Source organism: Mustelus asterias, chromosome 16 (assembly GCF_964213995.1).
Source record: "Mustelus asterias chromosome 16, sMusAst1.hap1.1, whole genome shotgun sequence".
In the NCBI taxonomy this organism is placed as follows: Eukaryota; Metazoa; Chordata; class Chondrichthyes; order Carcharhiniformes; family Triakidae; genus Mustelus; species Mustelus asterias.
The window spans coordinates 28388738-28523069 of NC_135816.1; the positions used below are offsets into that span (position 1 = coordinate 28388738).

A 134332-nucleotide genomic window follows, 5' to 3' on the forward strand; every position below is an offset into this window, starting at 1 on the left:
CGGGTGACAGAGGTCGTTATGGAGGGACTGTAGCTGGTCTAGTTGGGCACTGGCACATGATCCACGGGACAGGGCGTCTGGGGGCTCATTGAGCTTCCCAGGCCGGTACATGATGTCATATCAGTAGGTGGAGAGCTCAATCCTCCACCGCAAGATCTTGTCATTCTTAATCTTGCCCTTTTGCCTGGTGTTAAACAGGAAGGCAACTGACCGCTGGTCCGTAATTAAGGTGAATCGTTGGCCCGCGAGATAATGGCGCCAGTGCCGGACGGCTTCCACGATGGCCTGGGCCTCCTTCTCGACCGAGGAGTGTCGAATCTCAGGGCCTTGTAAGGTCCGGGAAAAGAAGGCCACCGGACAGCCCCTCTGGTTAAGGGTGGCAGCTAGGGCAAAGTCAGACGCATCACTTTCCACTTGTAATGGGATGGATTCGTCCACAGCGTGCATCGCGGCCTTCGCGATGTCCGCTTTGATGTCATCGAAGGCCCGACAGGCCTCCTCCGCCAGGGGAAAAGAGGTCGATTTTAGGAGCGGACGGGCTTTATCTACGTAACGGGGAACCCACTGGGCATAATAGGAGAAGAAGCCCAGGCATCTCCTCAGTGCTTTGAGGGTAGTAGGGAGGGGAAGCTGCATAAGGGGACGCATACGGGCTGGGTCGGGGCCAAGGACACCATTTTCTATCACGTACCCAAGGATGGCGAGGCGGCGTGTCCGGAAAACACACTTCGCCTCATTGTATGTGAGGTTCAGGAGAGTGGCCGTACGAAGGAATTTTTGTAGGTTGGCATCATGGTCCTGCAGGTCATGGCCGCAGATGGTGACGTTATCCAGATACGGGAAAGTGGCCCGTAGTCCGTGCTGGTCCACCATTTGATCCATGGCCCGTTGGAAGACTGAGACCCCATTGGTGACACCAAAGGGGACTCGGAGGAACTGGTAGAGGCGGCCATCCGCCTCAAAGGCAGTGTATGGGCGATCCTCCGAGCGGATAGGGAGCTGGTGGTAAGCCGATTTCAAATCGATCGTTGAAAAAACCCTATAGTGCGCGGTGCGGTTGACTATGTCCGCGATACGGGGAAGAGGATATGCATCTAGTTGGGTATACCTGTTTATGGTCTGGCTGTAGTCAATCACCATGCGGTGTTTCTCCCCCGATTTAACTACGACCACTTGCGCCCTCCAGGGGCTGGTGCTGGCCTGGATAATCCCTTCCTGGAGCAAACGTTGTACCTCGGACCGAATGAAGGCCCGGTCATCCGCACAATAGCGCCTACTCTTGGTGGCTATAGGCCTACAATCCGGGGTGAGGTTATCAAATAACGGGGGGGGGGGTGATCTTGAGGGTCGAGAGACTGCAGGTGGTGCGTGAGGGGCGCTGCCGTGACGGCGCCTTGCAGACGGAGAGCGGGGGATAAGGGCCATCGTACTGCAGGATGACGCTCCTATGATGGCTGAGGAAATCTAACCCCAGCAGTACAGCTGCGCAGAGTCGCGGCAGCACGAGGAGCCGAAAATGCTCGTAGACTGTGCCCTGTACCGTCAGCGTCACCAAGCAGCACCCGAGGACCTCCACTGAGTGAGAATTCGAGGCCATGGAGATGGTCTGGCTCCAGGGTCGCACGGGAAGGGCATATTGACGCACTGTGCGAGAGTGTATAAAACTTTCCGTGCTCCCACAGTCAAACAGGCAGTTTTCTGCATAACCATTTACCTTGATCTCCATTATGGACTTGGAGAGTTGATGTGGCTGCGACTGGTCCAGGCAAATCGATGCCACTGTTGAATTAAAGAAGAATCCATCTTCGTCGCCGTCTGATGACGTCACGGATGAAGCTTCCTGCTCAGCTTGCCTTGATGCCAGTCTCAAAGATGGCGACTCCCGCACTTCCGGTGACCGCATCAAAGATGGCGATTCCCGCACTTCCGGTGACCGCATCCAAGATGGCGATTCGCGCGCAGCCGCCGCCTGCATCAAAGATGGCCGCGCCCTCGGAGCACACATGGCTCCACGAGTCTTCAGAAGCGGCTTTGCTCTGCAGACTTTAACAAAGTGGCCTAGCTTACCGCATCCGGAGCAAATCGCGTCCTTTGCCGGGCAGTGACGCCGAGGGTGCTTAGGGAGGCCACAAAAGTAACATTTGGGCCCTGCTGGAGCAGCCGTCGCAGTGGAGCCCTCGGTGGAACGGGATCCAAGGTAAGACCCGAGATTATGGGAGGCTGCTTCTAACGTTTCAGCCATCGTGGCCGTTTTCCGGAGGTCTAGGTCATCTTGTTCCAGCAGACGCTGCTGGATGTATGTAGACTCAATGCCCGCAACGTAGGCGTCGCGGATCAGATCCTCCGTGTTCTGTGCTGCTGAAACAGCCTTACAGTCGCATGCTCGGGCGAGGACTCACAGGGCGCGCAGAAATTGGGCGCACGATTCTCCTGGCTGCTGTTTGCGGGTAGTTAGGAGGTGTCTGGCGTAAACCACGTTAGGGCTCTTTCGGAACTGCCCTTTTAGGAGTTCGATAGCGTCCGCGTAAGTAGCAGCGTCCCGGAAGATTCCATAGACAGTTTCGCTTACCCGGGCGCGGAGCACGTGGAGTTTAGCAGCGTCGGTGTCGATGGCCGCAGCGGTGTCGACGAATGCTTCGAAGCAGTCCAACCAATGATCAAATTTATCAGAGGCTCCAACCTCTTGAGGGTCTAATGCTAACTTGTCGGGTTTTAGAAACTGCTCCATACTAGTAACTGTTGTGAATAAAATTGATGCGCTATCAATAAGGCGAAAGACTACCGATATGCCAATATAAGTGTAGGCTTTTATTCACAACAGAATCAGGAGCAGATCCCAACAATTAACCGACCTGGACTGAACAAGGGGGAGAAGACAGCCACCTTTATACTAGGTGCTGAGGGGAGGAACCAAACTGGAAGGGGATGTGTCCAGGTATGACAAACACACACAACGGTGGTCCATATAGGACAAAGGCACAACTGAGGTCCACCAGAACCACCCTGCCTACCTGTGAAACCACTTTCAAGGAACGATGCACCTGCACCCAGTTTAACCACAACCAATCATTTCAGCATTCTGTCAGCAATGTGTTTCGCAAGGGACATGAGAAACTGTGTTTAAAACAGCAGAGTATCTGCCAAAGGCTGTTCCATTTGGGAGGAGCTCTCTCAGTGCTGGGGGAAGATCGGATTACTATTCAAATGTGGAAACGACTGATATTGAGCCAGGCTTCGAAATGACTCCAGGCTGTTTCTCCACTCTGTCCACCAAAGGTAAATTCTTGCAGTTTCGCAGAAGTTAATCGCTGCCAGTCTCTTCCCCTCGCTGTCACCAGCATGCGGGACTACGATGAAATCGCCGCTTTCCTCGGAGAATGGGGACCCTACCAGAAAGTTGTCTTCTTCCTTCTGAGCCTCAGTGTCATCCCCAATGGTTTCTGTGGATTGTCCATAGTTTTTGTCGGGGATATTCCAGAGCATCGCTGTTTAATTCCCGGGAATCTCAATCTGAGTGAAGCGTGGATCAATAGGACTATCCCTCTGGAACTGGAAAAAGGCAAACTCCAGCACAGCAAATGTAGACGGTACCGGCTGGATGTGATCGTGAATCTTTCGCAGACTTTTCCAGATCCGGATTCCTTCAACATGTCTGAGCTAGAACAGGAGACCTGTTTGGATGGTTGGGAGTACAGTAAGGATCAGTACATCTCCACCATCGTCAGCGAGGTAAGTGGCTGAAGGAACACAGTCATTGCGCTGACAGTAGGGACTCTGAGATTAGGGTAACTCGTGTATTTCAATTTCGTGTTGAGTAAAAGGAGCAGATACACTGGGATTGAAATGTGACCGGACAGCTGCAATTCTTTATCTTCCCTGTTCTCGGGATAGATATACATTAACATTTAACTTCAGTGTCTTTGCCTCTCTAAGCATTAGTGTTTTGAATTTTAACTCCTGTTTCAGTTTGTTATCCATTGAATCCAATCTTGTTTCTTCTCCTGCAATGCACAGGGGACGTGATCTAACCAAAAAAAAATTCTAAATGCCACACAGGAGAAATTCACACCATTTTTTGGGCGACTTAATAGTCAAATCTTACCACACACAGGCAAAAAAAATCTCGATTAATCCAGGACAGTCAGCACGGATTCGTGAAGGGCAAGTCGTGCCTCACAAATTTGATTGAATTTTTTGAGGAGGTAACTAAGTGTGTTGATGAAGGTAGGGCAGTTGATGTCATATACATGGATTTTAGTAAGGCGTTTGATAAGGTCCCCCATGGTCGGCTTATGATGAAAGTAAGGAGGTGTGGGATAGAGGGAAAGTTGGCCGATTGGATAGGTAACTGGCTATCTGATCGAAGACAGAGGGTGGTGGTGGATGGAAAATTTTCGGACTGGAGGCAGGTTGCTAGCGGAGTGCCACAGGGATCAGTGCTTGGTCCTCTGCTCTTTGTGATTTTTATTAATGACTTAGAGGAGGGGGCTGAAGGGTGGATCAGTAAATTTGCTGATGACACCAAGATTGGTGGAGTAGTGGATGAGGTGGAGGGCTGTTGTAGGCTGCAAAGAGACATAGATAGGATGCAAAGCTGGGCTGAAAAATGGCAAATGGAGTTTAACCCTGACAAATGTGAGGTGATTCATTTTGGTAGGACTAATTTAAATGTGGATTACAGGGTCAAAAGTAGGGTTCTGAAGACTGTGGAGGAACAGAGAGATCTTGGGGTCCATATCCACAGATCTCTGAAGGTTGCCACTCAAGTGGATAGAGCGGTGAAGAAGGCCTATAGTGTGTTAGCTTTTATTAACAGGGGGATGGAGTTTAAGAGCCGTGGGGTTATGCTGCAACTGTACAGGACCTTGGTGAGACCACATTTGGAATATTGTGTGCAGTTCTGGTCACCTCACTATAAGAAGGATGTGGAAGTGCTGGAAAGAGTGCAGAGGAGATTTACCAGGATGCCGCCTGGTTTGGAGGGTAGGTCTTATGAGGAAAGGTTGAGGGAGCTAGGGCTGTTCTCTCTGGAGCGGAGGAGGCTGAGGGGAGACTTAATAGAGGTTTATAAAATGATGAAGGGGATAGATAGAGTGAACGTTCAAAGACTATTTCCTCGGGTGGATGGAGCTATTACAAGGGGGCATAACTATAGGGTTCATGGTGGGAGATACAGGAAGGATATCAGAGGTAGGTTCTTTACGCAGAGAGTGGTTGGGGTGTGGGATGGACTGCCTTCAATGATAGTGGAGTCAGACACTTTAGGAACATTTAAGCGGTTATTGGAAAGGCACATGGAGCACACCAGGATGATAGGGAGTGGGATAGCTTGATCTTGGTTTCAGATAAAGCTCGGCACAACATCATGGGCCGAAGGGCCTGTTCTGTGCTGTACTGTTCTATGTTCTATGTGCAAAGCCACAGAATTCAGTGGATATGAATTGATGAACATTGTATCTGCAGGATGCCACGTGTGGTGAAATGTCTCTTGAGTTTGATGATGATGTTGTTCCTCATCATGTTTGGCAGTAGTTTTTGAGTTCAAACCACCCAGAATATGAATCAACTAAAACTAAATGTTACTAAAACTAAATTTACGGTTCCATTTGAAAATGATGTGGAGATGCCGGCGTTGGACTGGGGTGGGCACAGTAAGAAGTCTCACAATACCCACGATTCCCGGCTTGCATTACTGTCTGTGTGGAGTCTGCACATTCTTCCCATGTCTGCGTGGGTTTCCTCCGGGTGCTCCGGTTTCCTCCCACAGTTCAAAGATGTGCGGGTTAGGTGGATTGGCCATACTAAATTGCCCCTTAGTGTCAGGGGGACTGGCTAGGGGAAATGTATGAGGTTATGGGGTTAAGGTCTGGGTGGGATAGTGGTCAGTGCAGGCTTGATGGGCCGAATGGCCTCCTTCTGCACTGTAGGATTCTATGATTCTATGAACACCAGGTTAAAGTTCAACAGGTTTATTTGGAATCACAAGCTTTTGGAGTGCTGCTCCTTCATCTTCATCTTCATCCTTCATCTGATGAAGGAGCAGCGCTCCGAAAGCTTGTGATTCCAAATAAACCTGTCAGATTTTAACCTGATGTTGTGAGACTTCTTACTGTGCCATTTGTCAGCTGCTGTAAATGACCATGGCAGGACCAGGACCTCATGCAAAAGAAATGATACATTTCATTGATGCGGCTTGAATGCATTGCGTTGTGTACGTCTGGAGATTTCCCTTTCCATGTCTGCATACATGGAGAACTAGTGCAATGAATCCATGGCTCTATATTTGGTTGCTTCCAATCTGGGGTGCCCCTGGTGAAGTTTTTGGGTGTAGTACCTCTGAAGCGAAATCGCTGGCCATACAGTATCAGTCCATCATGTACGGTCAGTTTATCATTGATAGTGAAGAATGTGCGGACTCGTAGGGAAGCTGCCTTGAGGATTCTGGCCAGCCCCTCATGATGATGTGGAGATGGCGGCGTTGGACTGGGGTAGGCACAGTAAGAAGTCCCACAACACCAGGTTAAAATCCAAAAGTTTTATTTGGTAGCACGAGCTTTCGGAGCGCTGATGATGTTGTGCAATTGTCTGCATGTGATGTCTGACCGTAAGCCATCTCTGAGGTCCTCGATTCTATGAAAGGACAACACTACTATTGCCATGATGTCTATACAATCTGCCTGGTCTGTAGTGGGTAAGAAGGCACTGGAGGGGGTGTCAGCCAAGTACAACAATGCAGTTCCTTACCATGTTTGTAGATGACGCTGAGGTTGTAGTGTTGTAGCTTTAGTATCATATATTGCAACCATGCAGACACAATGTGGGGAGGCATTTTTAAGATAGTTATAAGTGACTGATGATCTATTACAGGATGAAGGATAAAGCAAGGAGTTCCTTGTACATACCATACATAGAGTACATAGGGCAGAAGGAAAGGAGAGGGTGCAGAATATGGTGTTATTGTCATAGCTAGGGTATAGAAAAAGATCAGTTTAATATATGGTATCCATTCAAAAATCTGGTGGCAGCAGGAAAGAAACTGTTCTTGAGTCAGTTGATACATGACCTCAGACTTTTGTATCTTTTTCCCAATGGAAGAAGGTGGAAGAGAGCATGGGGTCCTTAATTATGCTGGCAGCTTTTCCAAGGCGACGGAAAGTGTAGACAGAGCCAATGGATCTAGGCTGTCTTGCGTGATGGACTGGACTACGTTCACAATAGAACATAGAACATAGAACATTACAGCGCAGAACAGGCCCTTCGGCCCACGATGTTGCACCGACCAGTTAAAAAAAAAAACTGTGACCCTCCAACCTAAACCAATTTCTTTTCGTCCATGAACCTATCTACGGATCTCTTAAACGCCCCCAAACTAGGCGCATTTACAGCTGATGCTGGCAGGGCATTCCAATCCCTCACCACCCTCTGGGTAAAGAACCTACCCCTGACATCGGTTCTATAACTACCCCCCCTCAATTTAAAGCCATGCCCCCTCGTGCTGGATTTCTCCATCAGAGGAAAAAGGAAATCTTTTTTAGTTTCTTGCAGTCTTGGTCAGGGCAGGAACCATATCAAGTTGTAATACAACCAGAAAGAATGCTTTCTATGGTGCATCTGTAAAAATTGGTGAGAGTCATAGCGGGTATGCTGAATTTCCTTAGCCTCTTGAGAAAGTAGAGGTGTTAGTGGGCTTTCTGAACTATAGCATCAGTGTAGAGGGACCAGAACAGGTTGGTGGTGATCTGGACACTTAGAAACTTGAACCTCGCAACCATTTCCATTTCATCCCCATTGACGTAGACAGGGACATGTCCTCCATTACGCTTCCTGAAGTCAATGACTATTTCTTTCATTTTGTTGACGTTGAGGGAGAGACCATTGTCGTTGCACCATTTCACCAAAATCTCGATCTCTTTCCGCTACTCCATCTCGTCATTGCTTGAGATCCGATCTACCACGGTGGTGTCACCAACAAACTTGAAAATGGAGTTGGAGTGGAACTTGTTAAGATGGTTGCAACTTAACATGTGACGATGGGCATTTAACTGTGGACAGTGTTCAATTCTGTGGCCAATATTCACTTAATCACCCACCTGAATAAGAGTGGGTGATTTAAAAACTTGGGGTGGCACGGTGGCACAATTGCTAGCACTGCTGCCTCACAGCGCCAGGGACACGGGTTCAATTTCGGCCTAGGGTAACTCTGTGTGGAATTTGTACATTTGCTCCGTGTCTGTGTGGGTTTCCTCTGGGTGCTCCAGTTTCCTCCCGCTGTCTAAAAATGTGTGGGTTAGGTTGACTGGCCATGTTCAATTGCCCCTTAGTGTCAGGGAGATTAGCAGGGTAAATACTTGGGGTTACAGGGGTAGGGCCTGGGTGAGATTGTTGTCAGCTATTTTTTTTTATATATACTTTTCCAATTCAACCAAATCAAATCCAATTCAGAGTCTCAACAAGTTGAGACATTTCAGATCCAGGCTGACAAGACAGGGCGAGCGACCAAACCACCCTGTCCTGGGCCTGATCTACATGAGCCAAGCTGATTGGAGAAGGGGGAGGTTCCTCCTCCAAGACTTGAGCTCATTTGCATCTTAGTCAAAAGGCCGAGATGCCGCTTTAAAAAATTGCTTCATATGAAACATATGAAGCTTCAGTGTAACCTAATGACCTCAACCAAGTGCGGCCGACCATGGGCTGCCGACCATACTACACTTGGTCTTAGCCAGATTGTTGTCAGCTATTGGTTTTAATCCCCTTGCTCTACTAAAGAATCAACCAAAGTAGTCAGATCTGCTTCTGCCGCCCTTGGGAAATTGTACTCTCTTTATGGGTGTGCCATAGATGCCAGAATTTTATCGGCACGTCCGCCCTGGAATTAGGGCGGACAAGACCTGCAGAACAGCATTCTCCGTTGGGCTTGGGCAGGATCTTATGAGCCTTGGGCGGGCAAGGCGGTAAAATTCCAGCAAAGGTCTTCATCAATTCTAACCTCCACCCTTTCAACTTGACCACAATCAATTTTGTGCCTGGTAAAACTCTTTTCGTTCTATTTTGCTATCATCTGCAACTCAGGGAGACTGCCTCCAATAGGTCAGTTAAATTGTAAACCGTTATGCTTTAAATTGTCCTACTTACTTCCCAAGATAAAATAATTGGGGTCTCAAGGATAGCTGATTAGTATTTCAACCTGAAAGGAAGTTACACGTTGCCATGGAGATGGACTTTGAGGGTTTCTAACATATCCGTCAAACACACAGACAAGTCAGTCTGGACACAATACTCCAGCTGTGGTTCCCGTGCGGCCCTGTACAACTGCAGTAAGGCAGCCTTGCTCCTGTAATCAAATGGAAATACAACATACCATTTGCCTTTATAACTGCTTGCTGCACCTGTATGTTTGCTTTCAATTGCTGGTACACAGGGACACCCAGGTCCCTTTGTACATCAACATTCTCCAATCTATCACCATTTAAATAGTACTCTGCTGTTCTGTTTTTCCTAACAAAGTGGGTAACTTCACATTTGTCCACATTATACCTGGGACAAGCTGCAACAGCCGGAACTCTGATACTGCGTCTGGTTCTACAGCGCAAAAGGGTGGGATGAAGAAGAGGAGAGCAGTAGTGATAGGGGACTCAATGGTCAGAGGTATAGACCGGAGGTTCTGTGATCGGGACAGAGACTCCCGCATGGTTTGTTGCCTCCCAGGTGCCAAGGTCAGCGATGTCTCTGATCGCGTGCACAGCGTTCTAAAGTGGGAAGGTGATCAGCCAGATGTCGTGGTACACGTCGGTACCAATGACGTGGGAAGGAAGAGTGAGGAGGTCCTAAAGAGTGAGTACAAAGAGCTTGGAAGGAAGTTAAAAAGCAGGACCCCGAGGGTAGTAATCTCAGGATTGCTACCTGAGCCACATGCCAGTGAGGGCAGGAGTAGGATGCTTAGGCAGATAAACACATGGCTGAGGAACTGGTGCAGGGGGCAGGGTTTCCAATTCTTGGATCATTGGGACCTCTTTTGGGGCAGGTGGGACCTGTACAAGAGAGACGGGTTACACCTAAACTACAAGGGGACCAATATACTTGCAGGGAGATTTGCTAGTGTTATTGGGGAGCGTTTAAACTAGATTTGCAGGGGGGTGGGAACCAGAGTGCCAGAGCAGATAGTGGAGCAGGGGTAAAAAGACAGGTTAGTTCAAGCAAAATCACAAATGGAAGGGTAGAATGTGGTGGAAATAATTTTTTGAGGTGTGTCTATTTCAATGCCAGGAGTATTGTGGGGAAGGCAGATGAGCTGAAGGCGTGGATAGACACATGGAAATATGACATTATAGCCATTAGTGAAACTTGGCTACAGGAGGGGCAGGACTGGCAGCTCAATGTTCCAGGGTTCCAATGTTTCAGGCGGGATAGAGGCAGAGGGATAAAAGGTGGGGGGGTGGCATTGTTGGTCAGGGAAAATGTTACAGCGGTACTCAGGCAGGATAGATTAGGGAGCTTGTCTACAGAGGCCCTATGGGTGGAGCTGAGAAACAGGAAAGGTATGACCACATTAATGGGCTTGTATTATAGACCACCCAATAGTCAGCGAGAATTGGAGGAGCAAATCAGCGGAGAGGTAGCTGACAACTGCAAGAAACACAAAGTTGTGATAGTAGGGGATTTTAATTTTCCACATATAGATTGGGACTCGCATACTGTTAAAGGTTTAGACGGGGTAGAGTTTGTAAAATGTGTTCAGGAGAATTTTCTACATCAGTATATAGAGGTGCCAACTAGAGAGGATGCGATATTGGATCTCCTATTGGGAAATGAGTTAGGGCAGGTGATGGATGTGAGTGTGAGGGAACACTTTGGATCCAGTGATCATAATGCCATTAGTTTCAACCTGATCGTGGATAAGGATAGATCTGGTCCTCGGGTTGAAGTTCTGAACTGGAAAAAGGCCAAATTTGATGAAATGAGAAGGGATCTGGGAAGTGTGGATTGGCACAGGCTGTTCTCTGGTAAGGATGTAAATGGAAAGTGGGAGGCCTTCAAAGGAGAAATGTTGAGAATGCAGAGTTTGTATGTTCCTGTCAGGATTAAAGGCAAAGTAAATAGGAATAAGGAACCTTGGTTCTCAAGGGAGATTGTAACACTGATTAAGAGGAAGAGAGAGTTGTATGAAATGTACAGGCAGCAAGGAACACATCAGATGCTCGAGGAGTATAAAAAGTGCAAGAAGCTACTTAAGAGGGAAATCAAGAGGGCTAAAAGAAGACATGAGGTTGCTTTGGCAGACAGAGTGAAGGAAAATCCAAAGAGCTTCTATAGGTATGTTAGGAGCAAAAGGATAGTGAGGGATAAAATTGGTCCTCTTGAAGACCAGAGTGGTAGACTGTGTATGGAACCAAAAGAGATGGGGGAGATACTAAATGGTTTTTTTGCATCCGTATTTACTGAGGAAACGGGCATGGAGTCTACGGAAATAGGGCAAACTGGTAGGAAGGCCATGGAAGCTTTACAGATTAAAGGGGAGGGGGTGCTCGCTGTCTTGAGGCAAATCAGAGTGGATAAATCCCCAGGACTGGACAGGGTATTCCCACGGACCTTGAGGGAAGCTAGTGTTGAACTTGCAGGGGCCCTGGCAGACATATTTAAAATGTCAGTATTCACGGGGGAGGTGCCGGATGATTGGAGGGTGGCTCATGTTGTTCCGTTGTTTAAAAAAGGTTCCAAAAGAAATCCGGGAAATTATCGGCCAATAAGTTTGACGTTGGTGGTGGGCAAGTTATTGGAAGGTGTGATAAGAGATAGGATCTACAAATATTTGGATAGACAGAGTCAACATGGCTTTGTGCATGGTAGGTCATGTTTGACCAATCTATTAGAGTTTTTCGAGGAGGTTACCAGGAAAGTGGATGAAGGGAAGGCGGTGGATGTTGTCTACCTGGATTTCAGCAAGGCCTTTGACAAGGTCCCTCATGGGAGGTTAGTTAGGAAGGTTCAGTCGCTAGGTATACATGGCGAGGTGGTAAATTGGATAAGACACTGGCTCAATGGAAGAAGTCAGAGAGTGGTTGTGGAGGATTGCTTCTCTGAGTGGAGGCCTGTGACTAGTGGTGTGCACAGTAAGAAGTTTAACAACACCAGGTTAAAGTCCAACAGGTTTATTTGGTAGCAAAAGCCACACAAGCTTTCGGAGCTGCAAGCCCCTTCTTCAGGTGAGTGGGAATTCTGTTCACAAACAGAGCATATAAAGACACAAACTCAATTTACATGAATAATGGTTGGAATGCGAATACTTACAACTAATCAAGTCTTTAAGAAACAAAACAATGTGAGTGGAGAGAGCATCAAGACAGGCTAAAAAGATGTGTATTGTCTCCAGACAAGACAGCCAGTGAAACTCTGTGGGGGTTACAAATAGTGTGCCATGAACCCAATATCCCGGTTGAGGCCGTCCTCGTGTGTGCGGAACTTGGCTATCGGTTTCTGCTCAGCGACTCTGCACCGTCGTGTGTCGCGAAGGCAGCCTTGGAGAACGCTTACCCGAATATCAGAGGCCGAATGCCCGTGACCGCTGAAGTGCTCCCCAACAGGAAGAGAACAGTCTTGCCTGGTGATTGTCGAGCGGTGTTCATTCATCCGTTGTCGCAGCGTCTGCATAGTTTCCCCAATGTACTAGTGGTGTGCCGCAGGGATCGGTGTTGGGTCCATTGTTGTTTGTCATCTATATCAATGATCTGGATGATAATGTGGTCAATTGGATCAGCAAGTTTGCTGATGATACAAAGATTGGAGGTGTAGTGGACAGTGAGGAAGGTTTTCAAAGCTTGCAGAGGGATTTGGACCAACTAGAAAAATGGGCTGAAAAATGGCAAATGGAGTTTAACGCGGACAAGTGTGAGATATTGCACTTTGGAGGGACAAACCAAAGAAGAACGTACAGGGTAAATGGTAGGACTCTGAAGAGTGCAGTTGAACAGAGGGATCTGGGAATACAGGTACAGAATTCCCTAAAAGTGACGTCACAGGTGGATAGGGTCGTAAAGAGTGCCTTTGGTACATTGGCCTTTATAAATCGGAGTATCGAGTATAAAAGTTGGAGTGTTATGGTAAGGTTATATAAGGCATTGGTGAGGCCGAATTTGGAGTATTGTGTACAGTTTTGGTCACCTAGTTACAGGAAGGATGTAAATAAGATTGAAAGAGTGCAGAGAAGGTTCACAAGGATGTTGCCGGGACTTGAGAAGCTGAGTTACAGAGAGAGATTGAATAGGTTGGGACTTTATTCCCTGGAGCGTAGAAGATTGAGGGGAGATTTGATAGAGGTGTATAAGATTTTGATGGGTATAGATAGAGTGAATGCAAGCAGGCTTTTTCCGCTGAGGCTAGGGGAGAAAAAAACCAGAGGGCATGGGTTAAGGGTGAAAGGAGAAAAGTTTAAAGGGAATATTAGGGGGGGCTTCTTCACGCAGAGAGTGGTGGGAGTGTGGAATGAGCTGCCGGATAAAGTGGTAAATGCGGGGTCACTTTTAACATTTAAGAAAAACTTGGACGGGTTCATGGATGAGAGGGGTGTGGAGGGATATGGTCCAAGTGCAGGTCAGTGGGACTAGGCATAAAATGGTTCGGCACAGACAAGAAGGGCCAAAAGGCCTGTTTCTGAGCTGTAATTTTCTATGGTTCTATATTGCATCTGGTGTGTATTTTCCAATTCATTCAACTTGTCTAAATTGCCTTGAAGCCTCTTAGCATCCTCCTCACCACTCAAATTCCACCTAGTTTTGTGTCATCAGCAAGCTTCGAAATTATACATTTGATTCCCTCATCCAAATTGTTGATTTATGCTGTGAATAGCTGGGGCCCAAGCACTGGTCTCTGTGGTACTTCACTAGTCACTGCCTGCCACTCGGAAAAAGACCCATTTATTCCTATTCTCCTGTTGCTATGAAATTCTCCGTCCACGTCAGTATATTACCCTCAATCCCATGTGCTTCAATTTTAAACACCAACCTCTTATGTGGGACTTTATGTTAAAAATTGGGGAAAATTAAGAAATATAAAAAGCAAGCAAAACAGGGAGTTGATTCGAGGCAGATGGCTGAAGAAATGATGAGATGCCTATCCGTGGAAAACAAATATTTTACATACGTGACGACAGAGAACTTTTGAAGTGATAACTTCAAAGTGGAGAGATAAGGAATTGACACATACCTGCCAAAAGCTAACTCCACAAGGGGATAAAATCAAAGGAAAAGAAATAGTGCAACTTTAGAACACTAAAAAGAAAAGGGAGTGAGGCAGCTAACATCAGAACTGCAGCAAGATACAGCTGTAGTCTACCGAGAGAAGCTGCATTTTTCCACCTTTGCTGAACCAGAAGACTATTTCCCAGACATGTGGTCATCTTTTGCTGAATTTAGCTCATAAAGTTACTTAATTTTGGATGTTGTTTGGGAAAAGCAGTGTTTCAGAGTTCATGTAAAGCGTAGGTAGTTTTGGGGACCAAGGGATAGTTTCATGCAAAATATGTGGGTATAGCCAGCAGCATCCTCAAGTGTCATCGAGTATTATAGTCCTTCTTGTTGTGTGTGTGTGTTTTTGCATCTGTTTTATTATAATATTCTTTGTTAATTGTTCACACAACAACTGGAATATTTCCTCACTACTTTGTACAGCCTTGCTTATATAATACTGAAAAACACCACTGGAACCGATGTACCAAGTTACTCTTTGGGGTTTTGGGACACCCATGCATTTAACATCTGTGTTGTTCATAACATTTAACAAAAGCTGTCTGAAAATCCCAATCCACCACATTCACTGGTTCTCCCTTATCTATTCTGCTAGTTACATCCTCAAAAAACTTAATCAGGTTTGTCAAACATGGTTCCCCTCTCACAAATCAATGTTGACTTTGTCTAATCCCGTAGACATTTCGAATTGTCCTGTTATCACGTCCTTAATAATAAACTCCTGCATTTTGCCTGCCACTGATGTTCGGCTAACTGGCCTATCAGTTTAACATCTGATATGAAACACTGTATTCCCTCGGTGCTGAACTGAAGTGACAGCCGAGATTAGCTGCTGAAGCCTCCCACAGCCCTCTGGATTAGAGGTGTAAAAAGCTGCCATTGATTTGAGGCTGACATGACAGGAGGTTTGGTGAATGAAACAGACTTTTTTTCAAATGCAATCCCATCCTTCCTTGGGCCAATGCTAGCAAAATGATTTTTACTGCGATTTTTGCCAAAATACATGTAAGTTATTTTTAATTTCTTTTTGCATTTTCAGTGGGATTTGGTGTGTAAAGATGACTGGAAAGGGCCATTTTCCATGTCAATGTTCTTCCTGGGAGTGCTGGTTGGTTCTTTTATCTCTGGACAGCTATCTGACAGGTGAGTTTTCCCTTTATTGAATCCTGGAGAAGGAATCGTCTTCCTAATTAACACCAACAAAAATGGCCTGTTGGCAGGGGAGGAGCTTTTGTAAAACTAGGAGTCATTGGAGTCATGAGCCAGATCTTCCAGGATTGAATTTACTTATTTGTGTTACTTTACAGAAAGGGAAACTCTCTTCCACAAACAGCAATTAATCTGAGATCAATTGTTACGTTTAAAACTGAGATTGACTGCTTTTTGTTCACCAATGATATTAAGAGATATGGGACAAAGGTGGGGATATGAGCTGATGTCACAAATCTGCTAGAATGTAACTAAATGGTAGAACAGGCTCGAGGGGCTGAATGAGTTACCCCTGTTGCTATGATATTAGGAGGAAGGAGGATGGCGGCATCCTGTATGACAACACTCTGACAGGCAGTCCGTGAAGACCTCATCAGATTCAAATTCATTTGGGAAGATTCCCAGATCACCATTACTCCGTAATTCCCCATCTTACACCCTATGAGGGATCATCAGAATATTCTCTTTGCTGATTTCCTGTAATTAAAGACACCACGAACCAACCTGTCCAGGCAAACCTTATCCAACAACATTTACAACAATGCACACGATAGCACTCAACTTTTCACCTCTTGTGCTTTCCCTTAATGGATGTGTTGAGTTTTAAGTTTAAGTTCATTTATGATTGTCACAAGTAAGCTTACATTAACACTGCAATGAAGTAACTCATTAACAGAAAGCAGCAAGGGGTACTTGTGAAATTGGAGTGGGGGGAACATGAATTCTGTCCTTCTGAGAGTGGACTCCATGGCCCTTTCCCCAGAGTAATTTCTCAGCAGTTTTAGTAATCTGCTGAAGCACAAATTGCTGGATTATTGTGAGACCCTTTATGCACTGATATCTACGGCCATGATTACATAGATTGAGTCTGCATATGTCAGGCAGAGCAGCAGGGATCTCCTGATGTCAGTCGGAGCTTCCACTGCTTTAGGTGAGTTCTGTCTGTGCTGCAACAGAAGCTGAGACATCAGTCACCCAACGCTACATCAAGTGCTCTCAAGGACTTGGCCACTACTGCCATGTTGAAGGATGAACCCCAAACTGTGTGTGAAACCCTGTGGAAGTTGGAGCCAAACTGCACCCCATGTTCCTTGACAATGACAACGGGCTCTGTGGCAGAACTCCGAATGAACAAAGCATCTCTTTGTCTCTATCCATCAGCCTTTTCCTGTAAGTCACAAAGCAAAAGCCTCAACTGAGTCCCGTACAACAGAATTTTCTGCAGCCTCATCCTCCAGGGGGTCAGCCTCATCCTCCAGGGGGTCAGCACGTGTGCTTTCCTATCCCTGGCTTGTTTGCAGCTTATCCATGCACAGAGATTCATCACCTTCTGTTCTGATCTCTATACTACCCACTAAAGTGCTACCTGACCTGGTGACTGAGAGTGTCAGATTGAGCGATCATAGAAACTGTGGTGGACCTCAGTTGTGCCTTTGTCCTATATGGACCACCGTTGTGTGTGCTTGTCATACCTGGACACATCCCCTTCCAGTTTGGGTCCTCCCCTCAGCACCTAGTATAAAGGTGGCTGTCTTCTCCCCCTTGTTCAGTCCAGGTCGGTTATTTGTTGGGATCTGCTCCTGATTCTGTTGTGAATAAAAGCCTACACTTATATTGGCATATCGGTAGTCTTTCGCCTTATTGATAGCGCATCAGAAACCCTACAGTGCAGAAGGAGGCCATTCGGCCCATCAAGTCTGCACCGACCACAATCCCACCGAGACCCTATTCCCACAACCCCACGCATCTATCCTGCTAATCTCCCTGACACTAGGGTCAATTTAGCATGGCCAATCAACCTAACCAGCACGTCTTTGGACTTGCTGCGATGGTGCTTCTTTCATTCGATATCTGCTGTACTTCATGGTGAGGTTACATTGTTTGGCGAGCTGGCAGTTGGGTTTTTGAAAGCTGAAACGCAGAAGGGGAGTGTTGAGGTGAAGGAAAGGGGCTGGAGTGGAAAGCAAGCAGTTCACAGTCACATCATCTGTAACTTGTGCTTCATGCCAGATAGATAAATGTGGTTGGTGCAATCTGACATTAAGAGATATGGGGATATCATGACAAAGTGGCATTCAGCTAGATGATCAGCCATGAGCTAATTGAAAGCGGAGCTGGCTCGACGGCCTACTTCTGTTTTTATGTACCTGACTTGAGGAGGTGCATAAGGCAGAACTATCCTACATATTCTTGCTGACGCTGTTGCAATGATCTTGGTATGTACCAGCCTAATAATCTGCACCACTTCATTCCACTACATTCAGCAGACACCGCCTTACCTCCCCACCCCATCCCACGTTTTTGTGGCTGCCTCTTGGGTGTAACCAAAGCCATATGTAAATGATGAAGGGTGGGAATTTAGGATATGGGGGCGGGGGAAGATGGCCAGTAAGGACAGTGGGCTAGCTCTCAGTGGGTGATCCCCCTCTTCCCGATCCAATCGACCATAAACTGAGTGCCCCCACTCTCGCTGCCTCAGAGACCACAAGTACTCTGAAGTGGTTTGCTATATTTATGGTGACAGGCCCACCTTCTGTTGGGGGAATACCAGTGGTGACATGAAGGAGCCCTTAATTGGGCATTAATTATCTGTAAGGGCCTCCATTGACTTAATCAGGGTGAGGGAAGCAGGATCCCCACCTATTCCGTTTGATTAAATGCCAATGCCTGCTTCCAAACTGTTGTGGGAAAAATCGACCAGTAGTCAGACTTCGAGATTCAGAAAATACGATTTATTTAACGGAGCTCCAGGAAATAAGGCACAAGTTAGTAGAATACCTTTTCTCGCTAGAATGTCGGGAGCGGTCCATCTTTATACTTTTCACACAATGAATGGACCGGTGATTTGAACATTATCACATAGTTTAGGCAGGTACAAACAGATATAGACATTTAACATACTATTGTTCTTATGAATGGGTACATTTCCTTATGTCTGTATCTATCAATGGTTGGTTTCGGCTCATTCAGGTGTTAATTGGTTTCCTCGCATTCATATTTTCCCGCCCTTCCTATGGCTAATCTATTCCCTTTGTTTCGGGTTTTCCTTATCTTAAAAGATGTCTCGACCCTCGGCTTGGCTTCCTGAGGTGTTTGTTTTACTTTGAGTCACTGTCTGTGATTTAGAAATGGCTTGTCTGTTAGGTGTTGATTTAAAGTGATTTCTGATAAGTGGGAGCTGGTGTCTGCTTTTTGGCTCCTTTCTCAGTTAACTCTTTATGTGCCAGGCAGCCATTGTAAAGTGTGCTTTCCTTATATTTTCCCCTTACAGTCCCTCCTTTTGATCGGATTATAGCTTCAACAATCCCCAGACCAACAATCATACATTCACATATACAAATCTTCATCTCTCCTTCTTTGCTTCTTTCGATGTCTTCATTTCTTCCAGTATCTTCATTTCTTCCGATGTCTTCAGGGATCTTCATTAGGGGCTCTTCTTCGATGTACACACTGGCTCCTGGCACAATTCTTGTCGTAAGAAGTTTAACAACACCAGGTTAAAGTCCAACAGGTTTATTTGGTAGCAAAAGCCACACAAGCTTTCGGAGCTCTAAGCCCCTTCTTCAGGTGAGTGGGAATTCTGTTCACAAACAGAGCTTATAAAGACACAGACTCAATTTACATGAATAATGGTTGGAATGTGAATACTTACAACTAATCAAGTCTTTAAGAAACAAAACAATGTGAGTGGAGAGAGCATCAAGACAGGCTAAAAAGATGTGTATTGTCTCCAGACAAGACAGCCAGTGAAACTCTGCAGGTCCACGCAACTGTGGGAGTTACAAATAGTGTGACATGAACCCAATATCCCGGTTGAGGCCGTCCTCGTGTGTGCGGAGCTTGGCTATCCCAAGGGAATAGCCTGTCTTGATGCTCTCTCCACTCACATTGTTTTGTTTCTTAAAGACTTGATTAGTTGTAAGTATTCGCATTCCAACCATTATTCATGTAAATTGAGTCTGTGTCTTTATAAGCTCTGTTTGTGAACAGAATTCCCACTCACCTGAAGAAGGGGCTTAGAGCTCCGAAAGCTTGTGTGGCTTTTGCTACCAAATAAACCTGTTGGACTTTAACCTGGTGTTGTTAAACTTCTTACTGTGTTTACCCCAGTCCAACGCCGGCATCTCCACATCATGACAATTCTTGTCAACATTATTTTAAAACAGACTTTAAGGCATCCCACAGTCAGACAACAGACAATTATAATGACAATGTGTATGACCAATCCATGTAACAGGTACGACTCCCAGGACTCCCCCACCAGCCATGCCAGCCAACTACTTCCTCTCCTGGGTCCCTGTCTAAAGTTATCAAGTTGTTTCCTGATGTCATTGATGACCTGTGTAATGTTGTAAGACTCATCTGTGACATGGGTTATGCATTTGTTGCCTATGATTGCACATACTCCCCCTTGTTGTGCTAACTGGTAGTCCACTGCATATCGTGTCTGCTGTGCATACAATCTCAGTTCAGCCTTTGCTTGGTTAACAGCCTCCAATGCTTTTGAAGTGCTGTTTCCCAGGATTGTTAGTCCACAAAAATATGGTTTCTATTCTTTGCTCCAATTACCCCGGCTGACCCCCCCAGAGATAACGCTCCGAGGAACCCATACCCCAGTGAGGATCCCAGTGTACCCGGGGCTTCCCAGTCAGCGCAGAATTCCCTGCTAATAGCCCGGGTTACTATTCTCCTCCGAATGTACCCCTTCTGAGGGCATGGAACAGTCAGTGGCCCGATTGTTCCTACCGCAAAACAGTTTGGGAGGTTTGGTGTTTCTGTCATGTAGGTACCATTGAAGAGGAATACATATCCCTTCTTAGCCCGGCAACACTTAGTGTCCCGATTATGAGCTTGCTCATACTGCCAATTGTTCAGTTTATTTGGCTTCCCGTTTGATTCCACCACCTGGTAAGTATCAAAGGGGTATGTCCATTTGGCTGAGCTTGCGTGAGTTCCATTACATTGCCCGCAAATAAGCTGTCTTCCCGCGGTTATATTTAAACATTTCCGTTCGTCACAAATACAAGTAATCTGTCCCTTGTTAATCCGACAATGTTGACGGACACACTGTGTCTGTACACAAGAATCATTCTTAGGGACTAAGGCATAGGCACATCCCCATCCCTGCCCCGTAAAACAAAGCGGATAGCTTGCAATGTCTGGGCAAGCTTTTCCTCCCACCTGTTGGGACCCCCCGCATGTAGGATCTGTGGTGTTTACAAGTCCCACACATCTCCCCTGTAAACCTCTTTTATATTTGCCAATTTGTCCCTTACAGGGTGTCTCTGATGTATCTACAGTATATAAGTCATGAGGGGTCCACCCAGGGGTGGCTACAAATAGGGCTTCTACAGATTGTGTTAACGGGTAACATACAGTTCGATTCCCGTGTAAATGTATGTGAGCTTTGTAAAACAAATTATCTTCCAGCCCAGTCAAATTTACAGTTGCCACAACGCAAAATAATACAGTTACATACGCAATTACATACATACTTAGGCAGGAATTGGTGGATGTTGATTGGGAGAGGATGTTCGAGGGTAAGTCCGCGTCTGGCATGTGGGAGTCTTTTAAGGAACTATTGATAAGGCTGCAGGATAGGCATGTGCCTGTAAAAAGGAAAGATAGGAAAGGTAGGATTCGAGAGCCATGGATAACCAGGGAAATTGAGGATCTGATTAAAATGAAAAGGGAGGCGTACGTTAAGTCCAGGCAACTGAAAACAGATGGAGCTCTGGAGGAATACAGAGAGAGTAGGAAAGAACTCAAACGGGGAGTTAGAAGGGCAAAAAGAGGTCACGCAATGTTCTTGGCAGGCAGGATTAAGGAGAATCCTAAGGCATTCTATTCATACGTTAGGAACAAAAGAGTTGTCAGGGAGAAAATCGGACCTCTCAGGGACAAAGGAGGGGAATTATGCTTAGAACCCAAGGGAATAGGGGAGAACCTAAATGAATACTTTGCATCGGTATTCACGAAGGAGAGGGGCGTGTTAACCGGGAGTGTCTCGGAGGGAGGTGTTGACCCGTTAGAGAAAATCTCCATTACAAGAGAGGAAGTGTTAGGTTTTTTTAGGTAACATTAAAACTGACAAAGCCCCAGGGCCTGATGGCATCTATCCTCGACTGCTCAGGGAGACGAGAGATGAAATTGCTGGGCCTCTGACGGAAATCTTTGTCGCTTCTTTGGACACGGGTGAGGTCCCTGAGGATTGGAGGATAGCGAATGTGGTCCCGTTGTTTAAGAAGGGTAGCAGGGATAACCCAGGAAATTATAGGCCGGTGAGCTTGACGTCCGTGGTAGGGAAGTTGTTGGAGAGGATTCTTAGAGACAGGATGTATGTGCATTTAGAACGGAACAATCTCATTAGTGACAGACAGCATGGTTTTGTAAGAGGGAGGTCATGCCTTACAAATTTGGTGGAGTTTTTTGAGGAAGTGACAAAAACGGTTGATGAAGGAAGGGCCGTGGATGTCGTCTATATGGATTTCAGTAAGGCATTTGACAAAGTCCCACATGGCAGGTTAGTTAAGAAGGTTAAGGCTCATGGGATACAAGGAGAAGTGGCTAGATGGGTGGAGAACTGGCTTGGCCATAGGAGACAGAGGGTAGTAGTCGAAGGGTCTTTTTCCGGCTCGAGGTCTGTGACCAGTGGTGTTCCGCAGGGCTCTGTACTGGGGCCTCTGCTATTTGTGATATATATAAATGATTTGGAAGAAGGTGTCACTGGTGTAATCAGCAAGTTTGCGGATGGCACGAAGATGGCTGGACTTGCGGATAGCGAAGAGCATTGTCGGGCAATACAGCAGGATATAGATAGGCTGGAAAATTGGGCGGAGAGGTGGCAGATGGAGTTTAATCCGGATAAATGCGAAGTGATGCATTTTGGAAGAAATAATGTAGGGAGGAGTTATACAATAAATGGCAGAGTCATCAGGAGTACAGAAACACAGAGGGACCTAGGTGTGCAAGTCCACAAATCCTTGAAGGTGGCAACACAGGTGGAGAAGGTGGTGAAGAAGGCATATGGTATGCTTGCCTTTATAGGATGGGGTATAGAGTATAAAAGCTGGAGTCTGATGATGCAGCTGTATAGAACGCTGGTTAGGCCACATTTGGAGTACTGCGTCCAGTTCTGGTTGCCGCACTACCAGAAGGACGTGGAGGCGTTAGAGAGAGTGCAGAGAAGGTTTACCAGGATGTTGCCTGGTATGGAGGGTCTTAGCTATGAGGAGAGATTGGGTAAACTGGGGTTGTTCTCCCGGGAAAGACGGAGAATGAGGGGAGATCTAATAGAGGTGTACAAGATTATGAAGGGTATAGATAGGGTGAACAGTGGGAAGCTTTTTCCCAGGTCGGAGGTGACAATCACGAGGGGTCACGGGCTCAAGGTGAGAGGGGCGAAGTATAACTCAGATATCAGAGGGACGTTTTTTACACAGAGGGTGGTGGGGGCCTGGAATGCGCTGCCAAGTAGGGTGGTGGAGGCGGACACGCTGACATCATTTAAGACTTACCTGGATAGTTACATGAAAAGCCTGGGAATGGAGGGATACAAACGATTGGTCTAGTTGGACCAAGGAGCGGCACAGGCTTGGAGGGCCGAAGGGCCTGTTTCCTGTGCTGTACTGTTCTTTGTTCTTTGTATATCCGCAACAGTCATAAAACCTAACACTATAATTCAATTTTTACAAGTTATTTTATTTATTAACCCGCGCACGCCTAATCTTGCTTGCAGTCTTTGCCTGTGTTGAGGGAAGCAGTTCTGTTAGTTCATCAATTTAGCTACTTATCTCCTTTGTATAATTTCAGCTGCGTCCAGTGCTTCCAGACACCTTTCCCTCTTATGTCTATACAGGCACAGGTGTCCCCACTAATTATAATTTCATATGGCCCATTCCACTTTGGTGCAAACCCTGGTTTGTCGGGTAGTGTTTTCACTAGGACGTGACTTCCCACTGTTGGGACGTCAGGGAGCATTTCCAGCTCTCTCTCTGTGTCTTTTATTTCCTGATTGTCTTTTACCAATTTGCACAACCCTTTTAGCTGGGTGCTCAGGTCCAGAACGTATCTCTTGATTTTATCTTTTAGTGGACCGACATCGGTCCCACCTGTTATGATGCTTTCTGGTAATTGCATCGCCCGTCCTGTCATTAGCTCATAAGGGGTTAATCCGGTTGTCCGGTTTGTGGTAGCTCTTAATTTCTTTAAAATAGTGGGAAATACCTCTGTCCACCTTCTCCCTGATGTTTGTATGGCTTTAGCTAGTGCATTATACATTTTAACTATATATCCCCCTTCCATAGCAAGCTTAATGTGAATTAAATAACACTTTGTACTGGCCTTTTTTGGCTGCAGTTGGACATCCATTCATTTGTATGTAATCTTATCAAAAGACATCGCTTTCCCCATTAAAATCACATGCCATACAGTTCCGATCTTTATATGATGTACTCTTACATTATCTCTAATTTGATCATTTGTTTGCGTGCAAGCGCTGCACCACAGTACTTCACAAAATAATTATGTTTTTATCAATACACAATATAGTATATGAATATATCATACAAAGTTGGTTAAGGCTTTTCAGGATTTGATGTTATTCTTGTGTCTATATGGCAGTGCTATACTGTATAATAAAAATAATCAAGCGGCAGTTGTATCATACCACTTTACACATCGTAACCGTGATATCCAAACCCTTTTAATTCAAACTGTTTCCATTTTAAACTGAGCTCCAGATCAAAACCCCCGCACTCTAGGGAAAATAACAGGCGCCGAATCAAAATCAAAGTAGGTACAATACACACCAGTTATTTGATTAGGAACGTTTTGGTTTCTTAACTGGCTAGATTTTAAGCTTTGCAGTGTTTTTATATTTGGCAAACCTTGAACCTTGATGGCACATGAAATTCCGACAGCAGTACATAATTTTAACCAGTTCAGAATACTAAACTATCCGACGTTCGTAAATCGCGATATTCTGCGATTAATACTGTATTTCACTGACTTGATATACTTTAAACTGACTCATAGACAATATATTTACCTCAGTCTTTTGTTCCTGCTTTCCTACCTTTCCACAAAATTACTTATTTTCTTCTCTTAACTTCTCAACTAACTCTTATAATTTCTACTTCAAGACAAAGGAAAGAGCACATGGTTCCTTCCAAGGTTTAAATCCTTTCTTAACATTAAAACATTAAAGCAAACAACAACAAAACATCCACGCAACCACTTTGTTTAAACACACACGGACACACATGGAAGCTTCCAAAAGTCATTCCACAGCACATCCTTTTTCATTCAAACTTAACATTTCAAACTGGGATGAGAGTAAAACATTCAAAGAGAATACAGCACGTTGATTAAGACAGTCGCTTTTATTCTTCTTTCTTCCAAACTGTAATTAACTCAAAACAGAAGTAGATTCAAGAAATCTTATCACTTTAATCTTTAACAGTTTTAACACTCTCCCAGCCCCCCTGAGGCTAAACCAAGGTGCAATGCACTGCACCCACTGCCTGCAACAAACATTCCACAGGAACAAACAGGCTTCTCCAGCTCCCTGCTCTCAATCTAATACAACAACAACCACCTACATTCGACAAGCTACCAGATCTCACAAACACACTGAAATACAAAAACTAAGATCTCTTCTATCCACCTCCAGGTATGCCACTAGCCCATTCTACCAATTCATCGTAATCTTGGGACATAATCACTCCCATTTTTAGGATGACCTGGTGAGAACTAGAGAGTCCATCCTTAAAAGCCTGGATGAACGCTCGATCTCCTCGCCCTGGATTCCCTTGTCCTGAGCACTCTTGGTATATCCGGAACAGTCGTTCCCCATACTCAGAAGCTCCTTCTCCTTCTAGCTGCTTTGTGGTGGTAATTCTGCTCCAGTTAGTGGGAGCCTTCCCTAAGACCCTCTGAATTTCTTCTTTAAACTGTAAGAAGGGTGCCTGTTGGGCATCTATCTCTGCTGCTAGGGGGATTACATGTGTCCACCGTCCCCCATTATAATCCGGTGCTATAGGGGCAGTGGGTCCACCTACTACCTGCCTCCACTTATCCACTGGACAGGCTGCCCTGATCAGCTGGTGTACGTCTCTTAGGTGTAATTGGTGTCCTACCCAGATCGTGTCTAGTTCTTCCCAGAATGTAGTGTTCGCGCTTCTAGTTTGTAATTTGCCCAGGGAAGCCATTATCTGCTGTCTCTCCCCTGGGGTAAAGGGTTTATAATTTGCCTTTGGTCACGCTGCTGTTCCCCCTCGGGTTATGGGCGCTAAGTTGTGTTCTAGCGCTTCCCTCTCCTCTGAGGGAGCGGATGGTCCTTGCTGGATAGACTCATAAGAAGGTAGAGGATCAGTTTCTCCTCCCCATTGCCTTTCTAAAACCTGATTTTGTTTTTCCAGTTCCCTCACTCGGGATTCTAATTCTCTAATTCTTTCTTTACCTTCCCTCCATTTCCTCGTTGAGGCAACTACTTGTTCAATTAGACCTGCTAACTGACGTGTTAACATTACTCCTATCTTCTTCGTTCTGTTTCTTTTTTCTTTATCTATCCACTCTCTCTGCTGCTCTAAGGTTTGAGAAGTATCCCAGCCATCCTTTTGCATTCTCTTTATTAACTCCTTCCTGTCTGTCATGTAGATTTCAATCAGGGAACCTGCAGCTCCCCTTTTAACTCCGCTATCTGTCATTTCGCAGATTTTACTAACCCCGGCCACGATTACTCTTTAGCAAAGTGTGCTCTCTACCGTTGGGACTTCACTACCCCCGGCCACTATTGCTATTCTCACACCGTGTTTCACTGCCGTTACAGGGTTTCAAGTTGTACTCACGGCTTCCACGATTACCACTTCGGCAATGTGCTTCTCCACCGGAGTCCGGTTTAGGTCAGAGTTGATCAAACTCCTGTTCCGCCCCGCTTTTCACAACATTGACAGTACAGTTCTCAACTTCTCAATACTTTCATGCAATCAGCTGGCAACTCTGCGTCTGTTCGCCACTACAGAGGTTGATGTTAAACCGACTTCTGCCCTTTTGTGCTTCACAGTCCTTTAGTGCCCTTGGTGTCTCTCACTCACTTCAATTCCTGACCTTCACGTGGCAGATTTCTGCTCTTAATAGCCAGTCTAAGGCAGAGATTTTGAGACAGGCACTACTTTGTCCTTTTGTCGATCAGCACAAATCACAGTTACTTATTACTATCAGCAGTTAGTACTTATCACTATAACAAATACACAGTACAACTATTTCCCCCTTATAAACTGTATTTTCTGATCCAGTCCAACTTTCACAGATTCCGCGATCTCTACCCCAGTTGCGATCGTGGCCAATCGATCTCACCAGTAATAGGATCCTAGCCGACTACGCCAATTTGTTGTGGGAAAAGTCCACTAATAGTCAGACTTCGAGATTCAGAAAATACGATTTATTTAACGGAGCTCCGGGAGATAAGGCACAAGTTAGTAGAATACCTTTTCTCGCTAGAATGTCGGGAGCGGTCCATCTTTATACTTTTTACACAACGGATGGACCGGTGATTTGAACATTATCACATCGTTTAGGCAGGTACAAACAGATATAGACATTTAACATATTATTGTTCTTATGAATGGGTACATTTCCTTATGTCTGTATCTATCAATGGTTGGTTTCGGCTCATTCAGGTGTTAATTGGTTTCCTCGCATTCATATTTTCCCGCCCTTCCTATGGCTAATCTATTCCCTTTGTTTCGGGTTTTCCTTATCTTAAAAGATGTCGCGACCCTCGGTTTGGCTTCCTGAGGTGTTTGTTTTACTTTGAGTCACTGTCTGTGATTTAGAAATGGCTTGTCTGTTAGGTGTTGATTTAAAGTGATTTCTGATAAGTGGGAGCTAGTGTCTGCTTTTTGGCTCCTTTCCCAGTTAACTATGTGCCAGGCAGCCATTGTAAAGTGTGCTTTCCTTGTATTTTCCCCTTACACAAACCTACCACAAAGAAGCACACAAAGCACCAACCAAGGTCTTTTGACATCATCTCCTGGCTTGTTTCTTCTTATGATAATTTTACTTCTGGGGTGGAGCAAGCCTCTACAAACCATCCCCCAATCCCAGAGGTAAGACTTTGACCTTGTATCTAGATGTCAACATAATTCCTAATCCTTCCAGTGCACCGTCATTAATATTATGTTGGTTTAACATAAGCTGAATCAGATGTTCAATGCTGATGTGATTTTATGTAAATCTAAGAGTGAGTGGAGAAGTCTGTGTTTAAATACATGATCCTTTATGCAATTGAGAGAATATAGACATACCATTTACACCAGTGTATCTGTGTATGTACAAATATATGCATGATTTAGCAAGTGAACATGTGAGTTATTGCATGCTAAATCATGTGCATTTTAGTTAGCATGCGATTACTCACATGCAGTGTGTATATTTAAGTTGCCATGTTCTTTGCTTCAACTTTGTAGGTTTGGGAGGAAGATCGTTCTGTTTGGAACTTTGGCTGTACAAACTGTATTCGGCATTCTTCAAGCGTTCTCTCCAAACTGGGAAATGTTTTGCATTTTGAATTTCATTGTGGGTCTTGGATCAACTTCAAACTATGCGGCTGCCTTTGTTCTTGGTAAGTACTTACTCCATTCAGTGGTTTTATATATCTTTTTCTGGCCACTTTTGATGATCTTGTCATTCTCTGTATGACACTAAGTTCTGGTCATTACATAATAATCCGGAAAATTGGCAGAACAACCATGGAATTTTGAGGCTTCATTTTCCACCCCCCACCAACCAAAGAACAAAGAAAATTACAACACAGGATCAGGCCCTTCGGCCCTCCAAGCCATGCTGCCCGACTTAACTAAAACCCCCTACCCTTCCGGGGACCATATCCCTCTATTCCCATCCTATTCATGTATTTGTCAAAACGCCCCTTAAAAGTCACTACCGTATCTGCTTCCACTACCTCCCCCGGCAACGAGTTCCAGGCACCCACCACTCTCTGTGTAAAAAATCTGCCTCGTACATCTCCTTTAAACCTTGCCCCTTGCACCTTAAACCTGTACCCCCTAGTAATTGACTCTTCCACCCTGGGAAAAAGCTTCTGACTATCCACTCTGTCCATGCCTCTCAATCTTGTAGACTTCTATCAGGTCGCCCCTCAACCTCCGTTGTTCCAGTGAGAACAAACCAAGTTTCTCCAACCTCTCCTCATAACTAATGCCCTCCATGCCAGGCAGCATCCTGGTAAATCTTCTCTGTATCCTCTCCAAAGCCTCCACATCCTTCTGGTAGTGTGGCGAACAGAATTGAACACTATATTCCAAGTGCGGCCGAACTAAGGTTCTATTAAGCTGCAACATGACTTGCCAATTTTTAAACTGAATGCCCCGGCCGATGAAGGCAAGCATGCCGCATGCCTTCTTGACTACCTTCTCCACCTGCATTGCCACTTTCAGTGACCTGTGTGCCTATACACCCAGATCCCTTTGCCTATCAATACTCTTAATGGTTCTGCCATTTACTGTATATTTCCTATCAGTGTTCGACCTTACAAAATGCATCATTTGTCCGGATTAAACTCCATTTTCCATCTCTCCGCCCAAGTTTCCAACTGATTTATATCCTGCTGTATCCTCTGATGGTCCTCATCACTATCCACAAATCCACCAACCTTTGTGTCCTCCGCAAGCTTACTAATCAAACCAGTTACATTTTCCTCCAAATCATTTATATATATATTACAAACAGCAAAGGTCCCAGCACTGATCCCTGAGGAACACCACTTGTCACAGCCCTCCATTCAGAAATGCACCCTTCCACTGCTACCCTCTGTCTTCTTTGACTGAGTCAGTTTTGTATCCACCTTGCCAGCTCACCTCTGATCCCGTGCGACTTCACCTTCTGCACCAGTTTGCCATCCTTTAGTGGAAAAATGGTCAATGAAGTTCTGAAATATGATCGGCAGTAAGAATATTCCTGCTGGGATTTTAAACCAGAGGATTACTGAATTTCAGAAAGTATAACGGATATGATTCACAAAATTCAGTGTGACAAAACAAATCCGCAAGAAGAGTTCTCATATTGCATATCTGTTCTACACTTGTTGCAGGATCAGAAGTTTTTGGGAAATCTATGCGTATTGTGTACTGCACGCTGGGAGTTGGCATTTCTTATGCATGCGGCTATATGTTCCTGCCTATAGTCGCATACTTCATACGAAGCTGGTGGATGTTGCTTTTGACCTTGTCTTTTGTTGGCCTCCTGTACATTCCTTTGTGGTGGTAAGTATGAATGTGAACCATATCCCAATGTAAACAAGGGAAAAACTTTTTATTTTCTATTAACTTTTGTCACTAATTCAATCAAGATAAAATTAAAGCTCTTCCTGCATGAGAGTAAGAATGGGGGAATCAGCCTTGACAGTGTACTAAAGATGAGAGGCTGGATGTTTAGAGAGTTAATTTTCATATTTATTGCCTCAGAGGTATCTGAGTGGAATCAATATCCAGTCATTATAATACCTGCCAAATTTTGAAATTGATGGGTTGAAAATAAGATGGCTTCTGCAATGGGAAGATGATCAACTATATTAGATTACTGCCCATACAGGTGGCGATGATGAACATTATCTCAAATCCTCAAGGTTATAATACCTGGAGAATTAGTGTACTACAGCTTTTATTTACTTCAATTCATTGGCTTGTGGGTAGGGTCTGGATCATGAATGTGTTTAAAGCGCTGCCCTTTCATATGGCTCTCTCCAATTGGTTGTGTCCTCAATACTCAGAAAAGTAACAGGGAAACATGTATTCAGTGCTTCTTCTGTTATTAACTGCTTCCTGTGCAAAACTGCCATTGTGTACACGGGGGAAAGCAAGCGATTAATGCGTATATCATCTGCAGCTTGTAAATCAGGAGAGACTGTGAGATGAATTGGAAATGGAATGTGCCAAAGGAGAGTTAAATATAAACATAGTATTGTTGAAAAACAGACATGCTGTTGAAGCTTTGCATCTTGCACTCATCAGGACTGATGGAGTATCAATTGCAAAGGGAGCAACAATTCATACTGCATGAGAAGAGAGAGTGGGCAGCACAGTAGCACGGTGGTCAGCACTGCTGCCTCACAGCGCCAGGGACCCAGGTTCAATTCCTGGCTTGGGTCACTGTCCGTGTGTGGAGTTTGCACCTTCTCCCCATGTCTGTGTGGGTTTCCTCTGGGTACTCTGGCTTCCTCCCACATTCTGAAAGATGTGCTGGTTAGGTGCATTGACCTGAACAGGCCCTGGACTGTGGTGACTAAGGGAATTTCACAGTAACCACATTTCAGTGTTAATATACACCTTACTCGTGACTGATAAATAAACTTAACTTTCGTTGATTAGTTGGCGAGTCCATTATTAAAGATGAGATCGCAGAGTATTTGGAAGTGCGTGATAAAGTAAGACTGAGTCAGCACGGCTTTGTAAAGGGGAGGTTGTGTCTGACAAATCTGTTAGAGTTCTTTGAGGAGATAACAAGGAAGTTAGATAAAGGAGAACCAGTGGATGTGATTTATTTAGATTTCCAGAAGGCCTTTGACAAGGTGCCGCATAGGAGAGTGTTAAATAAGTTTACATGGGTATGATGGGTATAGAGTGATATGCAGGCAATTGGGATTAGTTTAGGGTTTTTTTTTAAAAAGGGTGACATGGACAACTTGGGCCGAAGGGCCTGTTTCCATGCTGTAAACCTCTATGACTCTAAGTTAAGTGCCCATGGTGTTAAGGGTAAGATCCTGGCATGGATAGAGGATTGGCTGACTGGCAGAAGGCAGAGAGTGAGGATAAAGTGGTCTTTTTCAGTATGGCAGCTGGTGACTAGTGGTGTGCCTCAGGAGTCAGTGCTGGGACCACAACTTTTCACAATATGCATTAATGATTTGAAGGAAGGAACTGAAGGCACTGTTGCTAAGTTTGCAGATAATACAAAGATATGTAGTGGGACAGATAGTATTGAGGAAGCAGGGGGGCTGCAGAGGGACTTGGACAGGTTAGGAATGTGGGGAAAGAAGTAGCAGATGGAATACAATGTGGAAAAGTGTGAGGTTATGCACTTTGGAAGGAGGAATGGAGGCATAGACTATTTTCTAAATGAAAAAATGCTTAGGAAATCAGAAACACAAAGGGACTTGGGAGTCACTGTTCAAGATTCTCTTAAGGTTAATGTGCAGGTTCAGTCAGCAGTTAGGAAGGCAGATGCAATGCTAACATTCATGTCGAGAGGGCGAGAATACATGAGCAGGGATGTACTTCTGAAGCTGTATAAGGCTCTGGTCAGATCTCACTTGGAGTATTGTGAGCAGTTTTGGGCTCCGTATCTAAGGAAGGATGCGCTGGCCTTGGAAAGGGTCCAGAGGATGTTCACAAGAATGATCCCTGGAATGAAGGGCTTGTTGTTTGGGGGGGGGGGGGGGGGGTGAGTCGAGCCAGATCGTTCTCTGGTTGGGGGGAGGGAGAAGGAGGCGAGTCAGATGTATCTCTGATGGGGGGTGGGGGAGGGAGGCCCGATCATTCTCCGATGGGGTGGGGGGGGAGGGAGGCCCCGATCATTCTCTGGTGGGGGGGAGGGGGATGGGCCACATTGCTCTCTGGTGGGGGTGGGGAGGGGAGGAGGAGGGCCCGAGCATTATCTGGTGGCACTGGGGGAGGAGGAGGGAGGCCCAATCGTTCTCTGGTGGGGGGAGGGGGGGAGGAGGAGGGAGGCGGCTCAGATGGATCTCTGATTGGGGGGGGGGGGGCAGGGGCAGGTGGAGTCTGCTGCCACTCTGCGGGTGATCGGTGGGGGGAGGGGGGAAGGAGGCAAGGGGTCACGATCGGTCTGGGTAGCTGGGGGGCGGGTGGATAAGGGGGATTGTTATGATGTGGGGGTTGGGCGATATCTGTGGGGGCCATCGCTCCCGCTTTTTGCTTCTGGGTCGCTGAATCCACTTTTTGCGGCCGGGAGCAATGTGACAGGGGAGCGTTTCTCTAATTTGTTTTCGCTGCGCATGCACAGTTGAAGGCTCCGATCGGAGCAGCAGCATTTCGGGCGCGATAAGCCCCGCCCACAGCGCGATTCAGACCCGCGATTTTTTTTTTCAGGCTGAGTGCTAATGGGGGCGCCCAAGAACAGGTTTCCAAGTCGGATCTGAATTGCGCCCAGATTCAGCACTTAGAATCAAAATGGTAAAATCGCCCCCACCCTGTCAAAACAAACACCTCTGCCAATCAGTGTCCACTGGCCAGCAAATGAGCACTCTTCTTCCCATGCAGTGTGTGCTTTACAACTCATATTCTCCTGTGTCTAATCTGATTATGGTAAGATGAAAAACATTGGCAGCATGTTTCTTTTTTGTAGCAATACTCAAGTTCTGTGCTACCAAACAAGTATACAAGCATGGTGTCTTTTCCTGATTTCAGACCCCCACAGGACACAACCTCTGTCATTAGTGGCTCTGATTATGACAATTACCATCTCTCATATAAGGAGTGAAGGCAGTTGTCAAGCAATGCTTATTCACTGGATGACCTGCTCACCAGTGCTCAGCTTTGGTTCTGACACTCGACTGCAGACCCCATGACAGCCTTAGCCCAAACATGGAGAAAAGAGCTGAACTCCAGAGGTGAGAGTGACTGCCCATTGCCACCAAGGCAGCATTTGACTGATTCTGACATCAAAGTGCCCTAGGAAAATTGAAGTCCATAGGAATCAGAGAAAACCTCTCCTCCAGTTGCAGTCACACCCATCGAGAAGGAAGATGGAAGCAAATTACTGAGGATGCTGGAATCTGAAACAAAAACAGAAAATGCTGAAAAATCTCAACCGGTCTGGATGACCCTTTGTCAGAGCAAAGGAGAAAGATAGTTCTGGCTTTTGGAAACCAAACATCTCTGCTACAGGACACTATTTCACGTGTTCCTGGATAGTATCCTAAGCAAAATTATCTGCAGCTGCTCCATCATTGTCTCTCCATCCATCATAAAGTCAGGAGTGTGGATGTTTGCCGATGATTCCACAATTTTCAGTTCCATTTGCAACCTTTGATTCAGAAAGACCTGGATTACATCCTAGCTTAGGTTGAAGTAGGTGGCTGTAACATTTGCATCACATGTGCAAGGCAACGGCCATCTCCAACAAGAGAAAATCTAACTTACTTTGATGATCCCAATTGGTGTTACCGCTGGATGGGAAGATTCCAGAATGGCATCCTGTTATAGTCCTTGTTTCTTCGGTTCTTTCAACTTCAGACTCATTGAAAACTTCTCTTCATTTCTCTCGATTTATTAACCAGCTGTTATTTAAATTTCAGGCATTGGCTTGCTTAACCAGGGACCTTGGGGTAATTGTTCACAGATCCCTGAAGGTGGTAGATCACATGAATAGGATGGTTAAGAAGGCACATGGGACACTTGCTTTCATCAGTCATGGTATCAAATATAAGAGCAAGGAGGTAATGTTGGAGTTGTACAGAGCATTGGTTAGGCCACAGCTGGAGTACTGTATGCAATTCTGGTCACCTCACTATAGGAAGAATGTGGTCGCACTGGAGGGCGTACAGAGGAGGTTCACCAGATTGTTGCCTGGGATGGAGCATTTGAGATATAATGAGAGACTGGATAGGCTTGGATTGTTTACTTTAGAGTAGAGAAGGCTGAGGGGGGACATGATTGAAGTGCACAAGGTTATGAGGGGTATGAACAGGGTGAGTAGGGAGCAGCTGTTCCCCTTGGTTGAGGGGTCAATCATGAGGGGGACATGGTTTTAGGATAAGGGGCAAGAGGGGATTTGAGGAAAACTGCTTTCACTCAGAGGCTGGTGGGAATCTGGAATGCACTGCCTGGCAAGGTAGTGGAGGCCGGAAACCTTACAACACTTAAAAAAAATTCGGATGAGCGTTTGAAATATCATAACATTCAAGGATATGGGACAATGCAGGAAAACGGGATGAGCGCGCCTTTAATGGTAGTTATTGTCCGAAAGCTTGTGTGGCTTTTGCTACCAAATAAACCTGTTGGACTTTAACCTGGTGTTGTTAAACTTCTTACAGTTATTGTCTATGCAGACTCAATGGGTCAAAGGGCCTTTTCTGCACTGTACGCCTCGCTGATTTTATGACTCTATGGTATGGCTTTTCTTCAAGCAAACCTGAGAGAGTTGTTCCTTCCCGAGCTTCCTATGCTTAACTGCTATGAATTCAGTTAAAATCACAATCCCAGAAACCTTACTGCTCTAAAGATGCCCCAGTTTCTAAACAACGATTTTTACTTCTCCAAGCTTGTTTACTTTTCATGTTATAACCCCTCAAGAATCATAGAAACCCCACAGTGCAGAAAGAGGCCATTTGGCCCATCGAGTCTGCACCAACCACAATCCCACCCAGGCCCTACCCCATATCCCTACATATAGAACATAGAACATTACAGCGCAGTACAGGCCCATCGGCCCTCGATTTTGCACCGACCAGTGAAACCAATCTAAAGCCCCTCTAATCTACACTATTCCAATATCATCCATATGTTTATCCAATAACCATTTGAATGCTCTTAATGTTGATGAGTCCACTACTGCTGCAGGCAGGGCATTCTATGCCCTTCCTACTCTCTGAGTAAAGAACCTACCTCCGACATCTGTCCTATATCTATCACCCCTCAATTTAAAGCTATGTCCCCTCGTGTTAGCCATCACCATCTGAGGAAAAAGGCTCTCACTATCCACCCTATCTAATCCTCTGATCATCTTGTATGCCTCGATTAAGTCACCTCTTAACCTTCTCTCTAACGAAAACGACCTCAAGTCCCTCAGCCTTTCCTCATACGATCTTCCCACCATACCAGGCAACATCCTGGTAAATCTCCTCTGCACCCTTTCCAACGCTTCCACATTTTTCCTATAATGTGGCGACCAGAACTGTACACAATACTCCAAGTGCGGCCGCACCAGCGTTTTGTACAGTTGCAGCATGACCTCCTGGCTCCGAAACTCAATCCCTCTACCAATAAAAGCTAACACACCGTACGCCTTCTTAACAACCCTATCAACCTGGGTGCCAACTTTCAGGGATCTATGCACATGAACACCCAGATCCTTCTGTTCATCCACACTACCAAGTATCTTACCATTAGCCCAGTACTCTGTATTCCTGTTACTCCTTCCAAAGTGAATCACCTCACACTTTTCCACATTAAACTCCATTTGCCACCTCTCAGCCCAGCTCTGCAGCTTATCTATGTCCCTCTGTAACCTGCCACTTCCCTCCGCACTGTCTACAACTCCACCGACTTTAGTGTCATCCGCAAATTTATGAATCCATCCTTCTACGCCCTCATCCAGGTCATTAATAAAAATAACAAACAGCAGTGGCCCCAAAACAGATCCTTGCGGTACACCACTAGTAACTGAACTCCAGGATGAATATTTCCCATCAACCACCACCCTCTGTTTTCTTACAGCTAGCCAATTCCTGATCCAAACCACTAAATCACCCTCAATCCTATGTATCCGTATTTTCTGCAAAAGCTTACCATGGGGAACCTTATCAAACGCTTTGCTGAAATCCATATACACCACATCAACTGCTTTACCCTCATCCATCTCTTTGGTCACCTTCTCAAAGAACTCAATAAGGTTTGTGAGGCATGACCTACCCTTCACAAAACCGTGCTGACTATCCCTAATCAAATTATTCCTTTCTAGGTGATTATAAATCCTATCTCTTATAATCCTTTCCAAAACTTTGCCCACAACAGATGTAAGGCTCACCGGTCTATAATTACCAGGGTTGTCTCTACTCCCCTTCTTGAACAAGGGGACAACATTAGCTATCCTCCAGTCTTCTGGCACTGTTCCTGTAGACAATGATGACCCAAACATCAAAGCCAAAGGCTCTGCAATCTCCTCTCTAGCCTCCCAGAGAATCCTAGGATAAATCCCATCCGGCCCAGGGGACTTATCTATTTTTACCCTTTCCAGAATTGCTAACACCTCCTCCTTATGAACCTCAATCCCGTCCAGTCCAACAGCCTGCATCTCAGTACTCCCCTCGACAACACTGTCCCTCTCCTGTGTGAATACCGATGAAAAATATTCATTTACTGCCTCTCCTATCTCTTCAGACTCCACGCACAACTTCCCTCTACTGTCCTTGACTGGCCCTAATCTTACCCTAGTCATTCTTTTACTCCTGACATACCTATAGAAAGCTTTAGGGTTTTCCTTGATCCTACCTGCCAAAGACTTCTCGTGTCCCCTCCTGGCTCTTCTTAACTCTTTCTTTAGGTCCTTCCTGGCTAACTTGTAACTCTCAAGTGCCCTAACTGAGCCTTCACGTCTCATCTTAACATAAGTCTCCTTCTTCCTCTTCACAAGAGATTCAACCTCCTTTGTAAACCACGGTTCCCTCACACGTCTGCTTCCTCCCTGCCTGACAGGTACATATTTATCAAGGACGCATGGTAGCTGTTCCTTGAACAAGTTCCACATTACAATTGTGCCCATCCCCTGCAGTTTCCTTCCCCAACCTATACCACCTAAATCTCACCTAATCGCATCATAATTTCCTTTCCCCCAGCTATAACTCTTGCCCTTCGGTATATACCTATCCCTTTCTATTGTTAAGGTAAACGTAATCGAATTGTGGTCACTGTCACCAAAGTGCTCACCTACCTCCAAATCTAACACCTCGCCTGGTTCATTACCCAGTACCAAATCCAATGTGGCCTCGCCTCTTGTTGGTCTATCTACATACTGCGTCAGGAAGCCTTCCTGCACACAGTGGACAAAAAGTGACCCCCCTAAAGTACTTGAACTATAGCTTTTCCAGTCAATATTTGTAAAGCTTTACCCGCTAATCCCTCTAACCTACGCATCTCAGGACACTAAGTAATTTTAGCATGACCAATTTTAGAATTTTACCCTCCTGATACAGAACCACTAAATTAAACCCACTTAAATCTATACCTTACTTACAAATCCATCTCTGTTTTTCTGACATTACTCCCTTTGGTATTCAATTATATTCACATCACTAAATGTCCCCACCATCAACATCTAGGGGTCACCATTGACCAGAAACATAACTAGACCAGCCACATAGATACGGTGGTTACAAGAGCAGGTCAGATGCTGAGAAATCTGTTGGATAAAGACATTTCATTCTTTTCCTGTTGGATTTTTCATTCCATGCAATGCTTAATATAGCTTGGTGAAACAGACAAAGCAAAGTGCCCCAGTTCCTTCTTTCTCCCCAGGTCTCCCCGTACTAAAAGCCATATCAATTAACAGAATTTCATAAGTTCATAAAAAATAGGAGCAGAATTAGGCCATTCGGCCCATCGAGTCCACTCCACCATTCAATCGTGGCTGATATTCTCTTTATCCCCATTTTCCTGCTTTCCCCCCATAACCTTTCAATCCATTACCAATCAAAAATCTGTCTAACTGCTCCTTAAATTTACTCACTGCCCCAGCATCCACCACACTTTGGGGTAGCGATCATAATTATTGTAAATTCTGGTCCAGGCATTCCTATCATCTTGTCTGAATTCCATTATCTTTCATACCATTCTCTCTGTTTCTGCAGAAGGAACTCTTCAAAATGCAGCTAATGAAAATACAACAAAACTTATTCCAACTTATAAATCAAAGAAAGGGTTTAATAAAGAAACATCATTACTCCAAACTTCGGGCCTCACCCTGGGCCACTCCAAGCTCCCCACAATTCTACATAGTTCCTTGTTTATAGTGAATCAGCTGGTCAGCTGACTATTACATCACTCTGTAATTGGTTCCATGTTTTACTGGGTCAGCTGACTCTTACATCTTGTTCCCATTGGTCATGTTACATCCAATCAAAGTTGTCACCGGTTATATTCTAACACTCTCCATTTCTGAACCTACTCATTGATTTGAATAAAGCTGCCTGTTAATATCTGCAATTAAGAAGAATTTTAATGTTAATAGTAACTGATCGCATCCTTTCTGTGACTTGTGTACTCTTCAGTTTAAACAAAACACTTTTAATTCCAGGTTTATTCCTGAATCCCCACGCTGGCTGATGATAAAGGGAAGAGTACAGGAGACTGAAGCAATTCTCCGACACATTGCAATGAAAAACCATATCACTCCACCAGAGGTTCTCTTCAGTGATCTTGAGGTACTCACTTAGTGCTTGGGGCGCGGATGAAGCAGAGTTTGTAAGGAACATCCAGGAGGGCTTCCTGAAACAGTATGTAGATAGTCCAACTAGGGAAGGGGCCATACTGGACCTGGTACTGGGGAATGAGCCCGGCCAGGTGGTCGATGTTTCAGTAGGGGAGCAGTTCGGGAACAGTGACCACAATTCAGTAAGCTTGAAGGTACTGATGGATAAAGATAAGTGTAGTCCTCAAGTTAAGGTGCTAAATTGGGGTAAGGCTAATTACAACAATATTAGACAGGAACTGAAATGTGTAGATTGGGGGCAGATGTTTGAGGGCAAATCAACATCTGGTATGTGGGAGGCTTTCAAGTGTAAGTTGATAGGGATTCAAGACCGGCACATTCCTGTAAGGATGAAGGATAAGTATGGCAAGTTGTGGGAACCTTGGATAACGAGAGATGTTGTGAGCCCAGTCAAAGAGAAAAAGGAAGCATTTGTCAAAATTAGGAGGCTGGGAAGGCACGAAGCAAGTGTGGAATACAAGGAAAGTAGAAAGAAACTTAAGCAAGGAGTAAGAAGGGCTAAAAGGGGTCATGAGAAAAAATTGGCCACCAGGATTAAGGAAAATCCCAAGGCTTTTTATACATATATAAAGAGCAAGAGGGTAGCCAGGGAGAGGGTTGGCCCACTCAAGGACAAGGGAGGGAATCTATGCGTGGAGCCAGAGGAAATGGGCGAGGTATTAAATGAGTACGTTGCGTCAGTATTCACCAAAGAAAAGGACTTGGTGGATGATGAGTCTGGGAAAGCATGTGTAGATAGTTTGAAATCAAAAAGGAGGAGGTATTGGGGTTCTTGAGAAATATTAAGGTAGACAAGTCCCCAGGGCCTGATGGGATATACCCCAGGATACTGAGATAGGCAAGGGAGGAAATTGCTGGGGCCTTGAGAGAAATCTTTGTATCCTCACTGGCTACAGGGGAGGTCACAGTAAGGAGTCTAACAACACCAGGTTAAAGTCCAACAGGTTTATTTGGTAGCAAACGCCACTAGCTTTCGGAGCGCTGCTCCTTCATCAGATGGAGTGGAAATCTGCTCTCAAACAGGGCACAGAGACACAAAATCAAGTTACAGAATACTGATTAGAATGCGAATTTCTACAGCCAACCAGGTCTTAAAGATACAGACAATGTGAGTGGAGGGAGTATTTAGCCCAGGTTAAAGAGATGTGTATTGTCTCCAGACAGGACAGCCAGTGAGATTCTGCAAGTCCAGCAGGCAAGCTGTGGGGGTTACTGATAGTGTGACATAAACCCAACATCCCGGTTTAGGCCGTCCTCATGTGTGCGGAACTTGGCTATCAGTTTCTGCTCAGCGACTCTGCGCTGTCGTGTTTCGTGAAGGCTGCCTTGGAGAACGCTTACCCGAAGATCAGAGGCTGAATGCCCGTGACCGCTGACGTGCTCCCCCACAGGAAGAGAACAGTCTTGCCTGGTGGGTCCCAGAGGATTGGAGAATAGCCAATGTTGTTCCTTTGTTTAAGAAGGGTAGCAAGAATAATCCAGGTAATTTCAGGCTGGTGAGCCTTACATCAGTGGTAGGGAAATTATTGGAGAGGATTCTTCGAGACAGGATTTATTCCCACTTAGAAATAGGTGGACGTATTAATGAGAGGCAACATGGTTTTGTGAAGGGGAGGTCATGTCTCACGAACTTGATCGAGTATTTCGAGGAAGTGACGAAGGTGATTGATGAGGGTAGGGCAGTGAATGTTGTCTACATGGACTTCAGTAAGGCCTTTGACAAGGTCCCTCATGGCAGACTGGTGCAGAAGGTGAAGTCGCAAGGGATCAGAGGTGCGCTGGCAAGGTGGATACAAAACTGGTTCGGTCAAAGAAGACAGAGGGTAGCTGTGGAAGGGTGTGTTTCTGAATGGAGGGCTGTGGCAAGTGGTGTTCCTCAGGGATCAGTGCTGGGACCTTTGCTGTTTGTAATATACATAAATGATTTGGAGGAAAATGTAACTGGATTGATTAGTAAGTTTGCGGACGACACAAAGGTTGGTGAATTTGCGGATAGCGATGAGGACCATCAGAGGATACAGCAGGATGTAGATCGGTTGGAGACTTGGGCGGAGAGATGGCAGATGGAGTTTAATCCGGACAAATGTGAGGTAATGCATTTTGGAAGGTCTAATACAGATAGGAAATATACAGTAAATGGAAGAACCCTTAAGAGTATTGATAGGCAAAGGAATCTGGGTGTACAGGTACACAGGTCACTGAAAGTGGCAATGCAGGTGGAGAAGGTAGTCAAGAAGGCACATGGTATGCTTGCCTTCATCGGCCGGGGTATTGAGTTTAAAATTGGCAAGTCATGTTGCAGCTTTATAGAACCTTAGTTCGGCCGCACTTGGAATCTAGTGTTCAATTCTGGTCGCCACGCTACCAGAAGGCTTTGGAGAGGGCATAGAAAAGATTTACTAGGATGGTGCCTGGTATGGAGGGCATTAGCTATGAGGAGAGGTTGGAGAAACTTGGCTTGTTCTCACTGGAGCGACAGAGGTTGAGGGGAGACCTGATAGAAGTCTACAAGATTATGAGAGGCATGGATAGTCAGAAGCTTTTTCCCAGGGTGGAAGAGTCATTTACTAGGGGGCATAGGTTTAAGGTGCGAGGTGCAAGGTTTAAAGGAGATGTACGAGGCAGATTTTTTACACAGAGAGTAGTGGGTGCCTGGAGCTCGTTGCCAGGGAAGGTAGTGGAAGCGGATACAGTAGTGACTTTTAAGGGGCGTCTTGACAAGTACATGAATAGGATGGGAATAGAGGGATATGGTCGCCGGAAGGGTAGGGGGTTTTAGTTAAGTCGGGCAGCATGGTCGGCGCAGGCTTGGAGGGCCGAAGGGCCTGTTCCTGTGCTGTAATTTTCTTTGTTCTTTGTTCTACTGCAGAATGATAACATCATGACAGCTACCAGGAGGCTGGGCATTATCCCTCATAATAAATAGCATAACGGGATCTCCCAGCTGAAGCTAGAGGCTGTGGAATCCTTTCAGTTGGGTTATATTTCAGAGTTGATCTGCAGCATCTGCAAAGTGAAGTGCATGCAGTTACTGGAATCTCGACCAAAATATTACAGGCAACCTTGCAAACATTGCAGGGTTCCCTTCAATATTTGCAAAGCCCTATTCTCATTGCCCCTGCTTCTCTGGCAAGAGAAAATGATGTGGAGATGCCGGCGTTGGACTGGGGTGGGCACAGTAAGAAGTCTCACAACACCAGGTTAAAGTCCGATAGGTTTATTTGGTAGTACAAGCGTTCGAAGTGTGCCCCTTCTTCGGGTGAGTGAGGAGTTGTGTCGACACAAACTCAATTTACAAGATAATGGTTGGAATGAAACAAAGGTATCTCTTGGAATATGGAGCCTCAGAGATTTCCTTTATGCAATAGTGGACAGCAGTCTGGGAGATTTACAAATATTGTTCATTCTTCCAATCATGCTGCAATCCATGCTATAGATGTACGACCCATGTACGGGAGCAGGTAGTTTATGTAGGATCTTTGCAGTCAGGATAATCATAGAATCTACAGTGCAGAAGGAGGCCATTTGGCCCATTGAACAATCCCACCCAGGTCCTATCCCTGTAACCCCATATCTTTACCCTCCTAATCCCCCGGACACTAAAGGGCAATTTTGCATGGCCAATCAACCTAACCCACACATCTTTTGGACTATGGGAGGAAACCGGAGCACTTGGAGGAAACCACACAGAGAGGGGCACAGGTTCAAAGTGAGAGGGGAGAATGTGCATACTCCACATAGACAGTGACCCAAGCCGGGAATTGAACCCGGGTCCCTGGCGCTGTGAGGCAGCAGTGCTAACACCGTGCCACCCACAATCTGAGATGGTTGTCTTATGAGGAAAAGGTTGGAAAGACTAGGCTTGTATCTGCTGGAGTACAGAACCCTTAGAAACATTAACAAACAGAGGGATCTGGGTGTGCAGGTCCACAGTTCCCTAAAAGTGGCAACACAGGTGGGAAATCATGTTGCAGCGGTATGAAACCTTGGTACGGCGGCATTTGGAGTATTGTGTGCAGTTCAGGTCACCGCACTACCAGAAAGATGTGGAAGCTTTGGAGAGAGTGCAAAGAAGGTTCACCAGAATGTTGCCTGGTCTCAAGGGAGTTGGCTATGAGGAGAGGTTGAATAAACTCGGATTGTTTTCACTGGAAAGACAGAGGCTGAGGGGACCCCTGATAGAGGTCTACAAAATTATGAGAGATATAAACAGGGTGGATAGTCAAAGACTTTTTCAACGTTACAAGGGGGCACAGGTTCAAAGTGAGAGGGGGAAAGTTTAAGGGAGATGTGCGTGGGAAGTTTTTCACGCAGAGGGTGGTGGGTGCCTGGAACATGCTACCAGATGATGTGGTGGCAGCAGGCACATTAGCAACATTTAAGAGGCATCTGGAAGGAAATAGAGGGATCCAGACCGAGTAGGGGCAGAAGGTTTTTTCTTTAGTTAGGGCATCATGATCGGCACAGGCTTGGAGGGCCAAAGTCCCTCCAAGCTAGTTTCCCTGATGCAATTTTCGATGTGCTGGCTGTATTAAACACAGCAAACTCAACAATACAAGAATAAAATAGGGTACAGTCACCTTGTCAATCTGAATTAGTAACCTTAAAAGCCCTTTTTTGGTGTCTCCGGGCCATTTGTTAATATTAAAATGATGAATACACTTTTCAAAAACCCGCTATAACCTCATTGCTTTTATCTTCAAATGTTCCAGCTTGACAATCAGCGTTGGGGTTTGATTGTTGGCAATCAGTCGTTGAGTCCGATAGGCTTCGTGCACAATGTCCTGTAATTATAGAGTGTCCCGAAGGTCTTAAAATTAGTAACATAATAATTAAATTATTCATTTTTTTTTAGTCTAATACTAATCTGATTTCAATGCTATGATTTGGCTAACCTAATAATTTTGTCTGTAAATCCAATTAACCCTCTCATCAGTCCTGTGGCTGCTGGAGCCATTTGATTCTGCGTTTTACAAGATGATTCATTTACTGGAACATTTTTGGTGCTGGTAGCCTGCCCACTAGGGTACGGTTTCAACTGTGCCCAGTGTCTCCATCTGGGACAGTATTTCTCATCAATTAGGGCACATGTCTGTCCTGCCACAACTATATTGAAAGGCCTTTCCCATCTGGTGCCTAACCCTTTCCTGTCTGTCATTAGCTGTACCATTACTTTGACTCCAGGTGTAGATAATTTAGGAGTGTTTTCCTCTGTCAATTTCATCCAATCCCTGTGTTGTTGCTGAGTGATTACCTGTTTCTTTAGAGAATGCAAACAATCTACTCAGTCCCTCATACACTGGAATACTGCCTCTCTCCCAATTTCAAGTTCCCCACCTCCCACTATCATCTTCTCTGGGAGGCACATCACAGTAAGAAGTCTCACAACACCAGGTTAAAGTCCAACAGGTTTATTTGGTAACAAATACCATAAGCTTTCGGAGCGCTGCACATCATGCACATCACCCTACCAGTCATCAATTCGAAAGGGGTTAAACCTGTTCCTCAGGTTGGGGTGGTTCTCTGTCTTAGCAAAATTGCAGGGAAGGCCTCTACCCAATTACTTCCTTCATCCAGAATGGCTTTGGCGAAGTTATTCTTCAATGTCCTATTCGTTCGCTCCACCCATTCCTGAACTCTGTGGGTGGTATGGTGTGTGAAACCTCTCTTTTATTCCCAATATTCTGCAAACTTCTCTTAAAACTCTCCCTGTGAAGTGAGTCCCTTGATCTGAGTCGAATTGAGAAGGCCAAAAGAGAAAATGCTGGAAAATCTCAGCAGGTCTGGCAGCATCTGTAAGGAGAGAAAAGAGCTGATGTTTCGAGTCCAGATGACCCTTTGTCAAAGCTAAAAGGCATAGAAAGTGGGAGATATTTGTACTGCAGGGTGAGGGAATGAAAGATGAGTCACAGCCACAGAAACCAAGGAACCCAACTAATGGCTGTCCACAGAGCGAATAAAGGGTGTGAATGGCAGAGAAGCTAAAATGAAGATGGTGGGGATGGGGGAGAGGAAAATGGATGGGACAGAGGTAAGATTTAGAAAAGGTGAAGCAAAGGGGAGAAAAGGGAAGGGAAGGGGCGTAAAATAGGGGGAAAGAGTGGGAAGAAAAATGAAGAAAGACAATAAAGAAATAAAAGGTAGAGAACAGTAAAAAATTAAATAAAATAGAATGAAAATAGAAGTGTCGAGGTGGGGTAGAGCAAATCATCTGAAGTTGTTGAATTCGATGTTGAGACCGAAAGATGAGATGCTGTTCCTCCAGTTTGCGTTGAGCTTCACTGGAACATTGCAACAAGCCAAGGACAGACATGTGGGCATGGGAGCAGGATCATGTGTTAAAATGGCAACCAGAAGATCAGGGTCCTGATTGCGCACAGACCGAAGGCGCTCAGCAAAGCGATCACCCAGTTGTTGCTTGTTACCTGCCGCACAGTCTGTTTTAACCCTTATACGATGGACAAAGAACCGCGAGTAGACGTCTTGTTAGTACAACCAATATTTATTTAAACCCACACAATCAATAATCACCCACCCAACCAACGATAGGTTATCTTACAGGAAAATACTAGAATTCAAGTCCAATACGAGACCTTGACTTAACTTTGCGTGACTGGCAACTACCCAAGCAGATATTGGCCTTTATCTGTGCGCTGGTCTCGGTAGTCGTCTGCGTAGTCTGGTCCTTTGGTCTGGTCTGGCACTCTGGCTCTGACCTTCCTTCCTTCCTTCTCGGGTGTGGTGGCTCTCCTCGTGCTGGTCGTTGCTGGCAATGTTCACCGTTGTTGTAGCTCGTTCGTGGGGTCAGAGAGAGAGAGAGATTCCTGGTTGCGCAGCACCCTTTATACTCCATTGGGTTTCACGCCCCTTTTGGCCATTGCCAATCAATCGATCAGGACTTGATCACCCTGATCGATAAAGCCCAATCGGGTGCTGCCACACCAATCTCTGGGTTTGTTCCCAATGGCCATGTCTGTAGGTGCTGGGGGCACGTAGGACACATACCTCCCTCCCAAATAAGGGATCACGGTGCCCTTATGTCTGGTAAACAACCCAGTTTGACCAGAAAGTCTCTTTGATCCTGGAGATGACCCATATCCTGTGGATTCACACATCTGGGTTGCAGTCTGTTTATCTCTGTCTTTTAAACTGCAGCCTGTCATTTTAGTTCTTGCCCAATTGTCCCAGAATGCTTTCCAAAATGCCATTTTAGATGGCCCATTTGGCCACAGTCCCCCCTTTGATCCTGAACGCAAAGTATGATGGATCACAAACCCACGACCAGTATCTGTCAGGAATTCCCCAGTCACTTAACAGTCAAATAAGGCCCAGGTATTGACATGCACAGTAATAATACATCCCTACAACATATGGACATTCCAGAAGCTACAGACAACAACACTCTACAAATACAAACAACCACATATTCTAAACACCATTTTAGGTTCAGAGTTATGCTCAGGACAATAATAAATCATTGATACAGATGCAAAAGGGAAATAACATTTAAATTTGGATTTTGGAGGGTCATGCACCAAAAGTGCTGAAGAGGTAGGCTTAACTCTCCAAAGTATTTGTTATTTAAAAATGATCCAAATTTGCATAATAAACACTTTTTGTCACAGTTACCATTTTAGATTTAAACTTCCACAGTCACAGCTCAAAATCTATCTCCTTCCAGCATACACATGCTATGTGTTTTTATGACCCAATTAACACAATGCAACCAAAGTACAAGTTAGAGGTAATTCAAGTGATTTTCTACCAGTTTAACAAATTATAGAGGAAACTCCTCCATCATTCTGTCTACTTTGCCAATTTTATCTATGAATAACATGTTTTGCACAAATGGTTTATTTGTTCCTCTTTTAAGCATTTTAACTCCTGTAACCCCAAATAACTAAGTACTAGGAAAATCCTGTCATCTGTTGTAAAGTCATTGACACTCTCCAGAGCCCTTAACTTTTCAGAAAAATTAACTCCCAACTTATTAGCATTTACATACAATGAACCGAACAAACTTTACATGTGAACATGAGGATTATCACAGATAACATTTACTCAGTATAGGAAAGTCACAAAACAAACAGATATTACTTTGTAAAATTATCTCACATTCAAATGGTTACATCATAAACTGAGAATATGTTTCAATGCATCCCTCTTTGAAACACAAAACCCATACAGACTCTCTTTCCATTACCCTTTATTTGTCAAAATTAAACTTATTTACCTCTTTAGAATTTAGGCAACTTCCCATTTATAAGTTGGTTATTTTGTGCGCTCAATTTATTCTATCAATTAAATGACAGAAACTGTAATGCTTAAGCGTAACGAATCACTTTAATTTGAAAGTTAACAGTGAGAAAATCTGAATGAGCCAAACTCTTCAAGTCTCAATTATCACTAGGTTGTGATAAACAATCTTGGAGTCTTGAAGCTGCTAGACTTGTTATTCACAAGCCATCTATTTAAAACAAAACACAAAAAATACATTCGGCTTGGAGCCAAATGAATTAATTTGGTCTCAAAATCTGTTAAATTAAAAACAAAAACAAAAATAAAATTTACAACCTCCAACGTATATAATGTTTTAATTGCCAAATTAGGAACAGAAGATGGTGAAATCTCTGCCAGTTAAAAAAAACCACAAGAAATAAAACACATTGTACTGTTCTATGTTCTATATCTTGGTTTCACATAAAGCTCGGCACAACATCGTGGGCCGAAGGGCCTGTTCTGTGCTGTGCTGTTCTATTCCAATGTGATCATGTCACGATTTCTTCAAGACAAAGGAATGAACACATGGTTCCCTCCAAGGTTTAAATCCTTTCTTAACAAAATTTGAACACAGGATTATTCAAAATTCAAATTGGTTATTTCAAACTTCAATTTATGTACTTTGATTTTGAAATTTCAATTTACTTTCCAAAAATTGTGTTCAAAGTAATGTCCCACATATATATATATTATTTATGTATTTATATTCTATACCTCTTAAGCACAATCATGGCCATTGATTATACCTAAAAGGTTAAGGAATTCCAAAACTTTATTTCAATTTAATCCAATCCAATTTCCAATTTTTATTTAAACTCTGTATCAAACCCACTGTTGTAAAATCACAATTAGGGGAAGAACATTAAAACATTAAAGCAAACAACAACAAAAACATCCATGCAACCACTTTATTAAACATACACAGACACACATGGAAGCTTCCAACATTCATTCCACAGCACTTCCTCTTTCATTCAAAATTAACATTTTAAACTGGGGTGAAAATAAAACATTTAGAGAAAATACAGAAAATTGATTAAGACAGTCGCTTTCATTCTTCTTTCTTCCAAACTGTAATTAAACTCAAAAACAGAAGTAAATTCAAGAAATCTTATACTTACATTTTAACAATTTTAACACTTCCTCAGCCCCTTTGAAGTTAAACCAAAGTGTAAAGCATTGCATTTATTGCCTGCAATAAATACTCCACAAGAACAAACAGGCTTTAACAACTCCTGCTCTCAATCTAATGCAACAACAACCACCTACATTCGACAAGCAACCAGACCACACAAACACACTGAAATACAAAAACTACTCAAATTATTAGCTCAACCTTAGATTTTCTCTAATCAATTTTCCATCTTGCCAATTAATTTATAATATTTCCCAAGTAAGTTAAGAGAACATAGTTCCTTTCTCTCAAAATTCTGTAACACACACTGCACACTCCCTCCTTTTAAAAAAAACCAAAGGATCACTTGGGGTTCTTTGTGATGTTAGTGAGGGTGTAAGCTCCTTACCCCACATGGTCTGTTTTAATGGGGTTCATGGGCATAACATTTTCTAATAACGCAAGACTATCCATCGGTGGGGACGGTTAAGTCTGCATTCAGAACTATATACAATGCTGAGATTCTTTAAAACATTCATTCCTTCTCAATCAACAACATCTTCTGGTTATTCCATGCCCTCCTTGCAACTAATAGTCACAGAATTCATCAGACCAGGGGCAAATTCTAAACTGACTGTGGGATCAGGTGCCTCCAGAAAAGGAGGTGGGGGTCTCCAGCCAATGCCACGTGCAAAATGGGCATTCTTTTCTAGATACAATCCACAACCCAATCCAAAAACACCATCTCCCTCAGACTCAACTGTCCCAAATATAGACAATATCCCTATCTGCATTGGCAACTGAGATTTTAATTGATTAATCTCCTGCTAGAACTTGGAGTAATCAGAACTTTGATTCTTTTCACTAACTTGATATACTTTAAACTGACTCATAGGGCCCGATTTTACCAAAAATTCGCGCCGCGGTAAAGTCGGGTGTCGGGCCTTTAACGCGATCTGCACCTGAATCCGAGCAGGTCACGGCTTTACCGACACCCGATTCGGGCGCGGGTCCGGTCCGCAACCGAATCAGGTGGCCCGACGATTTAAATGCATTAGCATGCATTTAAATCGACTTAATGAACCGCGCGCCCAACTCTACCGCCAAATCCCACTTTACCGTCTTCTGGTCCGTTCCGGATTCACGCTCGAATCGACCTGCCGAATAAAAATCAGAAGCAGATTTCTATTCTGTAGGGGAACCTCTGAAGCCCATCCTGCTCGACCATCCTTCGCAGACCCCCCGCTAACCACCCCGGCAGAACCCCCCCCACCCCGGATCAGCCCCCCTTGGGAGGCAGGCCCCCCTCTCCCCCCGGCAGACCCCTCCCCCCCCCCGGGATCAGACCCCCCTGGGAGGCAGGCCCCCCTCGGCAGAGCACACTCCCAACCTACCACAATCGCTGGTCTCCCTCCACCATCCTTCCGAACTGCAGTCCTTCGAGAGCCTGCAGCACCTTCCTGGCCTTCCGCTGGCGTCCGCCGGAGGAGGGGGGCGGGCTCAGATGGATCCCTGGTTGGGGGGGGCGGGGCGGGGGGAGGATGGACTTGGGAGAATCTTGCAAACTGAAAATAATGTAGCATCTTCTTTGTGCTGCCTAATTATCTATGGGAAAGGTAATTAAACTGCAGTGTCCTAGTGAGCAGTTAGTGACCTGTATAATACATTTGTGATCTGTAACTGGATTGTTGATGTCCCTGTAGCCATGAGCCAGGTGCTCAAATGTTCAGAGTCATGTGGTGAACTTGGAAGAATTGTCCCCGTGGTGGAACTTGGTTGGAAATAAGATTCAAGGAGATTACTAAATCTGGGAAATTTCTCTCACATTCCATGGCAGAGGTGCCCCTACTTATGAAAGTGTTTTGCATGGGCAACGTTGGGTGCAGCTAATCTGCCTCTGGAGCAGCCTTGGATCTTTTCTTTCATCTTGTTTTCATCTGAACATTGCACAGAATTAGAGGAATTCCCTTTGGAAGATAATGTCAAAATTATCATCGCAGGAACTAAAAACCTGACAGTCAAAAATTTGGGAAAATATTTCAAAATATATATCCCCCCATCCATATTTTGAAATATGCACTATGGTGTGTGGGCGGAGTAACACCCCACTGGTCTTAACCTGTCCCCATGTTGTTGTGTTACTACTGCAACTGGCATCCCATCATTTTCCTGACAGAAAATGTGAAACGGTTTTGTGAGATCTGGCAACCCTAATGCAACTTTAATCATAGCCAATTTTAAGTCTGTAAAGGCCTGGTTCTCTCTCTCCCCACTCTACTTTCTCTCTACTGGCTCTCCCTCCTTTGATGGAACCCTGTAAATGTTTTACAAGCACTGCATAATCTTCCACAAAATTCCTGCAATAGTTAAAAAGCCTTCAATACTTGTCTTAGCCCTTTTCCGGTGAGAGACCTTTGTACATAATGCATAGCCCTCTTCTGGACCTTCTGGAATTTCTTTCTTACTGAATTTTATAACATAATAACATCTTTGAAACAAAAATCAAGCCTTTCAAATTTGATTCCAGGTGGCAACTTATTTTGATTACTCGTTCTTTATATTAAATAGCATCATTGTATTAAAGTAGCTTGCTTACAGCACATTTTCTTACATTAGATTTGTCCCATACTCAGAAAATAGTAATGTGGGCTTTCTAATGTTTATTACTATCTATTTCATCACCCTGTTCACTTCCTTCAATGTTTATTTATTCTATTAGATTATTTCCCTTTGAGCCTGCCTTGCATCTGTCACAGTTTTCAACCTTCCCATATTCAAAATTTGCACCTGGGTGTGCTCTATACTCTGGACTACTTCTCTCAGTCACATGATTGGTACACTAATTTTAAACATCCACCCCTCACAACCCAACTAAAATGCTGTTAGGTCACTATCATTGTTGAATAGCCCTAAGTTAACCGGTGCTATTATCACAAGTTATCCAGGGGGGCAAATGTAAACTTCACACCCCCCTCCCCACCCATTCTATCTTGTGTAATTTTTCACTCTCCCACCGTCGCCCCCCCTCCCGCCCCACCCTGCTAGATTTTGATTTGAGTTAACAATTTCGACTATATTGGCTCATAGCTGCCACAAATCTTTAACACACAAAGATTCAAACTGCCTGGGACTGAATGGGTTAACTCTCGACTTGTTTCAAAGGGGGGGGGGGGAGCGGAGAAGATTTTCACAGATGCACGTCATGACGTCATTATGTTTTCTTGGCTAGCATCCAAAAAATTCTGTGTTCCTCAGAACCTTGGCTGTGTTTATCCTGCTAGCATCCTGTCCTTCTCTACCTCTCCTCGTCGTCTGGCACTGAGTTGCATCATGACCCACTTTATCACAATTACTGCATTGTTTTTTAGTGTTCTGGTTGTATCTTGACACTTTATTTTAGCAATCTCTGGCAATGTGCCCTCACTTTCCACACACATAGCAAGTTTTAACCTTGGGAGCTGAATGTTCTATCTGTGCTGGAGCTTACTCTGGCTGTTTCTGTTGTAATGATTTGGTTTTCATGGAACAGAAGCCTTTTCTCTACCTGCCCCTGGTTCTATGTATTTCAGCACAAAGAGGAGCTGCCGGAACAGACTGTTGCATTTTACCACCGCTAGGTGGAATTCTATTTTTCCAATTTGTCTTTTCTATTTGATTTTCCTATCTCCTTGACTGCCCCCCGGGGATTGGGGAATACAATGAATCTATTACTGCCTCACCTGCAGACTCATTTTAAGACTCTCTTGAGCAGTATTTACAGGGTCTGTCTGTATGCTATGTTTTCCTGCTCAGGTTCATTGGATTTATGACTTCTGCCATACCTTATTCCACCACAGGTGGCGATGTTGATTATACAATTTCACTCAGACGCATGTTTTGCTTTTTAACCCTTTCTTCTCTCACACTCTCTCTCTTTCTGTCTCCGCAACATTTTCGAGTCCCGTCTGTTGGTTTCCCTAATATTGTTCCCTCTTTCCCTAAGTCTGCAGACCTTTCCTCTGAGAATGTCCTAAGTTTAACCCGCGGCTCTCGCCGAAAGTACAACATTCCCTCCCTAACTTAACAAAATTTACTCCCCTCTCCACGGGGCTATCTTAACGTCTTCACTACCGTCTCCCTGCCCCTCCCTCCTACGGTTAGCTTTACGTTATAGGCACGCAGCCTTTAAATTTGACACCACTGATGGGCAGTCCTCCCCTCCCCTCACCCCACCCCAATTTACATCTATTCTATTTGTGCGGCACTTTGGCCCCGCTGAGTGGGTTGGCAGTACATCTATCTTACCCCCACATTAAGCGCGATTTCCCTGACCGGCAATATTGCCTTAGCGACCCCACAAGAAGTTCAGATAGGCCAATTTATGGATCTGACAATTTGGTTTGTGGCGCCCTCTAGCTAACGAGAGTGGTAATTGAAATATACTCACCCCTGTGGAGGGCACGTCCAGCCGTCGAGGTTCGAAGACACTATCCTGTCCTCCGTCGCCAAAAAGACTGTCGTGGGGAAAATGTAGAAAAGGGTGGCCAAATTCTAAAGTCTAAAAACTCAGACTATTCAAAACCTCACAAAAGGGAAAGTCTCTGGTCAAAAGACGTAACAAAATGTATTTAAAAACATAAAGTCAAACAGGACATAGGAACATAAACGTACGGCCGTTTGGAGTCCCCCAAAGGGTTAAACAGCTCTGGTTCAGATCTTAAAAACCTCTCTGAGAGACCTGGGGCACTCAGCCAAAATACAGAACGATTATAGTTTTTATTATCTCTAAATTGCGCCTCTCATTAGCTTCGAATCAATTTCATTTAACAGTTACACATCAATACATTTTCTGTCAGATACTCAGCCATCTGCGAATCTGCTGCTCAGCATAATGGTATTCGATTGGTCCATTTAATTTGGACATAACTCCCATCTTGGCTAAACTTACTTCCTGGTATCTAAGCAACCACAGACGCTTAATACAAGCCAAAAATGAATCTTCCCATTGGCTCATTGCCAAGACAAGCAGACACGTAACTCTGTGCCCGAGAACCATATCTACTTTAGTCTGAACAATGAAAGCCACCTATTCATTAAGTTGCAACATTGTCCCATGTATGAAACATAATTCTGCTCAGCTAGTGATTTTCCCAACCATGTGCCTCTAAACCTCTGACCTCTACCACCATTCCTTGCAGCACTGGGTGAAGCGAACAATATATTAAAATAGATTTAATACTTTGATATATATAGTTTAAAATCATACTTACTTGTTTTAATACTGTTACTGCATTCACATATGATCAAACTGGCCATATTAACTTATTAATAAAACCTCTTAAGCTCTCCTTACTATTCTGTCCTCTTAAAGACTGCATTCTCCCTGGAAATCTCATTAGCTGGTTAGGAATTCACCTCTACAAAGTTTCAATCAGATCAGCCATGATCTCAGTGAATGGCAGAGCAAACTCCTGCTCCTAATTTGTCCAATTTGTATGTTCCTATATCAGACAAAATCATGCCACACCGCTCCCAATAGACTGTTGATAATCAAGGAGTCACTAATGCATGTGCACAAAGCACATGAAACCAGGGGAATCATATTGATTATTTTGTATGGATTTCTTCAAAGATCAGTTGTACTTGACTGACCTGAGGAAATTCTTTGGAAACATAAATGAAAGATGGATTTCTAAAAACATTGTTGAAGTATTAGCTGTTATGGGAGAGGCTGATGGCAAAGCAAAATGGCACAGAGACTAGAGGAGCGATCTTACCTGCCATTCACGCCACGCTCCCGCTGCAGAATTTGGTAGCCAGCCAAATCTCCGTTCACTGCGGCGGGATGGGAAAAACCCTGCTGGCATGAACGGTGGTAAGATTCCGGCCCAAGAGTTTTATGATGGTGGGATTTCCCTTCCTGCCATCTGAGGAGTTAGTGTAGAATACATCCCCTTCGATCCTGCGTACACCGCAGCCATTTCACACACCCAACAAGCAGCAAGTGTCTGCAGGTGGGTCTTCCACCCTTTACTCAGGAGGGAGTTCCACCTCAGAGAGCTGTTCACCAACCAGATTGGCCGGAGCTGTCTAGTCCAATATCCCAGACTTTGAGCCGCAGAACCCCTAGTCACCTCACAAGTGTATCAGAGAAGCCCTTAAGTGGCCAATAATTACCTGAGAAAATATATCATGATAATATGGCACTTTAAACAACTGTATATGTCTGAATGATTCATTGGTTTTATGCCAGTTAGGAAAAATTTATTGTCCACAAAATATTAAGTCCTGCCCACTACTCTTTACATATTTAATTCTGAAGGAGATTGCAGGAAGAGCTTATATGTAACTTCATTACAATTCCTACCTAAAAATATATAAATATTATATAGTAACCAGAATCGACAAAAGCATTTTACCTCTCCAAGCACAGAGAGAGAGTGACAATATTCCTCCTTGAAGCGAGTATCATGAATTGTGACATGTCACTGTATCAATAAGATGAGAGTTTTATTCTGTGTACACTGAGCCCCACTTTTCTTATTCACCAGTGGCACAGGGTAAACACAATAGGTGATAAAGGCAGGGGAAAAAAGGAGCTGCAAATGTGATAGTTTAGACGCACAATTTTTCAACATGTTTTCTGGTTCATCCATGTCCAATTTAGAAACATAGAAACTAGAAGCAGGAGCAGGCCATTCGGCCCTTCGAGCCTGCTCCACCATTCATTTTGGTTATGGATGATCATCGAATTCAATATCCTGATCTCCCCTTCCCCCATGTCCCTTAATCCCTTTAGCCCCAAGAGCTATATCTAATTTCATCTTGAAATCAGACAGCACTTTGGCCTCAACTACATTCTGTGATAGTGAGTTCCATACATTCACCACCCTCTGGGTGAAGAAATTTCTCCTCATCTCAGTTCTCAGTTCCCCTTATCCTCAAACTATGACCCTGAGATCTGGACACCCCACCATCGGGAGCATTCTTCCTGAATCTACCCTGTCTAACCTTGCTGGAATTTTATAAGTTTCTATGAGATTCCCCCTCACTCTTCTCAACTTCAGTGAATATAATCCTAACTGACTTAGTCTGTCCTCAACAGTAATAGTTAATAATATTGCTGCTTTCTAATAATCCGTGGTAACACTGAACTCTCTTTGTTTTCCTTCCAGCTTGAAGATATGAAGGCTAACAGTAAACAGTCACATGATATTATTCACTTGTTTAAAACCCGTAATATCCGAGCTATCACTTTGATAAATTTTGTAGTGTGGTGAGTATTTCATCAAATTATAGAATAGAACAAAGAGAAGGAGGCCATTCAGCCCATTGACTCTGCATTGGTTTTTATTGAAGAAAATTTCTGTTAGTCCCACACCCTGCTCATCCTCCATATCCAAAGCCATTAATGGCGGCACGGTAGCACAGTGGTTAGCACTGCTGCTTCACAGCTCCAGGGTCCCGGGTTCGATTCTCAGCTCGGGTCACTGTCTGTGTGGAGTTTGCACATTCTCCTCGTGTCTGCGTGGGTTTCCTCCGGGTGCTCCGGTTTCCTCCCACAGTCCAAAGATGTGCGGGTTAGGTTGATTGGCCAGGTTAAAAAAAATTGCCCCTTAGAGTCCTGGGATGTGTAGATTAGCGGGTAAAATATATGGGGGTAGGGCCTGGGTGGGATTGTGGTCGGTGCAGACTCGATGGGCCGAATGGCCTCCTTCTGCAGTGTAGGGTTTCTGCGGTTTCTATATCCCTTGCAAACCTTTCCACTTCAAGTATAGATAGATACCCTACAGTGCAGAAAGAGGCCATTGGGCCTATCGAGTCTGCACCAACCACAATCCCACCCAGGCCCTACCCCCATATCCCCACATATTTTACCCGCTAATCCCTCTAACCTACGCATCTCAGGACACTAAGGGGCAATTTTAGCATGACCAATCGACGTAACCCTCACATCTTTGGAGTGTGGGAGGAAACTGGAGCACCCGGAGGAAACCCACGCAGACACGAGGAGAATGTGCAAACTCCACACAGACAGTGACCCAAGCCGGGAATCGAACCCAGGTCCCTGGAGCTATGAAGCAGCAGTGCTAACCACTGTGCTACCGTGCCGCCCTTAGCCAATTCACAATTGAAGTATTTATCCAATTCACAATTGAAAGTTACTCTTTAGTTTGTATCTACCACGCTACCAAGCAGTGAATTCCAAATTCTTAACTCTTGCTGAGTAAAAACTTTTTCCCCGGATCCCCTCAGATTATTTTGCCAATCACAACATTCACCCAACTACCGAATATTAATCATTTAATGCGACTCTAGTGAGACATATAAACAGAGAAACATAGAAAATGTCAGCAGGAGGAGGCCATTTGGCCCTTCGAGCCTGCTCCGCCATTCATTATCATCATGGATCATCAACCAACTTAATATCTGCTGGCTCCCCCTCATCAACTCTTCTCGTTGTTTCCTCGAAAAATTCCAGTAGATTTATTCCCTTTCGTAAATCCTTGTTAACTCTGTCCGATCCTGCCATTGTTTTCCAATTTCTCTGCGATGAAATCTTGAATAATGGACTCTAGAACTTTTCCAAGTACCGATGTCAGGCTGGCTGGTCTATAATTCCCTATTTTCAGTGTTGGTAGGCTACAATCAAATCTTTGTTAACAAGGGAAAAAGACAAAGCAAGAATCCTTTCTATAATGTTCAATTGATTTATTTAGATGTTATATTTAAGATATTAGACAGTCATTTCTTTCAGTGGTGCAATCCTTAATGGATTTTAACATTCTAACACCGTTTTACAAATAATGAAGATTCACCACAGCTTCAGTCATCTGTGTTGTCTATAAAGATGACATACTGGGAAAAAAAGAGGGAAAATTGTGGATGACAAACACTAAGCCAGTCCTGTATCCTTCACGTTTTACTCAGCATCAGCATTGGCAAAAGAGCTCAATTGCCAAATACCTTTTCATCCCAAGTTGTAAAAGTAGCCTGTTCCTTAATAAGCCACAAATCAGGAGTGTGATGGAGAACTCTCCACTTGCCTGGATGAGTGGAGCTCGAATAATACTCAAGGACATTGACACCATCCAGGACAAAGCAGCCTGCATGATTGGCACCACATTCACCACGTTCAACACTCATTCCCTCCACCACCAATGCAAAGTGGCAGCAGTCTATACCATTTATAATTTACCATTTTCTCACTACCCCCTTCCCCTCCCGCCCCCCATTTTAAATAGTTGGGTTACATTATCTTCCCTCCAATCCGTAATGTGGAGAGATGCCAGCATTGGACTCACCAGATGAAGAGGCAGCGCTCCGAAAACTCGTGCTACCAAATAAACCTGTTGGACTTTAACCTGGTGTTGTGACACTTCCAATCAGTAGGAACTGTTCCAGAGCCTATCGATTCTTGGAAGATGATCACCAGTGCTTCCATTATTTCTAGACCCACTTCCTTAAGTATTCTGGGGTGTAGACTATCAAGCCCTGGGGATTTATTGGCTCTGGAGGGAAGACCTCCAGAGGCGATGAGGTGACAGTTCTGAAAACAATGGCTATATTACCTTCATGCCACTTTGTCCTCAAAGCGACCATTAAAACCCACTTTGTCTTATGCCTGTAATAACTCAGGAAGCCTGACTGGAAAGGAGTGATATTTATTGTTAAACACAAAATTAAGCCACGACTCCATGGCATACATACACAAGTCCCAGCCGGAACAATAGTCCTGCCATCCCTTCTGGTGTCTGCCTTATAAAGGGCTCAAGTAATGAGTTCCAACATGGCAGATAATTGCTGGTTACCAAGGGAACTCACATTCAATGAGCCCCACAGGGAGATCATTTATTGATTCCCTATGGACCTCATGGGTGTTATCACAGTGTCCATGGCATCTTTGTCAATCTCTCCTTAACTCTGACCTACCCCTGACTGTCTATTCTGCCCCACCTCCTCCATCCCCTCTCAAACCATATAATCCATTACATTTCCATCCCTCTTCAGTTCTGTCAGAGACATATTGACTCAAAATGTTAAGTCTGTTTCTCTCTCCACAGATGTTGCCAGGCCTGCTGAGTTTATCCAGCTTTTATTTCAGACTTCCAATATCTGAAGTATTTTATTGTAATTTGAGTTGTCCTGCTGCGTTGGCCAATATTTACCCCTCAATCAACATCACATAAACAGATTATCGAGCTTATCACATTGCTGTTTGTGGGAGCTTGAAGTGAGCACATTGGCTGCCACATTTCCTGTATTGCAACTGTGAAAATCTTCAAAAAATGTAGTCTTTTGGGACATTGTGAACTTCTGAAGGACTAAGGTGAGAAGAGATTACTTCACCCAGAGATTGGTGAATGTGTGGAATTCCCTACCACAGAAAGAAGTTGAGGCCAAAACATTGGGCCCGATTTTACCAAAACTTGGCGCCTGAAAACCGTGGTAAAGTTGGGTGTCGGGCCTAAAACGCGGTCCAGACCCGACCCAAGGCCAATCGCACCTTTACCAACGGCCGATCCGGGCGCCGATCCGGCGTGTGCCCGAATTGGACAGCGGGCCGATTTAAATGCATTTGCATGCATTTAAATCGGCATAATGAAGCCCGTGCCCAACTTACTCAAGGATTCCCACTTTACGAGGCTCCGATCCGATCGGCGCCCGCGCATTTACCGTGTTGCTGAATTCAAGTCCGATAGGGCTTCAACTCAGCAACTGAACCGCTGAATCGCCCCCGACCACCCTTCGCGGACCGCCCCCGCGGACTGCCCCCGCGAACCACCCCGGCACCCCCCCCCGCGATCGGACCACCCTGGGACGCAGGCCCCGCCAGCAGCCCCCGCCCCCCAGGATCGGACCCCCCGGGCCCCCGACCTACCTTGATCGCAGGTGTCTGTCGAAAGCGATCCTGGGGGATGTGACATCTCTTCCCTGAGTGGCCAGGGGGTAGGGGGGGATGTGACATCTCTTCCCTGAGGGGGGATGTGATGCCCCCTGCCCCTCCCCCCCAGGGAAGAGACATCACATCCCCCCCCTACCCCACCCCCCCTTTTAAGAGAAGAGACATCACATCCCCCCCTCAGGGAAGAGATGTCACATCCCCCCCTACCCCCCCCCCTTTCAGGGAAGAGACGTCTGATCCCCCCCCCCACATCCCCCCCCCCAGGGAAGAGACGTCACATCCTACCCCCCGCCGCCCCCCCAACCAGGGAATGTCAAAGGCAGCAGAGACAGCTTGCTGAGTGCTGTCGGCTTCGAACTGCGCATGCGCAGGTCTGTGCTCGGAAAGATGCAAATGCGCTAGGCCCCGCCCACTGGACCCGCGCCGAAAAAAGGCGCTGGAGCGCGGCTGCCGGGCGCAGGTCTGATTTACGACCGCTCCCGGCACTTAGAGCCGATTTGGTAAAATCGGCCCCATTGTGTGACTTCAAGAAGAAATTAGATTTTAGAATTAGAATTTAGTCCTTGGGGCTAATGGGAACTAGGGATATGGGGGGGAAGGCAGGGTCAGGATGTCGATTTTGATGATCAGCTTTGATCAAAATGAATAGAAGAGCAGGCTCGAAGGGCTGAATGGCCTACTCTGCTTCTATTTTCTATGCTTCTCCTTTTCTATGAAGGATGCTTAAATGCAAATTGTTTTTAAATCTTCCTGAGTTCTGGAGCAGCAGCAGAATATGTGCAAGGTTCTGCCAACATTTCCAAATGTGGAGATGAGAAACTTGGGTAAGCGTTCTCCAAGGCGGCCTTCACGACACCCGACAACACAGAGTCGCTGAGCAGAGACTGATAGCCAAGTTCTGCACACATGAGGATGGCCTCAACCGGGATCTTGGGTTCATGTCACACTATCTGTAACCCCCACGACTTGCCTGGACTTGCAAAATCTCACTAACTGTCCTGTCTGGAGACAAAACACATCTCTTTAACCTGTGCTTAACGCTTTCTCCACTCACATTGTCTGTACCTTTAAGACTTGATTACCTGTAAAGACTCGCATTCCAACCATTATTTTGTAAATTGAGTTTGTGTCTTTATATGCCCTGTTTGTGAACAGAACTCCCACTTACCTGACGAAGGGGCAGCGCTCCAAAAGCTAGTGGCTTTTGCTACCAAATAAACCTGTTGGACTTTAACCTGGTGTTGTGAGACTTCTTACAACATTTCCAAAAGCAGTGTACACATTCTTTTCATTTGTTCATTGGATTTGGGCATCACTGGCTAGGCCAGCATCTATTGCCCATCCCTAGTTTGCCTTGAGAAGGTGGTGATGAGCTTCCTTCTTGAGTCATTGCATTCGATGTGGTGCTAGTAAACCTACAGTGCTGTTCAGAAGGGAGTTCTACTATTTTGACCCAGTAACAGCAAAGGAGTAGCAGTACAGTTTCAAGGCAGGATGATGTGTGAATTGGAGGAAAACTTGCAGTGATGATGTTCCCAAGCATGCTCCCCTCATCCTTCTAGGTGGTAGAGGTTGTGAGTTGGGGAACATGCTGTTGAAGGAGCATAGTGAGCTGCTCCAGTGTGTCTTGTAGAAGGTACACATTTCTGCCACGGTGTAATGGAGGCAGTGAATGTTGAAGGTGGTGGATGGGGTGCCAATCAAGTGGATTGCTTTGTCCTGGATGTTATCGAGCTTAAGTGTTAGAGCTTCACTCATTCAGGCAAGTGGAGGGTATTCCATCACACCTCTGACTTGCGCCTTGTAGTTGGTGGACAGGCTTCTGGGAGTCAGGAGATGGAGTTACTTTCCTCTTGGAGAGGCAAATAACTTGGAGAGAGTTTTGAGGAGTCCACAATAGATCACATTTTTCCACAAATTTCTACCTCACAGGAAGGATGAGCACTTTGATGAAGAATCAAACACAATTGGCAATCAAGTCCATACTAGCTCTGACCAACTTATTGCATGTTCAATCCATCAATGTAAATAGGATGGAAGAAATCATCTTATTAAGGTGCAGTAAAGCGCCATCCAGCTCTTGCTAGCAATGAATGGGAAGATGGAGCAGTGCATTCCCTGTTCAAAGTGTTATATTCCTCAACCCTTGCTCCCTCTTCATTCAGAGTCTCACATGCTCTCACAGGGGGGACCTGATAGAGGTTTACAAGATTATGACAGGCTTGGATAGAGTGGATAGTCAGAGTCTTTTTCCCAGGGTCGAAGGGTCAATTACTCGGGGGCATAGGTTGAAACTGAGAAGGGGAATGTTTAAAAGAGATAAAAGGGGCAAGTTTTTCACACAGAGGGTGGTCGATGCCTGGAATGCGCTGCAGGAGCAGATTCTATAGCAACATTCAAGAGGCATCTGGATAGATACATGAATAGGCAGGGGATAGAGGGATATGGATCACGTAGAGGCAAGAAAATATTAGATTAGAGAGGCATCTGTGTTGGCACAGACTTGGTGGGCTGAAGGGCCTGTTCCTGTGCTATAATGTTTTTTGTCCTTTGTTCATGTGCTTCCTGTTCTATAGCTGAGTCTACCCTTGCACAGGTGCGGGTGCGGTAGTCTTTGGTGGGGCCTACAGGAGTTCAAGAACCCCGAGGACACTGACCAGTTCTATCTGAGCAGTCAGAGCAAGGAAAGAAATATCTCACCTCGAGATCTACTGAATCCTCATGGGTAACAATATGGACAAATGATATGAACATATGAATTAGAAGCAGTAGCTAACCTTTAGGCCCCTTGAGTTTGCTCCACCCTTCAATAGGCTCATTGCTGACCTGATTCAAACCTCAATCCCAGCTTCCCGCCTACCCACACTAACTTCACCCCTTTGCTTAAAAATAATTTATCTGCCTCTGCTTTAAAGTTATTCAAAGATTCTGCTTTCACTGCATTTTGAGGAAGAGAGTTTCAAAGATTCACAACCCTCAGAGAAAAAAAAATTCTCCTCAGCCATGTCTTTCCAAAAAAACACCTTTACTCAATGGAAGAGATGGTAAATTTAGAAGGTTTGGTATCTCCGGGGAACGTTACTGTTTGGCTCCTAATATTTGACATCAATACAGAGAATGTAAAGCAAATCTGCTGTCTGCCTCCTTGGTGGGAAACAATAGATAGAACAGGGAGCACAACCGAGAGAGAAAGAAAATCATTCTCAAACCATCACGGGAACAGAGTGATGGGGAGGAAAGTTTTCAAAATGGTTTCACAAGATTTTTCATTTTGTTGCAGGATGGTCCTGACAGTTGGATATTATGGTCTGTCTTTGAATATACCCAATCTCCATGGTGACGACTATTTGAACTGTTTCTTCTCTGCTGCCATTGAAGTTCCAGCCTATATTGCATCTTGGCTTTTACTCCAGAGGTTTTCTCGAAGGTTCAGTGTTTCAGGCCCACTCTTCCTTGGTGGAATTGTCCTTTTCTTCATCCAGCTCATACCTTCAAGTAAGTTTTCACAGTGCGACTAAAATAATTGCAAACTGTCTATGTAAATATTTCAAAGCTGGATTTCATGATGTAACATCAAAGTGGTGTAAGATTTGATCGAAGGTCACAAATTACTCACAGGAGTTGCAAATGGTTTAAAGAGATTTATTGAGAAGTGAAAGAACAATAGTTCAAATGCAACATATCATTACAATAAGTGGACATGCGGCCAATAACAGGATGGTTTAACAACTCTGGATCAGATTCATGGACAGAAAAGGCAAGGTGGCTTGATCTCTGCAGGTTGTGTTAAAAATCTCTTCTCCTTCAGTCCTCTTCCAACATTACTTTCCCTTCCCGAGTATGTGTTTATGTACCTTATCTCTGGGGGCAATTGGATAGCTCATCCCAACCATTCATACTCAATTGCCCAAAGTGGACCTCTCCCATTCTAGCCCCTTTTCTATCAGGACATCTCCTCCCTTATCCTTATAGACATCTAGCTATCTTCTTTGAGACAGATTGTCTTAAGATATGTGGACATGAAGTTACTTCACATCAGGTCCAGGAATGGATATTCTAAAGGCTGTGCCTTGAACTATTACCTTGGCAGAGATAAGGGGCCTATGCTGTCCTGTGTCTGTATTGGTGCTGGTAGGCTGCAATCAAATCTTTGTTAATAAGGGAAAAAGACAAAGTAAGAATCATTTCTATAATGTTCAATTGATTTCTTTAGATATTATATTTAAGATATTAGACAGTCGTTTCTTTCAGTGGTGCAATCTTTAATGGATTTTAACCTCCTGACACCGTTTTACATAGAATCCATAGAATCCCTACAGCGCAGAAGGAGGCCATTCGGCCCATCGACTCTACACCAACCACAACTCCACCCAGGCCCTATTCCCATATTTACCCTGCTTATCCCCAGACACGAGGGTCAATTTCGCATGGCCAATCAACCTGACCCACACATCTTTGGACTGTGGGAGGAAACCAGAGCCCCCGAAGGAAACCCACGCAGACATGCGGAGAAAGTGCAAACTCCTCATAGACAGTGGCCCGAGGCCAGAATTGAACCCAGGTCCGCAGCGCTGTGAGGCAGCAGTGCTAACCACTGCAAAAAATGAAGATTCACCACCGCTTCAGTCATCTTTGTTGAGTGTAAAGATGACATATTGGGAACAGAAGAGGTAAAACTGTGGGTGATTAATACTAAGCCAGTCCTGTCGTGCTTTACTCAGCAGGAACATTGGCAAAAGAGCTCAATTGCCAAATTATCTTTTTATCCCAAGTTGTAAAAATAGCCTGTTCCTTATTAAGCCACAAGTCAGGAGTGTGAAGGAAAACTCTCCACTTGCCTGGATGAGTGCAGTTCCAACAATACTCAAGAACATTTGACACCATCCAGGACAAAGCAGCCCGCTTGATTGGCACCACATTCACCACGTTCAACACTCATTCCCTCCACCATCAATGCAAGGTGGCAGCAGTCTGTACCAATTACAAGATGCACTGCAGCAACTCACAAAAGCACCTTCGACAGTACCTTGCAAACCTGTGATATCTACCATGCAGAAGGACAAGGACAGCAGATGCAAGGGAACACTGCATCCTGCAAATTCCCCTCCAGGCCACATAACCTGGAACCGTATAGCCATCCCTTCATTGTCACTGGGTCAAAATCCTGGAATTGCCTCCTGACAGCACATGGGTGTACCTACAGAACATCAATCTTAACTTTTTAAGAAGACAAATCACCACCATCTTCTCAAGAGCGATTAGAAATGGGCAATTAATGCTGGTCTTGTCAGCATCACACGCTTCCCTTTAAAAACAAAAAAGTAATCTTATATTTTATCCAAGAATGATAATATGAAATTGGTGAAACAACTTTTTTGCAATCAAATGTCACAGCTGGGGCCTTCACACTCTTAGAATATGATATATAATATTGTGCATTATTAGATACTTACTGCTGAATCAACCATCCCCAACCCTTACCCATGCTATTGATCCACACATATGGGTAGATGAGCTGTCTGTTATCTTGGGAAAATTAAGCCCCATTTACAATGTACTCTGGTTTCCACTGAGTTTCAGTGTCACTGAATAATTACAAGCACTGCCAGGTGATGTATAATGTATCAGGTGGTTATCTGCAGCTGAGAAGTTTATCACAGATTCACACATAGCCAATAGGATCATGACATTTCAGCTTTCCTTCAAGGCGATTATGATGGTTGAAGCTGTAAACAGAGCCTTTTGCTTGAGCACTTTCCGCTAAACCGCCGTTATTATTCCTTTCATCAAAAATGCCCAAAATCAAATCATCTTTCTTAACTCCTCTTTTCTTCCACAGAACCTTGAATCTGTTGCAGCTTCCATGACCTTTGCCCATTCCTCCAGTAATTGTGTGTTTCAATCCATCCAAAACTATCTGTACAATACCAAAGTCATGACCAACATTCTCTGTGAGTGTGACTGTGGCTCATTATCCTTCCACATCCTCCTGTAGCCTTTCACAGTGTCAACACAACAACTTCCTCCAACACCTTCTGTCCATCTGCTCCAAAGGACGTTATCTCACATGGTTTGTACTGTTGATTTGAGACATGATTAAAAATGTATCATTTTAAGGTAAAAAAAAATACAATTTCCATGTTTAATCATTTACCTTCCTCATCTGAAGCTGCTGTGGCTTTGACACTGAAAAATAGCCTCTCTGATAGTTTGACTGAAATTTTGGGACCAATGTTCAACTTTCAATTAATCAAAGGCACAGAAAAAAACTCAATTGAATTGTGCTGTTAGCATAATTATCCATTTCTTCCTGGTTTCTTGCATTTAGGCAATTGTTATCCGACTAAATAAATCCTCACTTGTTCCACCTTGAGAATTTTGGGAATCTTCGCCTTTTTCCCTCTTCCTCATCATTAGCACATTGTCCCTTATTGTCATCATCCACAGATATTGGGTTAGCTTCCTCATATACACTGATGCACCCAGTTCTACCATTTTTAACATCTTCAGTGTCTCGGAGCCATCAGATTCTTCATCAAAATCAAACAGTCTTGATTGCACCCCAATTCCCTCATCTTAAACATTGAGAAGATCAAAGCCACCACCTTGAACTTTTGGAACAAACCTCACGGTCTTGTTACAAATGACACTGTCCTCCTCAGCCAGTTCCAGCTGAACGAAACTGTTCACACCCCTGGTTTCCCATTTGACTCAGAGCTAAATTTCTAAGCACATATCCTGTCCATCACCAAGATATAATTACATCCACCTCTGTAACTTCTGCCCATACCAAAGATGTGCGGGTTAGGTGGATTTGACATGCTAAATTAACCCTTAGTGTCCCGGGATGTGATAGGTTAGAGGGATTAGCAGGGTAGCTAAGCGGGAATGGGACCTGGGTGGGATTGATGTCGGTGCAGACTCAATGGGCCGAATGGCCTCCTTCTGCACTGTAGGGATTCTACGATTCTATGATTCGACCTCAGTCCTCAACGTGACCTGTCCCCTGTTATCCTGGACACCCTCTTGTCCTCTATTCTCTGTAAACTTAAACTCATGCATGTGTTTGCAGCTTATGTTCTATTCTACGCCAATGCACATTTGTCCATCGCCCCTGTCCTCACCGACCTACTCCCAGTTCCCAATACTTCAAATTTCAAAACCTCATCGTTGATATTAAATCTTTCTATGTTTCCTTCTTTCCCAATTCTGTAACCTTATCCAGATTTAGACATCCCCAAACTCTCCATTCACAGAGTTGGTGACCCCCACCTCTTCACCCCACCCATAGTAGCTATGCATTTGGCCATCAAAGCCTCATATTCTGGAATTTCCTCTCTAAAGCCCTCTGCTAAGATTCTCGTTCAAATCAATGTTTGCGACTAAGTTTCCGGTCACCCTTTTGAATGCTTTCTTCAGCTCAGTGTTTTTTTATATCTATGTCTCTCAGTAAAACAGCTTGAGACATTTTTAATCTCTTTACAAGCTATTATATGAATTACAGTTGTTGTTGGAACGTGGGCAGAATGGTTGAGGTGCCTTCATTCAATGTGCCTCACTCACACCAGCTAAGTAATTAAAACAGCTAAATTATGGAACAGCTTTTATGGAAGCTTGTTCTCAATGTAGAATTGCATCTATTAGGAACATATAATGCAAAATTGTGGATACATTCTTTTCCATCTATTAATTTTTAACAGATGGGGAGCATGACTGCTATTTCCAACATGTATTCCCAGTTGCTAAGAGTCCATATCAGCAACATGTATTTCAAAACATGTCCCATGTGTCGGGTGTGATGGGATTAGACACCTGGAATATATTGTGCAGATTTCTGTATAGCAAAGGTTCACAAGATTGGTCCCTGAGATGATAGGGTTTCCTACATTGAAAAGCTGAGTAATTTAGAAGAACGAAAGGTGATCTCACTGGAATATAGACAATTCTGTAGGTATTTGACAGAGTGGAGAATGAGATGTTGTTTCCCCTGGCTGGGGAATCTTTTGGTAGCATTTGCTACCAAATAAACCTGTTGGACTTTAACCTGGTGTTGTTAAAACTCTTACTGGGGAATCTAGAACACAGGGGTAAGACATAGGAGCAGAATTAGGCCACTCGGCCCATCAAGTCTGCTCCGCCATTCAATCATGGCTGGTTTTTTTCTCATCCCCATTCTCCTGCCTTTTCCCCATAACCCCTGATCCCCTTATTAATCAAGAACCTATCTACCTCTGTCTTAAACACACTCAATGACTTGGCCTCTACAGCCTTCTGCGGCAAAGAGTTCCACAGATTCACCACTCTCTGGCTGAAGAAATTCCTCCTCATCTCTGTTTTAAAGGATCGTCCCTTTAGCCTGAAATTGTGCCTCTAGTTCTAGTTTTTCCTACAAGTGGAAACATCCTCTCCACGTCCACTCAATCCAGGCCTCGCAGTATCCTGTAAGTTTCAATAAGATCCCCCCTCATCCTTCTAAACTCCAATGAGTACAGACCCAGAGTTCTCAGCTGTTCCTCATACGACAAGCTCTTCATTCCAGGGATCATTCTTGTGAACCTCCTCTGGACCTTTTCCAAGGCCAGCACATCCTCCCTTAGATATGGGGCCCAAAACTGCTCACAATACTCCAAATGGGGTCAGACCAGAGTTTTATACAGCCTCAGAAGTATATCCCTGCTCTTGTATTCACCGAACACAATCCCACCCAGGCCCTATTCCCATAATCCCATGCATTCACCCTAGCTAGTCCCCTGATACTAAGGGGCAATTTAGCACGGCCAATCCATCTAACCCACACATCTTTGGACTGTGGGAGGAAACCCACGCAGACACAGGGAGAATGTGTGTGCAAACTCTGGGGCGGCATGGTGGCACAGTGGTTAGCACTGCTGCCTCATAGCGCCAGGGACCCTGGTTCAATTCCGGCCTCGGGTGACTCTCCGTGTCTGGGTGGGTTTCCTCTGGATGGTCCAGTTTCTTCCCACAGTCCAAATATGTGCGGGTTAGGTTGATCGGCCATGCTAAATTGCCCCTTAATGTCAGAGGGATTAGGAGGGTAAATAAGTGGGGTTATGAATGTAGGACAGGACCTGGGTGAGATTGTTGTTGGTGCAGGCTCGATGGGCCAATGGCCTCTTTCTGCACTGTAGGTATTCTATGATTCCACACAGACAGTGACCCAAGCTGGGAATTGAACCCGGGTCCCTGGTGCTGTGAGGCAATGGTGCTATCCACTATGCCACTGTGCCACCTTTGGAATTCTCCACTGCCGAGGTGCACAATCATTGATTACGTTTAAGGCTGGAGGTGACAAATATTTGGCTTCCAAGAAAATTAAGGGGCATGGGGAGCCTGTGGAGAAATGGAGTTGAGGACCAAGATCAGCCATGCTCACATGTAAGGGGAAGCCAGGTCAATGACCCACATTGTTCATTTCTGCTCCTATTTCTTGGCCAGAATGCTCCGGCCTCGCTCACCGCCAGGATCTTCTTATCCTGCTTGAATTCAATGGACCTTTGGCTGAGCCATTCCATCCCCCATGAGGCTCTCACCACGGCAGGGGCTGAAAACCCCAGCTCTTGTGTTAATGTGTTCTTGCATTCTTGTAAAACGCTGCACCTTACATCAAGATTGCATGTTTTTTTCTAGATCTTTCAGTGCTTGCCACCGTGCTGGTGATGATTGGAAAATTTGGAGCCACATGTGCCTTCGCCATGATTTACATCTACAGCGCTGAGCTGTACCCAACTGCTGTGAGACACATGGGTGTGGGAATGAGCTCAACAGCCGCGAGGTTTGGCAGCATCGTCTCGCCTTACATTTTCTATATTGGTAAGTCAACAGCTTAACTTCTGTATGCTTCAGTGAAAAGTTCAGGAGCGCATGCCAGGAGCAGCACCAGGTTTACCTAAAACTTAGGTGTCAAACTGCTACAGCAGGGTTACATGCGTGGCAAAAAGTGGAAACATGTTATAGACAAAGCGAAGTGATCCTTCAATCAAAAGTGTGGTATCAAAGTTCTGCAGTCCTGCCACATCAAGTCATAGAATCCTTACAGTGCAGAAGGAGGCTTGCCATCTCGATTTTGCCCCTCGCCTGAGGTGTGGTGCCCCTTAGGTTAAATCACCACCAGTCATCTCTCCCCCTCAAAGAGGAGAAGAACCTACAATCATCTGGAACTATAGTGACTATGCTTTTTCTTTACTGTGCTTAAGGTTGAGGCAAATGAGCCACTGAACTCTGTAATTTCCATTCCACATTCCTTGTCTGTTATTGAAATTTACTTCATCATCATATCCTTGTTATTAAACATATACTGGAGTTGCCTTAAACCTCCAAGAAATAGTGGACTTGCGTTAGGTGATAAGTAAAAGTTTCTAACCCGGCCCCAACCTACCTCGGACCCACCCGCTACTGGGTTTAATGGAAGTGAGTCAGGATTTGAGAGACCAATCAGAGGCAGATCAGCCAATGAAATCTGTTAAGCAGATTGCATGCCTCCATTTCATGAGTCTTTTTTCTCATTTTTACCAAATATCATCCAGAATGCCCATAGCTCAGTCATTCCGGTAGCTAAAAGGAGGAGGGAAGGGTTGGGGGCATATGATAGGTGCCTTTATTGCACTGCTTGTGGGCCAGGAGGAGAAGGAGCCTGGAGCAGGAGGAGCACAACCCCAAAATATCTCATCCACCCCACAATCTGTCATAAATATTGAGCACCCTTTCCATTTTGTAAACCTTACTGTGCGAAGAGAGGGAGGAGGTTTGTGAAATATAAGCCCTGATATGCTTTTACAACACTACAAGACATTGTGTTGAAATTCCATTGCTTCGCCCTGTGCCCATATTCCACCCACCCACATCCCCCCCCACAACCAATCTCCTCCCTCCAATGATCTCACCCACCCAGAACATTAGCTGAGTATCTGGATTAATAATATCGTGATAATACCACAAGGCTATCGCCTCCCCTATGAAACTGAGTTTCATCAGCCTACAGGGAGAATCTGATCGTACGTTTTTGGATGACAACCATATTGCCCAAGAGTGAAATCAAGAAGGTGACAATGGCTGCATTTTCCCGCGAAGGCAGGACCTTTGATAGTTGACACACGGAATATCCATAACCAAGGCATGGCATTGTTACAGCACAAGATTGTGGGCGTGATCATGTAATCATTCATAATAAATAAAATCCTAATCTTGTTCGGAATCCTAATCCATAGGACTTCCCCAGAAATGTTGAGGGAAAAGCAAAGTAATTCCAGTCCAGTTCTGCTATTGTTGTTTTGGAACAAGTTTCCTGTCTCTTCATTGGGAAATGGGGCCTGATGAAAGGTTAAAAACAGGCAAGAGAAAACAAACTCCAAAAATAAAAATGAAAGGCTCCCCCCACACTATTTGAACATATTTACATTGTAAACGTATGGAAGAGAATTGATGACAAGACCTGTTTTATATGGACTGTCTATGGCTTTATTTGATATGTGGGTCTTCACCTTACAATTTATGTATGTGCTGTGTTTTCTCAGGTGTTTATCATGAGTTTCTGCCTTTTATTCTGATTGGGAGTTTGACAGTATTTGCAGCAATTCTGGTCTTGTTTCTGCCTGAAACACTCAATGTTCCTCTCCCAGAAACCATTAACCAGATGCAGAAAATGAAAAGGTAAGTTTTTAAGATTTTTTAAGGCCGGAATTTTACCATCCTGCCTGCCATGGGAATTGGAGCAGGCAAGGGATGGGCCATTGAAAGGTCTGTTGACCTTGGGTGGGATTTTACGGTTATGGGATGAGCGAGGCCATAAAATCACGCCTGAGACTTTTTCTAAACTTTTTGCTGCAAACAGTGACTTTCATGTATATAAGGTTTTTAATGTAGAAAATATCCCAGCGTATTTCATAGAGGAGAAAGGAAGGAAGTTCCCATCCTTTGATGGCTGCTGTCTGAATGATTAAAGCAGGATGGCATGGTGGCACAGTGGTTAGCATTGCTGCCTCACAGCGCCAGGGACCTGAGTTCAATTTTGGCCTTGGGTGATTATGTGGAGTTTGCATGTTTTCTCCATATCTGCGTGGGTTTTCTCTGCATTGCCTCCCACATCTAAAGATGTGCAGCCCAGGTCGATTGGCCATGCTAAATTGCCCCTTAGTGTGCGAAGGTGGGCAGGTTAGGTGGGTTGGCCATGATCAATGCATGAGATTACGGGGATAGGACAGGAGGAGTGGACCTGGATGCAGTGCTTTTCCTGCATTGGAGGGATTCTAGCACAAGTCTGCAGGTCTAAGGCAGGCTCGCACCCAATTTTAAGTTGGAGTGTGCAGAACTCACCCTCAGTGAATCATCCAGCTTAATAGAGGAGAAAGCATGATTAATTATGTCAAGGGCCGCAGCGAGGTCAAAGAGAATAGTGTCCCATGATCACTGTCACAGAGACTATGCTTCTAATGAGATGTGCTCAGTGCTGGTGGTATTGCAGAAACATTGAAAGGAATCACTGTGAGAAAGTTTATCACTATTACAGGAAGTGAATAACATTCAATAGTTTTCTAATTCAAAATTTGAATAGAGGTTAAGGAGACAAAGAGTTTATGGTTCTGTTTGTTATGATGGAGTTTTTGAAAAGACAGTGCATGAGCAGAGACAATGTTGATGAACATTAGTGCTGGAACATTAGTGCTGGAAAAGGTGCTGGTCAGAAAGGGGAAGGAGACAGGTTCAAGGGGCATTGCGATGGCTCTGATAGAAAAGATGGATCTCTATGAGAGGCATTTTGTTGTAACTACTGTTTGTGTCTTACTTCACGAGATGTCATCTCTAGTTTCAGAGCCAAGGGGTCAAGGCTGTGAGTGACTGATGGAATATTTGACTCACTCAATTTCCATGTCTTGAGAGAAGCCTGGCTTTTCATGCACACCACTGTTCCCTCCATCTCAACTTCACTGCATGCTCCCCTATCTCAGCTTCCAGGGACCATTAGGATAACCCGAGAAATATCATCATGTAACCACCCTGCTTCAACTAACACATCCAGTCAACAGCATTTAATCCTATCCTCAATGTTTTTATAATTAATAATGAAAAATAAAGTATTCGGCTATGGTTTAGTTGTGATAATTTCCCCTGAGTGGCAAGGATATGGGTTCAAGGATTCCTGGCTCAGGGATTTGACAGATTCTCTGGTCATTATAACATTGCTGTTTGTGGGAACTTGCTATGTGCAAATTGGCTGCTGTACTTTTTTGTATTCAAACAGTGACACCATTTCAAAAGTATTTCACTTGTTGTAAAGTGCTTTGGGCCATCCTAGGGTCATAAAAGGTGCCACAAATTTCCAAGTCTTGCTTTTATAATTATTAAAGGAAACTGCAGAGAAAACAGAAAAAAAGATCATGGCCCGAATAATATTCCCCTGTGTCGCTCGGCGTAGTGACCATAGAGACATAGAATCGTACAGTGTAGAGAAACCCCTCCAGCCCACCAAGTCTGCACCAACAATAACTACCACTAAAGCCACACTAATCCCATTTTCCAGCACTTGTCCCATATCTTTGAATGTTATATTTTAAGTGCTCATCCCAATAATTTTTAAAAAAGTTTCTAGCCCCCACTACTTTTCCAGGGCATGCATTCCAGGTGCATTCCACCCTCCGAATAAATTTTTCTTTTCTCAAATCCCCTCTGGATCTTCTGCCCCTCACCCTAAAACTATGCCCCCTTGTGATTGCCCCTCAAACAAGGGGAACAGCTGCTTTCTATTCACCCTGTCCTAAATCCTCATAATCTTATACACTCAATCATGTCCCCAATAGCCTGCTCTGTGCTAAAGAAAACAAGGTAAGAAGTCTCACAACACCAGGTTAAAGTCCAACAGGTTTATTTGGTAGCACAAGCCATTAGCTTTCGGAGTGCTGCTCCTTCATCAGGTGAGTGGGATTTCAGTTCACAAACAGAGCATAAAGAAAACAATCCAAGCCTGTCCAGTCTATTCTTACAGTTCAAATGCTCCATTCCAGGCAACATCCTGGTGAATCTCCTCTGCACTCTCTCTGCTGCTATCACATCCTTCCTATAGTGAGGCGACCAGAACTGCACACAATTCTCCAGCTGTGGCCTAACTGAAGTTCTGTACAGCTCCACATAGCCTCCCTGCCCTTATGCTCTATGCCATGACTGACAATGGCAAGTATACCATATGCCTCCTTAACTACCCTATTCACCCACTGTGGTGAACCATAGTTGGTTACCACTATGAGTGCTGAGCCATGGATGGTCAGCACTATGGGGTTTGTAGATATGTTACTGTAATTACTGTTGGTGTTAGGGTTGGGCTGTTCTACCTGTTGATATTGTTCTGTGGTACACTCCAGTTGGCTCCGCCTACCAGGGGAAGTATAAAGGTCACTGCACTGCCTGGAGACCCTTTAGTCTGGGATTGTATTGTATATAGTGTGCTCCATTCTTGTCAGTAATAAAAGCCTTTATTTCCCGGGTACAATCCAGCCTCCCGAGTGATTTAATCGCCCGTCACCCACTCTGCTGCCTTCAGGGATTTATGAATAAGTACCCCAAGGGTACTTATTCATAAATCCTCTGAGTTTCCTAATGTCCTGCCATTCATTAAATACTCCTTTGCCTAGTTCCTTCTTCCAAAGTACATTAACTTGCACTTATCAGAGTTAAATACCATCTGTTACTGCTCTGTTCATGAGACAAACCCATCTATATCTTCCTGCAACCTACGACCTTCTTGTTTACTATTAACCACCTTACCAATCTTGGTTTACTTCTCATTTCCCCACATTATCATCTATAGCATTTATGTATATGACAAACAATTAGGGACCCAGCACTGAAACTTGTGGCATGTCACTAGACACCGGCTTCCAGTCAGTGTCACTACCCTTTGTGTCTATTACAAAGCCAGTTTTGGATCCCACTTGCCAAGTCTCCCTGAATTCCATGTGCTTCAACCTTCTCAATCAGTTTCCTATGTGGGACCTCGTCAAAGGCTCTGCTAAAATCCATATCAACTGCCCTTCCTTCATCTACACACTCAAACACTTTTTTGAAAAATTCTATCAGATTTGTGAGGCATGAAATCCCCCTGACAAAGCCATGCTGACTATCCCTAATTAACCATGCCTTTCCAAATGGAAAGTAATTCTTTCCTTCAGAATTTCCTCCAATAGTTTCACTACCACTGATGTGAGACTCTCCAGTCTGTAATTCCCTGGTTCATCTCTACCACCCTCCTTGAAAAGTGGAACCACATTAGCCATCCTCCTGTCCTCTGGCACTTCCCCCATGGCCAGATAGGAATTAAAAATTTGCATCAGAGCCCCTGAAATTTCCTGCCTCGCCTCTCACAGCAGCCTGGAATACAATTAATCCGGGCCTGGGGATTTGTCCACTTCAAAGCACATCAAAGATTCCAATACCTCCTCACTTCCTATGTGTCAAACTGCACAAGGTCCTCACAGTCCCTTTTCCTGAATTCTGTACCTACATCCTCCTTCTCCTGAGTGAAGACCAATGAGAAGTATTCATTTAACACCTTTCCAATGTCCTGTGGCTTCACACACAGATTGTTCCCTTGGACTCTAATGGGCCCTACTCTTTCCTTGGTTAACCTCTTCACCTTAAAGTATTTATTGAAGATCTTAAGAGTCTCCCTAATCGTGTTCACAAGTTCTTTTTCATACCCCCCTTTTGCTCTTCTAATTGCTTTCTTATCCTCCAGGGCCACAGCTGGTTTGCTCCCTTTCGACTTGCTAAAAACCATTCTCTTTTTCCTTATCCTGTCCTGAATTGTTCTTGACATCCAGGAATCCCTGACCTTATTGCTCCTATAATTTCCCCTTTCCCCCTACGGGGAACATGTTGGACCTGTACTCTCCCCATTTCCTTTTTGAATGCCCCCTACCACTCTGCTGTAGATTTTCCCACAAGGAGCTGTACTCAGTCATCTGAGGCCAGATCCTGCCTTAATTTAATAAAATCTGCCTTCCCCCAATCCAAAACCATCTTTTGTAGGCCATTCAGTAGTTTACTGTTTAATATTTCCAGCTTCCAGGACATTCCTGGACAGCTGGTTACTCCAGAGACCAGAGAGGCTAATGGCAGCATCTTCTCCAGAACGTCGGACCATCAAACATGCCACGGATCTGGCAGAAATTTTAAGATCTACTACAATTCACACCAGATTTAATTGTGAAAGAATGGATATTATAGATTGAAGCAGGAATGAGATTTCTTTTGAAACTCCTTCAATATTGATCCCAGACACATGAACAAGAACAATAAGCCTGATGGATATATCATGTTGATGTGCCTTAATCCCTTAACGCATTTTCCACCCCACTAGCTCATTTATTTCCGAATGTGGATAGTTTTGCTTTTGTTCCCTGCCCACTGAGTTGAGATTGGTTTTTCTTGATTGAAAGGAACTAATCCTACAGATAGAAAATTGATATTACCATCTTCCCTGACAGCCTGGTATGATTATTATCGGTAATCTCTAACAAAAGAATTCATTGGAACATTAGCATACCCCATTATCTGATCACCAATACTATTCTTTTTGAATTACACAAATAAAATCAAACTGATGTGAAATAAGAAAGACAGAATGAAAACATTTTGGTGCATTCTTTATGATGGTGCTATTTTTGATTTTATCACAGGTTCAAGTGCAGAAAGAATCACAAAAATCCACACCATTTTTATGAAAACGGAATATCTGGAGAAAACAATATCATTGCCAGTAAAACAGAAGAAATCTAACCTGACCCCGGCCACGCATCAGCAACAATGCAGAAATGGCTCAGCTTCACAGACTCTTATTGCCCATTCAAAAATACTTAATAATGCAATCAAGATACTCATGGATTATTGTCAAATATTCAAATCAGCATGCTGCTGCATGATCGTCTGTTTCCCATAGTTTCATTTGGAACCAACAATGTATTCTTGTGTGACATAAACTATGTCTCACATTTTGAGTGCAAGTGTATTACGAGGTTGATTTTGACAAGTGGACAACAGACCAGTGGAACCCACCGGCCAGCCATTCTCCCATTATAGGAGTACAGAATTGACCTCAATTTTAAGTTGCTGACCTCATTATCATATAATTGTCCCTTTGTGGGTTGTGAAGTCTAGAGAGATGGAGTCATAGTGCTAAGGTTACTGGAGCAGTGATCCAAAAGCCTGGGTCTAATGCGGGTGGGTCTAATGTGGGTTCCACTGGTGCCTTGGATGGTGGTGGTACTTAAATGGTGGTGGTATTTAAATTCAATTAATTAATAAAATCCAGGATGAAGAGTTAGTCTGGGCATTAAATTGACATCATCCATTGATAGTTGTTAAAAACCTATATGGTTCACTAATGCCCTTTAGGGATTGAAAGCCGGTCTAGTCTACATGAGTCCTCAGATCCACTGCAATGTGGTTGAGTCTAAAATGGCTGAACAAGCCGCTCAGTTCAAGGGCAATTAGGGCTGGGTAACAGAAGCCAGCTTTGCCAGCAATGCCCACATCCCATGAAAGAATTAAAAAGTGCCAATACTCCCAATAATGATGTTAAACATTGATGTTAATGGGGTGATAAGGCTACCAATGCCATTTTGAGTCTTGTTATCACTAGACAGTAGAAGTGAAAATTGACTCCATGAGGATTATATTCTCTGTGTGTTTCTCTCCCCGGAGGAACAATTTTGCCAAAGAACATGAACCAAACCACAGCACCAAACCAGTGCCTTTCTTTCAGCTGATACTCTCCGCCGTTCCTGACAACCGTTACTCCTGTTCTAGTCCTACAGCCAAATTCCTCCAGCTGGGTATAAAATGGGAAATAGATCATCAGGTTAAATTCAGGAAGAAGAGATTTAAAATCAACAACTGGAGCCAGGTCTGAAATTGAGAGTGGCTGCAGTTTAACTGCCCGATGAAATGGCAAAGCAATCAGCTCAACTGGCAATCAGGGATGGATAACATCAAAGTCTATGACTCTATACACATCATCAGTGGGTGCCACAGTAGCACAGTGGTTAGCACTGCTGCTTCACAGCTCCAGGGACCTGGGTTCGATTCCCGGCTTGGGTCACTGTCTGTGTGGATTTTGCACATTCTCCTCATGTCTGCGTGGGTTTCCTCCGGGTGCTCTGGTTTCCTCCCACAGTCCAAAGATGTGCGGGTTCGGTTGATTGGCCATGCTAAAATTGCCCCTTAGTGTCCTGAGATGCGTAGGTTCGAGGCATTACCGTTTAAATATGGAGGGATATGGGGGTAGGGCCTGGGTGAGATTGTGGTCGGTGCAGATTCGATGGGCCAAATGGCCTCTTTCTGCGCTGTAGGGTTTCTTTGATTCTTTGATCAGTGATATCAGATCACATGACCGGGACTCCCAGCGAGTGAGGAAGAGAGAAAAAAGCTGGAAGCAGTCTCGTGTTTATCTATCCTGCACATGTCTGTATATGGTTAATAAATGTTTGGAAGTTGCTGGATGTCTTGTTTCCAGAAGTATCTCTTCAACACATCCTGAGACCATTTGCAATGAGGAGGCTGGCACAGATTCCCCTACACTGCCAGCTGCCTCAAAAAAACAGCGAGCATAATCAAGGACCCCATGCACCCAGGACATACTCCCTTCTACCTTCTTCTGTCGGATACAAAAATCTGAGAACACGTACAAACTGATTCAAGTACAGCTTCTTCCCTGCTGCTATCAGACTTTGAATAGACCTATTATATATTAAGCTGATCTTTCCCTTCATCCTATCTGTAACTGCAATGCTATATTCTGCACCCACTCCTTCCCTTCTCCCCTATGTACTCTATGAACAGTATGCTTTAAGAACATAAGAACATAAGAACCAGGAGCAGGAGTAGGCCATCTGGCCCCTCGAGCCTGCTCCGCCATTCAATAAGATCATGGCTGATCTTTTATGTGGGCTCAGCTCCACTTACCCGCCCGCTCACCATAACCCTAAATTCCTTTACTGTTCAAAAAGGTATCTATCCTTGCCTTAAAAACATTCAATGAGGTAGCCTCAACTGCTTCACTGGGCAGGCAATTCCACAAATTCACAACCCCTTGTGTGAAGAGGTTCCTCCTCAACTCAGGCCTAAATCTACTCCCCCTTATTTTGAGGCCATGTCCCCGAGTTCTAGTTTCACCTGCTAGTGGAAACAACTTCCCTGCTTCTATCTTATCTATTCCCTTCATAATTTTATATGTCTCTATAAGATCTCCCCTCATTCTTCTGAATTCCAATAAGTATAACCCTAGTCTACTCAGTCTTTCCTCATAAGCCAACCCTCTCAACTCCAGAATCAACCTCGTGAATCTCCTCTGCACCCCTTCCAGCGCTAGTATATCCCTTCTCAAGTAAAGAGACCAAAACTGTACACAGTACTCCAGGTGTGGCCTCACCAGCACCTTATACAGCTCGCTGTTATTAAACTCCATCCCTCTCACAATGAAGGACAAAATTCCATTTGCCTTTTTAATTACCTGCTGTACCTGCAAACCACCTTTTTGTGATTCATGCACAAAGATACCCAGGTCCCTCTACACAGCAGCATGCTGCAATTTTTTACCATTTAAATAATAATCCATTTTGCTGTTATTCCTACCAAAATGGATGACCTCACAGTTACCAACATTATATTCAATGTGCCAGACCCTTGCCCACTCACTTAGACTATCTATATTCCTTTGCAGACTTTCAGCATCCTCTGCACATTTTGCTCTGCCACTCATCTTTGTGTCATCTGTGAATTTTGACACACTACACTTGGTCCCCAACTCCAAATCATCTATGTAAATTGTATACAATTGCGGCCCCAACACTGACCCCTGAGACACACCACTAGCCACTGGTCGCCAACCAGAAAAACACCCATTTACCTTCCCATCACTGATACAGTCTCTCCTGCTCTCTACCCCATCACTGATACAGTCTCTCCTGCTCTCTACCCCATCACTGATACAATCTCTCCTGCCCTCTACCCCATCACTGATACAGTCTCTCCTGCTCTCTACCCCATCACTGATAGTCTCTCCTGCTCTCTACCCCATCACTGATACAGTCTCTCCTGCTCTCTACCCCATCACTGATACAGTCTCTCCTGCTCTCTACCCCATCACTGATACAGTCTCTCCTGCTCTCTACCCCATCACTGATAGTCTCTCCTGCTCTCTACCCCATCACTGATACAGTCTCTCCTGCTCTCTACCCCATCACTGATACAGTCTCTCCTGCTCTCTACCCCATCACTGATACAGTCTCTCCTGCTCTCCACCCTATCACTGATACAGTCTCTCCTGCTCTCTACCCCATCATTGATACAGTCTCTCCTGCTCTCTACCCCATCACTGATACAGTCTCTCCTGTTCTCTACCCCATCGCTGATACAGTCTCTCCTGCTCTCTACCCCATCACTGATAGTCTCTCCTGCTCTCTACCCCATCACTGATACAGTCTCTCCTGCTCTCTACCCCATCACTGATACAGTCTCTCCTGCTCTCTACCTCATCACTGATACAGTCTCTCCTGCTCTCTACCCCATCACTGATACAGTCTCTCCTGCTCTCTACCCCATCACTGATACAGTCTCTCCTGCTCTCTACCCCATCACTGATACAGTCTCTCCTGCTCTCTACCCTGTCACTGATACAGTCTCTCCTGCTCTCTACCCTGTCACTGATACAGTCTCTCCTGCTCTCTACCCTGTCACTGATACAGTCTCTCCTGCTCTCTACTCCATCACTGACACAGTCTTTCTTGCTCTCTATCCCATCAAAGGCCTTCCCATTTCTTTTTTCTGGTTCTTTCCCTTTCCACTGTTTTCAAACTTTCACATTTCTTCCTCAGGAAGTTCATTGGTCTGTATAACTTTAACTCTGTGTCTCTCTCCACAGATATTGCCAGACCTTTTGATTATTTCTTACATTTTTCTTTTTGTTTCTATTTCCGTTTTCCAACATCTGCGGGATTTTGTTCTGTGTAAATTTGTAAGAAATAGATTAATTACCAACATCTCAGAGAGAACTGAAAACGCTGTCAATGTCTCAACTGGAAAGCCATCGGAAATACTCAACACACCGGGTGAGGAAGGCTCCAGTTTAACCACAACCAATCATTCCAGCATTCTGTCAGCAATGTGTTTTACAAGGGACATCAGAAGCTGTGTTCAAATTGCAGAGTATCTGCTCAATGATGTCCCATTTGGGAGGAGCTCTCTCAGTGCCGGGTGAAGATTGGATTAATATTGAAATAATATTTAAACGTTTAATTATCTTGACGGATCTTTTGACTTTAGGTTGCAACAGACTTTGAAATGACTCCAGGCTGTTTCTCCACTCGCCCTCCAGAGGTAAATTCTTATAGTTCTGGAGAAGTAATTCACTGCCGGTTCCCCCCACTGTCGGGATTACGATGAAATCGCCGCTTTCCTTGGAGAATGGGGACCCTACCAGAGAGCTGCCTTCTTCCTTTTGAGTTCCAGCATCTTTCCCAATGGTTTTCTTTGCGGATATTCCAGTGCATCGTCCTGTCATTCCCAGGAATCTCAATCTGAGTGAAGCGTGGATCAATAGGACTATCCCTCTGGAACTGGAAAAAGGCAAACTCCAGCACAGCAAATGTAGACGGTACCCGCTGGATGTGATCGTGAATCTTTCGCAGACTTTTCCCGACCCAGATTCCTTCAATATGTCTGAGCTAGAACAGGAGCCCTGTTTGGATGGTTGGGAGTACAGTAAGGATCAGTACATCTCCACCATCGTCAGCGAGGTAAGTGCCTGAAGGAACACTGTCATTACACTAGCAATAGAGACTCTGAGATTAGATTGTTGTGAAGTTAACATTAAATAGATCAACAGTTTAACCTGCCTCTCCTCACCAGAACCAATGATATAAGGCACCAAATGAAGGGGAATTGTTCAAGTCCAGTTCTCTGTGTAGCTCAAGGTGAGAAACACTCAGTGGAAGTGAATAATGCAAAACCTGAAACTACATTCAATGTGAGGTCTTTATAGCTGCAGTTCTGTGCAAGTCATTTGGTGGTAGCACAATTCTGCATCCAGCCACTGACCTTCTGTCATAGTCCTTTCCTTGGCGGACGGAACATTTGAAATCTTCTCACAGATTCAATGAGGCTGAAGATCCCCAGCTGAGAATTGCTGTTGAAGAACAAACCTCTGAATTTCTGCTGGGAGAATGCTACAGACCCCTAGCCAGAAAGATATACAAGAGCAAATCTCCTTCAAGTGCCATATTTTACAACCTCCGCAATCAGGGTTTTCCAATTTTCTTGATCCTTGATAGTAACCAACATTAAATCTTACACATGTTCTGCTTCTTAAACTGGAGGCGTATGTCCCCCTTTGTCTCCCTCTTGCTCTGCTACTCTCCATTTTATCATTTGTTATAATCCTAAATGGAAGCATAGGAAATAGGAGCAAGAGTAGGCAATTTAGCCCTTTCAGCCTGCTTCAACATTCATTATGATCACAGCTGGTCATCTAACTCAGTAATCTGTTCCCCCCCACCCCCATCTTTTGATCCCTCTCACCCCAGGAGGTATATCTCACTGCTTCTTGAAAACATACAATACTTCAGCCTCAACTGCTTCCTGTGGTAGAAAATTCCACCAACTGACCACCCTCTGTGTGAAGAAATTTCTGCTCATCTCAGTCCGAAATGGTCTACCCCCTTTCCTCTGACTCCCCACCATCGGGATCACCCTCCTGCATCTACTCCGTCTAGTTCTGATCACCCCTCATTCTTCTGAACTCCAGCGAATATAACACCAACCAATTCAATCTCTCCTCATTCGTCAGTCCTGCCATCCCAGGAATCAGGCTGGTAAAACTTTGCTGCACTTCCTCTATAGTAGGAATATCTTTTCTCAGATAAAGAGACCAAAACTGCACACAGTATTCTAGCTGTGGCCTGACCAAGGCCTTGTGTAATTGCAGCAAAACATCATTGCTCCTGTGCTCAAATCTACTCACTCTGAAGGCAAACATAACTTTTGCCTTCTTTACCACCTGCCGCACCTACATGCTTACTTTCAATGCCTGGTGTACCAGGACGCCAAGGTCTCATTGCACATTCCACTCCCTCAATTTATAGCCATTCAGACAATAAGGGGAAATTCTCCCGGCCCATTACATTGCTTTTGTAGCGCAGCGGTCCAGGAGACTCTGCGGAGGCCATTTCATGAGCTCCCCGCTGGGTGCCACGGCCTCCGCGAGTCTCCAGCAGCCGGATTTCCGGTGCCATCAGATCCACGCCAGAAATAGGTGTGGAGCTGCATAATTTACGCTGCTGGCAATTTAAATCTATTTTACATTTGATTGCGGGCCCGGGACTGAAATCTCTGGGCCCGCTAGTGTCTCTCTCCATTCCTCCTCCTCTGCCCTCCAACCAAGAGTAGGCAGTGTCAGACTAGGCCCCCTGGCACTTTCCAAGGGGCAGAGTGCCAATGCCCAGGGGCATCTTGGCACTGTCCACCAGGCATTGGGCAATGTCAAGGGGCAGGGCCTGATGGGGGCCTCTGGGGGGGGGGGGTGATCGGTGAGGGTGGGGGATCCCACTGCCACTCTGCACTCGGGCTGAGTGACAGAAGGAGGGAGGCCAGCGATCGGGGTTGGGTATTGGGGTGGAGGGGTCCGCCTGTTTGGGGGTTGAGGGCTGCAGGGGGTGGTCGGGACTGCGGGGGTGGCTGGGGTCGTGGAACGGGGGGGAGATCAAAGTGGGATGGTGGCGGGGGAGGTGTGAGGCTGGCCCTGACATATCTGGGGGGGTCAGCGATCGGGCCATGGGGGGGAGGGGTCCCATGGTGGCGATGCGGGAGTTGCAGGGCTGGCCAGTGATTGAGCTGGCTAGTGATTGGGAGACTGGTAGTGTGGGCTACTGCGCATGCATCGATCTTGGCGCTGACAGATTGGCACATGCACGGTGGCCCGCTCAGCGCTATGCTGTCAGCGTCTCAGCAGGTATAGGCCAAAACCACTGATTTTCAACTGGATTTACACTGAGGCACTCTGCAGTGCACAGACGGTGGGAGATCCATTTCAAAATTCCCGCTGAAAAAACCAGTGTGATTTACTCCAGTTTTTACACAAATTCAACACTCAGATTTGTTTTGGGAGAATCAGCCCCATAATTTGCATTCCTGTTTTTGCTACTCAAGTGGATAACCTCACATTTATCCACATTATTCTGCATCTGCTATGCCTTTACCTACTCACTAAGTTTGTCCAAGCCACAATGAAACATCTCTGCATTCCCCTTACAGCTCAGCCTCCCATCCAGTTTTGTGTCATTTGCAAATTTGGAGATATTGCATTTAGTTCCCTCATCTAAATCATTAATATATATTGTGAATAGCTGGGATTCTAGCAATGATCCCGGCAGTATGCGTCTAGTCACTGCCTGCCATTTGGAAAAATACTTATTTATTCCTATTCTTTGTTTCCTGTCTGCCAATCAGTTTTCTTTCCATCATAATACACTAGCCCCAATCCCATGGACTTTAATTTTACACACTAATCTGTGGGACTTTGTCGAAAGCCTTCTGAAAGTCCAAGTAAACCATATCCTCTGGCTCCCCCTCATTAACTCTACTAGTTACATCCTTAAAGAATTCCAGTAGGTTTGTCAAGTATGATTTCCCAATGAATTGCAGTTGCTTCTTGGTTATCATCTGCAAAAGGTCTTCTCGTGTGCTTACTTTCGGCAAACCTTCCTCATTATTTATGTGTGTTGCCCAGTTAATCCTCACCATACACCCCAGAAACAGCTGCTGTCTTTAATTTATCATTCATTGTCTTTCTTATATTTTTTATATGCTTATCTATCTATAGTTTATTTACATTGGGTTCTAAAGGCTGGTATTTTACAACTCGCTCGGGTGAGGCTTGTAAAATCTTGCCCGAGGCCAACGGAGAATTCCGTTCTGCATGCTACGCCCAATTCTGAACAATTTTCCTACAGATTTACAAAAATAAACATTTAGGCAGTTGATGTGAGAAAACAATAAGGCAAAGTATGTTAATTATCTTAATATTAACTGGGATGAAGTCAGTATAAATAATACAGAGAGAATGGAATTCTAAAATGAATTCATGGGAACTTCTTTTCAGCTGGAGCCTAATGAGAAAAGATTTGTTTCTGGAGTTAATGTGAGGGAATAAAGCTTGTCAGCCTGAAGCATCCTAGGGCCATTTTGATTCTAAGTGCTGGGCGGACTTGAAACTGGGAGTGTTTCAGATCCGCCTCTTAGACCTGTTCTTGGGCACTCCCATACGCCCTCTGCCCGAAAAGAATCAGCAATTCCGAATCTCGCTGCAGATGCCTGTGGGCGGGGCTTAACACGCCCGAAACCCTGCAGCTCCAATCGGAGCCTCCAACTGCGCATGCGCAGAAAAAAATGATAGAATGCCACTCCCCTGTCACATCTCTCCCGGGCTAGATATTTCCTCCCCCTGGCCCCCACAGACATTGTCCCACCTCCACAACATTACTCACCCCCTTGTCCCCCCACCCCCCTGCCACCCAGACCGACCACGGGGCCTCCACCCCTTCCCCCTCGCTGATCTCAGGCATTGGCCGGTGGCTCTGACTTCCATCATTATGAAGTGCTTCGAAAGGCTAGACATGGCATGAATCAATTCCAGCCTCCCAGACTACCTGGATCCATTATAGTTTGCCTATCACTGCAACAGGTTCTCAGCAGACGCCATCCCCCTGGCCCTGCACTCAACCCTGGAACACCTAGATAATAAGGGCACCTATGTCAGACTCCTATTTATTGACTACAGCTCAGCCTTCAACACTATTATTCCCACTCATCTCCAAACTCCGTGGCCTGGGCCTCGGCTCCTCCCTCTGCAACTGGATCCTGAACTTCCTAACTCACAGACCACAATCAGTAAGGATAGGCAACAACACCTCCTCCATGATCATCCTCAACACCGGTGCCCCACAAGGCTGTGTTCTCAGCCCCTTACTATACTCCTTATATACCTATGACTGTGTGGCCAAATTGCCCTCCAACTCGATTTTCAAATTTGCTGATGACACCACCGTAGTGGGTCGGATCTCAAACAATGATGAGACAGCGTACAGGAATGAGATAGAGAATCTGGTGAACTGGTGCAGCAACAATAATCTCTCCCTCAATGTCAACAAAACGAAGGAGATTGTCATCGGCTTCGGGAAGCGTAAAGGAAAACATGCCCCTGTCTACATCAACGGGGACAAAGTAGTAATACAAAGTAGAAAGGGTCGGGAGCTTCAAGTTTTTAGATGTCCAGATCATCAACAACCTGTCCTGGCCCCCCCTATAGTTAAGAAAGCCCACCAACACCTCTACTTTCTCAGGAGACTAAGGAAATTTGACATGTCAGCGAAGACTCTCACCAACTTTTACAGATGCACCATAGAAAGCATTCTGTCTGGTTGTATCACAGCTTGGCATGGCTCCTGCTCTGCCAAAGGCCGCAAGGAACTACAATAGGTCGTGAATGTAGCCCAATCCATCAAGCAAACCAACCATTGATTCTGTCTACACTTCCCATTGCCTCGACAAAGCAGCCAGCATAATTAAGGACCCCACACACCCCGGACATTCTCTCTTCCACCTTCTTCTGTCGGGAAAAGATACAAAAGTCTGAGGTCACATACCAACCGACTCAAGAACAGCTTCTTCCCTGCTGCTGTCAGACTTTTGAATGGACTTGCCTTGCATTAAGTTGATCTTTCTCGACACCCTAGCTATGACTGTGACACTACATTCTGCATTCTCTCGTTTCCTTCTCTATGAACAGTATGTTTTGTCTGTATAGCACCCAAGAAACAATACTTTTCATTGTATGTTAATACATGTGACAATAATAAATCAAATTAAATCAAATCAAATCAGAGTAACAGCAGTTCCCGCCCCCCCCTTTCTCCCCACTGATCTCAAGCAGAGAGCCGTCGGACACTCAGCACCTACCTCCTCACTAACTGGAGTACCCGAATTGCACTTTTATGGAGCATGTCTGTTTCCTGCCGATTTTGGATGGGCGAACGTGGTGGTAACGGGGGAAGTGCCGGTAAAGTTGGACGTGCAGCCCATTAAGTCAATTTAAATGCATGCAAATACATTAAAATGGCCGTCGTGCCCGTTTTGGGTGTGGTCCCGATCGCGGCCATTTTCGGGCCTTGGTAAAGGGGGAACTGATGCAGAGGCGGGCACGGATTGCGCTACTCACCTGGCTTTACCAAGTTTTCGTGCCCGAAAATGGGCGCAACGCGATGGTAAAATCGGGCCCTTGATGTTGGTGATCGTAATACAGTTAGTGTAGTTGTGGAAAAGGACAAAGATAAACCAAGAGTATACATTATAAACAGAGGTATATTCCAATTTTACAAAGCTAAGATATAGTTTGGCAAAAGTAGACTGGAAACAACGACTTGAAGAGAAGTTGTGACGAGAGCTGTGTTCGGCATTCAAAGAGGAGATAGAGAAAGTTCAGATAAATGCTTTTATAAGTGTGGGACTCCCAAATCGAGAGCCCTCTGGATGTTAAAGAGCACACAGGGCAGGGTAAGGCAAAAATTGGAAGCTTATGTTAGATACAGAGAGATCAATACTGCAGAAAGTGCAAAAATGAAAGAAATTTCTATTTTTATAAGACATTTAACATCCTAAAGTGCTTCCAGTTAATTAAGTCACTAAGTAATTAATTAACTAATTCCTGTAATTCAGGAAATGTGGCAGCGATTTTGCACGCAGCAAACTCAGCAGCAATATGATAAAGACCAGAGCATCTCTTTTTGATGGTATTGAATTGAGGGATACATATAACACCAGTGTTAACTTTCCCGGCCTTCTTCAAAATAGTGCCTCAGGATCGCATATGTCCACCCGAGAGGGCAGACCAAACTTTGGTTGAGCATCCCACCCGAGAACCGTGTGTTTGACGGCTCGACATTCCCCAGGTTCTCCAATGGAGTAGCAGTCTAGATTGTTATGCTAGGCGAGGGTTTGAACCTGTTGACTCAGAGGCCAGAGAACACGAAGCCATGGTTAACACACGGTCCTGCACAGTTAAACATTGCAGAAGAAGAAACAAGATTGATATCAACTGAGAACAAATTGAATCAGGAGTTAAAATTCAAAACACTAATTCTTAGAGAGGCAAAGGCACTGAAGTTAAAAATAAATAGATCTGGCCTGACGCCATGGAGGATAAAGAATTGCTCATGGGTGAGCCCTTACTCATGTCAATACTAAGTTTGCAATCCCCATGTCGTTATTATTAGGTTAAAATTAATTGGGTTAGACAAAATAATATGGGCCAAGATTCTTCCGAATTGGGACTAGGTGCCCATGCCAGTGGGAACTCTGGAGGGTTTCCCATTGCCATTAACAGTATCTTTCAGTAAGAAGTCTCACAACACCAGGTTAAAGTCCAACAGGTTTATTTGGAATCACGAGCTTTCGGGGTGCTGCTCCTTCATCAGGTGAGTGTCTATCAGGTGAGATTCTCCCACCCGATAGATGCTAATTTATTCATATCGGACAAACTACCAGCCAACTCCGCTGTTCCGAGCCGAGAATATTTTTAATTTGACAGTCTGTGGTTTCGCTCCCTCCTCAAAGTGACTGAATGGTTTTTTAAATTGGAATCACTGTTGTAATTTAGATGAATGTGACAGCAACATCCTACAAATTAGATGAACAATCGACTAACCTGCTTCAGTTGAGCAATAAATAATACTTGAAATAGTGTCATGGAATATTTTATATCTGGAGGGCGGAGAGGATCGCAGTTTATCATCTCATATAAAACACTGCACCCCCTCATTGCTGAACTGAAGTGACAGCGTGGATTATGTACTGAAGCGTCTCACGTTGGATTTGAACCCACAGCCCTCTAGCTTAGAGGTGTAAAAGCTGCCATTGATTTGAGACTTAGTGAGGCAAAAGGGCTTATCTTAAATCTGATCCCACCATTCTAAAACCAATACAGTAAAATGATTTGCCTGTAATTTTGCCCAAACTATGCACAAGTTATTTTTCATTTCTTTTTCAGTGGGACTTGGTGTGTAATGATGACTGGAAAGGGCCATTTTCCATGTCAATAATCTTCATGGGAGTGCTGGTTGGTGCTTTTATTTCTGGACAATTATCTGACAGGTAAGTTCTTCATTTATTCAACCCTGGCAGAAGGAATCTTCATCCTAATTTCCACTGATAAAACCAGTCTCTTTGTGGATGGGGAGGTGTTGCTAAACTTGGGTCGAGTACATAGACGTCATAAGTCATAGAGGTTTACAGCATGGAAACAGGCCCTTCAGCCCAATTTGTCCATGCTACCCAGTTTTTACCACCAAACTAGTCCCAATTGCCCACATTTCGCCTATATCCCTCTATACCCATCTCACACATGTAACTGTCTAAATGTTTTTTAAAAGACAAATTTGTACCCACCACCTGGGCGGCACGGTAGCACAGTGGTTAGCACTGCTGCTTCACAGCTCCAGGGACCTGGGTTCGATTCCTGGCTTGGGTCATTGTCTGTGTGGAGTTTTCACATTCTCCTCGTGTCTGTGTGGGTTTCCTCCAGGTGCTCCGGTTTCCTACCACAGTCCAAAGATGTGCGGGTTAGGTTGATTGGCCATGCTAAAATTGCCCCTTAGTGTCCTGAGATGCGTAGATTAGGGGGATTGGTGGGTAAAATATGTAGGGATATGGGGTAAGGCCTGGGTGGGATTGTGGTCGGTGCAGACTCGATGGGCCGAATGGCCTCTTTCTGTAATGTAGGGATTCTATGATTCTATTACTGCTTCTGGCAGTTCGTTCCAGACGCTCACCAGTCTTTGAGTGAAAAAATTGCCCTTCTGGACTCTTTTGTATTTCTCCCCTCTCACCTTAAACCTATGCCCTCTAGTTTTAGACTCCCCCCATCTTCAGTAAAAGATGTTGACTATCTACCTCATCTATGCCCTTCATTATTTTATAGACCTCTGTAAGGTCACCCCTGAGCCTCCTACGCTCCAGGTAAAAAGGTCCCAGTCTATCCAGCCTCACCTTATAACTCATCAAATCCCGGTAGCATCCTAGTAAACCTTTACTGCACTCTTTCTAGTTTAATAATATCCTTTCTATAATAAGATGACCACAATTGTGTATAGTACATATGTCTCATCGTTTGTGCTATATTCCCAATGTCTGGATTTGTGGATGTGTGTGAAGTGCTTGCTGCAGGCTGGTGGGATCTTCATAAATATTCCAAACTCTGGATATGGTAAAGTCACTCTAAACTCAGTGTTCAGGTGAATTATGCACCATACTAGCTGCCGGTGTGATGAAAGGTCCCAGATCTACTAGCTCTGTTTCTCTCTGCACAGATACTGCCAGGCCTGATGCTGCCAGGCCTGTTAATTATTTCCAGAATCTTCTGTTTTTATCTTCAATTTACAGCACCGTGAGTATTTTGTTTTTGGTATTAGGGACATGAAAATGTGGTTGAAGGATGGTGTGGGAAAGAGGGACTTTGGTTCACATGGCACCAGGATTGGACAGGAAGGAAAATTTACTGTTGGGATTGGCTCTACCTAGACCAGGGTCCTGTCGGAAAGGATAGAGAATCTACCCACAAGGAATTTAGACTCGTAAATAAGGGATTTGGGGTGGGTTGGAGGGACGGGGAGGGCTTAGATGGAAAAAGTACTATAAATAATAGCTCAAAAAGAAACGAGTAGAGTAATGTTTTAGTTTAATTATTAGTGTTACAAGTAGACTAACACTGCAATGAAGTGACAATGAAGAACGAAGGAAAAATTCCTTAGTTGCCACACTCCGGCATCAGTTTGGGTACACTGAGGGAGAATTTAGCATGGTCAATGCACCTAACCAGGACATCTTTCGGACTGTGGGAGGAAACTAGAGCACCCAGAGGAAATCCACACTGACATGGGGAGAATGTGCAGTCTCCACACAGACAGTAACCTGGGCTGGGAATCGAACCCGGGTCCCTGGCACTGTGAGGCAGCAGTGCTAACCACTGTGCCACTGTGCCACCACTATTTTATACATTAGATGTAAAGGGAAAGCTAAGTGATGTGAAGTAACTAATCCAGAGCCAGGATTTTACAGCCCTATCATGGAGTCTTTCCCCAGTGTATTTGGCAAAACATTTAAATCTCCATTCAATTCAGCGGGACCGCAACATGAAATCAAAATTGTTTGTTCAAAATATTAGAGCAGAAGCTGGAGTTTAGGTGTAAAGCATTCTTGATAGGGCACATGGAATAGAAAGAACACATTAAAATGAATTGTAGGTGTCAGTTTAAGTTGGGAGGTATAACATGGAAGATATTACTGAGGTATGGCTAATAGATCAAGTTATAAGGTCACAACAGCAACGATAGAGGAAATGGTCGAGGAGGAGCTTTGGTCTGAGTGATTTAGGATAAAATCCATTCAATTATGAGATAATATAACGAGAGGTGAGCAGGCAGTGGAGACTTTCGAGTGTAGGATTTAGAAATGAAAAGTATTTAAGATTGTACAGTGGGAGCTTTGTTAAGGCTCCTGGTAACAGCTATGAAGTGATCGATATATTTGCAGGAATTAAGCAGGAAAGACAAAGTGGTTTCAATGGAGATTTCTAAATTTTTTATCGATCAGGGCAAGCGGACTAGTACGCGTGGAAATAGTGATGAATTGTGAGTGTGTCCTCGGACCAACAGTGGGGCATGCTTCATCTGATGCAGTAATGGGAAATGAGCAAGATTTAGCTAACAGCCTAAAGCTGCCTGACTGTTTATCTTTTTCAGAAATTAATTTAAGGCATGTGGACATCATTGGCTAGGTCAGCATTTATTGCCCATCCCAGTTGCCCTTGAGAAAGTGTATCCGTGGTGCATGGCTGCCACTGTCCGCCGGTGGTTGAGGAATTGAATGTTTGTGGAAGGGGTAGCAATCTAGTGGGCTGCTTTGTCTATGATGCTGTTGAGCTTCTTGAGTATTGGAGCTACATATACCCAGGCAAGTGGAGAGTATTCCACCCCACTCCTGACTTGTACCTTGTCGAGGGTGGATAGGCTTTGGGGAGTCAGGAGGTGAGTTACACACCACAGGATTCCTAGCTTTTGACTTGCTCTTGTAGCCACAGTATTTATATAGCTAGTCCATTTCAGTTTCTGGTCAATGGTAACTCCAGGATGTGATAGTGCGGGATTCAGCAACGTAACGTCTAGTATGGTAATTGCTGAATGCTAATTCAGCAATGAATGTCAAGGATCTGATTGGGATCATATAATGATCAGGTTCAAAGTCGTGTTTGAAGGGCATAAACATGAAATAGCCTCTCGGATTCTAGATTTAAGTAAAACAGATTTCATTGGGACAGTAACAGCAGTATGCACCATCTAGAAGATACCCTTATGGTCTTTTGACAGCACCTTCCAAACCCTCAAACTTTACCACCTAAAAGGACAAGGGCAGCATGGGAACACCATGACCTGCAAGTTCCCCTCCCAACCACAGGCCATCCTGCCTTGGAACCATATCACCATTCATTCAAATATCCTGCAATTCCATTCCAAGCATCACATGGACTGCAGCGGTTCAAAAACGTGGCACATCACCATCTTCTCAAAGGCAATTATGGATGGGCAATAAATTGGTTGTAGTCATCGTCCCTGCACTGAGTTAGAACACTCTAATGGTACTTTGTGCATGCTGTTCCTATTGCTGTAGTTGTGCTTGATGTTGCTGACATTGTATCACTGGTGTTGATGTTGCAATACTTTTTAATGATTTTATTGGTGTTGCTGTTGCCCATTTGAGATTTATGCCAGAGTAGGTCAAATATGGATTCTATTCCTTCTCATCTGCTTGCTGGTTTTCGTCTCCATGAAGTACGATCTTGAACACTCATCTTTACCAACAACATTTGCTGGGTTCCAGGTTTGTTGGATTGGATCATGTACATGCACAGTTTGTCCCCTCAACAACATTTCTCTATACCCTAGCTATGACTGTAACACTACGCTCGGCACCCTTATCTTTCCTTCTCCCCTATGTACTCTATGAATGTTTTGTCTGTGCAAGTGCGTAAGAAACAATTACTTTCACTGTATACCAATACACGTGACAATAATAAATCAAATCACAGGCAAGAAATTGACGTGCTTGTTGAAGTCTTGGCTTCCTTCGACCTGTACAATGAGTTGTTGTCCTACATCCTCCAGATAACCAGGAAGAAGTATTTTGCTTGGCAGAATTGTGTTACAATTATGAGGCTTATAAGATTGTATAGGATTATATTTTAGGACTGTATCTTTTAGTTTATAGGATAGTGTAAATGAAAGGAGTCATGTGACATGTGCTGGAATCTACCGGACAGAAATCCTGGATGGTTTAATTGTTCAAGATTGGAAGAAGACTCAGAGGCCTGAATTTTACCGGCCCGCCCACCCCGGGAATCGGAGCGGGAGAGGGACGGAGCATGGAAAGGCCCGTTGACCTTGTGCAGGATTTTATGGTTTCGGGACAAGCAAGCTGCTGTGGATCATGTGTATGGTTTGCTTGCTGCAAATACTTCATTTTAAGGTGTTTCTGCCTATGTATCTAACTATGCTAAACTTTAAAGCCAACTTAGCCACATTTTAAAACTCAGCTGGGAATGCTGGGATGAACTTAGAAATTGACTGCATTCTTTGAAAGTACAATGCAAGCGAGGCTTTTTTATAAGCAAAACAAAGTTTTCATAAACAAAGCCGTATCATACAGCTGCAAATTGTTTATAAAAGTTAGACACTGCTTGTACCTAGTAATTTCATAACACAGATAACCGGAAAGTTTTAATGCTCTCTGTAGCTATATTTGGCAGTGTTAGGTTGGATCAAGTCTGTATCAGGAATAGCTTTTGTTGGTATCCAACTCTCTCAAGTAATCCTTTTATCGCTTTCTGTAATGTGATAATTTTTAAATTCTGTTCAGTAAAAGTTATTCAATGGATCAGTGCTGTCTCCGTCTATTCAAAGGAATGAATGGACCCTACAAAGGCCATAAAATCCCACCCAAATTGTGTTATTGAGAAGGAAGTGCAACATGCTTGCATGTAGGGACAATGATAGCAGTTTCAAAGTCTACAATCTACAGTCCTTGAATCTCAAAGGTTCTGGAAGTTATAAGTCGCAAATTGTAAACTAATAAGGAAGAAAAATGGATCAAAGATAACTGATTAAAATTTCTACTTTGATGAAAGGCTAATGTGTTTCCCATTGCAATGCAGAAGTAGGTAGAGAAAATAATTTTGAGACCAGGTTACAGTCTACCCTATGAAGCCAGAACTATCACAAACTGAAGGCAGTTGCAGGCTTTGTTTCGCCTGACTTGCAGCGAATTACAGAGCAATGATTAGAATCAGCACTGTGTGCAGAGAAAATGCTGACTCTCGCTTGGAGTTAGAAGAAAAAACCTACAAAGTGAGAGAGAGAGTTCGAGGATTAGAAATTACTTGGCTAGATAAAGTAAAGAAAAGCAAGCCCCTTGCAATATGGAAGTATCTGCATACTGTTTGCTTTGTCATGCTTTAAAGGTATTTTCCCAAAGTCACCCATGAGCAATGTATGTTTTTGTGTACATTGTCTTACTGGTGGAATGAGAAATTTAATTTAAGATAACCCAGCAACAAAGCCTTTTAACTTGGAAGAAAAAGGTTGGTATATTTCACCCTATTGCTCTGGAAGTTACCTAAGAAAAGATAAAGGCCAGAATCTTATCATCGTTCACGCCATCCCGTTGCAGTAAACGGAAATTTGACTGGCCGCCAAATTCTCCAACCTTGCTGCAGTAAGAGCCTGGCATGAACAGCCGGTGAGATCGCACCCAAAGTTACCAGTGCAGCAGTTAAAAATTTTAAAAACGACGCTTGTGATTTACCACACAACATGCTGCGTGTTTTGTGGTGACAGGAGGTGGCCCACCATTGACTGGTGGAGGGTTAGGATTAGGGTCCAGCTTCTGTCAATGGGGATTCCCATTGAATTCACCTCTTGCTGCCCTGAAACTTGTGGTGAGGGTGCGCCGTCAGCAGGACCAGAAGATCCCGCAGGTGTGAACGACCTGCAAGTTCCGGCCAACACTTGTAAACGTAAATCAAGATTACTCCATATTCGATGCTGGCCTGATATGTTTTTGAAGTCGAAGTGCTGCATTTTTTGAAATGGAGGTGTTGAGGATGTAGTTATCACTGCAACTTCCCTCTCAAATTGCGGGAAGCTGCTTTAAGGGGTGAGCATCATAGAAACAACCAGGGTTTATAATACCTGCATCTGTTCGGCAGGTGTGACACATTTTAGCTGCCTAATTAGCAGACAGTGGCTGTTTTTGGGTGTCTTTTTCTGTCTCTCCCTCGGTTGGAGCCTTATCAAGATGGTTCTGGATAGATCCAGGGTGATCTCCGGTTTCTGCCCATATTCTGACGATAGGTGTATTGACCCGAACGGGCGCCGGACTGTGGCAACCAGGGGAATTTCACAGTAACTTCATTGCAGTGTAAGCCTGACTTGTGACTAATAAGTAAACTTTATTTCTCTAATTTGAAAGCATAGGTTGCCGGCAAAACATTAGCTGAGAGTGTTTCTTTTTAAAACAGAATCTTAACTCCTCATCTTTTTAAGATAAAGGCAAAACACTGCGGATGCTGGAATCTGAAAGAAAAACAGAAAATGCTGGGAAAACTTAGCACAGCATCTGTGGAGGGAGGAGAGAGCCAATTATCTTCTTCAGACTCCGAGTTTCTGATGTTAACTGGAAGTTTAAATTTCTCTTTAAAACTATACTGTTTGTGTTGAGCTGTTTGTGATTTCATGTCAGTCTTGAGAGGTGTAGTTCGGAGTGACAAAGTTTAGGTCTTTGTTTGTCTCTCAGCATTTGATAAGGGCCCTCTTGACCTTCTGAAAAGATCTTCTGACATAACCTGCGTGTGATGGTGTTAACCTTGTTTTTCAAATTTATGGCTGTGAGCTTATCTCTTGCCCTTTTCCTGATTTGAATGGTTGTGAGAATTTATTTCCCTGATAACAATCACATCCAGCCATTTCATGTAGGTGTATGATTCCGATATCTATCTTGTCCTCAAACATATCGTCATCTCCCAGTTCATGAATATTTTTATTTCTTCTCTTTCACATTCACCGTTTTTCAGCTACTTGTAATTCCTTTACCATCTGCTTTCTTTTTCCTGCACATCTTTTCCCATTGATTGGGCTTTCCACAATCTCTGCAGTTTGATTTGTACCCAAAACATTTCTTGTTGTTTCTGAACACATATGGTCATCCACTACTCTTTCACCTCTTTCTCACTATCTGGTGTGCGTTCTTTTGTTTCTGTTTTACTGCGCCAGCCCTGCTACTTTATCCTTGAGAGAATTGAATTCTTTATACTTTATCCTTGAGAGAACTGAATTCCAGTCATTTAGGTAGTCAGCGTCTTTATCTGCCTACTAGTGGCTTCATGTAATATGTCAACAACCTGCCCTTTCCGGTTGGGGACTGTTTATATCAGGATGTGCAAAGCCCCAGACGAGCTAATCGATCAGCCTTCCACCAGATTATACTTGCTGGAAATTATGCTTTCTGGCTATGTTTCTCAATCTTGTTGAGAATGTTGACATGCTCACCTGGTTCCTGCCAGGAACTTCTCAAATGTCTCCGTTATATCAGTGGCCTTCTAATTCAACATGGACTGGAGCTGCACGTTCATTGTGGTGGAAGACACCATCACATTTTCACAGGATCTACTCACTTAACTTTCTCTCTCTGGTTCTAATTCGGGCAGATATTTCAATATCAAATTCAGCATTTGCATACTTCACAGGGTTTAAGTTCAACTCAACACCTGCTGTCACCATGTTATATTTTCTAGTTCTCAGAAGTCAAACATAATCATCATTTTCCAGCACAGACATTAGGGCCGGAACGTTCACCATTCATGCAAGCAGCATCTTCCAGTCCCACTGATGGCGTACCCCTGCCATGGGTTTCATGGTGGCAAGGAGTACATTCAATGGGAAACCCAGTTAACAATGGCAGGACCAGGCAATACGGCCAATGGTGGATTACTTTCACTATGGGTTGCACAAAAAATCCCGGCTTATTTGATTTGATTCATTATTGTCACATGTGTTGGTATACAGTGAAAAAGAATTTGTTTCTTGCATGCTATACAGACAAAACATACCATTCATAGAGTAAATAGGGGAGAAGGAAAGGAGACGGTGCAGAATATAGTGTTACAGTCATAGCTCGGGTGTAAACAAAATCAGCTTAATATAAGGTAGGTCCATTCAAAAGTCTGTTGGCAGCAGGAAAGAAGCTGTTCTTGAGTCAGTTGGTATATGATCTCAGACTTTTGTATCTTTTTCCCGATGTAAAAAGGTGGAAAAGAGTATGTCCAGGGTATGTTGGGGTTCTTGATTATGCTGGCTGCTTTTCCAAGCAATGTAGATGGAGGCTGGTTTGCGTGATGGACTGGGCTATGTTCATAACCCTTTACAGTTTCTTGCAGCCTTGGTCAGAGCAGGAGCCATACCAAGCTGTGATATATCCGAAAAGGATGCTTTCTATGGTGCATCTGTAAAAATTGGTGAGAGTCGTAGTGGACATGCTGAACTATATTTTCTCACATCTCTACTGTGAGATGGAATGATGCATTGTGTACTTGGCACAACGACTGATGTGGTATTCTGGATATTCATGTATACATGTGCCTGAAATGATATACTTAAATGAGTTTTCCAAAATATTACAACATAACATTAATTGAACCTCTCCTCTTGCACCCATTTCCAGATAAAGGCTGTGATAAGATCTGAAGCCAATATGTGCTGTTGTGAAATGAACTGGAGAAGAGGCTATCTTACCTGATAACATTATTGATGACTCACTCCATTACATTACTTAAGCGGAGACAGATTGCGCTGCTATTAGCTTGGGAAAAAATTATCCTGGCTTTTATGTATGCATTATACCTGGATAAACTTGCACATTGGTATTAGTACAATTCAAGCAGTTGAGAGCTTACCGATGGACCTTCCATGAAATGAGAACCCTGTCAGGCTAATCAGAGGCTACCAGCTCTTTTGCTCAGCAGCACCACCAGGAGGCAGTGGCTGGTGCTGGAATAACACACACTGGAGGCCTAGGATGGCAGGTTGCAATCCTACACCCAAACCAGAGATAAATGATGGAGGATGTGGATTCACAGTGGGAGTAGTGGAAGTGGTGGGTGCAGGGAGTCAGCAGCAAAAGGGGGAGAGCACGGAGGTGCATCCTGTGGGGGGGCCCCCCTTCCTGATTTCATCGCCCCCCCCTCCCCACCGCCCCCCCCACCCAACTGATCAGGCACTAATCCTGCCCGATATGACTATCATTCCTACCTCCAAATTCACCACAGGGAAGAACATAAAATAGTGTCAGAGGTCTCTTTCAGGATCAGAGATGTGGGAGCTCCTGACATCAACTCCAGACTTGTTTCTTCTTACAGTGACTTTTTTGGGGAGCGCTAGCCTCTAACAGGGGCAACACAGTGGCACAATGGTTAGCACTGCTGCCTCACAGCGCCAGAGACCTGGGTTCGATTCCCGGCTTGATTCACTGTCTGTGTGGAGTTTGCACGTTCTCCTCATGTCTGCGTGGGTTTCCTCTGGGTGCTCTGGTTTCCCCCCGACAGTCCAAAGATGGCCAGGTTAGGTGGATTGGCCATACTAAATTGCCCCTTAGTGTCAGGAGGACGAGTTAGGGTAAATGCATGGGGTTATGGGGATAAGGCCTGTGTGGGATTGTGGCCGGTGCAGATTCGATGGGCCAAATGGCCTCTTTCTGCACTGTAGGATTCTACAAAACCATGTCCCAACCCCAGAGGTAAGACTGTGACCTTGTATCTGGGCCACAATATAACATCTTCCAAGGTACCTCATCAAAATTCTGGTAGCTGAGAACAGAATTTTCAATTCGATGTGACTTTATTTTAATCAAATTCACGTGGAGAAGTCTGAGTTTATTTGTGTGATGGCTATGTCACATAAGGAAGATTGGTATACCATCTACATCTGTGTATATGCACATATGTGCATGATTTAACATATGAATAAATATATGCGTATGTCTGTGTATGTTGGTAAGTATGTAGTAGTGTAGAGTGTCATTAAAATGAGTTTTAATATTTATCAACCTTTTGTAATAGCACTGTCATATTTTCCTGTACTGGAAAACAAACTTGCGGGGGCGCGGCTGGTTTAGCTGGATGAGAGACTGAAAAATTGTACAAGTCAAACAACAATGAGAAGGTTTGATATGATGTGGGCAATTTTCCCATCCCGCTTGCCACGGGAATCGCAGCAGGCGGGGGAGGGGGGGCTGACCATGCAAAGATCTGTTGATGTTGGGCAGGTTTTGGGGTGAGCCGGAAAATCCCGCCCAGTGATGAACAGAGGAAACCAGGAGCACTTGAATAAAAATTTACAAAAGGCAGCAAAAGAAATGGTTCAAAGTTGGCTGTTATATTTCAACGGAGGACTTATACAAATTGGAAGGTTGTAAATAGATGAAGAAAGATAGGGTATGTGTACTTCTAATATATAGTACCCATATTGAGAAGGGAGGATTGATCAATTCTGGAAAAGAAAACTTCTAAAGGATTGTAAGGAACAATGAGGGGTAAGATCAAAGGGAAAAGAGATTTTAAAAAATTGAAGTTTGTGTGCTTGCAGTAGTTGGTGAGATCTCACAGAAGACAGTGTGGACAAGGCCAAACCTGGACAACCAGCTTGCTGTCACCTTCAGAGATTAGAGAAAACGCGAAGAGTAGTAGGGCATGGTGTGGCAAAATTACTGGAATTTGACAGATTAGAAAGACTCTCAAGGACAGCTGCCATCCATGAGATCTGTTTGGGAGGTTTACAAACACTGTTAACTCTGTGAAGGTGTTCTTGTCTTTTAAGTGTAATTTTATTTTAATTTCTTTATTATAATAAAAGTTTCATCTTAATAAAAAAAATCTCAATTTGTCCGAGATGTCACTTCTGGATTTCAGAGAACTCATCATAATACACAAATTGCAAAACCATTCTGGCAGCTGTTAAGATTTGGGCAGCTCGGCACTTAACAATCAGCCATGCCACAACAATAAATTGATGCATTATTTTCTTCTGCTTGCAGATTTGGAAGGAAGATAGTTCTGTTTGGAACTTTAACTGTACAGACTTTGGTCAGTGTGCTTCAAGTGTTCTCTCTAAATTGGGAAATATTCTGTGTTCTGAATTTTATTGTGAGTCTCGGACAGACTTCGAGCTATGTGTCTGCCTTTATTCTTGGTAAGTATCTACACCATTCATATTTTCGTTCTTTTCTCGCTATTTGGTGATGGTGTCCTTCTTAGTATGACTCTTCTGGTAGCATGGCAGGCTGCTAGAACGGTCATGGAATTTTGAAGTCTCATTTTTTTTCCCAATCCTTTTGTGGAAAAATGGTCAAAAAACTTCTGAAACGTGAGAGTCTGCAAGAATTGTTCCCGCTCAGAATGTAAACCAGAGAGTTAATGGATCGCAAAAAGAGATCAAAATGAGGCATGATTCATGGAATTCAGTGACAAAATAAGAGAGACAAATTCTGATATCACAGATTCAGCATGTGAATTCCATGAAATTATGCAGCAATTAAAACAAATAAAATAATTAATAGGGTTACACCGTCTCCTTTTCTATTCAACCTGACTTTTGTATTCACTGTTATCATCAGTTCCATGTTGGAGATCTAATTTTAAAGGCTCTTCAATGCTGAACTCACAAGTGCACCCCGAAATGTGTCCAGCGCATCTTCAGATATTCGTATTAGGCCGTACAGGAAGTTTGGAATGGGCCTGGGTTTTCATCCGCAAGGTGGCTGAGGGGGGAGTCAGGAAAATTACCGGCCTGGGCTGCCGGCTTTGAGAGCCCACCAGGCAGGATCTTCATTGTTGGGGGCCGGATGTGAGCTGAAGTCTGGCCAGCCCAATGTGAGAACTGTAAAGATAGCCACAAGGTCCACCAAGTGCGGAGGCTGGCTCCTTAACAAGCCCCCACCTTAATGCTGTGGGCATTTGGTCCCAGTGAAAGAGAAACAAAGGTCCCCCAGCCCTCACCTCTCACACCCCATTCCCACTCTTAAACACCGCCCATGTCCCATCATTTCCTCCTCTGCCCCATCTCCATCCCCCCCACATCCTCTCGTGTTTCCTGTGCAAAGCTCTGCATTTCCACTGAGCCCCTCATGCCTTCCAAGTTCTAAGATTATGATGCTCAGTGACCCAGTGTACAATTTTAAAATACAGTGAATACCATAGTGTAGAGACAGATTTGTAAAGAAAATCTTATGAAGAAATGGCAAGCTGACGAAAGTGTCAGCCATTCAAGCCCTTTGAAGCTCCAAACACCACAAGCCACAAATGTACATAACGAGGCTTGTGATGCACTATCAATCACGATACGAGGACTCCAGTGAGTGAGTGAAATAACAGGCTTTTATTCGCAAAGAACAGGAGCACACCTTTGTAGCTAACCTGGCCCAGACTGAGGCGAGGAGGAGGAACCATCACCTTTATACCTCGCTCTGGTGGAAAGGGAGGAGTCTCAGGTGGAAAGGGAGGAGTCTCGGGCCAGGTGCAGCATGGGTGTGTCCAGACATACACATGTAATTACAGTGGGTCACCACAGCTTGGTTGAGTGCCCAGAGAGCTATTACATTATGAAAACACCTCCCCAGAATAAACATTGTTCAATTGGCAGCTTAGGCTCACTGGTCTCTGTGGTCAGTTTCACAATCCTTGTTGATATAAGTCAAGTAGTTTCAAGTGTTTGTGGTATTTGAAACTTCAAATAACCTGGTTGAATGATAATTTGATTACCATGTGATCAAGATTTTTCGTTCATCGGAGAAACTTATCACATTTTCTCAAAGTTATATTTTTCATAGAACCCACTCTCCACCATGATAATCATTGGTTGTAAAACATATACAGTGGTCCAGTTGGCATGGAGGTTCCAGAGGTTGACATAAAGGGTTCAAGGTGCTTGAGGGGTCAGAAGTGGTTAGTGGGGGAATGGCATAACTTGGAATAGGGAGCATGAGAAGGGCTTTTGGAACTTAGCCTTTAAAAGGTCCCCTTCGCTCGCTCATAATTCCTCTAAGGGTTCATGAAACTTGACGCTTTAAAAATCTGCCCCGAATCCATAAAAATTGCAGACAATCAGGCAATTTCCCCAATGGAGCCAGCCATGTTGGCAGTGTGTGAATGTGGGCTTCTGACAGAAAACAGCTCACACCTTTTAAAGGCGCTCCCACAAACTCTCAGCCCAAGGATGGACTCAGGAGGCCTGGAATCAGGAACAGACCACTTTTTTAAAGAGTTCCTGAGTCACCATCTTGGCAAAAATCCAGGACAAAGTCTTAGAGTGTACTTTTGGAGTCCTGTACCCAGATTGTCTTAGACACATAGGGCCCGATTTTACCATTGCGTCACGTCTGTTTTCAGGCACGAAAACTTGGTAAAGTCGGGCATGAGGCAATTAATGCGATCCACGCCTGCGTCTGTGCAGATGCCCACTTTACCAAGACCCGAAAATTTGCATGCAGTTAAAGTGAATTAATGGGCTGCCCGCCCAACTTTATCAGCATTTCCCCCTTTACCATCGCGTTTGCCCGTCCAGATTCAACGCGAAACAGACATGCTCGTCAAAGGTCTGTTTCGGGCACTCCAGCTTCTGAAGAGGTAGGTTCAGAGCTTCCAACAACTTTCTGACTCAGATTGGTGGTGGTAGGGTGAGGGGGGGGGGGGTGGTGGTTGGAGGAAGGCAGGCTAGATCATTCTCTGGTGAGTGGTGGGGGGAGGAGGGAGGCCAGATCATTCTCTAGTGGGAGGAGGGAGGCCACATCGTTCTCTCGTGGGGAGGGGCGGGGGGGAGAGGGAGGAGGGAGGCCAGATCGCTCTCTGGTGAGGGGTGGGGGAGGAGGGAAGCCTGATCATTCTTTGGTGGGGAGGGAGGAGGGAGGCCAGATGGTTCTCTGGTGGGGGGGAGGGAGGAGGGAGACGGATCAGATGTATCGCTGGCAGGGGGTGGGGAGAGAGGAGGGAGGCCAGATCATTCTCTGGTGGGGGGGGGCAGAGGGAGACCGCTGCCACTCTGCGGGTGATCGGTGGGGGGAAGGGGGGACCGCTGCCACTCTGCGGGCGATCAGTGGGGGGAAGGGGGAAGAAGGTCGCGATCGGTCTGGGTAGCGGGGAGGAAGGGTGGGTGGATAAGGGGGACAGTTATGTTGTGGGGGTGGGATTTGTCTGTGGGGGCCATCGTTCCTGGGCCACTTTATCTGCTTTTTGTGGCCCGGGAACGGTGTGACAGGGGAGTGTTTTACAAATATTTTTTCCCACTGCGCATGCGCAGTTCAAAGCTCCAATCAGAGCTGCAATGTTTCTGGCGTGATAAGCCCCACCCACAGCACGATTCAGACCCGTGATTTTTTTTTTTCAGGCTGAGTGCTAATGGGGACGCCTGAGAGCAGGTTTCCAAGTCGGATCTGAATTGCACCCAGATTCAGCACTTAGAATCAAAATGGTAAAATTGGGCCCATCGGTTGTGCTTTTCAAGCCTTTCACTATCAGTGAAAGACTGTTCCTATAATGTATTTCTTTCAGATGTAAAAAAAATAGTCATAAATACATAATACTGGAATTGTGATGGAATAGGAAGACCTAGAAAGGGGGTAAGGGTGAACATGCACCCAGGATTTTTTGGATAGTGGAATATTGCAATGGGAATTGGACCCACTCAAGTGGTCCACCACTAAATAACTTTGTCATGTCGGAGTAATTTAAGTATTGACAAAAGATTGACCAGAATGTGCTGATACTTGTTCGCATGTAATGTGACTTCAATCTTGGCAACTGATGCCAATGCAAACAACTAAATTAAGTGCAATAAATGTTTAAATGTTTGATTATTCGTCTTGGAAAGGGTACAGGGAAGTAATCAAGACTGATTCCAAATGTAAAGGCAAGTAGCTGTGAGGAAAAGTTAGCCAACTTCTGCTCTAGGCCTAGAATGAAGGCAGGAATAGAAACATAGAAAATAAGAGCAGAGTAAGCTGTTTGGCCCTTTGAGCCTGCTTAACTGTTCAATATGTTCATGGCTGATCCTCTACTTCAACACCATACGTCTGCACACTCCCTATACCCCTTGAAACCTCTCGAGTCTAGAAATTTGTTTCCTTCTTAAATATATTCAGTGACTTGGATTCCACAGCCTTCTGTAGTAGAGAATTCCATAGGTTCACCACCCTCTTGAGTGTTGAAGTGGAATCTTTCCTGCTTCTTGACTGTGATAGGAAGACTCAACAAAATTTGTTTCGATTAAATAACTTTGTCTTTATTTACGAAAGACGGCATGCAGTTTTGGCTGAAAACTTGAGTTCAGAGAGCAGTTGGTACAACTTGCTAATTCCTCCTCAAGTCTGCAATTACACAAAGAATCAGTTCAGTATTTATACATAATCATTATCAGTTTGCGTGACCAGAGCATATTCAGGAATTCGATTAGTAATAGAATCATAAGCAACGTCATTAATCATGTCATAACTTGCTGACCGCCTAGAACTTTTTGTCTCATCATTCATACCCTTATCTTGTCCTTTGATGGAACAGAAGAAGGTCGGTGACTCCGTCATCCCTGACCTTATCTTGTTTTATTTACTCACACAGTCTTAAAGTTATGCAGAGTCAGCCTTGCTTATTTTGTACCAAATAGCTGACCAATTTTCCCATCATGCTATTCCTTAGTTCATACAACTTCACATGAGTGAAGAAGTTTCTCCTCATCTCAGTCCTCAATGGTCTACCCTGTATGCTGAGCCCCTTTGTACCACCGCCACCCCCCTACCCCCGCCCCCCCCCCCCCCGCCACCCGCCCCTCCAGCCAAAAGAAGCCACATCCCTGACAGAATTTTATATGTTTCAATTAAACCCTTCACATTCTTCTAAATTCCAATGAATAGATGCCCAGCCGACCCAATCTCTCCTCGTATGACAATCCTGCATTCCCGGGAATCAGTTTGGTGAACCTGAGATTTCTTGTGATATCTAAAATGCTAAACATTTATGAATAATTTACACCTAAAGTATTACGTCAAATGCACCAGGGAAATAGACCCAGAGAATATGATGAGAAATAGTGAAAAATACATTAAAAAACAGAACTATTTGTTGAAGCAATGAGCATGTGTTGAAATGTCTGCCAGGAAGCAGAGGCAAATACAGTGGGATTGTTGAACACACAGTTGGATGATAAGACCCAGAGGATTAGAGGGATAAGCTTTCAAGGAATGACTGGCCTATTGCCATCACTGACTGTTCTTGTATTTTTGTTTCTAGAAGCAGTAATAATGTCCAGTCCCAGTGTGTTTTTTATCTTGTAAATGTATTCAACGCCTTTTTCTACCCTCACTATCTTATTCCCTTTTTATATTGCCCAATCACTGGTCTCTGGGAGGCGCTGGGCTAAGCCGATATGTCGACAGTCCTGGTCCTTCGCACAGTTTGTTTTGTGGGTTAAATTATGAGGATGTTTAATTGAATCATTGGAAGTTTATCGCGCACAAAAAAGTGGCGATGATCAGTAGTGAAATTAAATTAGGGAATAACTCAGTAAGGGTACTGATGAAAGACTATAGACCTGAAATGAATTTTGTTTCTCTTTCCACATATGCTACCTGACCTGCTGAGTATTTCCAGCATTTTCTGTTTTGAACTGACAATCACTGTTGTTCTTGAACTTGTTGCAGGATCGGAAGTTCTTGGGAAATCTATGCGTATTGTACACTGGAAGCTGGCATTTCTTATGCAGTAAGAAGTTTAACAACACCAGGTTAAAGTCCAACAGGTTTATTTGGTAGCAAAAGCCACACAAGCTTTCGAGGCTCTGAGCCCCTTCTTCAGGTGAGTGGGAATTCTGTTCACAAACAGAACTTATAAGACACAGACTCAATTTACATGAATAATGGTTGGAATGCGAATACTTACAACTAATCCAGTCTTTAAGAAACAAAACAATGGGAGTGGAGAGAGCATCAAGACAGGCTAAAAAGATGTGTATTGTCTCCAGACAAGACAGCCAGTGAAACTCTGCAGGTCCACGCAACTGTGGGAGTTACAAATAGTGTGACATAAATTCTGATTCTAGGATCGCATGATAAAGACTCAGGAGGAAAAAAGCAGAAATATTTATGTGAAATAGTGTGACATAAACCCAATATCCCGGTTGAGGCCGTCCTTGTGTGTGCGGAACCTGGCTATCAGTTTCTGCTCCGCGACTCTGCGCTGTCGTGTGTCGCGAAGGCCGCCTTGGAGAACGCTTACCCGAATATCAGAGGCCGAATGCCCGTGACCGCTGAAGTGCTCCCCAACAGGAAGAGAACAGTCTTGCCTGGTGATTGTCGAGCGGTGTTCATTCATCCGTTGTCGCAGCGTCTGCATAGTTTCCCCAATGTACCATGCCTCGGGACATCCTTTCTTGCAGCGTATCAGGTAGACAACGTTGGCCGAGTTGCAAGAGTATGTACCGTGTACCTGGTGGATGGTGTTCTCACGTGAGATGATGGCATCTGTGTCGATGATCCGGCACGTCTTGCAGAGGTTGCTGTGGCAGGGTTGTGTGGTGTCTTGGTCACTGTTCTCCTGAAGGCTGGGTAGTTTGCTGCGGACAATGGTCTGTTTGAGGTTGTGCGGTTGTTTGAAGGCAAGAAGTGGGGGTGTGGGGATGGCCTTGGCGAGATGTTCGTCTTCATCAATGACATGTTGAAGGCTCCGGAGGAGATGCCGTAGCTTCTCCGCTCCGGGGAAGTACTGGACAACGAAGGGTACTCTGTCCACTGTGTCCCGTGTTTGTCTTCTGAGGAGGTCGGTGCGGTTTTTCGCTGTGGCGCGTTGGAACTGTTGATCAATGAGTCTAGCGCCATATCCTGTTCTTATGAGGGCATCTTTCAGCGTCTGGAGGTGTCTGTTGCGATCCTCCTCATCCGAGCAGATCCTGTGTATACGGAGGGCTTGTCCGTAGGGGATGGCTTCTTTAACGTGTTTAGGGTGGAAGCTGGAGAAGTGGAGCATCGTGAGGTTATCCGTGGGCTTGCGGTACAGTGAGGTGCTGAGGTGACCGTCCTTAATGGAGATGCGCGTGTCCAAGAATGCAACCGATTCCGGAGAGTAGTCTATGGTGAGCCTGATGGTGGGATGGAACTTGTTGATGTCATCATAAACTTCTTACTGTGTTTACCCCAGTCCAACGCCGGCATCTCCACATCATTTCTTATGCAGCCAGCTATATGTTCCTGCCTTTAGTCGCATATTTCATAAGAAACTGACGGATGTTGCTTTTGACCCTGTCTCTTGCTGGCTTCCTGTACATTCCTTTGTGGTGGTAGGTATGAATGTGAACCATATCCCGATGTGAACAGTAGGTAAGAACTTTTATTTTCTGGTAACTTTTGTCACTAGTTCCAATCGAGATGAAATGAAAACCCGTGCATGAAAGTAAAGGTGGGCATCAACATTGTCAGTGTGTTAAAGAGGACTAATGTCTCCTTGACTGTGAGAGAGATCCATGCTTGGGCCCGAGCTATTCACAAATGCATCAATGATTTGGATGAAGGAACCAAAAGTAATATTTCCACTTTGCTGATGATATGAAACTTGGTGGGAACGCCTGTGGTGAGGAGGATGTTAAGAGGCTTCAAGGTGATATAGACAAGTTGAGAGTTGACAAATATGTGGCAGATGCAGTATAATGTGGACAAATGTAATGTTATCCACTTTGGACGGAGAAACAGAATGGCAGAGCATTAAGCAAACATACAGGTACAGCAAGGTACAGTTGTGAAGACAAAAGATATGTTGGCCTTCATTGCAAGAGGAATTGAGTACAGGAGCAAGGATGCCTCAATGCAGCTGTACAGTGCCTTAGTGAGACCACGCCCAAAACATTGTGTGCAGTTTTCGTTGTCTTTTCAAAGAACGAATATACTTGCCATAGAGTGCAGCGAAGGTTCACCAGACTGATTCCTAAGATGGCAGGGTTGTTGTATGAGGACAAGTGGGCCTGTATTCACTGGAATTTAGAAGAATGAGAGGGGATCTAATTGAAACATAAATTTCTAACAGGGCTGGACAGACTGGGTTTAGAGATGCTGTTTCCTCTGGCTGGAGGGTCGAGAATAAGGGGTCAAAGTCTCAGGATATGAGGTAGGCCATTTAGGACTGAGATGAGGAGAAAATTCTTCACTCAGAGTGGTGAACCTGTGGAATCTTCTACCTCAGAAGACTGTGGAATCTAAATCACTGAATATATTTAACAAGGAAATAAACAGATTTATTTACTCTAAAGGTGTCCAGGGGTATGTGGAGAGCGCTGGAATATGCCATTGAGATAGGGGATAAACAAAGAACAGTACAGCACAGGAAACAGGCCCTTCGGCCCTCCAAGCCTGTGCCACTCCTTGGTCCAACTAGACCAATCGTTTGTATCCCTCCATTCCCAGGCTGCTCATGTGACTATCCAGGTAAGTCTTAAACGATGTCAGCGTGCCTGCCTCCACCACCCTACTTGGCAGCGCATTCCAGGCCCCCACCACCCTCTGTGTAAAAAACATCCCTCTAATATCTGAGTTATACTTCGCCCCTCTCACCTTGAGCCCGTGACCCCTCGTGAATGTCACTTCTGATCTGGGAAAAAGCTTCCCACCGTTCACCCTATCTATCCCCTTCATAATCTTGTACACCTCTATTAGATCTCCCCTCATTCTCCGTTTTTCCAGGGAGAACAACCCCAGTTTACCCAATCTCTCCTCATAGCTAAGACCCTCCATACCAGGCAACATCCTGGTAAACCTTCTCTGCACTCTCTCTAACGCCTCCATGTCCTTCTGGTCGTGCGGCGACCAGAACTGGACGCAGTACTCCAAATGTGGCCTAACCAGCGTTCTATACAGCTGCATCATCAGACTCCAGCTTTTATACTCTATACCCCGTCCTATAAAGGCAAGCATACCATATGCCTTCTTCACCACCTTCTCCACCTGTGTTGCCACCTTCAAGGGTTTGTGGACTTGCACACCTAGGTCCCTCTGTGTTTCTATACTCCTGATGACTCTGCCATTTATTGTATAACTTCTCCCTACATTATTTCTTCCAAAATGCATCACTTCGCATTTATCCAGATTAAACTCCATCTGTCACCTCTCCGCCCAATTTTCCAGCCTATCTATATCCTGCTGTATTGCCCGACAATGCTCTTCGCTATCCGCAAGTCCAGCCATCTTCGTGTCATCCGCAAACTTGCTGATTACACCAGTTACACCTTCTTCCAAATCATTTATATATATCACAAATTGCAGAGGTCCCAGTACAGAGCCCTGCGAAACACCACTGGTCACAGACCTCCAGCCGGAAAAAGACCCTTCGACCACTACCCTCTGTCTCCTGTGGCCAAGCCAGTTCTCCACCCATCTAGCCACTTCTCCTTGTATCCCATGCGCCTTAACCTTCTTAACCAACCTGCCATGTGGGACTTTGTCAAATGCCTTACTGAAATCCATATAGATGGGATCAGCCATGATCATGCTGAATGGTGGAGCAGGCTTGAAGGGCTGAATGTCTGACTATGTTTGCAGGGACACAAACCAATATCTGTCTTCAGTTTCTCTCCCATCTTATTCTCAGGCCTTGAGAACCCAACTCCTGCTCCTTTGGTTCCATTTCCACTACATAGCTGATCACTCATCTTCCCTTGCTGACCCCCACACTAGATTATTCGAAATGGTTTCTTTTTCTCAACTACTGCCCCCACTTCTCAACCAATGTCATTGTTATTCTATTTATTCTAAAAAAACTCAACCTTAATTTTCTTGCATGTGATGTCACTTGCTAAATCTAAAAACAATTTCATTTGATTTGTATCTATCCGGTCAGGTTTATACCCCTGCCACTGTGACAAAATGGTCCTGTCATAAATCACCAATGACATTGCCCTACTGTGACTGTTGTCATGTTTGTCATCAACTTCTATCCAGCCCTTTACCCAGTCAACACCATTGTTTTCCTACAATGCCTCACCCATTGTCGATATTGGTGAGGATGCTCTTGCTTGGTTCCACACTTACCTATCCAATCCTTACCAAAGCAGTGGCATCTCTGTCTATCATGCTGCTTTACCAGTAGGATCCACCAACTGGCTCCCTTCCTTTTTTATCCTGCTCATTGATGACATTATCTGCAGTGTCGGGGTCAGCTTCTACATGTATGTTTAAGACAGACAGCCATACTTCAACCTTTTCCTTAATTCAAAAGGCATGAGGCCTAAACCCCCATAAAAGACAACCTCTGATTGACAAATTATTCTTGAAGGCGAGCTGTTGGTCAGTTGCTTTGAGATTCTAAATGATGCCAGCTTGAAGGTGTTGGAAGGATTTCCAAACATAACTTTCTTGTCATTAACTCTGTCATTAACTTTGGGGTGGCACGGTGGCTCAGTGGTTAGCATTGCTACCTCACAGCGCCAGGGATCTGGGTTCGATTCCCAGCTTGGGTCACTGCCTGTGTGGAGTTTGCGTATTCTCTCCGTGTCTGCGTGGGTTTCCTCCAGGTACTCCGGTTTCCTCCCCCAGTCCAAAGATGTGTGGGTTAGGTGGATTGGCCGTGCTAAATTGCCCCTTAGGCGTGTCAGGGGAACTAGTTAGAGTAAATGCATGGGCAGAACTTTCTCAAAAAAAGTGTAAAACAAGCAAGAAAACAATAAATTTTCTTGCCATTTTTTTCAGTGAGTTAAGTAATAGTAATTTACAGCACTCTGTACAATACAGTGGCCGTAATGTGAATCCTATCAGTAGCGTGGGGGTGGGGGTGGGGGGACGGTGAATGGAAAATGGAGTCTCAGCTCACCTGTGAGGCCGAATGCACTGTTCCAGGGCTGACATTGTGCAGGCACCTCAAACTCCCAGTACACTGTGTACACAGCGCAGACAGTACACTGGGAAATCTGTCACCATCCCGCCACCCACTCCCCCGCAACCCCAATTGCCACCCAGCCGATCAACTGCCTCCCCCTTTCCCACCCCGCTATGGAACTCTTCCCCCCCCCCACCCCCCCCCCCCCCCCCCCCCGAGCCCATCAGGCCCTCAGGTTCCACCCCCTTGGCAGTGCCAAGGCACCCGGTGGGCAATGCCAGTTGGGCACTGCCCAAGGGGTACTGCCAAGTCCTGCCCCTGATCACCCGGGGGCTTCAGTGGCCTCCATTACCACTGGCAAGGCCATCATGTCTGGTCCCCATTGGTGGGCACCATCTGTGATCCTCGCCAGTGAGGACCTTGACCAGCAAGGGGGCTAAGATAAGTGAGCCTCATTAATATTTAAATCAGCCCCTCGCTCTTCCCGGGCACGAGGCCGTTTTCTCCAGCAAAACTGCGCCAGCAAGATCGTGAGAGGCAAGAAATTAGGCATGAACCTGATTCCTCGCCTCTCGTCCTATGTTACTGGATCACCATGCCGATTAACCGGCGTGGTGAGCCGGTAAGATCCTGCCCATAAATTTTCATATCATTGGCTATCATAGTCACCAACAGTACTACCCTCCCCTTGCTGTGAAGTTGCAGTTATGTCGAGAACAAATGACAGGTTTGACTGAGAATGTCCTGCTCCAAGTGTTGACATGCGGCACACTGACCCTTGCTGACATGAATTGCTCCTTGCACACCTTGAGAATATATGGCCTCCTACTGAGAGCCATTCTCTCAAAGCTCCTCCTCCCTTTTTCAGCAGCTTGTCCATCTAGGTGTTGCCTTTTGACCATAGCATGACTGGAAAAATGAACAATGGGGAAAATATATTAGCCATGCACGGGGGCAGGTAGTTTATGTAGGATCTTTGCCATCAGAACAACTTATGAGGATTGTCTTTTGATGGAAGTTTGGACAGGCAAAGCTGTGAAGTAGGCAATTTTCCAAAAGCCATATTGGCACCATTCATAACGTGCCTACAATGCAGAGGGGAACACCCGGATGGATATTCGTTCAAACCCCCTCTGCACAGCTGAGAGACCTTTAAATTTCAAAGCCAACGAAAGATCCTTATTCTGCCCAGCAACAGCGCGAAGCTGCATTTTAAACCGGCCTTTGGCCAAGGAAGGTCGGGATATCTGCGAGTCAAGACCGAGAGTGGGCTATATGGCATAACCAGACTATCAATAAAATATTACAGGAATAAAATGGCCAAGGCAGGCAAAGAAACTTAACAAACTAGGGTAAAAGGAATAAAAGATTAGATTAAATCTCCCTACACACAGCAGGACAAAATGACATTAACACCTAATCTCGCAAGCAGGGAACACAGACACAAAACAATTAGGTCAATTCAGATAAGGGGACACATAGAGGGGATAATGGGAAACACATTAAAACACCGGGGCAAGAACAGGTAGTCCCATTAACACAAACACACACCATACAAATGCAAATTGACAAGCCTCCCAGAGAACTTCCTGACCCGACAGACCACTTTATACATATTGTAAAAATGCATAATCAAATGTTCCGGCTCGAATTTGGATCCCTATAAAGATCCAGAGCTGATGTGAAAGGATTGAGATCAACGTGGCCAAGCCACTGTTTCGGAGCTGGTTACGTTGGTTCTCCCGGGGTTCCCAGTAATTGTACAATAAAGAAAAACACTTTGAACGTTGCCTTGCGACTCGACTTCTTTGAATGAACTGGTACAAGGGATTTTTCCCTGCAACAAATGGCGTAGTCGGCTCAGGATTTGATATCTGACTTCCGACTGGTGGCCACGGTCTGGAAGCCGGGATCAAATTTAAACGAATCTGATAAAAATCCAGAGCAGTCAAAGGCGAGTGCAGGTCTCCGTTCAAAGTGAGGTACCTTTAAGGGTTAGGGTTTGTCTGTGTTAAATATTGTTGTCTTGTAGAACTGTATAATCTTGCCTAAGTTTTTAAATTGAAGGTACAGGTCAGAACGACCGCGTGGAAGAAGGTAAGTAACTTTAATAGGAATAGAGGACCAGAGGTAAAGATAACAGGTTTTGGGCTATTTGATAACGGGAATAAGGAATTAAGACTAATATAAAGATAAGAACCGCATGCAGAACTAATTGGTGTAACTAACCCAGGATTGTAAACGAAACCGCTGTCTGTGCCAAGGCAATAGGACAAGGGAATGCTTGACTCAAGGTGCCCTACCCTAAACTGGACGTTGGAAGAGGAGAAATCTCCCACGCTAAGGTTGGGTTTTGAAGCGGGCGCTAAGAGGTACAGGCACTCAGGGTGCAAGGCACGGACAGTGTAAATCGGGTAACAACACAGACTCTGAAGGGACGAACAACCTCAGAGTCGATACAGTTACTAATTATAACAGGGGCTTTGATAACAGATAAATATGTGTAAGTGTTGAGGAAAAGGGGACCCGATCCATCCTGACCAAGAGACACGACGACGGAGGATCCATTAGGGACCCGGGCGGAGTTTGATAACATTGTTCGTCTGTAGGGAACACCACAGTCCATAGCAGGGTACCAGGTTTTGGGGTAACGTATCAACCTTGCTAGTGGAGGTGGTGGCCAAGCGGGAGGCGTTGTACTTAAAGGGGCTGGGGACAGGGGCCGACAAACCCACTAAAAAACCAGCACACATCCCAATAAGACAACACAAAATAGACCAAGCGTGAGGTGTCAGGAATAGTTGGGGGAGCACAGGGGAAGAGACCCACTGGGACCCCACTACGAGACCCTACAGCAATACAGACGGTGCTGGAGCAGTATCAGTGACAGGAGATAAGAGAGAGAGTTGGGGCACTTTTACTGTTGGAACCAGCATACGGGGGTTGCAGGACTGCTAGACAGAAAAATGGCAGACCACGTTGTTAAGGGAGAAACTGCAGTAGCTCTCATTTTGAAGTATCTGTTAGCCAGAGAAGCGATTGTTGCAAAGATGAAACGGAACGGGTGGAACGCATCACAAACTTTAGAAGATCAAAGAAAGTGGGTAGACGGAGTTAAACGGGACAAAACAAAAGTAATGGGAATAATGTTAGTGACCCAGTTAGCTGGACTAATTGAGAAGGTAAATGCCTCAATGGAGGAGAGACACAAAGAGACAGAACAAATTAAGGTATTGCAGGAGAGAGTGAGGGAATTAGAACACAGAAGCCACACTGCAGAGATAACGCAGAGATCAGAGGAAACGGACCCTCGGCGCTCATACGAGTCAGTGCAGAAACATACAATCGCTCCAGCATCAGAAGGAGACATAAAAAATTATAATCTAGCGCCAGTCACCAGAGGAGGGACGTTAGCACAACCAAAAGCAACCTATAAGCCTTTTACCCCAGGGGAAAGGCAGCAGATTATGGCATCCCTGGGGAAGTTAAAACCCAGAAGCGCAAACCTAGGATTTTGGGGTGAATTGGATTCACTCTGGGTAGGACACCAGTTACATTTAAGGGACATACACCAGCTGGTCAGGGCAGCCTGTCCAGCGGATAAATGGAGGTTGGTGGCAGGAGGGCCAGCGACCCAAGCAGCACAGGACTATAATGGAGGAAGGTGGACACATGCCGTTCCTACAACGGCTGAGATAGACGACCAGCAGGCACCCTTTACATTATTTAAGACCGAAATCCAACGGGTCTTAGAGAACTCCCCCACTAATTGGAGCAGGATCACAAATACTAAACAAGGACAGGGGGAAAGTGCATCGGAATTTGGAGAGAGATTATTCCAGGTATATAGGGAATGTTCAGGACAGGACAATGTGGATAGGAGAGACAGGGCTTTTATCCAGGCATTCAAGGATGGGCTATCAGAGGTCCACCAAGAAATCCTTAAGATGGGGGTGATAGCATCCCAAGATTATGACGAGCTAGTCGAGTGGGCTAGCGGGATAAAAGAAGGGAAGGTTGCCCAGGCAAAGCCCAGACGAGAGAGAACTGGAACCCCCCATAACGGAGATAAGGGGAGAACCGGGTTCAGCTGCTACACATGTGGCCAGCCAGGGCATATGGCTAGATTCTGCAGGGAAGCACCATTCAAAGGGAAACCCGAGAATGGCGGGCCCCGCTGTGACCACTGCCACAGGGCAGGGCACACCGAGGCAACATGTTCGGGGAAACATGGGAGACCCCGAGACAACTGTAGACCGACCCCGGGGGCACCACATTCCCGGAATCCACTAGGGTGACTAGAAGAGACCCCAAACCAGGGAGATGGGAGACAAGAGAGGATTAGTGTAGCCACGCCCACAGAAGACAGTGAATCCCGACAAAAGCCGGTGTCCGTCCACTCCACTTATCGGCCAACACTGGTCGAAATCTCACAACCCGTAGCTCCCATCCAAAACAGGAAAGAGGGGGAGAGAATATATGTAGAAGCCTTGGTGGGGGGTAGGGAATGCCACATGTTAGTAGATACGGGAGCAGCCATATCAATTACAAACCTACCCCTGCCACTGACCAACAAAAGAATACACATAACCGGGGTAGGGGGAGAGAGAATACCCGCCTATCTTAGTGAAACCACACTAGTAGAAATCAACCACAAGTATATTCCAATGCAATTTTATGTTTGTCAGAATAATGAGGGCACAATCATGGGGAACGATTTAATGAGGGAATACCAGGTGCTGATAGATTGTGGGAAAGGGAAACTAATTTGGCCACAACCTGACGGTAGGAAGACCGGAATAGGGACATTAGCTAGCCACCTGGGGACGGTTGGGATAGCCACCATAGTGGCCCGAGATTGGGATCAGGAAAAAGAAGGGTTCGGAGCCATCTGCGCTTCCATTCCCGAAGCCTGGGCTAGGACGAAATTAGATACCGGACTAACCGACACAGAACCGATAAAAGTCCCAGGACCGGAACACAAGCCCCACCGACAATACCCTATCAAGAGAGAAGCGCAAGGGGCAGTGGTAGAAATAGTCAAGGGTTTAATAGAAAAGGGAATCCTCAGGGAAACCACCAGTACCACCAATTCCCCCACATGGCCAGTTATAAAACCTGACGGGAGCTACCGGCTCACCATCGATTACACAGGTTTGAACAAGGTAACACCTAAATTACACCCCATTGTGGCAAACCCCTCGACTATTTTAAACGGATTGGCACAAGACCACAAAATTTTCACGGTGCTAGATATAGCAAATGGGTTCTGGTCCCTTCCACTGGACTTAGAATCCCAAAACAAATTCGCCTTCACTGTGGGAGAGAAACAGTATACATGGACTCGCCTCCCACAGGGATTTCATAACAGTCCTGCCATATTTCACAGAACAATGAGCGATATCCTGAGTAGGGTGAAATTGCATGAGGACAATACAGTCCTCCAGTATGTGGACGATGTGTTAATTGCGTCCAAAACAGAAAAAGGGCACAAGGCAGCCCTGTATGCAGTACTAGAAGGATTGGCAAAAGCCGGGCTGAAAGTCAGCCCACATAAGGCACAAATTGCAAAACCCCAGGTCCTGTACTTAGGACACCTAATTTCCCAGGGAATTAAAGAAATGCCCGCAGACCGCAAAACCGCGATTAAAGAAATGCCGCGACCAGTTACAGTAAGAGGAGTCCGAAAAGTTTTAGGACTATTCAATTACAGTAGGAGTTTTATCCCTGACTTTGCAAGAATCGCGGAGCCAATTCAGAGACTAGTGAAGAGAGGAAAGCCAGCCTTGGAAAGTATAGAGTGGAGACAAGAGCAAGAGACAGCATATGCAGAGTTGAAAGCTAGGTTAATTTCAGCCCCAGGGCTGGGACTGCCAGATGGAAGCAAGAAGTTCCACATCTTCTGTGACAACCAGGACGGCTTCTATTCTGCCGTAGTGGCACAGACTCATGGAGATAGAAAGAGACCCGTAGGGTATTATTCAACGGCTGAGGGACCAGTAGTCACCGGGATGCCCAGGTGCATAGCCGCCCTAGATTGTGCAGCATGGGCTGTGAGGATAAGTGAGCCCATTGTCATGACAGGAGATATTGTGCTACACACAAAACATACATTGGTAGAGATGCTAAACACGGGCAAACTCAAAACAGTCTCAAATATAAGGAGGGCAAGGTGGGAGGCCACACTCCTACCACCTAACAAGTCAGTCACCATCATTAGGGACATGGGAGAAAATCCCGCGGAAGGGATTTTAGATATTGGGGAAGCGCACAGCTGTGGAGAAATTGACAAAGATAACAAGGAAGGAAAGATTAGAGACGAACCCCTTCCAACAGCAGATAAGACCTTCTATGTGGATGGGTCCCGCAAATATGTATCAGGATCACCAAGGACAGGGTGGGCAGTAGTAGACCAGAACCTGGAAACCCTAGAATCAGGAAGGATCGACGGGGGTCAGTCCGCTCAGGTAGCAGAATTAGTTGCCCTCACCCAAGCCTTAAGATTAGCAGCAGGGAAAACAGTCAATGTGTATACAGACAGCCAATATGCGTTTGGTGTGATCCATGATTACATGCCCGCATGGGGGAGAAGGGGGTTCATTACTACAGGAGGTACCCCCATTAAACACCAACAGCAGATAAGGGCGCTGCTAGCAGCTAGTGAACAGCCTACAGAGGCCGCAGTAATTAAAATAAAAGCCCACCAGCGGGAACCCGGAAGGGACACCCCGGGGTAGATTCATTTCAAAGGGAAGCAAGCCGCAGACACAGCGGCACAGCAAGCACTAGAAAACAGCGACATTAAAAGCCTGCCCCTTGCAGCGATAGTGGTAGAACCGGAAGAAATTGACATACAGAAATTACATGGGGACATTACACAGCAAGAACGAGATAGATGGGAGGAGCTGGGCGCAGTTAAAGGGACTGACGGGGTGTGGAGAAAAGATAACCGGGTATTGGCGCCAGGATGTATCCAGAACACATTAGTGGAACTACACCACGGGCTTCCCCATACAGGCAGGGATGCAATGATACAGAGCCTGGGGAGAGAGTGGTGGTGGAAAGGATTGGGACGAGATGTGGCCACATACTGCCGCAGATGCACTATATGTGCACAGCACAACCCCGGGAAGCCCATAAAGGTAAAGATGGGACACCAACCCAGACCGAAGGGACCCTGGGAACAGATACAAATGGACTTCATAGGACCATTGCCCCCCTCTCACGGGAAAACATACTGCCTGGTAATAGTAGATCAATTCACCAGGTGGGTAGAAGCATTCCCCACAACCAATTGTACAGCCCTAACGGTAGCCAGGATATTGGCAGCAGAAGTCATTCCCCGATGGGGGATGCCAATTCAAGTTGATTCGGACCAGGGAACACATTTCACAGGAAAGGTTATGAAAAATATTTGCCAACTATTAGGAATAAAACAGAAATTTCACATCCCCTATCACCCACAAAGTTCCGGGATGGTGGAGAGGATGAATCGGACTCTAAAAATAACCATGGCAAAAGCAATGCAATCCTCAGGTAGAAATTGGACAGAAGTCCTACCTGCAGTTCTGATGAGGCTTAAGGCGACCACAAATCGAACTACCGGCTTGACTCCATACGAGCTGATGACCGGGCGAGCAATGCACTTACCCGAAAACATTATTACAGGCTGGACAGATGTGGGTCCGATAAAGGATAAGATCCGTCAATACATCCGAGACCTTAGCACCCAATTGAAGGGGATGCGCCGGTCTGTAATTTTTAATCAGGCACAGGTCGATACAGAGGAGGACTCAGAAATATTACCAGAGGTCCCAAAGGCCGGGAGCCGGGTATTAACAAAAGTGCTTCCTGCAAAAACAGGATTTGCCCCAAGATGGCACGGACCTTACGAGGTCATTATTAGCGGAGATACCTGTGCCTGTATAGATATAAGGGGACAGGGGGTCTGGAAACACTGGACCCAATTAAAGCTGTATGAAGACAAATGAACTAAAGAATACCGTTTTCGTTCATTCAAATTCCACAGGAACCAGGACCAGATCTACTATCAAGACGTCGGAACAAACTACTTTTAATTTGATTGCCTGTTTATTTTCTGTATATACTATAACTGTAAAAATACTGTTGAGAAAAAAAACGATATGGGAACAGGGACATATTTGATAATAACCATGACCATTGTAAATACGCTCCAACACATGGGGGTTAGGGGAGCAGAACCCCCAATCATGGAAAGAAACCTATTCCTGAAAACACACATCCAGATCTATGGGAATAGGACCGCTTGTTACCCTTCAGCGCGATCAGTAAACTCCCTATTCATCGCAACACCAGGGTGGCTCCCACAAGAGTTATTCACTATTGACACATCGGGGGCACCCTGCAAGGAACATATTGGGTACTTTAAACAAGGGATACAAGGAAGGTGTGTAGAGCTCACTGAGCCGGGAATTCTAAGGGGGATGGGACCCCAACAGGAGGAGACACATGGGAACTACCCACAATGTTTTAAGGGAGAGGGATGGGGGTGCGTGCCTGCCTTTGTCCCTAAAAATGATTCATGCGCTGAGGCACATTGTGCTCTCCAGGAGTGCCGGGTTCGGGAAGGACACTTCACTTGTGACTGCAAGCAACAAAAATGCATTGCAGTCACCGTGGGTAGGCAGCTTATGTGTGGCAAGTGCAACGGCACCCACGTAAGCTCAGCCTCGGGGACATACCCATTTGATTCTCACCAAGGGGTACAATCAAGTGGACAGTCCCGGGGGAGGGAAGGTCCCACAAGATGGGACCATGTGGTCAAACGACCCCGGGGTAATGCATGTTATCGGGTTAAAGAAGGTTATGTGTTTTTATTCAAAAATGTATACATGACGGCCACAGACAGGCCTCCAAGGTTCTTTTCCGTAGGGACAATCAGACCTCTCACGGTTCCGTGCCCAAGCGAGGGACATGTCCAGAAACGCATAGTGACCAGGGCCATCAGCGCAGAATTCTGCGCCGACTGGCAGGCCCCTGTCACATTAGGGTCTTCTCTGGGGTATGGATTTCTGGGGACACTATCCCTAGGAGGCGCCGCAGGGGTGATCAGTGCCACTAATAGGAATTTCTTCATATGTGGACTGACCATTTTAGGAAACAACACCCTACAAGCATTAGGCGCAATTGACCAAGAACTCGCAGAACTCAGACTATACACACAGCAAACGAGATATGCAGTAGACTATCAGCTAGCCAGACAAGGGGGGGTATGCACCATCATCAAAGGAAAATGCATCACATACGTACACGACGAGACACTAAACATAACAGCAGCCATGTCCGGGATACAAAAGCAATTGGATAGCTTTAAACAGGGATTAACAGGGACTGATGGGTTGTTAGGGTGGCTGTTTAACACAGTTTGGGGAGCATACATTATGAAGGGATTAATCTTAGTAGTAGCCATCCTGTTCACACTCTGCCTGGGCCTAACCTGTATTAAAGTGATATGTGCAAATATTACATCAAGAATGCTACCCACTGCCAGTATCCAGATGCAAGAATTTAACCACGCCACAGAGGAAGAGGAACAACGGCAAGGACAACATCTTTACAAGTCACTGTACCTCTGAAGATCGTCCATGGGGGGGGTCAGCCATGAATGGGACCCCCTGGACGAGAGGAGGGGCTGAAGTAGGCAATTTTCCAAAAGCCATATTGGCACCATTCATAACGTGCCTACAATGCAGAGGGGAACACCTGATGGATATTCGTTCAAACCCCCTCTGCACAGCTGAGAGACCTTTAAATTTCAAAGCCAACGAAAGACCTTTATTCTGCCCAGCAACAGCGCGAAGCTGCATTTTAAACCGGCCTTTGGCCAAGGAAGATCGGGATATCTGCGAGTCAAGACCGAGAGTGGGCTATATGGCATAACCAGACTATCAATAAAATATTACAGGAATAAAATGGCCAAGGCAGGCAAAGAAACTTAACAAACTAGGGTAAAAGGAATAAAAGATTAGATTAAATCTCCCTACACACAGCAGGACAAAATGACATTAACACCTAATCTCGCAAGCAGGGAACACAGACACAAAACAATGAGGTCAATTCAGATAAGGGGACACATAGAGGGGATAATGGGAAACACATTAAAACACCGGGGCAAGAACAGGTCGTCCCATTAACACAAACACACACCATACAAATGCAAATTGACAAGCCTCCCAGAGAACTTCCTGACCCGACAGACCACTTTATACATATTGTAAAAATGCATAATCAAATGTTCCAGCTCGAATTTGGATCCCTATAAAGATCCAGAGCTGATGTGAAAGGATTGAGATCAACGTGGCCAAGCCACTGTTTCGGAGCTGGTTACGTTGGTTCTCCCTGGGTTCCCAGTAATTGTACAATAAAGAAAAACGCTTTGAACTTTGCCTTGCGACTCGACCTCCTTGAATGCACTGGTACAAGGGATTTTTCCCTACAACACTGTCCATCATGTCTGACTAACTTGATCAAATTCTTTGGTGAAAGGTACGGACAGGGTTGATTAACATGAGGGGAGGTGGTAGGGTATTGTCACTGCACTAGTGACCTGAGGTATTGCTCTGGGAACTTACGTTCAAATCACACAACGGGTGATTAAAAATCTGGAATTAAAAGTCTAGTGTTGAATATGAAACTAATGCTGAGTGTCGTAAAAACCCATAATATCCCTTTAGGGGAAGCAAAACTGCTGTCCTTGTTTGGCCTGCAAGTGACTCCAGATCCATAGCTATGGGTGCTCTCTGAATGACCGAGCAAACCATTCAGTTCAAGAGCAATTAGGGATGGGCAATAAATGCTGGCCCAGCGACACCCGCTTCCCATGAATAAATAATTTAAAAATTGATGCAATAGATGCCATGTATTTGGACTTTCAAAAGGTATTTGATAAAATGATACTTAAATAGGAGGTCCATTACCATGGGTGAAAGCTTACCATAAGGTGGCAGAGTATTGGTTCCGGCGAGAATATCAGTGTGTTTCTCTCCAAAGAAACACGCCAGTTTTTTCTCCAGATATTGCCAAACTCTGCCACAAAAAAACTGGTGGGCAAGTTTCATGCTGTCAAGTCAGGGGGGCCGGGGCCAATACTCGCTGGCCAAAGCCTGGCTGCACTGGGCATGAAACTGATTTTGTCACTGGCGAGGGGGCGGCGAACATCAAAAGTTGCGATCTCATTGGCGAGATCTGTGACTTTCGGCATTCCGCTGAATCTTGAGCCCGCCCCATTCCCGCAAATGGCGAGCATGGGCTCAGGATCACTGTCCATATATATTCTGATATATCAACCTATAACAAAGAACACATCATCTAATGATTAGATTAATGTAATAATTATTTGACTATAATATTTGCAGTACAGCAAATTATTATTATGAATCCTGCAGAATCAAAAATATCATCATAAGAATGCTCAAAAGGTGTTCCAATGCCTCGATAGGACATTTGTCTCTTGGCTTGTAACACAGTCCAAATTTCTCAAATGATTGTGATTCTTTGCTTTCTTCATTTGGTGCAAATTTTCCTGTTCCGCCTGCCATGGGAATCATAGCGGGCAAGGGGCAGACCATGGAAAGCTCCGTTGACCTCGGGCGGGATTTTCCGGTTTTGGGGTGAGCGTGGCCGGAAAATCCCGCCCATTCCCTTTAAGGGGGTTCTACAAATTTTCAGCTGCTCCAAGAACCCTCTGAAGAACAATTAGACAATAAAGCAAAAGGACTTGAAGGACCAAAGCAGGTTCAGGGCAAAAACAACTCCAATGGTTGCAAGAGCCATTCCCTAGACCTTAATTCAGGGCACTTTCTCTGAAGGATCAGTCTAAACATTAATATTTCCCATAATCCTTGTGCCTGGTGTGTGTGATAAGTCAAAATCCTTACATGTTCACATTCCCTTGTACAACCTATTAAACTGGCAGCCAGCTCACACCCTTCACTGCACAGGTCCTACTACATCTCATAAAACTCTATGGAATGATGGCAATGCTAATCATGGTGTGTTCCAACTTGCAAAGACACCATCATTCATTGCCAAATCTAACCCTATTCCCAACCTCAGGGTCACCATGCTGATATATAAATAAACACACACACACATTCCAGCAGTGACATAACTGAAACCTGTAACAATCACACTCACCATTTGATCAAGATGATCAGTAAGGACAAAGTGTTACTGCAGCCTCCCGGCTAATGATCTTACACGTTGGCTACTTCTTCACCAGAGCAAGGCTGAAAACAAGGAAGATGCAGGTGGTACTTCTGACATTAGCACCTTCATATCTGGTCTGCTGAAATTATTTTGCTTTATTTCTTCTGATGAGGGCACAGTGAGATAAATCAGGGAACAACAGAGAGACGGTTACCTAACGTCAGTGAGGGCACGTTAGTGCAGGATTCATGGTGGAACAGAGGAGGAAAAAAGTGAGCAAACTAAGACGTAGCTGTTTGCATTGGTTGTTCAGTAGTAGAATTCTCGCCTGCCACACAGGAGGCCCAAGTTCGATTCTCAGCCAATGCAAAGCTTTTGGGGCAGCACGGTGGCACAGTGGTTAGTACTGCTGCCTCACAGCGCCAGGGACCCGAGTTCAATTCCGGCCTTGGGTCACTTTCTGCGTGGAGTTTGCACATTCTTCCCGTGTTTGCGTGGGTTTCCTCTGGGTGCTCCAGTTTCCTCCCACAGTCCAAAGATTTGCGGGTTAGGTTGATTGGTCGTGCTAAATTGCCCCTAGTGTCAGGAGGATTAGCAGGGTAAATACGTGAGGTTGCGGGAATAGGGCCTGGGTAGGATTGTGACCGGTATAGACTCGATGGGCTGAATGGCCTCCTTCTGCGCTGTAGGGATTCTAGGATTCTAAGATTACAATAACAGGAGGATAATAGCAAACAAAAATGATAGAATGTTAAAATGGAAATGTATACTTCACCCTAGCAATACGCCTACTCTACAAAGAGCTAGATAGAAGATTATCTTACAAATTTAAACCTTCTCGGTCTGATCTTGATAACAAAATAGCAGCATAAGATTTGCTGGATTATAAAAGACAAAGTTTGATCTAGATTGTCCTTTACCAGGAATCACACATGATGCAAAGATAATGAAGTTGTTGACTAATAGAGTCAAAGGACAGGGTTTTACAGCGTCACTCATCCTGAAACCATAAAATCTTGCCCAAAGTCAACAAACCTTTCCAATTCCTGTGGTGGGCGGGGCGGTAAAATACCAACCATGGAGCGTAGTCTGCACCGGCAATAACTACCTCTAAAGTTGCGCTAATCCCATTTACCAGCACTGGTCCCATATCCTTGAATGTTATGACATTTCAAGTGCTTATCCAAATACTCCTTAAAGGTTGTAAGATATCTGGCCTCCACTACCTTGATGTGGAGATGCCGGCGTTGGACTGGGGTAAACACAGTAAGAAGTTTAACAACACCAGGTTAAAGTCCAACAGGTTTATTTGGTAGCAAAAGCTACCAATTTTGCTACCAAATAAACCTGTTGGACTTTAACCTGGTGTTGTTAAACTTCTTACTGTCTCCACTACCTTCCCAGGCAGCACTTTCCAGATTCCCACCACCCTCTGAGTAAAGAAGTATTTTCTCAAATCCCCCCTGAATCTCCTGCCCCTCACACTGAAACTATGCCCCTTTGTAGTTGACCCTCCACCAAGGGGAGCAGCTGCTTCCAGTTCACTCTGTCTATGCCCCTCATAATGTTATACCCCTCAATCATGCCACCACCACCCCCATCCCCAGCTTTCTCTGCCCGACAATCCACGCCTATCCAGTCGCTCCTTATAGCTCAAATGCCCCACCCTGAAGGCAACATCCTGGTGAATCTCCTCTGTACCCCTTCCATCTCTATCAGTTAATATACAACAGATAGAGACATGACACGGGACACGATGTGATAAGAATCTTTATTGAATAATAATTGTAAAAGTGGAGGAGGACAATTCAATTTGTGTTTTAGGCAGGATAAAGGGGACAGGACAAAAAGAACAAAAGAGAAGGTCTGTGAAAACAGGCGATATTAAATGATGAAAAAAAATAGATTATGCAGATCCAATGGGAGCGATATTGAAACAAGTAAATGTAACGGAGGAGGTGAGCAGGCCATTGGGTGTTATTATTGCCAGTTTCCAAATTTGGAGCGGAGCCAGAGGCTGGGCCCGAACCACAACGAGGCAATCCTTGCAGGGCACGAGGCCCCAGCCAGCAGGGGTCATCAGCCTGGGAGGATGTCAGCATGGGGATTCGGTTAGCCCTGGAGACTCCCCTCAGATAAGAGCCCAAGTGCTTGGCAAACAGATTCAGGCCCTGATCCCAGAGAAAGAGTTGAAGAAAGCTGGGGTTAGGGCCTAAGCCTGGAGCACCGGTTCGAGGAGAATGAGGTACCAGAAGCCTCATGGAGAGAGAGAAAGAGAAAGAGAAAAAGAGACAGAGATATGGAAAGCAAGGGAGGTGGACTGTTGCAAAGAGCTGGAGGGAAGTTCAAGGCCAGGAAGACATTGCATTGAGGAGCAGAGGCCACAATTGGATCAGACTGAGAACTCTGATGGTCGCTGGAGAGCAGGGAAATGGCGGCACATCCGGCAAACTGCGGCTGGAGACCAGGCCAACTGATTGGATAGCACTCTAGTGACCGAGAGGCCATGAGGTGGATATGTTATTGCGCCTGGTCTTAATAAATGAACCCTCAACTTGTTTATCCAATCTCTTATGAGTGGTTGGTGCCTTTATATCATTAGAACAACACGACAATGTGGTCAAGTGAAGTTAGCAATTGGGGCCCCACAAATTTAACTTTCCTATCTGGCTGATTAGAGGTTAAAAATTAAGCTTTAGATGGTGTCTGAGTATCACTAAAACATCAGCTATGAATATCCATTATAAATAATTTGTTCCTTCAAGTTAAGCTTTTTCACCAGTTTTTAATTACACACTCTATGCATACATTCAATAATTATAAATGAGCTTTCGAGGGGGTTTTCTGTTTCTAATAGCGTGGTGTAATTCTATAGTTTGAGATGCTTCCACAGGATTGACATTAACAGGAAATGTAATAATGGGTTCTTCTTCTGGCACAGGCAGATCATTATTATTTGCTTCTCCTGTGTACATCTTCAACTTGGCAGCAGGTTTCGTCCATAGTGTGAATAAACGTGAAGTTATCCACTTTGGTAGAAAAAAACAGGACTTCAGAGTATTTCTTAAATGTTGAGAAGTTGGGAAGTCTAAAGGGACCTCGATATCCTTGTTCATAATTCAGAAAAAGCTAGCATGCAGGTGCAGAAAACAATCAGGAAGGCAAGTTGTATGTTGGCTTTCTTAGCAAGGGGATTTGAACACGGGAGTAACGATATCTTGCTGCAATTGTATCGAGTCTTGGTGGGACCGCACCTGGAGTATTGTGTACTGGTGCTTCTGGATTTCAGACACCTGAACTCCCCAACTGTGGGTGCCACATCTGGGATTTCCTACTGGAAGTCTTGGCAGTGTTTAAATTCACTCATCTCAATATTTGTAGACATTTAGGCCACTGAGGGTGTACCTACAACAAATAGACTATAGCAGTTTGAAAATGCAGCTTCCTATCACTATCTCAAGGGCAGTTGGGTTATGGACAATAAATGCTGGGGCCTCAAGGATTGGAAGAGGACTGAGCTGGATGTCCTGGGTGTGATGGGTAGAGTTTTGTTTGTGGACGTGAAAGGAATTGAAAATCTCACTGCTCATCGGGTCTATGGGTGAAATCCTTGGACACACTTGTTCTCATCACTCTATCTGCCTTCTCCACAAAATTTAATTTGCTGGAAAACCTGTGGGTCTCACACACTCAAACTTCCTGTAATCTTGAAGCAAAAGGTGACAATGTGACAAAAGGTGGCTCATGCTGGTTGACAAGAGAGTCCATAATGCTGGCAGCAGGCAGCAGCAGAGGGGAAGCTGGTTAGGATGCATTTGTCCCATGGCATACGTCCCATCGTATTGGGCAATCGGACTCTGTGCGAGAACCTCTCCGGCAAGGTCGAGGGCATCCTGAAACCCATTGTACAAGGAACCCCCAGGTTTTGTCGCGATACTATGGACTTCCTGCAGAAAGTCAGCACACATGGAGCAGTTGAACCAGGAGCACTCCTCGTCACAATGGATGTCTTGGCACTCTATACCAGAATCCCCACGACGATGGCATTGCAGCAACTGCCTCAGTACTCAACGCCGACAACTGCCAATCTCCAGATGCGATTTTACAACTCATCCGCTTCATCCTGGACCACAATGTCCTCACCTTCAACAGCCAGTTCTTCATCCAGACACACGGAACAGCCATGGGAACCAAATTCGCACCTCAATATGCCAACATCTTCATGCACAGGTTCGAACAAGACCTCTTCACCGCACAGGACCTTCAACCGATGTTATACACTAGATACATCGATGACATTTTCTTCCTTTGGACTCATGGTGAACAATCACTGAAACAACTATATGATGACATCAACAAGTTCCATCCCACCATCAGACTCACCATGGACTACTCTCTGGAATCGGTTGCATTCTTGGACACACGCATCTCCATCAAGGACGGTCACCTCAGCATCTCACTGTACCGCAAGCCCACGGATAACCTCACGATGCTCCACTTCTCTAGCTTCCACCCTAAACACATTAAAGAAGTCATCGCCTATGGACAAGCCCTCCGTATACACAGGATCTGCTCAGATGAGGATGATCGCAACAGACACCTCCAGACGCTGAAAGATGCCCTCATAAGAACAGGATATGGTGCTCGACTCATCGTTCAACAGTTCCGACGCACCACAGCGAAAAACCGCACCGACCTCCTCAGAAGACAAACACGGGACACGGCGGACAGAGTACCCTTCGTCGTCCAGTACTTCTCCGGAACGGAGAAGCTACGACATCTTCTCCGGAGCCTTCAACATGTCATCGATGAAGACGAATATCTCGCCAAGGCCATCCCCACATCCCCACTTCTTGCCTTCAAACAACCGCACAACCTCAAACAGACCATTGTCCGGAGCAAACTACCCAGCCTTCAGGAGAACAGTGACCACGACACCACACAACCCTGTCACAGCAACCTCTGCAAGACGTGCCTGATCATCGACACGGATGCCATCATCTCACATGAGAACACCATCCACCAGGTACACGGTACATACTCTTGCAATTCGGCCAACGTTGTCGACCTGATACGCTGCAGGAAAGGATGTCCCGAGGCATGGAACATTGGGGAGACCATGCAGACACTACGATAATGGATGAATGAACACCGCTTGACAATCACCAGGCAGGAATGTTCTCTTCCTGTTGGGGAACACTTCAGCGGTCACGGGCATTCAACTTCTGATCTTCGGGTAAGCATTCTCCAAGGTGGCCTTCACAACACACGACAACGCAGAATTGCTGAACAGAAACTGATAGCCAAGTTCCGTACACATGAGGACAGCCTCAACCGGGATCTTGGGTTCATGTCACACTATCTGTAACCCCCACGACTTGCCTGGGCTTGCAAAATCACACTAACTGTCCTGGCTGGAGACAAAACACATCTCTTTAACCTGAGCTTAACCTTCTCTCCACTCACATTGTCTGTACCTTTAAGACTTGATTACCTGTAAAGACTTGCATTCCAACCATTATTTTGTAAATTGAGTTTGTGTCTTTATATGCCCTGTTTGTGAACAGAATTCCCACTTACCTGATGAAGGAGCAGCACTCTGAAAGCTTGTGGCTTGTGCTACCAAATAAACCTGTTGGACTTTAACCTGGTGAGACTTCTTACTGTGTTTACCCCAGTCCAATGCCGGCATCTCCACATCATCGGATACATTTATCCAGAGAAGACATCCTAGCAGACGAACGTAGCATTTGGCAGTAAGTTAGTGGCTGTAATCAAGAGTTTCTCCTTTTGTCCAGGAGGCTCCTTTATAGCCCAGCAAAGACTGCAGCATGGCCAGCTGGATGTCACCAACATTGCCCACTGCAGTATCACACATGTTTCCCCACCGTGGTATCACCCATGTTTCCCCACCTCAAGATCACACATGTTTCTCTACTGCGGTATCACACATGTTTCCTCACCTCAGTGTCACATCTGTTTCCCCTCCGCAGTATCATAAGTGCTTCCCGAACATGTTAATCTTCTCTGTATCGCTCCAATTTTAGTATATGTGCTGCCGAAGTGAGGCACTAAGTTGTTTAATAGAATTGCATGGGAAATGGGAAAGGGTGAAAGAGCGGAAGCGACACACAGCACCAGTTACACCATTCGGAAAGATGTGACAAAATTAAAATTTAGCCCAAATTCTGTCTTGCTAACTTGCACATTCCTGAAAATCACTGACTCATTTATAGTCCAAGTTATTGGACACTGGGACTTCCATGCTGTTAGAGATGATCATTGGTAGTTAATAGTTATTTGTTATGTTTACAATTAATCAAAATTCTGTAAATATTTTACTTGTTCCATAAAAATAGATGATTTTAGTGTTCAATTGAACCCTGATTCAGCCTATCCAAGGTAAGGTAATTTGATGTGGAATTTTCAGTTAAAAGTAATCGTTACTTTAAGTATTTAATTTTCACAAAGAAGGTTGTGATTCTTTTTTTAAGCAGGTAGATCAGATTTTAACACTCCAGTCTTCATTTCTAATGCACTAGGATCTGTGTGAAGAGTGATTGTGAAGAGTGAAGTTTAGCACAGTGCCATGTAATGTTTCACAGTCTGGATAGAAACAATTGTTTTTGAAAACAAGGAGAATTCTGAAGCCCCAGCTATTTTCTAAATGGTTGGGGGTGATCTTGCGCCCATGCTCGCTGTCCATGGGAATGGTGGCAGGGCTTCACAATTTTGCAAAAACCCAAGGGTCACGGATCTCATCAGTGAGACCGCGACTTCCGATTCTCGCCACCACTTGTCGGTGAAGTCATCAGGTACATGCCCTGCATGTCATTAACGCCCCCCTCACCAGATATTGATCCCCCACCATATATTCAAACCGCACCAATGGCACGGTTTACAACAGGTTCACCCAGACATGATTCTGTGGTGGGGATTCCCCCAGGGGTGTAAAGGTGACTATAGCTCCTGTGGAAGAGGGACATGGCCAGGCAGTGACCCTGGCAATGGCCTCTGGCACAGCCCCATTGGCACATGTTGGCACTGCCAGGTTGGCATGATGCCAATCTGGCAGTGAAAACCTGGCAGTGCCAACTTGTGCCTGTGGCAGTGCTGAGCGGACCCCAATGGGAGGCTGCTGGGGTGCCAGGAGAATTTGTTTATTTATGGTGGTGGGCAGATATGGGAGCTGGGGATGCCTGTGGTGGCCATTTAGGGTAGGGCGGGGTGAGGTACCAGCATTGACTATGTGGATAGGGGGAAAGGATCCACTGTTCGGGGAGGGAGGGAGGTGCCAGCATTGACTGTGCGGGCGGGATGAAGTGGTCCGATGTTCGTGGAGGAGAGGAGGTGCCAGCACTGACTGTTGGGAGGGGGGAAGGGGGTCCAATGTTTGGGGGGAAAGGGGTCGGGTGGTGCCAGCACTGGCTGTGTGGGAGGTGGGGGGAAGGAGAAATGCTGGCTCTTTTCGGGGTGGGGGAGAATGCTAGCTCCGATCAAGGGAAGGGGTGAATGCCGGCTCTGGTCTGGAATGGAGGGGGGGGGGGGGGGAGGGGGGCGCTGGGGAGGAGCCTCTGAGACCTCTATGGTGGGCTGGGAAAGTGGGGATGGGGGACCGGGGGGGTGGGGGGGGGGTTGTCATTTAGTCTGATCGGGCACCCTTTAAACATGGTGCCTGATCTCAGTGTTGCCGAACTTTGACCGCATGTTGAGTCCCCGCCTTCCTACTTGACAGCATGAAACACGCCAAGCTGATATTTTGTGGCAGAATGTGAAAAGAAACTCGCCATATTTCTCACCAGAAACAATACTGCCAATTTTTGTTAAAATTTCATCCAACGAAACTACAAAATTCCACCGTTGAGAACAAAATAATTTATTCTATGCGAGAGTCAAACAAAGCCAACATTAATTACTGTCTTAGTTAATCACGTACATATGAACGGTACAGTGGCATAGTGGTTAGCACTGCTGCCTCACAGCGCCAGGGACCCAGGTTTGATACCTGGCTTGGGTGACTGTCTGTGCGCAGTCTGAACACTCTCCCCGTGTCTGTGTGGGTTTCCTCCAGGTGCTCTGGTTTCCTCCCACAGTCTGAAAGACGTGCTGGTTAGGTGCATTGGCCATGCTAAATTCTTCCTCAGTGTACCCGAACAGGTGCCGGAGTGTTGCGACTAGGGGATTTTCACAGTAACTTCACTGCAGTGTTAATGTCAGCCCAGTTGTGACATTAATAAATAAACTTAAACTTAAAACTCTCTGACATCGTTGCAACAAAGACCAACATGCCATTGACATTCCTAATTGTTTAGTCGTACCCACAGTTTAGCTTTCTGTGTTTCCAGTACAAGGACACTCAAAACTGTTGGAATACCAACATTCTCACCATTGAATCTCTCTTCCACTTTGCAGCCTCTTTATGTGTTCCTCACTGTTTACTTCCCATCTGACTTTGTATCATCACCAAACTGGATCCATTATTCTTGATCCCTTCATCCAAGTTGATAATTTGGATTGGAAATAGCTGAGACCTTTGCATATGGACCCTTATCCCATCCCATTAAGAATAAGCTCCAACCTGAAAATGACCTGTTTATTTTTACTCTCTGTATTGTGCTATTTTTCAAAGTGGTAAAGATGGCTTCTGAATGATCTTTACATGACGTATGAATGGGGGGGGGGGGGGGGGGGTGGTTCTTGTCTGTTGGCATCAATGGGAATCCCCATCAACGCGACTCACCCTTGCAACAGCTGCACCTTGTTCAGATTTAGTTTTAGTCCTGTCACTTTCATTAGATTCAACATTTTATCCAATAGCTGGAGATGCCCCTTTGTAATGTGAGACATCGATAGTAAATCATCACCAAACGGCAACAGACACTGAGGTCTGAAAAGTTATTTTAACAGCTTCAGCTATTCTGTCCCGGATAATAGTCAGAACATTGTGCAACCCCTGTGCAAACAGCTCCTGGGAAGGCCCTGGAAAGTGAAGGCAAAGTTGCACTAATCCTCTCCAGTGAAACATGATAAACAGTGATTTCTGAAACTGTCTACAGAGTCGGAGGTGGAAAAATATTTAGAACCTGCTGGAGCCTGGAACATCGGTATATATTATATATATATAATATATACAATATATATAATATATATGTTTCCTGGATGATGTGTGAACAGGTGGGATAAACGTCATTTAATTTACAATAGTCAGCATCCAATTTCCAAACTGCCGATAGCTTTCTTTACCAGCCAAATTGGGAGATTTGTAGAGAACATGCCACTCTTACAACTCTGTGTTGTATTAATGACACAATACCCTCCCTGACTGGGTTCATTTAGGTGCAGGGTGGCAAATGAGTGCGGGGGTCCATTTATAGATTCTTCCATTCCCATTAATTACAATGATATCGAGTTTCAGTAAACATACCACGCAGTCTAGGACAGAAACACAGTAAACATACCACACAGTCTCACAACAAATTCCCAACCGCAAGCTTCCAATTGACTAGAAAAGCAAAAACAGAAAATGCTGGAAAATCTCAGCAGGATTCTATCCTCTCCTCACAATATGCTGTCAGACCTGCTGAGATTTTCCAGCATTTTCTGTTTTTGTTTCAGATTCCAGCATCCGCAGTATTTTGTTTTCGACTCGAAAAGCATATGCGCTGACTTTTGTCATAGTGAATACTGAACATATATCTGAAACTTCCACCCTAGAGTTTTCATTATCAAAATAAGACCACAAACAGTCGTTATCGTCACCAATTTTAACCCCTTATTGAGTTAGTGCATCAGTTCCCAATATTCATCTTCTGTCCTCGGTACATGTTACAATTGTGGATCGGAGGTCACACACAACCCCATCCATGTTCAGTAGAGTAGAGGGGTCTTCAAAAGCCAGTTTTGAGGATACGTTAAACCTATCAGTTGTTAATGCTTCTCTCTGGCCACCGTGTGGTACCAATGTGGACTTTGAAGGATTGTCAGTGCCAAACCCGTGTCGATGAGCATCAGCTGTCATTGGCCTTTTTAATAACAGCAGATAGCAGGGGTTGAGCATGATCTTCATCTCAGTCGCAGATGGGGAGATTGACTCTTTTCATTAGCTGCCCTCTGACTCTGAGACTGAAAGTGCTGTCACTGCTGAAGCCTGGTGTTCTTTTGATCTGGGGGCAAGGTCACTGACTTCCCATTTAGCCAATGTTTTATCTATACATGACTGTGAGGAGTGGGGTTCAGATTTCCTCTGGGTGGTATAGGTATCTGGTACGCTAATATCTCACCCAGGTACATGATAATCTGCTGAGATATGGCTGGATTTGCCACATTTGTAACAGTCCAAAACCCTCCCTCTGTTTGTTCCCTGAATTATTACAGAGGTGGGGGAGGGGTACCCTTCATTTGCAAATGCAGGAATCCTAGGGGCAATTCTGCACATAAAGTAAAAGTAAAGTTAATTTATTAGTCACAAGTAGCTTGCATTAACACTGCAATGAAGTTACTGTGAAAATTCCCAAGTCGCCACACTGCGGCACCTTGGGTACACTGAGGAAGAATTTAGCAGGCCCAATGCACCTAACCAACACGTCTTTTGGACTGTGGGAGGAAACCCACACAGACACAGGGAGAACGTGCAAGTTCCACACAGACAGTGACCCAAGTGGGGATTCAAACCTGGGTCTCTGGCGCTGTGAAGCAGCGGTGCTAGCAACTGTGCCACCATGCCGCGCTATGGAGATGGTTAAGGAGCCGGATATTACAATCGCTAGCAGGTGGGTTTGCAGGCAGACCAGTCTGGTAAAATTCTTCTAGTACCTTTCCCACCACCAAATTGCCAGCCCCTGACCTAGCAGTGATTTTACAGGGGGTGGGCAACAGCTAGGTATCCATCTAGGCCATCTCCTACTCCATCATAGACATTCCCATCACTGATACAGCCTCTCCTGCTCTCTACCCCATCACTGATACAGTCTCTCCTGTTCTCTACCCCACACTGATACAGTCTCTCCTGCTCTCTACCCCATCACTGATACAGCCTCTCCTGCTCTCTACCCTGTCACTGATACAGTCTCTCCTGCTCTCCACCCCATCACTGATACAGCCTCTCCTCCTCTCTACCCTGTCACTGATACAGTCTCTCCTGCTCTCTACCCCACACTGATACAGCCTCTCCTCCTCTCTACCCTGTCACTGATACAGTCTCTCCTGCTCTCTACCCCACACTGATACAGTCTCTCCTGCTCTCTACTGCATCACTGATACAGTCTCTCCTGCTCTCCACCCCATCACTGATACAGCCTCTCCTCCTCTCTACCCCATCACTGATACAGTCTCTCCTGCTCTCTACCCCATCACTGATACAGTCTCTCCTGCTCTCCACCCCATCACTGATACAGCCTCTCCTGCTCTCTACCCCATCACTGATACAGCCTCTCCTGCTCTCTACTGCATCACTGATACAGTCTCTCCTGCTCTCTACCCCATCACTGATACAGTCTCTCCTGCTCTCTACCCCATCACTGATACAGCCTCTCCTGCTCTCTACCTCATCACTGATACAGTCTCTCCTGCTCTCTACCCCATCACTGATACAGTCTCTCCTGCTCTCCACCCCATCACTGATACAGCCTCTCCTGCTCTCTACTGCATCACTGATACAGTCTCTCCTGCTCTCTACCCCATCACTGATACAGTCTCTCCTGCTCTCTCCCCCATCACTGATACAGTCTCTCCTGCTCTCTACCCCATCACTGATACAGCCTCTCCTGCTCTCTACCTCATCACTGATACAGTCTCTCCTGCTCTCTACCCCATCACTGATACAGTCTCTCCTGCTCTCCACCCCATCACTGATACAGCCTCTCCTGCTCTCTACTGCATCACTGATACAGTCTCTCCTGCTCTCTACCCCATCACTGATACAGTCTCTCCTGCTCTCTACCCCATCACTGATACAGTCTCTCCTGCCCTCTACCCCATCACTGATACAGCCTCTCCTGCTCTCTACTGCATCACTGATACAGTCTCTCCAGCTCTCTACCCCATCACTGATAGTCTCTCCTGCTCTCTACCCCACACTGATACAGCCTCTCCTGCTCTCTACTGCATCACTGATACAGTCTCTCCAGCTCTCT

At 45.0% G+C, this 134332-nt stretch overlaps 2 protein-coding genes across 2 annotated transcripts; both read left to right on the top strand.

Annotated features, from left to right (window-relative positions):
* Positions 1–3149: 3149 nt before the first annotated feature.
* LOC144505065 (organic cation/carnitine transporter 2-like) lies at positions 3150–77471 on the top strand. Its single transcript, XM_078230813.1, has 10 exons — positions 3150–3729; positions 15277–15380; positions 27917–28071; positions 29557–29728; positions 38493–38619; positions 55236–55336; positions 62247–62461; positions 68615–68797; positions 70498–70633; positions 75652–77471. The coding sequence occupies exons 1-10, from the start codon at positions 3340–3342 to the stop codon at positions 75749–75751; spliced, it is 1683 nt and encodes a 560-aa protein (XP_078086939.1). The 5' UTR covers positions 3150–3339; the 3' UTR covers positions 75752–77471.
* Positions 77472–80490: 3019 nt separating this feature from the next.
* LOC144505572 (organic cation/carnitine transporter 2-like) lies at positions 80491–104925 on the top strand. Its single transcript, XM_078231692.1, has 4 exons — positions 80491–80766; positions 88068–88171; positions 99212–99366; positions 104861–104925. Exons 1-4 carry the CDS (start codon positions 80491–80493, stop codon positions 104923–104925), a joined length of 600 nt encoding a protein of 199 aa, XP_078087818.1.
* Positions 104926–134332: the final 29407 nt, after the last annotated feature.

What these genes read in the sequence shown, in the direction of transcription:
- LOC144505065 (XM_078230813.1), top strand. Translation starts at nt 3,340, where the DNA reads ATGCGGGACTACGATGAAATCGCCGCTTTCCTCGGAGAATGGGGACCC. An exon ending in TTCTCTTCAGTGATCTTGAG is followed by an intron (nt 38,620 to 55,235) that starts GTACTCACTTAG and finishes TTTTCCTTCCAG; the next exon opens with CTTGAAGATATGAAGGCTAA. An exon ending in CATCCAGCTCATACCTTCAA is followed by an intron (nt 62,462 to 68,614) that starts GTAAGTTTTCAC and finishes GTTTTTTTCTAG; the next exon opens with ATCTTTCAGTGCTTGCCACC.
- LOC144505572 (XM_078231692.1), top strand. Translation starts at nt 80,491, where the DNA reads ATGGTTTTCTTTGCGGATATTCCAGTGCATCGTCCTGTCATTCCCAGG. An exon ending in TCTCCACCATCGTCAGCGAG is followed by an intron (nt 80,767 to 88,067) that starts GTAAGTGCCTGA and finishes TTTCTTTTTCAG; the next exon opens with TGGGACTTGGTGTGTAATGA. An exon ending in TGTGTCTGCCTTTATTCTTG is followed by an intron (nt 99,367 to 104,860) that starts GTAAGTATCTAC and finishes AACTTGTTGCAG; the next exon opens with GATCGGAAGTTCTTGGGAAA.